General features: G+C 37.9%; 1 protein-coding gene and 1 long non-coding RNA gene across 9 annotated transcripts; one reads left to right on the top strand and one right to left on the bottom strand.

Annotated features, from left to right (window-relative positions):
- Window positions 1-61,916: 61,916 nt before the first annotated feature.
- Window positions 61,917-106,839, bottom strand: LOC117715436 (solute carrier organic anion transporter family member 1B2-like). Of its 7 annotated transcripts, none has more exons than XR_013112716.1 (16): window positions 106,763-106,839; window positions 105,969-106,111; window positions 96,036-96,177; window positions 92,654-92,786; window positions 90,069-90,181; window positions 88,735-88,881; window positions 87,980-88,078; window positions 84,429-84,671; window positions 80,755-80,919; window positions 79,454-79,649; window positions 78,351-78,522; window positions 73,318-73,499; window positions 68,776-68,840; window positions 65,605-65,722; window positions 63,157-63,530; window positions 61,917-62,248 (listed from the first exon to the last, which is right to left on the bottom strand). XR_013112716.1 is itself a non-coding variant. In XM_076940751.1 (16 exons), exons 4-16 carry the CDS (start codon window positions 96,118-96,120, stop codon window positions 63,314-63,316), a joined length of 1,935 nt encoding a protein of 644 aa, XP_076796866.1. In that variant the 5' UTR covers window positions 96,121-96,177; window positions 101,422-101,554; window positions 105,969-106,111; window positions 106,763-106,839; the 3' UTR covers window positions 62,356-63,313. The 7 variants fall into 7 exon arrangements, 6 of the variants coding, with proteins under 6 accessions (XP_076796868.1, XP_076796866.1, XP_076796865.1 ...); XM_076940751.1 differs by lacking the exon at window positions 61,917-62,248 and adding an exon at window positions 101,422-101,554 and having other exon boundaries at window positions 62,356-63,530; XM_076940750.1 differs by lacking the exon at window positions 61,917-62,248 and having other exon boundaries at window positions 62,356-63,530.
- A 6,844-nt stretch (window positions 106,840-113,683) lies between these two features.
- On the top strand, window positions 113,684-121,334 carry LOC143443588 (uncharacterized). Of its 2 annotated transcripts, XR_013112715.1 has the most exons (3): window positions 113,698-114,198; window positions 117,578-117,712; window positions 120,143-121,334. It is a non-coding gene; the product is annotated as an uncharacterized LOC143443588 (long non-coding RNA). The 2 variants fall into 2 exon arrangements; XR_013112714.1 differs by having other exon boundaries at window positions 113,684-114,198; window positions 117,578-121,334.
- The last annotated feature ends 22,845 nt before the right edge of the window (window positions 121,335-144,179 follow it).

Below are 144,179 nucleotides of genomic sequence, written 5' to 3'. Positions count from 1 at the left end.
AAATAGACACAGTCATTAAAAATCTTCCCACCAAAAAATGTCTGGGGCCAGATGGTTTCAGTGCAGAATTCTTTCAGACCTTCAAGGAAGACCTAATACCAATCCTCTTCAAGCTATTCCATCGAATAGAAACAGAAGGAACACTACCCAATTCATTCTATGAAGCTATCATTACACTCATACCTAATCCACAGAAAGACCCAACAAAGAAAGAGAACTACAGACCAATCTCTCTTATGAATATTGATTCAAAAATACTCAATAGAATTCTCGCAAACTGAATCCAACAACACATCAAAACAATTATCCATCAAGATCAAGTAGGCTTTATCCCAGGAATGCAGGAATGGTTCAATATTTGGAAATCCATCAATGTAATCCACTACATAAATAAACTCAAAGAGAAAAACCACATGGTCATCTCACTAGATGCTGAGAAAGCATTTGACAAAATTCAACATCCCTTCATGTTAAAAGTCTTGGAAAGTTTAGGAATACAAGGCCCATATCTAAACATAGTAAAAGCAATATACAGCAAGCCAGTAGCCAACATCAAACTAAATGGAGAGAAACTTGAAGCAATCCCACTAAGATCAGGGACTAGGCAAGGCTGCCCACTCTCACCTTACCTATTCAATATAGTACTGGAAGTCTTAGCCAGAGCAATTAGACAACAAAAGGAAGTCAAAGGGATACAGATAGGAAAGGAAGAAGTCAAAATTTCACTATTTGCAGATGATATGATAGTATACTTAAGTGAACCTAAAACTTCCACCAGAGAACTCCTAAACCTGATAAACAACTTTAGCAATGTGGCTGGATATAAAATCAACTCAAACAAATCAGTAGCCTTCCTCTATTCAAAGGATAAACAGGCAGAGAAAGAAATTAGGGAAATGACACCCTTCACAATAGCCACAAATAAAATAAATTATCTTGGAGTGAATCTAACAAAGCAAGTGAAAGATCTGTATGACTCTGAAGAAAGAAATTGAAGAAGATCTCAGAAGATGGAAAGATATCCCATGCTCCTGGATTGGCAGGATTAACTTAGTAAAAATGGCTATCCTGCCAAAAGCAATCTACAAATTCAATGCAATACCCATCAAAATTCCAAATCAATTCTTCATAGAGATAGAAAGAGCAATTTACAAATTAATTTGCAATAACAAAAAACCCAGGATAGCAAGAACTATTCTCAACAATAAAAGAACCTCTGGGGGAATCACCATTCCAGACCTCAAACTGTACTCCAGAGCAGTAGTGATAAAAACTGTATGGTATTGGTACAGAGACAGACAGGATGATCAATGGAATAGAATTGAAGACCCAGAAATGAACCCGCACACCTATGGTCACTTGATCTTTGACAAGGGAGCTAAATCCATCCAGTGGAAAAAGGACAGCATTTTCAACAAGTCGTGCTGGCTCAACTGGAGGTCAACATGTAGAAGAATACAAATTAATCCATTCTTATCCCCCTGCACAAAGCTCAACTCCAAGTGGATAAAGGACCTTCACATAAAGCCAGATACACTGAAACTATTAGAAGAGAAGTTGGGGAAAACCCTAGAATACCTAGGCACAGGGGAAAAGTTCCTGAAGAGAACACCAATGGCTTATGCTCTAAGATCAAGAATCAACAAATGGGACCTCATCAAATTGCAAAGCTTCTGTAAGGCAAAGGACACTGTCAACATGAGAAAACGGCAACCAACAGATTGGAAAAAGATCATTACCAATCCTACATCCGATAGGGGGCTAATATCGAATATTTACAAAGAACTCAAGAAATTAGACGCCAAACAACAAAATAACCCCATTAAAAAATGGGGTACAGAGCTAAACAAAGAATTCTCAACTGAGGAAACTCGAATGGCCGAGAAGCACCTTAAGAAATGTTCAACATCCTTAGTCATCAGGGAAATGAAAATCAAAACAACACTGAGATACCACCTGACACCAGTCAGAATGGCTAAGATCAAAAACTCAGGTGATAGTAGATGCTGGCGAGGATGTGAAGAAAGAGGAACACTCCTGCATTGTTGGTGGGGTTGCAAGCTGGTACAACCACTTTGGAAGTCAGTGTGGCGGTTCCTCAGAAAATTGGATATAGCACTACCTGAGGACCCATCTATACCACTCCTGGGCATATACCCAGAAAATGCCCCAACATATAACAAAGACATATGCTCCACTATGTTCATAGCAGCCTTATTTATAATAGCCAGAAGCTGGAAAGAACCCAGATGCCCTTCAACAGAGGAATGGATACAAAATTGTGGTACATATACACAATGGAATATTACTCAGCTATTAAAAATAATGAATTTGAGAAATTCTTAGGTAAATGGATGGAACTAGAAAATATCGTCCTGAGTGAGGTAACCCAATCACAAAAGAACACACATGGTATTTACTCACTGATAAGCGGAGATTAGCCCAAAAATCTGAAACAACAAAGATTCAACTACCAGATGACATGAAGCTCATGAAGAAGAAAGAACAAGTAAGGATGCCTAGGTCTTTCTTATAAGGAGTAACTAAATACCCAAGGGAACAAATATGGAGACAAAGTGTGGGACAGAATCTGAAGGGGGTTGTAGGGAGACCATTCCATCTGGGTATTCATTCCATGGGCAGTCACCAAAAATAGACGCTGATAGGGATGTCAGGATGAGAAAGCTGACAGCAGCCAGATAAGGCTATCTCCTTAGAGGTCCCGCAGACTCAGACATACCCAGAGACAGATACCCACAGCTATCCATTAATCTGATCAAAGGTTCCCAATGGAGGAGTTAGAGAGTAAATAGAAGGAACCTTAAGGGCTGGTGGCCCTGTGAGGAGAGCAACAATACCAACCAGCCAGAGCTCCCCATGGTCTAAACCACCAGCCTAGGAGCACATATGGAGAGACACATGACTCCAGCTGTATATGTAGGGGAGGATGGCCTTGTCAGGCATAGGTGGGAGACAAGATCATTGGTACCCTGAAGGCTGAGCACGGGGGTTTGGGGGGGGGGAGGGAATCTAAGGGTGGGGAGGGGGGCTGGGAGTAGGTGGGTAAACACCTTCATAGAGGCAGGAGGAGGGGGGTGGGATAAGGTGTTCCTGGGTGGTGGGGGAAATATGGTAAGGGGATAAAATTTGAAATGTAAATATTATATCCAATAAAAGAGGGGAAAAAATAGAAAAGCGGTTAGAACCAACATTCTTAATAAAATGTCAGCCCTCTTTAAAAAAAAAAAAACTATCTTGATACTAAAAGTTGTTTTGAGAATTGTATATTGCAGAATGATCAGCCTTGGTGTATCTACTCAACAAGCAAGCTGGGCAGACCTGCTCAAACCTCTGAGGTCCGGGAATTCCATCTAGAAGCAGCGAAGACACAGCATCAGAGGATTGTCAACTTGCTCTCCCCCCCCCCACTCCTCTTCTAATATCTCAAGTCCCATAATCAGCTTGAAGTAGCTAATGATGAGTCAGTGCCCCTATTCCCTGGGCTTGGGGACTAAGGTGGTAAATGTTGGGCTGTCTCTCTAGGGAAAAGTAGTGGTTTTGTCGGAATAGAGAGGATTAGCTAGGGTTTATTGCATAGCCATAACCTATTAGTAGAAATCTGTATAATTAATATCAAGATGAAGATATAAATTCTTAAATGGTACCAATTTACTTTGTTTACAAATTTTAAGATTTTCATTGGCATGAGCTTCTTAGTGATATAAGAGTGAGATGAATATTGTTACTCTCATAGGCATTATAACAGTATAACACATTTAGGAATACAAAGCTTAGACCCAGTCCTTCTTTAACTATTTTTAACTGATTTGAGATGGTCAGCCTGTGAGTTAAGGGACTATAGCAAATTCATGACTTGGAGTTTATTATAAGGGTGTTCTCTCTGTTTTATTTAGAAATAGCTGAGTGGAGTTAACAGGCAACAGTCCAGATTACCTGACATGGATAGCTGTTTTTCAAAACATCAGAAATCCTTAGAATTGACATGACAAACATTTCAGTACTAATGTTCATTTTCATTAGAGACCTGTCTACTCCGGACAGCTTCCTATATTGAATTCTAAGAAGAAATTGAGCATCCTTGGAGTTACTCCAGTTGTGGTGAGACCGCCACTAGGCAAGAATTGCCACTTTCCTTCTACAGACAAATTACTGTCCAGAAAAGGACACACTTGCAGAATAGTCGACTGATTATATCTGCCTAGACAGAGTAATCAGCCCTTAATAATTCTGCAGCACTAAGGTCTGTCAGATGATCCTGGGCCAGAAGGCAGAAGAACAGATGCTCCAACGTTTTGAAGTAGAGCGAGTGTCCAGGTGTTCAGAGGTCTCTATAAATTGGCTAAGTTTTAGAAACTATGATTTGTGCTTCCCACAATTATAGTTAACTCAGTCATTCTGGATTTCTGATGGGGTTGAAAACATATAGCTATTGACCTTAAGAGAAAAGACTTGAGTGGATGGTCGTCAGCTGACATTCCTCCTAAAGCCAGGTTCAGAACTACATGTTTTAGTTAGAATAGATGACAGAAGAGCTGGTTAGTCAACAAAAGGATGGACTGGGTGTTAGGACTATCCTGTACCTCACTGGTACAAATTGGCATAATTATGTTCTAATTGTATTTGGAGAGAAAAGTTTCATTTTAACAGGAAGGGTGATGTGTAGGAGGAGCTAAGGTAGGAGGAGTACTGAGAGGTAGAAAAGGAGTAAGAAGAGGAGAAGAAGAAAGAGAGGAGAAACTAGGTGAAGAAAGAGAGAAAGAAGGGGGAGACAGGGAGGCAGAGGTTCAAGTATCTCCACCAGTCAAAGATAGTTGTTATATCTAGGTTGGTCAGTGGGTTACACCTCTGATTGAACAATTCCAAACTTATAAAGCCTATGATTAACATTATTTTTAAAAAATGTATAAATGCAAAAAGAAAAAGCGGGCATGGGATAGGGGTTTCCTAAGGGGGGCGGGGGGAAATGGGGAAAGGGGATGCCATCTGAAGTGTAAATAAAAATATCTAATAAAAAAAAGAAAAAAGAAAAAAAACTAATAACTCAGGGTTAGAGTCATTCAGAAACCAGACATATAAAAGATAAGATTTAAAATAACATCTCTTTAATGTAGTATTAAAAGCTACACTATCATACATTCATATATAAGAACTGGCAGCCAAACTTAGTAAGATAAAGAGTAATATACTTATTTTAGAAAAAAAAATAGATTGTTTGCCTTGTTAAAAATTGTTTTTGGTCCTCAAAATTATGGTTATACTTTAATATTACCAAAAGAAACCTTAAAAATATAGTTAAACTGCCAATACCCATTGGCTGCAGTTGACAGTACAATTGTTTATGGTTTAAAAAAAATCAATAGGTAGAGATGATTACAAGAGTAAATAATGTGGTAAAAACAGCTGTGACACAGTACAAGCCTACTGCCACTTTTATTGAATATAGTGATAGAGGCTGCTTATGGGCAGAGATCCCCTACTATAAAAAATTATAGGCTGCTGTAGATGAAAAGCTAAATAGATAAAAGTATAAATCACTTGTATAAAAACAACATGAAAGACATTGCTTTAATGTGCAACATAATTATCAAAATTGGTATGATTTTCTGTTTTGTTATATTTTTCCTCTAAAAGAGAGACAATATAAAGGGTTCTCTGGTTACTGACTCAAAAATATGCTGACTTAAATAAAAAGCTTCTAACTTTGTTATGCCTCCCAAAATTATGTAACTTAGACATGACATTGGTAGGCCTCTAGAAGACTAGATTCCAGAAAATGTCTTAGACTTCCAGCTGCTTATCTATTTATCCCCATCCTTTTCTAATATCTCAACATCCATATTGAGATTTAAAGAAATTAATAAAGAGTTGGAACCCCAATTCCCTGGACTTGGAGACTTATGTGTTTACTATTAGGCTCTTTCTAAGATGGTTAGCCTATGTGATTGTTGCGGCCTGAGCAGTCCCACGTTGGATGCCAAAAATGTCAAGAACTGCACTAGCCCATGTTTGGGGCCCAAAATATTGGGGACTGCTCTATCAATGTTGAAACCCGCACTGCCAAAAGCCTTGGGGGCTAAATTAATAGAGCCCGCACTGCTCCAAATTGCGGGTTGGGGTTCAGCAAAAGAGAGAGTGAGGACAGAAGCAAAGAATAGAGATCAGACAGAGTGTGATTCAATCCCATTTATTCTGCAGTCTCTCTTCTATTCAAGTCTGTAGTTCCTAGTACCAAGTCTCAGGTCCTAATTCCTAGTTCTAGTTGCTAGTCTCTTTCCCCGTTTCAAGTTCTTTCTCCAAGGGCTAAGTGTCTAATAAGAGTTGCCTGTCTCCAGTCTCAAGTGCCTACTCCCTGGGCCTAATACTTAATAATAATCTCTTCTGTCTGCCTCTCACCTTTTATATGACTCACTTCTAAGCCACACCTTTAAGTCACACCTTTAAGTCATGCCCTAAGGTCTTATCTCTAAATCACACCTAAAGTCACACTCTTAAGTTTTGGCTCTAAATCACACTTTTAAGTCTCACACACCCAAGGGAAGATCCTGGGTATCTAAAACAAGATGTTATAACAGTGTTCTCAGCTGTTGTAGGCTGTTGTAATCAAATCTTTTGTCAGAGTATATAGCTCAAGATGGCTGCAAGGATGATAGCCACCTTCTGTCGGCTCCTCACAGGTCCCCCTTTTTAATTTTTTTTCAAAAGGAAAAACTGGGAAAACTTACAGAAACCATGCCTGCCTTAGGTTGGAACAAAGGACCCCAGCCTCCCTTTCCCATCTTTGGATACTCAACAAAGTATCTTTGAGCTCCTGTCTTAGGATGGTGAGGCCTCCCTTTTTAGAGGCAAGGGTCTTGAAGTGTTCTCTTACCCGTCATTGACTATCTCGCTTATAGCGTAAGTTAGGGGATAATCTTTGTTAGTCTTGATGACAGAGGTTTTACAATCTCCTACTTTCAGCCTATAATAAGGGACCTGTATGGGCTTCATTTGAACAGCATCTATCTGTTGTACAAAAGCCATCAGTTTGTTGAACAGCATGGACCCAAGAGACAAAAGACTTAATAATGTCTGAATAGTCAGTATAACAGCAACACTCTTTTTTAAGGGCAACACATGACTCTTTTTATCAGAGGAGTAAAAAGTATAAGCCTCTTCTATTCTGTTTACAAATGTGTTATAGCAGAATCTAAATCTATAGAAATACAGAACTGATCATAGCTTTGATCTAAATAAAACAAGTAAGGAAATTCCCATTTCTGCTCCAGTCAAACTCAAACCCAAAAAACAAGTAACAATAGTTGAGCTATCCTCCTTCCTGTAGGAATGGTGACTATATTCTGAATTGCCTGTGCCATTACCTTAATCTCACCTTGATAATCATTGTCTATTACTCCAGGAAAAATTTGTAGTCCCTGCATAGTAGTACTGATTCTTCCCACTATCAGGCCAAACACATTTAGAAAACAATCCAGTGGGTAAGGCCTGAGGTCCCATTTCTAAGGGTAATACTATGTGGATGGCAGAATTGAGGTCTAGTCCTGCACTTCCTGGTGTTGCTCGACTAAGTTCTGAAAGAGATTGTTGTTTGCTGATGTGAAACTAACTGCTCCATAAGCCTGTTTTGGCTTGTGTTGGTTCAGGGCCTGGAGCTAGCCTCTATTCCCATTTCCCTGATTATGGGAAAGGGTGTTTCCTTGTGCGTCTCTTTTGGACCTACAATCACTAGCCCAATCTCTTCCACGTTTGCAAAGTGGGCAGAGCTCAGGCTGTTTTCTGGGCTGTCTCTGGGTTAACTCATTTTCTGTCTTGCAATCTCTTGCAAAGTATCTAGGCTTGCCACATTTAAAATAGGCCTTTTGGTTTCTACTAGCCAAAAAATCTCTTATTTATTGTCCTTGCATGGCAGCCGCCATAGCTAAGCCCTGTTGGTAGGAGGGACCTATGTCAGAACAGAGTCTGATATACCCTGTAAGGTCTGTCATTTTTCTATAGGGTCTAATGGCCGCATGGCAGGCAGGATTGGCATTTTCATATGCAAATTGTTTCACAAAATCTATACATGCCTCTGCATTACCAAAAATCCTCCCTGTTGTTGTCATTAATAGATTAACAAAATTAGAAAATCGTTCATCAGGTCCTTGTCTGACTGTTGTTAAGAATGCAGTCCCCTTTTGCTGGGAGTTTATGACAAGCCTTCATTGCTGCATTTTGAATTTGAACAAATAAGCCTGGGTCATATTGGATCTGGTCATCACTAGAAGCAAATTGCCCTTCTCCTACTAAGGCATCAAAAGACCAAATATTGCATGACTGAATGTTTCTCCTAGCTGTTTCTTTACAATTCTCATGATACTCTGATTTCTAAATAAGATAGTCATCACTGCTAAAAACTAGTCTCACTAATGTATTCCAATCACTAGGAGTCAGCCACTCCTCTGTGACAAACTCTAAAATTAAAAGAGCAAAGGGAGCAGTGGCACCATATTGTGATACTGAAATTTTTAATTCCTTAATAATTTGAAAATTAAGCCCTGTGTGATGACTCCAAGCAACCCCTTGATTGTCTCTGGTCTCTGATACAGGGAAAGTCTCAGTGTCTCCCTTCTCTGGATGATCTGTGGCTAATCTTAAGCTAGGTGATAGGGACTGTTTTTGGACTCCTGGTTGAGGAATGTAAGGAGCCAGGGGATTTTCACAGTTTACCTCTGGAGACATCTTCCCTGTCTTTAGTTTTTGTAGCTAATTAATTAAGTCCTGATACTCTTTCTCTAACTCTATTAGTTGTTTAAGAATAGAAATTTTGTCCTGTAACTCCTTTCTGGGATCTACAACCACCATCTCCACTGTGGGAGCACTTGGAGGCAGAGGCATGAAAGGACAGGGTTTTCGGGAAGAGGGTCATTCAGGGTTGTAATGTTCAGCTGCCTCTTCCTATAGGTCAGCACAATCTGGTTCTGACAAATCGTTATCAACCTTTGGTTGTATTTTACATTCTAATTTCAAATAAATATGTTTTTTTTTAATTTTGAACATGAAAGATAGCATTCAAGCAACGAAACAAAAGCAGACAATTAACACACGTGAGCAGCAAACAACAAAACAAAAACAGAGAGTTGAGTTCAGGCTGACGTATTTCTTGCCCCATTTTCTTTAACATGACTTACCTTTCTAGCTGCAGATTCCTGTGGTGATCACCTTCATTTCACTTCTGAATTTTTGGCAGATCCTTCTTCCAGTAAAGTCCCTCACTGAGTCTCTCATTTTTGCTGTCCCAAGTTAGGCGCCAAAATGTCGGGGACGGCTCTATCAATGTTGGAACCCACACTGCCAAAACCCTTGGGGGCTAAATTGTTAGAGCCTATACTGCCTCAAGCTGCTCCAGTCTGAGGTTCAGGGTTCAGCAAGAGAGAGAGTGAGGATGGACTCGAAGAATGGAGACCAGATAGAGTATGATTCAATCTAACTTATTCTTCAGTCTCTCTTCTTCTCTCCAAGTCCCTAGTTCCTAGTCCAAGTTCCAAATCTCGAGTTCCTAGTCCCTAGTTCCTAGTCCCTAGTGCCTCCAAGTTCCACGTTTCCAGTTCCAAGTTCTAGTGCCTAATGTCTAAATCCAAATCCTTCCTCCGAGTGCCAAGTGCCTAATACCTAATGCCTGTCTCGAGTCTCAAGTGCCTAATACTTAATAATAATTTCTTCTGTCTGTCTCTAGCCTTTTATATGTTTCACTTCTAAGCCACACCTTTAAGTCAGGCTTTTAAGTCCTGCACTTAGGTCTTGGCTCTAAATCTGATCTCTAAGTCATGCCCTTAAGTCACACACCTTTAACTCTCACACACCCAAGGGAAAATCATGGGTATCTAAAACAAGATGTTATCAGAATGTGCTCAGCTGTTGTAGGCTATTTATTGTAATCAAATCTCTTATCAGGGTATATGGCTCAAGATGGCTGCAGGATGATAGCTGCCTTCTGTCAGGCTCCCCACATGCATTAAGGGTATATAACAATTACATGGCTCTGAGTTTATTATTAGAGTGTTTTCTAGATTTTAATTAAAAATAGCTGGTGCTGTGGTGGATGGCACAAATGTCATCTGGGCTGAACTTCTATTTCTCTCCTCTGGACACATTGGTGCAGAAAAAAGCCTTAGAACTTGGGGCTGACAAAAAAATGAACATCTACACAGACAGCAGGTTTGCCTTTGCCACAGCCCAAGTCCATAGGGCTATATACCAAGAGAGAAGACTGCTTACATCAGAAGAAACCTGGGATCTTTTAGACGCCCTGATAAAGCTGACAACTCTGACTACTATTTGTTGCCCAAGCCACCAGAAGGAAGGAGACTGGGTGGCCTGAGATAATAACCAGATAGATCAAGTGCATAGATGACTATGCAGTATCCTATCCAGGTTATGGGCCTGTAAGAAACACCTGCTTGAAAATGAGACTAGATTAAAAGATGGCCTCACTTAAAACACACAAAAGAAAAAGGGACTCAGAATTCTAGCCACCCTACCAACTACTACCTAAAAAATAAAAATAAAAATAAAATAAAATAAAATAAGGACAATAGTGCACACAAAAAGAAAAAAACTATGCTCCCTGGTAAACAAGCAAATACTTACTAGGCCAAATACATAGATGGACTCATTTGAAAAATAAGCACATCCAAACAGCCAAGAGATCTAAGATATATTTAATATGACTCAGGTTTTGGGCCAGAAAATCAAACAGTGTGAGGTATGCCAACAAGTAAATGCTTATATGGCCAAGAGTAAACAGGGAAAAATACCTAGAAAAACAAACAAACAAACAAACAAACAAAAAATGCCTAGTATATACTAAGATGCTGATTTTGCAGAAGTTAAACCAGAAAAATATAGATACACTCTAATGTTTGTAGATGCTATATCAAATATAGTATTTGGATTGTGGCTTTCCCTACCTAGCAGGAAACAGCTACTGTGATAACCAAGAAGATATTAGAAAAAAAATCTTCCTGAGGTTTCTAGTGCCCAAGATAATTGGATTAGATAAAGGTCTTGCTTTTCTTTCTAAGGTACGTCAGGGATTCTCAGAGATATTGGGGACTAATTAAAAGCTTCCATGTTTGTATTGTCCCCAGAGCTCAGGACAGGTAGAAAGAATGAACAGAACCCTAAAGAGAGCCCTCAACTAAATTGTTCTCAAAAATTGGTGCTGGCTTGCTGGTGCTCCTTGTCCTGGCCCTGTTCCATGCCCAGAACACCCCTCCTATGTGAGATTCCCACTCCCTTGATCCCAACTCTTGACTCACCCTCCAGAGATGACAGTTAAGGCTGATAGAGATTTATGGCTCAATTGTAAGCTTTCCAGATCAGCCACCAAGAATTGTTGCCTACACTTAGTGCCCTGTATAACACAAGTACCCCAGCAGTTCCACAGGAGTGAACAAAGTAAAAAGGCTGTTCCTGGTGCTGTTGACCATCCTGGCCTCCATTAAAATAGATAAAATAATTACTTGACTTCACATAACTCAGATCAGCACCTGTACCTGATGCCAACAAGAGAACATCCAGACATCCGGAACAACCCCCTCAAGCTCAAGATCACCTGCTATTCTACAAGGCCTGAAAAAACAATAAATGGCTATGGTGTATCTTTCTTCCTACACTGAGCCTCAAACACCCCCCATAACCCTACCAATGTAACTTGACAAGTACTCTCAGCCACTAGAAATGTGTCTTGGTCCACTACAGTAAAAGGCCACCTTGTGCCTGACATTTGGATATTGCGTTTGATCTCTATAAGTTAGCAGAAAGTCATGACTCTTGGGATATCCCCACCCTAGACACACAAGGGTGGTGATTACCCAAATCTTGGGGACAACAGACTTTTAAATCTAAACTGTGTCCTAGAAGCAGCTTAGAGGGTGGGGCTTATGGTACATGCATCCAAAGTTGAAGAGTGTCCTACAAAAAACCCCATATGTGTGTGCCCCTGAGATGAGAGAAGCCAACAGCAGGACCATCAGTGTATGTGTATAAAGAGACAGCTACTTTTTCTCTGCTACCTAACGGTGTAAAAAATTAAAAAGTACATACTAAAGACTATTCAAAGAGTGAGAAAAAGATAGTTAAATATTCAATGACAAAGGTACTAAAAAGAATAGGAGAGAAAGAGAGAGAGAGAGAGAGAGAGAGAGAGAGAGAGAGAGAGAGAAGAGAGAAACTGACACACACAGAGAGAGAAGCAGAGACAGAAAAACAGACAGAGAGAGAAAGAGAGCAAGCTCAAAGTTGGTTTAAAATCTGGTTTAATTCCTCCTTCTGGCTTACTCCCTTGATTTCTACTTTAATTGGGCCCCTATTGATTTTCCTTATGCTGCTGACATTTAGGTCTTATATTTTAAATAAGTTAGTTGCTAACATTAGAGAATGCATTAACACAGTACAAGTTATGATATTACAACAACAATATCATTTCCTTAGACAAGAAGAGATTCCATTTCAAGATTAAAATAGTCACAAGAAAAAGTGGGGAATAAAAAGTGAGACCACCCTGACAAACTCTTGCCATAACAACCAAAAGAACAGAGCAGAAAGGGAGTATTAGAGACAAAACCACCCTGTTGGTTAAGTCATCCTGATAGCAGAGAGAGAAATAATTTTAAAAAAATGAAGAAAACCAGGAAAATGCACTGATTAATAACCATCTGTGTCCTTCATAACCCTAAATAAAGATAGCCCACCAGAAATAATTGCCCGAGTGTGGCCAATAAGTTTAAAGGCTAAACAAAGTGTCCAATTAGGTTTAAACAAGTCTTGCTGTTACTAAACTCTGCTTATGTTAAAGTATAAAAGGTCTGTGCTTCAGAAATTCTGTGTCCTTCCTCCTGTGAGAGTGAAGTGATCCCGATGCGTCTGAATAAAGATTCCTCTTACTGATTACATCAATCTCTGTCTTCATGTCTCAGTGCACTGTGTAATCCCAGAGTTGAGACTTTCAGGTCCAACAGTCACACTAAACTCTGCCAAGTGTCATTTGAGCAATTGAAATTATTGTAAATGAATAGAATGATTAATAAAAAAATAAAAGGAAAAATAATTTTAGACTAAAAACAGAAATTATTCTATATTTTCTATCCTCAAGCTGTTGACCAAGTAAAGCCACTTGGTCATAATGGATGATTGTAGTACATGCCTAAATTTAGTTAGCAAGCACTTGGTAGAAAATGTCTGTTCCTTTTTATTATTCTTTCTATAGTGCCACTACCTGGTTTTGGTATAAGAATAGAAATGGGATCATAAGATGATTCTGTCTTTGAAATATATTCTGTATATTAATCCTCTGTCAGATATTTGGTGGCAAATTTGCCCTCTATTTCTGTGGGCATCCTTCACCCAGTTGATTGTTTTTTTTTATCTATGCTGCAGCTTTTTAGATTTGTGAAGTGCCCAGGTCTGCGGGTATTCCACGAGATCCTAGGGAAGGGATGGTGAAAGATAGGACAAGAGACACAAAGAAGCACAGATCTAAATTTCTGATCGAGTGCTTGAATTTTATTTTATTTTTTGTTGCTGTTATAAAGGCAAGCAGGGAGGAGGGTCAGGCTCCAGGGCCATCTGGTAATTGTCAAGTTCTTGCAAACATTTCTTAGCCCAAACCACTTTCTCAAGAGCAAGAGGGCAATAAAACATTTGTTAGGCTCAAGTTGTTAATTTTCTCTCCCAGGCAGGAAGGCTGATAGGTCTTCCTTAACTCAGGCTACCTACTTAACTGACATTTGCTCTCAGGAAGAAGAACAATAAAGTATTCCTTAAATCAGGCTATCTACTTAACTGACATGTGCTCTCAAGAAGAAGGAAGTCTTGAATCCCAGCATCTTCTCCTTTCTAACAGTTTTTAAAAAGAGGGGTCTGAGAAAGCAGACATTTGCAAATCTCATTGACAAATTAGCAGGCTATAATCAGAGGGAGGAAAGTTGATCTGATCCTCCTATTATCATTAGAAAAGGTGTCTTTTGGGGGAGGAGAGGGTTAAATGTCTCATGGGTTTTGTAGGATATTGACAGACCTTGTCAGCCTCTTTGAGACACAAGCAATCAACTCCAACCTCTACTCAATCAGGTTTGTTTCACGGGGGACTCAGATGCAGACAATTTGGGTCCTCCCCCTCGTCACACACCCCTTGCAGGTACCCACACTATGTTCTTGCCATGAGAACCAGTGTGTATAGATCTGATTTTTATGAAGCCCTTAAAGGAGATATGTCAATGCATGGCTCAACCAAGCCTTTATCAGCCAGATCAAGTCTGTGATAATATACTTGTAGAGGTGTAGATGCCAAGGAGTCAATTTGATGTTTTATAATCTGTTAAAGGCCCAAGGGCTGAAAGCCAAAAGAGGAAGGAGACTGACCACAGGACCCAGGATGGAAGGGAGAAGGGTGGTAAGCCAAGGAGAGGCAGCGAACCAGTTTTTAAGCCACCCTTCTTCTTATTCTCACTGTTTCTTTTGCCATTTTAATCTCTCTCTCTCTCTGATCTTGGCTATACTATCTTTAACTACCCTGCTGTGGTCAGTATAAAAACAGCATTTCTCCTTGAGGGCCTCACATAGTCCCTTGCTAAAGGAAAAGCAGATCCAGTGTTAGTATTCTCTCTAAACTCTACCTCCACAGTTACCTGGCAACAGCCAGGTAGGCTTGGTCCACTATAAAAAGGGCTGCTTGTCCCTTCATCTCTCTCTCTCTTAATCTCTTGCTCTTTTGTCTCTTGCTTCTCTGTCCCCTTGCCCCACCCCCCTTACCTTCCCCCTCTCTCCACTTGGTCATGGCAGGCCTCTCTCTACTTCTCTACTCCTCTAGTTCTCTGTTTCTCTCTCTCTCTCTGTGTCTGTCTCTCTCTCTCTGTCTCTCTCTCTCTCTCTCTCTCTCTCTCGCTCTCTCTCCCCCCCCCCCCCTATTACCCTCCTGGCTTCCCTCCCCATGCCCTGAATAAACTCTATTCTATACTATAGCAGTGTGTGACTGGTCCCTCAGGGGGAAGAGATGCCTCTGCATGGGCCTGCTGAGACATCACTTTCTTTTATACCTCTCCACATGCCCACAGAACACACTCTCTTCATATCTTTACCTCTTTATAAACACTTCATCCAGCCCTCTGTATTTTGGAGGGACCACTTCAGACAGCAAAATGAGGGATTTTTCCAAATTAGTGATGCCAATAGCTCCTCAAAGTTCTGAGTAGTGCAAGTCCTGAGGCTGGCATCAAGATTAGAAGCTCTAACAGCAAACACCATAGATGGTCCCTTTTTATCTGGAAAGGAAAAAAGAAGGGAATTTTCAGGGAGATCTCTCTTCCCTGGATGTCAATTGTTATTTATCTTATCTATAATTGGGTCTGGCTTTGTGGAAGTAACTATTTGTTTTATTAATCTATCTGGCAGCCATCTAGCCATGTCTTCTTTGGTATCAAACAGAAATATCAATCCTCAGCCTCATATGAGAACTGGGTCTGGGTCATTCCATTTAAAGGCAAGAGGATCCTTATACATGACTGTGGCATAGTTTTTATTGGTCTCAGGGTGCCAGAGGCAATCAGCAGCAGATTTGCCATGAGGGACCAGATTTAGAAAATTGAGAACAAAAAAGGCATGAGGAAGAATATTTCTAGGGTACCCCTTCTGGGTGTATATCTCCCCCTCTTTTTTTATTTCAAAAGCTAATTTTTCAGTGTTTTATGTAAAACCAGGGCAAAAGCACCAGTAGGTGTTTCTCTCATTCTCGGAGAGTTATGGAGATATCATTTTAAAGTTTCATAATATCTGTTTTACAATACCTTGTCTTTGAGGATTAAAAGAAATCTCAGTAATAGGTGTATTATTAAATTGTCAACAAAACATCTCAAATGTCTGACTGCAATAGCCAGTTCCATCTATCTTAATCTGATATGAAACACCAAGCACAGAAAAATAATGTAGGCAATAACTATTTATATTTTTAGTTGTTTCTCCTGTTAAAGCAGTTGCAACTAGAATGCCTGAAAAGGTGTCAAGTCACATGTACATGTTTTAATTTTTCAAAATCAGAAATGAGTGACATCTACTTGTCATAATTGAATAGGTATAAGTCCTCAAGTATTAACACTATTATGAAAAACTGAGAACACTAAGAACAAGTTTTTGAAATTTGACTTGTACACTCTCTAGAAATACCAAATTATTGTCTCAAGCTTATTTACTAAGCATGTGTAACAATCACTAAGCAATAGCACACCCCTTTGGAGAAGATCTCTGCAGATCCACAAAGATGTACTATTTTGTGGTGATGTTATATAGACAAATAGATGACTTCTTAAGTCTTAACGATGATCTTATAAGAATCTCTAAAATTATATCAATAATTACTAAGCATTTTTATAACTGAACTGTTAGTAGGCTCTTCTCTGATAGTCAAAACTATAATGAGAACTCTGTCAGTCTCCCAAGTGTCATCAGTTAATTGCTACTAGATAGTAACCTGACCTTTTCTTACTCAGAGCACATTCCAAGATGTTGTAAAAACAATTAGCCAAAGGTCATTAAAAGGAAACCAACGATTCACTATAAGTGTCAGGACAGAAGGTAAAATATTGCCTGGGCCTATCTATACCAAAATTTACTAATAACTTAGTTATAGCTTCAAACCTTCAGTGAACCTGTGGAGCTAGACAGGTGATGGATATTTAGCCAGACAATTAATCCTAATGGATATGTATGTAAACATTCTCTGTTGCAAACTTCTATTTCAATTTATGATTTGACCCTTGGTGTGAACCCGTGACAAACCCTGTAACATGTGATCATGTATTTTGAAAGATGTATAAGCACTGAGAACAAAGAAATGAGAGGCAGATACAATGGAGAGATAGAATAGAAATTTTTGCCTATCCCCACTTAGAGTAGCATATAGAAGTTTCCCCTTTTCCCAGACTGAATAGAAGTTTTCCTTTTCTCCACTCAGGACCTTTCCACATTTCTCCCTAGATAGCTTTCATAGGAAACTTTTTACACTCAGTAACAAACTCTATAACTTTTCTAAATGTCTTTTCTTCTTGTGACCTCAGAATAGTAGGCATATATCAGAGCCCGGCACTTCTTGCTGAGATAGAACAAAGGCTGTTTACTTAATCTTTGACTGTTTTTAGAATGAGGTATTAAGTGGAAGAAACTCTAGTTTCTGGCCTCAGAGAATCAGAGACAGGCCAGCCACAGTGGTATAGTAACTTAGACAAGTAAACTTTTCTTATATAGCAACTCTAAATATCTCCTAAAACAAGGCCCTACCCCCTGCTGATGCTCTTCCCCTATTCTGCCTCAAGAATAACCAACAAAAAGAAAGAAGAGGGCCTCGAAACTGCCTGGTATATAAATCTGTTGTAGCATTTTCCTGGAGTCCAGGCAATCTAGTATGAGCTCTTAAATGTCTTAAAGGAAAGTACATTACTTAAATTAATCTGTATTTGTAAATTTGAGAATTAGCAATATCTAAAAAGGGAACAACTTCAAGCAATTATAAACCATGAGCTATATACTGGCTATGAGTACACAATTTGAAAGCTTGATTATTTTTTTAGCATTTTAAACAGTGGCTACAGCACATAATTCAATTATTTGTGCTGAAGCAGGGGGAAACTCAAGAGAATGAACATATGATCTAATTACATATACTGTCTTCCCATTAGATGAGCTGTCTGTAAATGCAGTAAACACATTTTCTATGGGCTGCATGTGTAAATTTCTAAGAAATACAAAGGCATGTATCAGGGAGAACTGTAACATCTTGTCTTTTGGATAATGATTATCGAATTTGTCTAAAGGTTGCTCATTTAATAGGCCAAATACAAGTATTCTTTAATAACCAATTTAATTGCTGTTTGGAATAAGAAATATTTTATTAAGTTCTCAAAATATATTTGCAATCCTGGCCTACAATTTTGTATCAACATAGCAACAGCTTCAGAACAGGGTGTTAAAACTTTCTTTGGAGATAAAGAAATATGAATTTACATTAATGATCCCTTTTGCCAAAGAACTGCTGTGAAACAGCCAAAAAGTCATCAGTCTGTATAATATAACTATTGATAACTTACAGCTTCCTCTACTTTCTGTAAATCCATTCCTCCTTCATCAGTTAATTGTTGAGGGGAATTAGGATTTTTAACCCCCTTGAGGACATTAAACAGAGGTGAGCTTAAGGTGAGGTCTTAGCCAATTAGTATCTCTTAGAAGCTTTGGAAAATAATTTAAAGTAAGTAAACTATCTTTTCTTTTTTGAATTTTCTGTGCCACAATTTGTTTAGGAATATAACTGGTGTCTCAAATATTGAAAAGATATTGTTGTTGAATGTTTTCTGGAGCAACAAGCACTCCCCAAACATTTAGAGCTCATTATATGAGAACAAAGGCTTGCATTAAAACTCCTTCAGAAGAATCAGCTAATAAAATATTATACAATGAATAATATACACTGGAAGATTCAAAACTCCTAACTTTTTGTATTAAAGCAACAATAAATATTTTATATAATGAAGGGCTATTAGCCATTCTTTGAGGCAAAACTTTTTAATGATATCTCCTTTTCAATCTTAGGGGGGCTAAATTTGCCTCTACCACTGTATCTAATAAAAGTGGCAGCAGGCCTGTACTGTGCCACAGCTGTTTTTAACTCTTATTACTCTTGCAATCATCTCCACCTGCTCGATCTTCTTCTCAACCATAAACACGGGTGAGTCAAAAATTCTTGAGCTTGTGATTGAACTGCCAACTGTAGCCAATGGAATATTGGCAGTTTAACTATATTTTTAAGGTTTTTTTTTTTTTTTTGTAATATTAGAGTATAACCATAACTTTGGGGAAAAAACAATTTTACCAATGTAAACAATCTTTTTTTTTTCTAAAATGAACACCAAGTGTATTACTCTTATAAAGTTTGGCTGTTAGTTCTTATATATGGATGTATGATAGTGCAGCTTTTAATATCTCATTAAAAAGATGTTTTTGTTGGGAGCCGACTTTAGTAGAAAGCGGCTAGATCAACTTTGCAGCCATCTGGAACCATATACCCTGATAAAAGACTTGGTTGTCAAAAGCCTATAACAGCTGAAGCACACTCTGATAAATATATTGTTTATCCCACATAGCTTGTTTTGCTGTTTAGTGACCTCAGCTGTATGGTGCACATGGTAAAGTGTTTTCACCTGTGTTCTCCTGCTTGTGTATATAAATACCTCAGAATTCCCTTCAATAAGAGAGACATGAGAAAATAGAAGAGACTGAATCACACCCTGTCTTGTCTCCATTCTTCACGTCTCTTGCCCCAAGAGCCACACTCTCTCTTGACCAGAGCACTTAGCCCCAAAAGTGTTGAGGCAAAGTGTTGAGGCAAAATGTGGGCCTCAACATGTTTTAAATCTTTTCCTTCATACATCTGGTTTCTGAATGACTCCAATGCTGAGTTATCAGTTTTATTCTAGCTTTTTGTTACCAAAATTTGCAAATTTTTAATCATACCCAATAACTTATAGGCTAATAATGTATAACTGTTGCTGTCGGAGCTGCCCCATGCTTGGGTGTCAAAAATGTTGAGAGCCGCTCTAGCCCACATTTGGGGGCCAAAATGTCTCAGACCACTCTGTCAGTGTTGGGACTCACACTGCCTAAAGCCTTGGGGGCTAAGTGTTAGAACCAGCACTGCCCCAAGCTGCTCCAGTCCAGGGGTCAGGGTTCAGCAAGAGAGTGAGGATGGATTCGAGGAATGGAGACCAGACAGAGGATGATTCAATCTCATTTATTCTTCAGTCTCTCTTCCTAGTCTAAGTCCCAAGTCTTGAGTTCCTAGTCCCTAGTTCCTAGTCCCTAGTGCCTCCAAGTTCCAAGTTACTTCTTCCAAGTGCTAAGTGCCTAATGTCTAATCTAAGTGCCCAATGTCTAATTCCAAGTTCTTCCTCCAAGTGCCAAATGCCTAATACCTAATAATAATTTCTTCTGAGTTCTCTAGTCCAAGTGTCTTCTTCCTCAATGCCTAATTCCTACTCCAAGTTGTACTGAACTCTTCTGTCTGCCTCTCTCTCTTTTTATATGTCTCACTTCTAAGCCACACCTGTAGGTCATGCCTTTAAGCCATGCCCTTCGGTCTTGTCTCTAAATTTGATCTCTAAGTCACACCCTTAAGTCACACACCTTTAAGTCTCACACACCCAAGGAAAGATCCTGGGTATCTAAAACAAGAATGTTATCAGAGTGTGCTCAGCTGTTGTAGGCTAATGTAATCAAATCTCTTGTCAGGATTTATGGCTCAAGATGGTTGCAAGGATGATAGCCACCTTCAGTAGGCTCCCCACATATAACCAAGACACATAGAACATTTTAATACTTTTAAAAGCAGTCAGAAACAAAAATGAAGTAGATGCACATCATATATATTTTATCCAAACAAATTTTCTTACTTTTTCTAGCTGTAATATCAAGGGAAAAACACCTTGTCATTTGTTGAACCCAATAAACCAATAAACACTGTCACAGAGAAAAAAAAAAACACCATCAGTTTCTTTACTACAGAAGCCAAAAAGCTGTTGGCCTCTCCAAGAGCAGATTATTCAAATGACCACTCCTGCCAGAGCTCCTCCTGCTGTGCCTTACTCCAACCACAGAGCAGGGTAACTTATCTATCAGATTCTGTTGTGTACATTATGATTCTTTTAAGCATGTTTTAAGCTAAATCCATCCAGAAGTTTTAACCATTTTATTTCTTTTGAACATGAAGCATAGAACAACAATCATTCAAACAATAAAACAAAGACAGTGCCATATGTAGACAAATTTGATGAGCCAAGGACAGACAATAGACAGAGAAAGCATAACTAAGAATCTCTCCAGTAGGAGCCAGAGAGAAACCTGATTCTCTCCTGCTCCCAGGAGGGCTCTGAAATAGGGGTTTTCATTTCTTTTGCTAACACACCTGAGAGTGAACAACTGGTTTAGTCCTTCTCTCTCTCATTTTCAAGGTCTAAAATTTCATCTCCTCTTTAGGTTCCCTCTTGGGGAAACCATGGACAAACATCTCCAATAAATTCCAAGAACCTTTTAAGAACCTTTTTCTTAACCCTTAATCCTTGTGCCATGAGGGACTCTTAGAAACCCTTAAAAACAAATCATGTTTTTTCAACACTTGTCCCATAATTGCATTGCTTTTTCCTACCTACCCCAAATCAATTTTGCAGGCGAGTATATGCCATGATCACAACCTGGATCTTCTTTCTTCTCCCCGGAGAAGCATCGATCCTATGCTTTCAAGACATCCCTATGGAAGCAACGTTCAATCAGACCCCAGCCTGAAGGGTCCCATATTAGGCACCAATATGCCCAGGTCTGCAGGGATTCCATGAGACCCTAGGGAAGGGAGGGCAAAAGATAGGACAAGAGACAGAAAGAAGAAACACCGGTCTGAATGTCTGATCAAGTGTTTGAACTTTATTGTTCAGGTTGCTGTTATAAAGGCAAGCAGGGAGGAGGGTCAGGGTCCAGGGCCATCTGGTAATTAAGTTCTTTGCAAGCATTCCTTAGCCCAAACCACTTTCTCATGAGCAAGAGGGCGGTAAAACATTTGTTAGGCTCAAGTTGCTAATTTTCTCTCCTAGGGAGGAAGGCCATAAGGTCTTCCTTAACTCAGGCTATCTACTTAACTCACATTTGCTCTCAGGAAGAAGGAAGTCTTGGCTCCCAGCAGTGAAGTCCTGATTATCTATTGTTGGCTTTAATTCTTGGGCAAATGGGGTCCTATTCAGTAAGTTCCCCCACCCCTTTTTTTTAGAAACCAAATTTTTATTTATTATTGTCACCTTTGACCAAAGAGGTACTTTTCTTCTAACACTGGGTTTTAGACATTGTATGTGGAGACATGACTGGTTGTCACAGACATTAAGTGATTATGTGGGTGTATACTGGTTTTTTGTGGGTTGTTTGTTTGTTTACTTATTCTCTTTACTTATTTTCACTTACTGCCCCCCTCCCAGTCACCTCCTCCCACAATTCTTTCCCTATCCCTCTCCCCTTCTCTGAGGAGATAGAGGCCCTCCTGATTATCCCCCCACCCTGGTACTCAGGTCTCTGCTAGGCTAGTTACATCATAATCCACTGAGGCCAGAGAAGGCAACCCAGCTAGAACAACATAACACAGCTTTTGAGATAGCCACCTCATACACACACACACCAGTTGTTCTGGACCCACAAGAAGGTCAAGTTATACATCTGCTACATATGTGCAAGAAGGCCTAGGTCCAGTCATGTATGTTCTCAGGTTAATGGTTCAGTCTCTAAGAATCCCAAGGGTCCAAGTTTGTTGACTCTGTTGGTCTTCCTGTGGAGTTTCTATTCCCTCTGGGCCTGAAATCCTTTCTCCTATTCTTCCACAAGGATCCACAAGCTCCATCTAGTATTTGGCTGTTGGTGTCTACATTTGTCTGAGTCAGCTACTGGGTGGAACCTCTCATAGGACAGCCATGTTAGATTTCTGTCTGCAAGCATAACAGAGTATCATTAATTAGTGTCAGGGATTAGTGTTTGCCCATGGGATGGGTCTCAAGTTAAGTCAGTTATTTGTTGGCCACTTTCGCAGTCTCTGTTCTACTCCCAGTCCTTGTGTTTCTGGTAGACAGGATACATTTTGGGTAAAAAATTTTGTGGGTGGATTGGTGGCTTTATTGCTCCATTGGAGTTCCTGCCTGGCTATACAGAAGGAGGCCTCTTCAGATGCCATATCCCAAATGTTGCGAGTCACTGCTAAGGACACTCCCAATGATTCTTGGGTATCTTCCTATCCCAGGATTCTGAAACATCCTAGAGATGCCCACCTTGAAGTTTGAAACAAAACTGTTTTTAAATCTATTCTAAAAACAAATAATCCCAAATTTATAAATTCAGAGTTAAATCTCTCTGCACTAAAAGGCAAGCAACTTCATTCTTTTTCTAGCAGAAAGCAGACTGCTGTTCCCAATAGCAGGGGAACTGGGAGCTGCTAGCAGTTTCTTTGTTTCAATATTCCTGTGCTTGAATCACAAGAGCAATCTCAGAATTACTCAGTTACTCACTTTCTTTAAAAAAAAAAAAATAGAGAGAGAGAGCTGTAACTCTCAGGTTAATAATATTAAATTTTTAGTGAATTCTTGCCCAACCTGTAGAGGGAGGTATTAGAAAAGAAGGAGTCAAGCTGGCTCCAGCCATGTTCCCACTACTGCTACTCTCAGGTATAGTGTGTTTCTGCCACCCCTGTCTCTAGCCACACCCCAACCCCACTTTCTGTAGTGACCAGGTGTGTTCCCAGCTCTGTTTCATTCATCCTTGGAGTTGGCAGATCCTTTACAGCCATAACCACTTGGTTCTCAGTGGACCCACCCCTCAGTAACCCAGTAAAGTAAACCTCTAAAGCTTAAGATTAACCAAACAAATTCATATACCAGCAAATACTCAAATCACAAGATGCCCACACAGACTAGTCAAGTTAACCCATCTATCCTAACCTTTTCATATCATCTTTGTCAAAGTCTGGTTAAAGCCAAGCTCCTTAATGTTAGATTCCATCTCTACTGACTCTTCCACCCGCCTCCAGTTTCTCACTGACTTCCTGTCTCTGCCTCCCTTAGCTAAGCCTCCCTTTTCCCTAACCAATCATAGGCCTCTCACTGCAAATAGTTTTAGCAAGGAAATTTTTGCCACACTCCCCACCCCTGTCAATTGTAGATTTTCATTTATTCTCATGGCCATCTAGCCATCTCTCCTGTACCTCCCGACACCTGATCCTGAACCTCCCCTGAATCCCCTCCCCAACTTCTCTCTGACTCAATTTCTTCCCTCTATCTGCCTCTTATGACTACTTTACTTACCCTTCTAAGTGAGAGTCAAGCATCTTTACTTGTGCCTTCCTTCTTCTTTAGCTTCTTTGGGTATGTGGAATGTAGCATGGGTATCCTGCATGTTATGGCTAATATCCACTGAACAGTAAAAAAGTTCATGATGTCTTTTTTTAATAGCTCAGGAGTATTCTGTTGTACAGATGTACCACATTTTCTTTATCCATTCTTCATTTGAGGGGCATCTATGTTGATTCTAGTTTCTGGCTATTATGAATAAAACTGCTATGAACATCGTTGAGCAAATGTCCATGGTGGATTGTGGAGTATCTTTTGGGTATATGCCCAGGAGTGAAATAGCTGGGTCATAAGGTAGAACTATTCCAAGTTTTCTGAGAAACCACTACATTGACTTCAGAGGTGGTTTGACAAGCTTGCACTTCCAAACTAGCAATGGAAAAAGTGTTCTCTTTTCTCCACATCCTTGCCAGCATGTGCTATCTTTGAGTTTTTCATCTTAGCAATTCTGATGATTGGCCTTATGATCATTCAAGCAAATTCCCTCTCTAAGCTCCAAATCTTAATGCTTCCACCCACTGTAAAAAGTTGAAGACTAAGATTTTAACACACACAACAACCAAAAAGAAAGTACATGACCCATCTGACTGGCTTTCTGAAGTTATGTTCCAGTTGTTAGAATTTGCTAAATTAGTGAGCTTGTATATAAAAGAAAACTTTTGTGGAGATGTAGAAATGGCTCAGCAGTTTATAGCATGTGCTGCTCTTGCTCAGGATCTGAGTTCAGTTTTACTTACCTAGATTAAGAGTCTCACAAGCACCTGTGTCCCCAGCTTGGGTGCTCTGATGCCTCTGAGTTCCCAGGTATTCCCATGCATGTGTTCAATGCCTGGGACACACCCTTATGAAAGAGGTCATCATTTAGTCTAAGAGCATAGGTTCTCACTTGATACCTCTTGGTGGGGAAAGCACTCTAGAAATCATAGGCATTAGAGGTATTGGGGAATTTTTCATGGTGACCACCAAGTTTTGGAGAAGTGGGTTATTCACTCCAGCATCTGATCATTGTACAGTAGAGAGATATAGAGGAGAGCTAGAAGGAAGAGGCAGGGAGACTTCCAGTGAATCAATTTTTTATTTAGCATTGTTATATGTTGAAACTTGACAGAATACCTAATAGTTTTCACTGGTTGAGCTATAATCCCAATGCAACCAACGTTGCACAAAGCTAAAAGGTCAATAGCATAAACACAGAAGCTAGAAAAATAAATGGAAAGGAAAGGAGAGGCAATAATTATCTCTTGATGGCCATGACATGAAAGTGAGCTTGATAAGTTATGTTCTATCATTTGGATTTGTTAGCACAGTTGAGTTTACTACAGAGGAATCAGAGATGTTTACAGAATCACAAGTGGTTGTGTCTGGGTCAGTGTGAGAGAAAGCAGGATGAACAAAGGCCTGTACATTCGTTATTCTATTTAATTTCTTTTATGTGCTTTAATTTTTCCTCAATACAAATAAACTGTATTAGGAACAATTTTTCATCAAGAAATATGCAAATTAAAAGCAAGATTAATAATAAGCAGTGCTCTTTATAGAACAGGAAGAAATTGAGCCCATCATTTATTGGGTTTTGATATTTATATTATTGCAGGTGTGAGGCAGTCTTATAAGTGAAGACACACTGTGATGGTTACTTTTTATTGGATATTTTACGTATTTACATTTCATATGTCATCTACTATCCCCATTTCCCCTTTCTAGAACTCCCCTATCCCATCCTCCCTCTTTCTTTTTGCTTTTATACCATGTAATTACGTGCATGTATTAAGGTCCCTTCTAGGATGAGGGTCTAACAATATAATAGATCCAAATAGTGAAAGAACAAGAAAGACAATAAACACAAATAGTCAAAGAACAAGCAAGACATTAAGCCCAATTATGTGAACACTCCTGTGATAACTGTTTCTAAGGGCTTATCAGGATGACCAAAATATCTCAGCCAACTTTTCTGATCTGGCACAATGTCATCTTAATGTCTGAAGCCTACTTCCTTGTTCTAGCCTAAAATTTAGATTCCAGTCTGAAATTACCTCTCTGTTCTAGCCTAAGATTTAGATTCTAACTGAAATCACTTCTTTGTTCTAGCCTAATGTCCAGTTCTTGCCTGAAGCCTACTTCCTTGTCCTTAGCCAATGTCATATCCCTGTCAAGCAGCCCCAAAGGCTCTCTGCTGTTTCCTTTTGTGTATTTCATTAATAAGACTGAGTCAGTCTTACGTGATTCTGACAAGAATGCCTTCCTTACCAGTCATAAAATATGCATTATCTAAAGAAATACACTTCTGTCTTAGGTTGGTAAGGCTCTGTGCAGAATCTTACCCATCCTTGGCTTGCCAGCCTATTAATTTAATAACTCTGTCTGGGGGTCTATTTTCAGGTTCGAGCCATGTACTTTGGCTGCCAACATGTGGATGTTCTTAAAAAGTTCTAAGAGGAATAAAATTGTTTTAAGGACAAAAACAGCAAGCATAATCAAAGTATATATGCCATGCTTAAAGCTTGAACAAAAGAGAAATACTGACCTCAGGCCATGGGTAATCATATCATTTGTATCTGCTGCATCAATGCTCAGCAGAACAGTATTCTTGAAAATCATAAGCTCAATATGTAGCATTAAAGCATCCAGAGAGGTGTTCGAATTATGCCAAACACACTGTAAGTGTCTTTAAACTTCTTCATAATTATAATGACTACTACTGTAAATTTTAGAACTAACATGGATCCAAGGGTATTTGGCATGACATTCAAAATGGCTCCTTACCCTTATATTCTGAACCTCCTTTTAATAATTTGGATAGAATAAAGAGCATCAATCTGTTCCTCAAATTGCCTATCTAAATCCTATTGTATATTCAACACATTAGTAACATTTTTTTGCTAAATAATTAACAAAAGTAGTTGTCTTAACTTCTTGTATCACAGCAATTGCAGAAGCAGTAGTGCTAGAAAGTAACATAATTAAAGCCTGTTATACCAGCAATAACAAAGCCCACTACCCCATTTCTACTGCTAATGCCTGACTCATTTCTTCCAGTACTTGCAAGGTATTTTTAGAATACAAAAGTTCTGTGATACTTGGGCACTAAAACAAAAGATTGTTGATAGTCCTCCATAACTGACATGCCAGATTTCAGAACACGTACACAATTAGAAGGTGTACAATCAAGTAATTTACATTAAATACTATAGAAGGAACAAAAGTATTTTTAACTCTACAATTAAAAGAGCCTTAACACATGTGCTAACACCTGTTTGAAATCCAGATCCTGCCCCAACTTTATCTCTTGCTAACATAACATCATAGAGAACTGCAACTAATTTCCATATATGTCTCTGAAAATGTCCAGAACCAGACTTCCAAATGAAGAGTACTCTTTCCAATATTGGATTGATTTCTAGACCAGTTCACGACTGAGTCTGAATAACTGGTCACATTTAAGAACAATACAAGACTCATTATAACTTCTCTTTTTAATTCTCTGTTCCACAAGGTCTACAAACTTGAGGAAAGGCAGCTTGTCCACCAGAGGTATAGGTAAGCAATGGTAGGTCAGGAATATATGTCCAATAAAGCTTCACAGTCCCCATTGTCAGGGCAGTCAGCAAGCTCACAGGCAACATCACACTTTGTCCTGGCATCCACATGTCTCACCAGTCATTTTGGCTGCTACCATGCTCCTTCAGCATCCTACAGAAAAAAACACAAACATGCCCATTTTCACCTATTTAACACCTGATCAGGATCATGCTTTATGCCAGTAATTAGATCCTTCCCTTTCACCTGTGCACAGGTGTGCCTAGTTTTAGAGTGCCATAGACATTCAGCAGAAAGTTCCTTGGCATCCAAAATTTAAAAAAAAAAAAAATAAATAAATAATTAAAAAAACATGATTTAAATAAATTTGTGGTGTATAGGGATATATCTCCCACTTATTTATTTTATGAAGATATTGTTTTAAAGTTTCATGGACCCGTTCCACAGTCTCTTGTCTTTGACAGTTATTAGAAATCCCCTAATCTAGGTAATGTTAAATTTCTGCTGAACAGTTTCAAATGTTCAACTGCCATAGCCAGTTCCATTATGTTTTTTGTTTGTTCTTTCTTTCTTTCTTCCTTTCTTTCTTTCTTTCTTTCTTTCTTTTTATTATTGGGTACTTTATTCATCTACATTTCAGAAGTTATTTGCTTTCCCCATCTGTCCCCCAAGAAATGCATTAATCTATCTTCCCTCCTCCTATTTCTGTGAGTATGTACCCCATCCATCCACCCACTCTGAGCTCCCTGCCCTTGAATTCCCACTCTCTAGGGAATCCAGCTTTCAAGGGACCAAGGCCCTCTTCTCCCACTGATGCCCAAGAAGTCCATCCTCCTCTACATATACAGCTCATGATATGGGTCTCTCCATGTGTGTTCCCAGGCTAGCTGTTTAGATCCTGGAAGCTCTGGTTGGTTGGTATTTTCACTCTCCCCATGGGGCCGCAAGCCTCTTCAAATCCTTCAGTCTTCTCTCTAACTCATCACCTAGAGACCCTGTGATCAGTTTGATGGTTAGATGTGAGTATCTCCCTCTTTATATGTCAGTCTCTTGCAGTGCCTTTCAGGAGACAGGTATATCAAGCTCCTGTCAGCATGCACTTTAGGACATCCACAACAATGTTTGCATATGATGATTACATTTGGGAGGGATCTCCAAGTGGGGCAGTCTCTGAATGGTCTCTCCTTCAGTTTCTGCCCCACACATTGTCTCATATTTACTCCTGTGAGCATTTTGATACTCCTTCTAAGAAGGACCAAAGCACCCACATTTTGGTCTTTCTTTTTCTTGGGCTTCATGTGGTCTTTGAGTTATGCCTTGAGTATTGTGAGATTTTTGGCTAATATCCACTTATCAATGAGTGCATACCATGTGTATTCCTTTATGATTGGGTTACCTCACTCAGGATGATATTTTCTACTTCTACCCATTTGCCTAAGAATTTCATGAATTCCCTATTTTTAACACCTGAGTAGTACTCCGTTGTGTAAATGTACTACATTTTCTGTATCCATTTCTCTGTTGAAGGGCATATGGGTTCTTCCCAGCTTCTGGCTATTATAAATAAGGCTGCTATGAACATAGAGGAACATGTGTCCTTGTTATATGTTGGAGCATCATTTGGGTATATGCCCAGGAGTCTGATCGCTGGATCCACAGGTAATACTATTTCCAATTTTCTAAGGAACTGCCACACTGATTTCCAGAGTGGTTGTATCAGCTTAATTTCCCACCAACAATGGAGGAGTTTTTCTCTACCTCCAAATCCTTGCCAGCATCTGCTGCCATCTGAGTTGTTACTCTTAGCCATTCTGACTGGTGTGAGGTGGAATCTCAGGGTTGTTTTGATTTACATTTCCCTGATGACTAAAGATGTTGAACATTTCTTTAGGTGCTTCATAGTCATTAGATATTCCTCAGTTAAAAATTCTTTGTTAATCTCTGTATTCTATAATAGGGTTATTTGATTATCTGAAGACTAATTTTTTTAGTTCTTTGTAAACTTTAGATATTACCCCTCTATGAGATGTAGGATTGGTAAAGATCTTTTCCCAATCTGTTGGTTGTTGTTTTGTCCTATTGACAGTGCCCCCTTGTCTTATAGAAGCTTTACAATTTTATGAGGTCCCATTTGTCAATTCTTGATCTGAGATTTATGCCATTGGTGTCCTGTTCAGGAACTTTTCCCCTGAGCCCATGTTTTGAGGCTCTTCCCCCACTTTCTTTTCTATTACTTTCAATGTGTCCTGTTTTATATGGAGGTTCTTGATCCACTTGGACTTGAGTTTTGTACAAAGAGATAAGAATGGATAAATTCACAGTTTCCTACATGCTGACCTCCATTTCAACCAGAACCACCTGTTGAAAATGCTGTCTTTTCCCCACTGAATTGTTTGAGCTCCTTTGTCAAAGATCAAGTGATTATAAATATGTGGCTTCATTTCTGGGGCTTCAACTCTATTCCATAGATCTTCTTGCCTATCTCTGTGCCAATACCATGTAGTTTTTATTACTACTGCTCTGTAGTACAGCTTGAGGTCAGGGATGGTGATTCCCCCAGATGTTCTTTTATTATTGAGAATAGTTTTCGCTATCCTGGGTTTTTGTTATTCCAAATAAATTTGAGAATTGCTCTTCCTATCTCTGTGAAGAATTGTGTTGGAATTTTGATGGAGATTGCATTAAATCTGTAGATTGCTCTTGGCAAGATGGCCATGTTTACTATATTAATCCTGCCAATCCATGAGCATGTGAGACCTTTCCATATTCTGAGACCTTCTTCAATTTCATTCTTCAGAGACTTGAATTTGTTATCATACAGCTCTGTCACTTGCTTGGTTAGATTCACACCAAGGCATTTTATATATTTGTGACTATTATGAAGGGTGTCACTCTCTAATTTCTTTCTCAGCCTGCTTATCTTCTATAATAGGTATAGAAGAAAGTGAAGATTCCCAACTCAAAGGGCCAGTATATGTCTTCAACAAACTTATAGAAGAAAACTTCCCTAATATAAAGAAAGAGATGCCTATGAACATACAAGAAGCCTACAGAACTCAAAATAGATTAGATCGGAAATTAAATTCCCCTGTCGCATAATAGTCAAAACAGCAAATGCACAAAACAAAGAAAGAATATTAAAAGCAGTAAGGGAAAATGGTCAAGTAACATATAAAGTCAGACCTATCAGAATTACATCAGATTTCTCACCAGAGACTATAAAAGCCAGAAGATCTTGGACAGATGTCATACCAACCTAAAGAGAACACAAATGACATCCCAGGCTACTATACCACTCTCAATTATCATAGATGGAGAAACCAAAATTTTCCATGACAAAACCAAATTTACAAAACACCTTTCCACAAACCAAGCCCTGCAAAGGATAACAAAGGGAAACCACCAACACAAGGAGGGAAATTGTACCCTAGAAAAAGCAAGAAATTAATCTTCTTCTAAGAAACTCCAAAAAAAGATAGCCACACAAACCTAACTCCATCTCTAATAACAAAAATAAAAAGAAGCAACAATCACTTCTCCTTAATATCTCTTAATATCAATGGACTCAATTCCCATATAAAAAGACATAGACTAACAGACTGGATATGTAAACAGGAACCAATCTGGTTTTTTTTTTTCTGCATACAGGAAATGCACCTCAGTGACAAAGATAGATACTACCTCAGAATAAACGGCTAGAAAACAATTTTCCAAGCAAATGGTCCCAATAAACAAGCTGGAGTAGCCTTTCTAATATTGAATAAAATTGACTTTCAACCAGAAGTTGCCAAGAAAGATAAGAATGGACACTTCATACTCATCAAAGGAAAAATCAACCAAGATAAAATCTCAATTCTGAACGTCTATGCATCAAATGCAAGTACACCCACATTCATAATAGAAACTTCACTAAAGCTCAAAGCACACATTGCACCTCACACAATAATAGTGGGAGGCTTCAACTCTTCACTCTCATCAATGGACAAATAATGGAAATGGAAACTAAACAGAGACACAGTAAAACTAAGAAAAGTTACAAACTAAATGGATTTATCAGATATTTATAGAACATTTCATCCAAAAACAAAAGAATTTACCTTTTTCTCAACACCTCATGGTACCTTCTCCAAAACTGACAATATAATTGGTCACAAAACAGGCCTCCACAGATCCAAGAAGATTGAAATAATCCCATGCATCTTACCAGATCATCATGGACTAAGGCTGGTCTTTACTAATAATAAAATCATTGGAAAGCCCACATAGAGGTGGAAACGGAAGTATTCTCTACTCAATGCTTACTTGGTCAGGGAAGATATAAAGAAAGAAATTAAAGACTTTTTAGAATTTAATGAAAATCAGGACACATCATACCAAAACTTTTGGGATACAATAAAAGCAATGCTAAGAGGAAAACTCCTAGCTTTAAGTGCTTATGAAAAGAAGCTGGAGAGAACACACACTAGCAACTTGATAGCACACCTGAAAGCTCTAGAACAAAAAAAAAAAGCAAATACACCCAAGAAGAGTAGATGGCAGGAAATAATCAAATTCAGGGCTGAAATCAACCAAGTAGAAACAGAAAGAACTATAAAAAATATCAACAAAACCAGGAGCTGGTTCATTGAGAAAATCAACAAGATAGATAAACCCTTAGCCAGACTAACAAGAGGGCACAGAGACAGTATCCAAATTAATAAAATCAGAACTGAAAAGGGAGACATAATGACAGAAACTGAGGACATTCAAACAATCATCAGATCCTATTACAAACGCCTATACTAAAAAAACAAAAAACAAAAACAAAAAAACCTGGAAAATTGGGATGAAATAGACAATTTCCTAGACATATACCAGACACCAAAGTTAAATCAAGGACAGATAAACCATCCAAATTGTCCTATAACCCTTAAAGAAATAGCAGCAGACATTAAAAGTCTCCCTATCAAAAAAAAAAAAAAAAAAAAAAGCCCAGGACCAGATGGTTTTAGTGCAGAATTCTATCAGATCTTCAAAGAACTAATGCCAGTTCTCCATAAACAGTTCCACAAAATAGAAACAGAAGAAACACTACCCAATTTGTTCTATTAAGCCATAATTACACTCATAACTAAAGGACACAAAGACCCAACAATGAAAGAGAACTTCAGACCAATCTCCCTTATAAATATCGATGCAAAAATACTCAATAAAATTCTCTCAAACCAGAGACAAGAACATATCAAAACAATCAGTCACCATGATCAAATAGGCTTTATCCTAGTAATGCAGGGATGGTTCAACATATAGAAATCCATCAATGTAATCCACTATATAAACAAACTCAAATAAAAAAAAAACCATTTGATCATTTCACTAGATGCTGAGAAAGCATTTCACAAAATTCAACACCCCTTCATGGTACAAGTTTTGGAAAGATAAGGAATCCAGGGCCCATACCTAAACATAGTAAAAAATAATATACAGAAAACCAGTAGGCAACATCAAATGGAGAGAAACTTGAAGCAATCCCACTAAAATCTGAAATTAGACAAGGCTGCCCACTCTCTCCCTACCTACTCAATATAGTACTAGAAGTCCTAGCTACAGCAATTGGGCAACAAAAGGATGTCAAAGGGATACAAACTGGATAGGAAGAAGTTAAAATATTGCTATTTGCAGATGATATGATAGCATACTTAAGTGACCCCAAAACTTCCACCAGAGAACTCCCAATCCTGATAAACTTCTTCAGCACAGGAGAAAACATTCATAGGATTTTATGTTCTATGATATAAGTTTGTTAGCACAGTTGAGTTCACTACAAAGAAATCAGAGATGTTTACAAGATCACAACTGGTTTTGTTTAGGCCATTGTAAGAGAAAGGAGGAAGAACAAAGGCCTGTACATTGGTCTTTCAATTTAATTTCTTTTATGTGCTTGGATTTTTCTTCAATACAAATAAACATGATTAGGAACAATTTTTCATCAAGAAATATGTATAATTAAAAGCAAGATCAATAATAGGTAGTTCCCTTTACAGAAGAGAAAGTAACTGAGTCCATAATTTATTGAGTTTTTATATTTAAATTATTGCAGGGGTAAGGTCATCCTATCAGTGAAGACACACTATGTTGATTCCTACAATGGTTATTTTTGGTGGAAAAGTGTTAGTTGTCATCAGTGTCTATAAATGAAGCTTCTTTTTAACAGTGCATGGTTTTAAGACCCAGGAGAAAGCATTCACAGAATTTTATATGTATAAGAACTTTGACACTTTGCCACACAATCCATAATTCAGCAGGTATGGAAACTGATACATTTTCATGGCATTGCTTATTCTTCAGGCTTTACTTTTGGTAACTTTATATTTCACTTACCAGGTATGTAGAGAGCTCATTAATGAATAATCTATATTAAAAGTATTAGACATTCTATTATAAAATCTTTTGGTGCCCATGTGCACAGGTATTAGGAATGAATTTTTTTTACCCATAATTTATTATTCTGATTGACATTACATCTCAACCACAGCCCCACCTCTTTCCTCTCCACTCAATCCTGCCCTTGCAAATCACTCACTCCAATACCCCTCCTCCTCTTCTTGGAAAAGGAGAAGCCTCCTCTGTGTATCAACCTACCTTGGAATATTGTATTAGTTAGAGTCTACATTGATGTGAAGAGAAACTATGTCCAAGAATTTTTATAAAGAATAACATGTAATTGGGGCTGGCTCACAGGTTCAGAGGTCAAGTCCATTATCATCAAGGCAGGAAGCATGGCAGCATCCAGGTAGGCATGGTACTAGAGGAGCTGGGAGTTTCACATTTTTCCTTGAAGACTGCTAGGAAAAGACTGGCTCCCAAGTGACTAAGACAGTCTTTTAAAGCCTATGTCCCCAGTGACACACTTCCTATAACAAGGTCACACCTACTAACAGTTTCACTTCCTTGGTCAAGCATATTTAAACCACCAAAGACATCTAGTCCCAGCAACCTAAACATCTCCTGTCCCACTGAGGCCAAGCCAGGCAGTCCAGTTAGGGGAAGGGGGTAAAATGACAGGCAATAGGGTCAAAGAAAGCCCATACTCCAACTGTCAGGGAATTATATGAAGATCAAGATGCACATTTTCTACAAATGTGGGGGATGAATTAGGTTCTGCACCCAAATCCCCTTTTGTTGGTGTTTCGTTTTCTGTGAGCACCCACAGAGCCAAGTTTGTTGACTCTGGGTCTTCTTGTGGTATCCTTGATCCCTGTGGCTTACTCAATTCTAACTCTCACTCTTTCACAAGGCTCTCCTAGCTGTGCCTGATGTTTGGGTACGGGTCTCTGCATCTGTTTCCAAATGCTGGTGGATAAGGCATCTCAGGAGACAGTTATATTAGGTTCTTGTCTGTAAACATAGCAGAGTATCATTAATAGTGTAAGGAGTTAGCTTTCTCCTATAGGCTGGGTCTCAGGTTGGGTGAGTCTTAGTTTGGCTATTACCTCAATCTCTTTTCTGTCTTTATCCCTGAGCATTTATAGGAAGAACAAATTTGGGCTTGAAGGTTTTGTGTGGGGGTTGTTTCCCCTTCCCTCCACTGGAAGTCCTGCCTGGCTAAAAGAGGTAGATTCTTCAGTCTTTACATACTCTGCCAGTAGGAATCTAAGCTAGGGTCACCCCCATAGACTTCCATTAGATTCCCCTGCCCCAGTTCTCCAGCTGGTCCTAGAGATGACCACCTCCCGCTGATTTCCATTCTCACTTCTAGCCCTCTATCTCCCACACACACCTGGTCACTATGTCCAAGCCACTCTCAGACCTCTCCTACCCACTTCCCTCTCTTCATCCATGTCTAATGACTATTTTGGTTCCCTTTCTGGTAAGGTTCACACATCCTCCCATGGGTCCTCATTATTATCCTGCTTCTTTGGGTCTGTTTATCATGTTTATCATGCACTATAAGGTCAATTATAAGTGAGAGCAGATGATCTTTTTTTTTCTTTTTATAACTTTCAGGTGTGCAGTTAAGTTGCCCCTATGAGATAACAGATAGATTGTATAACATATTCTACAGGATACTCATGTTCTTTGTTCATGGGCTCCATGGAAATTTTCGGTTGATATCCTGACATGACAAATTAAAATAGGCCTAAAAATTAGACTCATACAGTATTTTTAGTTTATTTAATTATTTGATATTGATGAACTGTGATTTATTCAAATTCTGGATTATTTGTTTTAGGACAGGTTTCTATACAGATTTTTTTCTGAGTCACGTGGTGAATTTCACCCGTGGTTTAGAACTACTACAGCAGGAAAAAATTACTCACTGAAACCAAGTAGAGAGCAATGATGTCTGCCTGCTATGAACAGGTATTAATAAAATGAATGTCTAGCTCTGGGCAGAGAGCATAACAGATAGATGGTATAATATAGTCTAAAGGATACTCATGGTTTTTGTTTGTGGGCTCTATGGGAAATTTTGGGTTAATATTCTGAGATGACAAATTTGAATAGGCCTAAGAATAGGCTTATACAGTATTTGTTTAGTTTACACCATTTATTTTGAATTGTTTTTATTATCAAAATAAGTTTGGTTATGAGATTTTGTGGTTGTTTTATTGTTCTTCTGGAAGACAGGACAAGCTACATGTTTTCCTCTTTGCTGGCTGAAGAATATGCTGATTTGGGAAAAAGATTTTGTCTTTGCATTTTTAGAAAAGGTGATTAGTGTCTGTACATCTCCAGAGTTATACAGATCAGATTTGATAGAGGCAGGCCCCCTGAAGAAATAGATTCAGGAGAATTAAACAAAAAAATGTTCTTTGTCCTATCCTCACATGGCTTGAATGAAGACTAATAATTAGAACAAAATTTCATCCTAACTTGTCTGAATACCTGACACAAACTAATACAATCTATACAGATATCTTGATGATACTAAAATTTTATTTTGAGATTTGTATATTACAGAATATATAGCTTTGGTGAGTTTCATCATCATGCTGAACTGACCTGCTTGAACTACTGATATCATGGACTTTCATCCAGATCTAGTCAGGATACAGAAATCTGAAGCTACAACAACCAATGGTGTAGCCTTCTTAAGGCCAATCAACTCCCTCCTTTTCCCTACCTCCCTTCAAGATATCTCCATGCCCATTTTCATCAGGAAGAAGTTATGAAGAGTCGTTGTCACAGTTACCTGAACTTGGGAACTAGAGGTAATTATTCTAAGGTTATCTTACTGGGCATTGTAGAAATGATCAGAAATTAAGAGTGAAGATATAGCTACAATTGATTGTGTAGCCATAATCTCATTTGGTAGAAATCTTTACATTGATACAAAGGAGAAGTTATAATTTTTTACATTGGTACAGAATTTATTTTGACACAGAATCTAGGTTTTTATTGGTATGAATTTCTTATTGATATAAAATTGAGCATAATATTGTTACTTTCATATAGGCATTGTGACTAAAAATACAAGACTTATACCAGGTCCTTCTGTAACTGTTATTATATACTGATTTCATGTGATTAAACATATGTATTAAGGGATAGATAACAAATATTTGACTCTGACTTAATTGCTAGGGTGTTTGCAAGATTTTTTATGTAGAAATAACTAAGAAGGTTAATGGACAACAGTCGGAATTACTTACATAGATAGTTGGTTTTCAAAAATTTTAGAAATCCACAGAATTTGATGTTTTATATATTTATTTATTTATTTATTGTTGAGATATATCTACTCCACAAAGATCCCCATTCATGAATTCAAATAAGAAACTGAGCATTCCTACTTCTAGGTCAGGTTATACATTGTGACAAGGTAGTCACTGTGCAGAAATTGCCTATTTCTTCCACAGACCTGTACTGTTCATGAGAGGATACAGGATAGTACAACTTAGTTCTGCCAAGACAGAATAAGTTAGTGCTTAACATTTCCTGTTTCAAAGGTCTCTCAGATGATTCTTGGTGAGAAGGCTGAGGACTGATGCTCCAACTTGCTGACATACAAGGGCTGTATTTGTAGGCAGCTATCTCTACAATGTCTCAATTCTAGAAGTTGTTTTAGTCTTCCTATATTTCCAGGTAATATGGTCATTCTCAGATTTCTGATGAGGTTGAAGACTAGTTTTGTACTCTCATAACTAATCCAGACTATTTAGCATTGACAGAATATATTTGAGAGGATAGTTTTTAGATAGTATACAAGCTAAACTTGGACAAAAGAGATATGAAATTATAAGCCTTTTTAAAGTTAGGATAAATAGCAGAGTGTTCTAGTTAATTGACAAAAATGATGCATTAGATGTTAGGTGTATCTTTTACTTTATAAATTACAGACTGGTAATAGTTATACTCAATTTATATTTGAGAGAAAAGTTTGGTTTGTTTTTTGTTTTTCTTTTTGTTTGATTGTTTGTTTGTTTATTGGACAGAAAAGTGAGATGTGGCAGAACTTTCCCCTAATGAATAAAGATTACAAGGGACCAATAACTGGATGAATAGACAAGACTTCCAGGTAGAGAAGAAGAATAACACAGGAGAAAGGAATGGTCATTTTGGATGGCAGGAGCAAGCGAGGCAGACCAAATGTAGGAAGCCAGAGACTGTTGGTTTGAGTGGCAGGTCCAACAGGATCTGCCACTCGAGGATTTAACATAGATTACTTTACTAAATTAGGGTACTAGGTTTTGTATCCAGTGATTATGCTACCTGTTGAATCTAAACAAAGATTTTGTGTTTTCCTTCACATAGCAACTCAACTGAGTTCCAGAGAAAGATATAATGATAGAGCATGGTGTTCAAGAGTACACCCCAGCCAGACACAGGATTTTGAAAATATGGTGCAGGCATGGTAGTGGCCAGCCCTGGGAACTTTACAAGCCAGGAGGACAGAGCAGAGTGGAGCTCTGAGTAAGAGAGTCTGCCTGGATGAGAACTGGCTGGCCAGTGTGCTGATGCCTGGCAAGTGATAGTGTGGGTTACTTTTGTAATATTCCATATAGCACATATCTCTCTAATTTCTTTATGAAGTCATTTAGTGCTATGAACTTTCCTCTTAACATTGCTTTTATTATGTCCCATAAGTCTAGGTACATAGTACCTTCATTTTTATACCTGTTTTTCTAGGTCTGAGTTACCTCACTCAGGATGATATTCCAAATTTCTATCCACTTGCCTGCACATTTTATTATGTTTTTGTTTTAATAACTAAATTGTATTCCATGGTATACCTGTAACACATTTTCTTTATCCAGTCTTCCATAAAGAGATATCTGGCAATTATAAATAAAGCTGATATATACATAGTTGAGCAAATGTCACTGCCAAATAGTGGAGTCATCTTTTGGTTATATATGTCCAGGAGTAGAATAGCTGGGTCCTGGGGTGGAGCTATTCCCAATTTTCTGAGAAGATACCAAACTAATTTCTGAAGTGGTTGTACAAGTTTGCACTCCCACCAGCAATGGAGGAGCGTTCTCCTTCCTCCATATCCTTGTGAACAAATACTGTCACTTGCATTATTGATCTTAGCCATTCTGGTGGATATAAGATGGAATCTCAGCATAATTTTAATTTGCATTTCCCTGGTGATAAATGATATTGAACATTTCTTTAAGTGCTTCATGGCCATTAGAAATTCTCTGTTGAAAAATTCTGTTTAGATCTCTACTCCACTTTTAAATTGGATTAGATGGTTTGTTGGTGGCTAATGTCCTGAATTCTTTATATATTTTGAATATTTGCTCTTTGTAGGAAACAGGGTTGGTAAAGATCTTTTCCTAACTTGTAGCCTGCCATTTTATCCTATTGACAGTGTCCTTTGCCTAAGAGAAGCATGGTTGTCTATGGCAGATTTTCCCTTCCTATCTATTTGCAGTGGGAGGCCTGTGATTGGAGAAGGAATCACTGGTCAACTTTAAGCATCTAGAACTTTGATTTACTGGGTAATGTGTGTGGTAGCTGATCTCAGTTTGGTTGATCATGGCATGGCACTAGCATGGCTGTGAGGGGAGCTCTGAAGCTCTGGCCCCACTTGAGAGCCTGTGGAGATGAGGACTCCTAGCTGGGGCAAGGCAGCCCACCAGTGCTACCATTAGTGCGAGAACGTGGCGGATAAGCTAGGAACCAACCAGATGTATTCTTTTCTAATACCTCCCACTATAGTTATCCTGCATTATATGGCTAATATTCACTAATAAGTGAGTACATACCAAGCATATCTTTGTGATCTGGATTACCATACTCTCAATGATATATTCTAATTTAATCTTTTTGTCTGCAAATTTCAAGTTCTTTTTTTTAATAGCTGAGTAGTATTCCAATGTGTAAATAAACCACATATTATTTATTCTTAAGAGACATCTATGTTGTTTCCAGTTTCTGGCAATTACAAATAAAACTTCTATAAATATAGATGTGTAAGTGTCCATGTGGGATGATGGAGCATTTTTATATGCCTGAGAGTAGTACAGCTGTTTCTTGGGGTCAACTAGTCCCAATTTTCTGAGAAACTACCAAATTGATTTCCAGAGATATTGTACAAGTTTGCATGCCACCAGCAAGGTTCCACATACCCACCATCATGTGCTATCCCCTTGAATTATTTTAAGCCATTTTTATGGGTGTAAGGTTGAATCTCATAGCCATTTGAATTTGCATTTCCCTGATGACTAAGGACATTGAACATTTCTTTAGGTGTCTTGGGCATTCAAGATTCCTCTGTGGAGAATTATTTGTTAGCTCTGTACACCATTTTTCAACCGGGTTATTTGGTTTGTTAGTGTCTAATTTCTTGAGTTCTCTGTATATTTTGGATATTAGTCTTCTGTCAGATGTATGGTCGGTAAAGATAATTTCCTGTTGTGTAGGATGCTGTTTTGTCATACTGATGGCACTGTTAACATTGAAAACACTTTACATTTTTCAGAAGTCCCATTTGTTAATTGCTGATATTAGTGTGGATGTGTAGAATTCCTCTGATAGAGTTTTGGAAGACACTTATATATATTGTAATATCATCTATGAATACTAATCCTTTGACTTTTTTCTTTCCAATTTGTATCCCATTAATGACCTTTAGCTATCTTAGCTCTAGCTAGAATTTTAAGTACTATGTTGTATACTTAGATAGAGAGGGAACAGCTTTCTCTTGCCTTTGATTTTAGTGAGATTGCTTTGTTTGTCTCCATTCAATTTAATGTTGGCTATTGACTTGCTGTATATTGATTTTATTATGTTTAGGTATGCATCTTTTTTTAAGTTTTTAAAAGAAGGTTTCATTTATTTTTTTAATATATGCATTGCAGGAAACAAAACACAAGGCAAGAACAAAGTCACTCAGTCACAAGCAGCTCAGCTCTATGTCATTCTAGATCCTGCAAGCGTACATACACTTGGGTAATTGAGATTATACAGTATGTACCATGCTTTCCCCCACCACACTGTGAATATTCACCAACTAAAAACCCCACGCTACACGAGGATTTTGATAACCAAGAATACACCATGCCATCTCAATCTGTCAGACAAAATTGTAATTCTGTCTTCCTTGGCAACAGACATTTCATAGAAGACAAAAAAACGGCAGCAGGTCTCTAGATAAGTACTGGCAAAGTTACAATTAAATTCTGCATTCGCTCAGTGCTCAGCTCCCAAGGAAACACAAAGCAACAGACCACACTAAGTATAAAATTCCCAAGCTTATCATCAGATCTATACACTCACAGATGCAGAAGAGGGGTGTTCCCGCTCAAGAAATGCATTCCTATGGAGCAGCTGGGAGAGGAACCTTCGGTGACGGCTCTCAGGATGTCAGTCTCAATACAGCTGCAGGCCTCGGCCCAAGTTCTCTGCCCCTCCAGTCAGCCTAGCAACATGAATTTCCTCACTGTCCAGGTGTGGCTTAACAATTCCATGTTCAAGAGGAACCTTCTTTGTCAATTCTACCATATCCCCTAGCTCTACTTTTAATCAAGTGCTCTCCTTTAGGATGTAGGGTTCAGATGACAAGGAATGAACTGTGTACAATGAACACAAGTATTTTACTAGGATGCACAGAGGGCTCCTGGGTACAGCTGTCTTCTGGACGCAGAGGCACTAGCCATCTTCTCCTCATCCACCCTCTTCCCTGCACAACTCCTAAGTGCAGATGATGCTAGTGAGATTAACAAAGGCCATGCCCAGACAGCCCTCTCCAAAAACTAGCCTGACATTTAGTGATTCTTTTGCTACTACTAACATCCTTCAGGCACTGGGACTTACCTCTACTACTTGGCAACATTAACTGAAATGCACACCTAACGAACCGCTAGACAACTTGAATCAACCAACAGCTAGAGTGCCTTCTTCTGAGCAGTACCCATCTTTGCCCTCGCCCTCCTCCACCACCTGGTATCCACTCAAAGGCCAATTTAACCTCCATGTCTCCAGTGTGACCATTCCTATGAAATAACAAAATAATCCTAAAAAGTGTGTCAGCCCTGTTTTTACCATGGTATGAATTTCTTACATTTATGCAATACTGTAGGCATGTGTGCACACATGTGCCACTGCACTTGTGTGGAGGCCAAAAGACAAGCTGTGAATTTTCTATCAATAGGATCCTGGAAATAAAACTCAGGTCCCCAGCTTAGTGGCAAGCACCTTTACAGGCTGAGCCACCCTACCAGTCTGTTATGCACACTTTCTTACTGATTTGAGACAAAGTCTATATAGCCCTGGCTGACACAGAACACAGAGATCCACCAGCCTCATAGAGCATATGCATTTCCACATCAAGTCTATTATACACTTAAAAGTCTAGAGACTAGACGTTCCCAATAAGCACCTCGGTTTCCCCAGCATGTGTGCACTGCTAACTAAATACATTGCACACCCAACATAGGTTGTAGTCAGAAACTGCCTTCTCAACAGCAAGGTTCTGGTCTAGCCCCTCTTCCAGTTCTCTCCACCCAGGGGTCACGTGTGTGCAACTGTCATGTTTTTGTGGGGAGATTAACAATTTCACTTCCTAAGTGGTTTTAAAAAGAGGTTTTTTCCTACAAATTTTAACATAATTTACAAACATGTCTTTTCACTAACTCTACTTTGTCAAACACTGGCACCTGCTGGCATGCTTCTGAGCAATGCAGCCTTGTTTGCAAGGGTTTGGGGGGGAGGAAGAAAATGAAAACGAATGAAGGGCCTAATGCTAATGTAAGTTTGGTAAAGCAAGATTAGTCATTGTTCCTTGTATCTGTGCTTCTTATTTAGGTATGCATCTTATATCCCTGATCTCTCCAAAACTTTTTAAATGAAAGGTTGTTGGATTTAGTCAAAGATTTTTTAGCATCTACTGAGATGAACATATGATTTTTATTCTTTCATTTTGTTTATATGGTGGATTACATTGATAGATTTTTTTTTATATTGAGCCTCCTATGCATCACATGGATGAGACATAATTGATCACCTTGGATGATGTTTTTGATGTGTACTTGGATTCAGTTTGCAATTATTTTATTGAGTATATTCGCATCAATGTTCATAAGGGAAATTGGACTGAAGTTATTTGTTTCTTGTTCAATTTCTCTGTTTAAATTTTGTCTGCATGACCTTTCTGTTTTGTGAGAGTGAGGTGTCAAAAGTCTCCCACTATTAAATTGTGCTGTTTACTATGGGATTTAAGCTTTATTATTGATTCTTTTGTTAATGCGAGTAGCCTTGTGATTAGGGCATAGATATTCAGAATTGAGATGTCAGCTTAGTGGATTTTCTATAATTATGAAGTGTCATTTTCTGTAGGCTTATATGTTTCAAGGCCTAATGTTGTGGCCCTCTCCACTCCACGCTTGGCAGCCACTGTTTCCTGGCCCGCTCCAGTCTGCAGGTCAGGGGAGAGAGAGAGAGAGAGAGAGAGAGAGAGAGAGAGAGAGAGAGAGAGAGAGAGAGAGAGAGAGAGGATAAAGGGGAAAAGAAGCGAAGAATGGAGACAAGACAGAGGTTCTGATCAAGTCTCAAGTCTCCTTTATTGAAAGGAAATCTGGGGTTATTTATACACTTTTGCCCTGTGCCTTGTAGGCACGTGGATACCACGTGCCTTGCAGATGTTGATATGACATAAACCTTACAGGCATGGATACCACGTGCACCTTACAGGCATGTGGATAGCACGTGAACCACATGCCTTGCAGGCGTGGCTACCACATGCGCCTTGCAGCTAGGAGCAGTAAACAGCAAAACAAAATATGTGGGATATCAGAGTGTGCTTCAGCTGTTGTAGGCTGTTGAAAAACTAGTCTCATGTCAGGGTATATGGCTCAAGATGGCTGCAAAGCTGATAGCCGCTTTCTGCTAAAAGTTGGCTCCCAACAGCCTAATTTAATAAGGGTTCTTAAATGCTTCAACCCTCCCTCTAGCCCAACACCCAGCAGTGACTGTGGAAAAGAAAGTTAATAGTAGAAAGTGGGTTGTGGACCTGTTTAAATAATTCTTTGAGGCTATTCCAGTCTTTGTTGTCAGCAGTCTACTGCTCTAGCAAAATACCAACAAAAATCTGCAGCTGCAGTCCAGGTCCCTGGGCAGTCACCACTAATGAATCAACACTGACTCTTCAATCCAAAGAAGCTGGGAGGCTCCGCCAATCAGCCCGAATTCAAGGAAGCAGCAAGAATCTGCCATAATATTACAAGAAGTTCTATGGTGTCAAAACAAGCAAAACTAAGCAATGTGATTCAAGATGAACCAGTAGATGAATGTCATCAGGGAAGACTAATGAAACAGAGCTAGATGAACCAATGCCAGAGTCTCCTCTCACAGCCTGTCAGGTCATATTTGTATTCTTTCTAAACATTATTCATTCTCTCATGTGTTTGCTTCAGCAAAACATCCTTTCAGCTCTGTCTGTTTCAGCAAATTATCCTTTCACCTGGCTACCCCAGCAAAATATCATACAACATAACTTAGTTTCCAAAGAAACCAGAAAATTCCATTTCAATTTCCAATAATAACTTTTGATTAATTTTGATTGACAGTTTATTTTATTAAATATATGAATGACTACTCCAGCTTGATTCTTGGGTCTGTTTGCTTGGATTACCATTTTCCAGCCCTTTACTGTGAGTTAATGACTATTTTATGGTAATTTGTTTTGCCTCTATGTAGCAGAATGATGGATTCTGGTTTTGCATCCATTCTGATCTTCTTTGTCTTTTTATGGGGGAAATGAAATCATTGATGTTGAGAGATATTAATGAGCAATGATTGTTAACTCCTTTTATTTCGATGTTCATGATATTGGTTGTGTTAGTGTCTGTATGTTTTCCTTATTTTGTTTTAACTTATGTGAATTTATTGATTTTCTTTGTTGTCTTGTGTGTTGTTACCTTTTTGGTTTGCTGTTTCCTTCAAGTATATTCTGGGATAGATTTATGGGCAGATATTGTTTAAATTTATTTTTTCTTGGAATATCTTGTTTTCTCCAACTATAGTGATGGAGAGTTTTGCTGAATGTAGTGGCCTAGGTTGGCATCTGCCATTTCTTAGAGGTTGTAAGATATCTGTGCAGATCTTTCTAACCTTAGAGTCTGTTGAAAAGTCAGGTGTAATTCTAATAGTCTACCTTTATATGTCACGTGGTCTTTTCCATTGAAGCTTTTAATATTCTTTCTTCGGAGATTTGTGGTTTTGATTATAATATGGTGTGACACGCTACCTCGCCGATAAGGAGCACGTCACACTCAAGATTCTTCTGACAGCGTCTTTTATTGTTACAGCTCTTTTAGTTAGAAGGATGCAAGATGGAGAACAAAGGAAGGACCCCAAGCCCCAGAATGTACTGACTTATATACTATCAAAGAGACATGATCTGTCCTCATTGGCTTACAGACTAGGGTCTCATTTACATATCCACTGATAGTACTATTAGCGGGAAAATTCGCACCTATGCGTGCGCACAGCTGCAGACACCAAGGCCAAGAAGATCCAGAAACAGGAAGCCAGCGCCATCTTCTATAGGCGAGTGTATAGCTACTTCAGCAAACGCAGCATGGCTCCTAACAATATGGCAAGAGGATATACTTTTCTCATCCAATGTAATTGGTGGTCTGTAAGCATCTCATTTGTTTATAGGCATATCTTTCTTTAGGTTGGGGAAATTTTCTTCTATAATTTTGTTGAAAATATTTTGAGGTCCTTGAAGTTAGGATTCTTCACCTTCCTCTATTCACCTATTATTCTTAAGTTAGATCTTTCTACAGTAGCCCAAATTTTCTGGATATTTTCTGTCAACAATTTTTTAGATTTTATATTTTTTTGAACAGTGTATCGATTTCCTCAATCATAACTTCTGTGCCTGAGATTCTTTCTTTACTATCTTGTATTTTGTTTGTGATACTTGCATCTGCTGTTTCTGTTCTCTCCCTTAAATTTTTCATCTCTAAGATTCCCTCAGATTCTCATTTGATTTCTTGTTGGTTTGTTTGTTTGTTTTCTGTTTCTATTTTTATCCTCTAGTTTTAAACAGTTTTATTCATTTCTTTCGCCTGTTTAATTGTATTTTCCTTTACTTATGTGTGAGATTTATTCAATTCTTCTTTAAAGGCTTATTTTATTTTTGTAAGGTTGGACTTAACATCATTTTCTTGTTCTTCAGTCATGTTAGAATATCTAAGGATTGCTGTAGTGAGATAGCTTTGTTACGAATGTGCCATTTTCCCTGGCTCTGGTTGTCTATGTTCTTATATGGTCCTTTAACCATCTGGTTGTACGTGGATGCTCCTATTGTAACAGGTATCAGGAAGTCATGCCTTATCTGGATATTCCATGTGCAGCAGATCTCCTATGGGCAGCCTTGGACAAGTTGTTCCTGGTGATACATGTCTGGCTATTCCTTCTTTGGAAGGCCTTGTTGTTCCTTGTTCTGAAGGCTTGATGGAGTCCAGCAGAGCAGTGGCCAGATATTTGAGCAGGGAAGGGGTACCAGGAACTCAGGGCAGCTGGGTATGCCTGAGTATGGATTGGGAATAGAGAGTAGGGGAATCTGCCCTGGTTGTTTCTTGTTCCCTTGTTTAGTGGGCCTGACTGCAACAGGGCAGTGGACAGACAATGGAGTTCCAGGGAAAGCCAGCAACTGGCTTGCAGGGATAAATCTATAAACAACAAGTTTAGACTTCAAACCAGACATAATTTTAAAACATCCCTCTCATAAAAAATTATCTGGAGGATGTTGACATGGCCTAGTGATTAATAGCACTTGCTTCTTTAGGAAAAGACCTAAGTTCAGGTTCCAGTGCCCATGTGAGTGATGTACAACCACCTGTAACTCCACCTCCGGGGATCAAACACACTCTGCTGTAGTTAGTGGACACACACAGAGACACATAAATAAAAATAATAAGTAATATTTAAAAAAAGAAACAACAGATTTCCATGAAGAAAAAAAGGTCTGCCTCACACTCAGGGGTTGTTTTGCTTATCCAGGATTTTGATATGGCTGTTTTGACACAGTGAACAAACAAACTAAAGAGCTCAACAAACTGCACACTCCCTACTTGTGAATCTAAATACAAAATAGAAAAGGAACTTGTGCAACAGGCCAGAAACGCAGGATTGATTAATCCTCAGTGATGTATAGAATGCCCTATGTATCTGCCTTGGGTGGCTGATGTACTAGATTCACATGTTTCCCACAAAGGATAATGTGTTTCAAAAGAAAGCCTTGCATAAAGGACAGAGCCAATGAAAGAATGCAGCTTCATATTTGTCAGTCTGAAAGTTAGAAGGATCTATTGGCAATTGGTAAAGGCCTTCTCAGAAGGAATAAGTATATCTTCAGTGAAGACCAGCTGAGTCCAAACAGCTCAAGCTATCACAGACTTTGTACCCAAATCTGAACACTTTATTTAGACATGGACAACAACCTCAGGTTAGGGCATTGTATGGTGCCTTTTGGGTCTTTAGAGCCAGCCTAATGGTGAGGCTTGCTGATTGTGTGTTGTGAGTGAGAGAAAATATATAACCAGGTCATCATTAACTTGTATATGCTTCAAATGCTGGTTATGTGTGATTTGTTTGACTCATTGATGTATGGGCAGGAAGATTTGCCAAAGGATGTCACTTTTGACAGTAATAGAGAAATGGTTAATTTGGTGTGGAGGAACTATTTTCTTTTGGAACTAACATTACAGGCCTTTGTTAACCATAAGTGGTGAAATACTCTGTCTTATAACTGCTTCTCAGCTGTAATTAGTATGGTTGTCAGGGTCCAGGAAGGCTGGAAACCTAGCCAAAGACCAGGAATGGGCAGAACACCATCTAGTTTATGGCTCAGGTTCTGTTGAACCACCTTGGACTAATGATGTGCAGGTAGTTTTAGAGGAGTCTGGAATTCTATTCTAAACTTGGGGCTCAAGATGGCAGGAAACTTTATCAAAGACTTGGTATACATCAGCTTTCAGCAGGTCCAGGGCCTGCTAGTTTTAAAGGTCTACCTGAAGCTGGCATTTTGGCATAGTTTGCAGTGTGTAGGTGATTGGAAATCTATTGCAACAAATACAGACTAGGGATAGGCAGAAAGTTAAGACACTTAGAGAAAAATCTTTATCTTGAGTATATATTAAAAATGTATACATCTGTGGTCCTGGTAGTTGGGACGGTGGAAATAGTCTCAAGACTAAGGAAAAAAGGCCAATTGTACACCCTCCGGAATAGGCAATAGACAGAGACACTTAGGCCGTTGACTGATACTTATGTGACATCCATTCGATCTGTAACAGATGGATCCAAGTTGCAACTCATTCAAGTTTACATGCATTATTTAAGTATACAAAAAGAGACAAAAGTGTAATTTGTACTGAAATCTTCATTGTAGATAAATCAGTTATCAAGTGTTTATAAACAGCTGTAGAAGAGTCATGCCTTTAAATCACAGCAAAATCTTGGGGACACAAAAATAATTTTGGATTTAGAAACATAAACATTTTTCATTTTTTCTCTGTCCAAGGGGCTGGATATTTTATACATACATACATACATACATACATACATACATACATTCATACTTATGTGTGTGTTTATGTGTGTGTGTGTGAGTATGTGTTGTCTCCAACCTATGTAATCTGTACTGCTCCTAAACTACCTGTACTTCTCTGTAAGTCTCCATATGTACACGTACATATATGGAGAGAAAGATGTTTCAGCACAATGAGAAATACATTTAAGTTTATATTTAGAAAAAAGCCAAAGAAAATTCAAAATTTTGAGCCTCTGAAGGGTTGTCAGTGCATTGCTAGAACTAGATTAATAGCTTATCAGAACTCTATTGATTGGTGTGAAAACTCTGAGCTTTTTTAATAAAACAATTGTATAACAACAGGTAAAAACAATTCTAAAATAATCTATTTTTAATTTTTTAATTATCTTAAATCATTTTCTTAGACATTTACAACATGTATTTACATTCATCAAATTATTGTTTCAGATGCTCACAACTTACGTATATTTTCATATCCTCAGAAATTTATAACTTTCAATTATATAACTTAAATTACTTTCTTAGACCCTGGTATCTTATTTAAGCTCTTATGTCCTTAGCCCTTTATATTCATACACTAAATCATATTCCTAGGCTCTCACAGCCCAGTAAACTCTAACTTTTTAATACAGTTATTTACAATGATGCATAGTTGGTTGGTTGCTAAATGAAAAATACAGTTTTAAAATAAAGAAATAGTAAAATTACATTAAAACTTGTTTTGTGAGTTTATTTCTTTTAGTGTAAGACAGTCTAAGTCTACTGTTTTTTTTCTTTTCCTTCTTTTTGTTGTTGTTTATCTTTTTTAATCATTAGAACTAGCAGCTCTTTAAAAACAAAAAGGCAAACCTGGTTTTAACTTACAAAGTTGACTTACAGGGCATGTAGCCATAGGTAGAGGAGCGTGATGCTTGCTGTTCTGCAACTGATAAGGGCACAGTTAGCCAGCACCATCAACAGAATTTGAGGAGGATAAATTTGACCAGGAAATATAATCCATTTGGCCTTTGTATCAAATCAAATGACAGACACTAACCTGATGATTACCTTGGTTACTGGAGCAGAGCTCCAGTCCAGATGGGGATACTGGAAGTGTTAGAGCTCTTAGAAGAGGCATAAAGAACTTTGAGTCATCAGCACAGGACTGGTGACTGGGTCATGGGTCCTGTAGCAGCTACAGCTGCAGCAAAGTCTGGAGCCCATGCTCTGGTGTAAGAGTCTGCAAGTCACAGGATTCTGGTTAGTCAGGTGGGTCCAATGTCCAACAGAGATTGCTGGTGGAGTCTGAGGAGGACCTTCTCCCAAGTGTTACAGCTCAGTAAAAACAAAGAGTCTTAAACAATCCTTGGTAAAAATAATTTGTGTACTATATGCCATGTGGACAGGGACTGCATGAACCTCTTGGAGTGAAATGGGATTTGAGGGATAAATACATGCTTTTGGCTGAGGTTAACATGCTGGTGGAAGTCTTTTTGTGTTGGGAAGAATTCAACCTTTTGTACTCTATGACCTGGTTGGAGATCCTGATCACATGTCTCAAGGCAGGCATGGAATCAAGAAGAGAGTTAACTCTATCCCTATGGGTATGAAATTCTAAGATTTTGGGGGTCTGAGCATGCTCTACATTGCCAGTTTCATGCCAATGGTCATATGGTCCACATGCTCTACAATATAAAGGAAGCTAAGCAAAGCTCGTCTGGAAAATAACCTGCTTACAAGATATACAGGGCTAAAGATGGACCAGAAATTGAAGGAATGAACAACTGATTAGTTCAACTTGAGACCCATCCCATGAAAGACAAAATCAACCTTTGACATTATTAATGGTATTCTGCTATACTTACAGAACCAGCCTCTGACACTATTAATGGAATACTGCTATACTTACAGACAGGAACCTAGCATAACTGTCTTCAGAGAGGCTTCAGCCAGCAGGTAAGAAAAGCAGACGTAGAGACCCACAGCCAAACATTAGTTAGAGCTCAGCAAATCTTGTGGAAGAGGAAGAAAAAGGATCGAAAAAAAACCCAGAGAGGTCGGGACACCACAAGAAAACCTATATTATCAGCTAATCCATGGAGATGTACAGAGACTTTTACAGCAACCAAAAGAGCATGCAGGGGATGTTCCTATGCCCCCTACACATATGTAACAGATGTATAACTCAGTCTCCATGTGGTCCCCTAGAACTGGAGCAGACTCTGTTTCTGACAATATTGCCTGCCTTTGGATCCTTTTCCTCTAACTTGCCTGCCTTGTCTAGCCTCAGTAGGATATGTACCCAGTCCATAATGAGAATAAAATTGTGAAATTTAGGAAAATCACAAGCTATAATTATCAAAAAACATACCTTAGAGTGCATTTTAACACCTATGCAAATGAATTTGAAAACCCACATTGAATGAAGAAAGCTAAGACCACTGAATAAATAAGCCTTCACTATACCTTTCAGTTCTCTGAGATAATTGTGTACTAGATAGTTGGTGTTAGAGGATATCAGCATTCACTATCACTACTGTTTTGTTTGTCTTTTGTTTTGGATGTGAGATATATAGATTTTATATATAGATAGGTAGATATATAGGTAGATATAGATACAGATATTAAATTAAGATAGAGTGAATGAGAATACATATTTTTGGATATTGTTTTTTCTAGAGAATTCAGATTTAGTATAGTGGATGGTAGAATTTGAACTTGCTTTATTGTCACATGTTAAAATATTTTGTTTGCATTAAAATAGCTTATTGAAATACTTACCTGTTGTTATAACAAAATACCCTGACAGAAAAGTAACTCAGAGAACAAAGTTGTTTATTTTGGCTTGCAGTTCTATACATATAAGGTCTATGCTGCTTGGAAAGACATGTCAATAGCCATAGAAAACAATGTGTTAAGAGCAGGAAAGTGGCTGGTCACCTTTCACCCACAACTGGAAGCAGAAACAGAGTGAAAAAGTGTTGGGCAAGGCTATAAAACTTCAAATTTCACACTCAGTGAAATTCTTCCTTCAGGATGACTCTACCTCCTAAAAATTCCAGTACAATGCCCATAACTGGAGAGCAGGTGTCTGAATACATTAGGCATGGGGAATAATTTTTAGTCACACTCTCACATACATATGCACATGAATACTCAAAATTACACATGTGCAGAAACCATGTTCCTACACTAGAGATTCTGATTCAAATCATCTTTGACATCATCTGAATTAAGCTCTTTAGAAAATGATCCTACAGGTCACAGAAGTATTTGACAGATGATTAAAATGGAAATTTTTGGGTTTTTGGAGATCAAATATGTGATTTTTTCTAGAAAATGTCTTAGGAGAGCATGTTTAGCTGAAGCAGACATATAAAAGGAAAATTTTGCTGAAGCAGACACATGGGAGGATGTTTTCCCAAGAACAGATAAATGATATTTTTCCAGAAGCTACCTGGAAAGGGGCACATGATGGTTTGCTAGAGCAGATGCTTGAAAGGACATATAATGTTTGGAAAAGGTGTGAATATACCAAACAGACAGTGAATGTGGCATTGGTTCACCTTGCCACTCTTTGCTGGTCTTCCTTGGACTTTTCTGATGCTGCTCTTCACTGACAACATTGTGGCATTGGTTCCCCTTGCCTTCTTTGGTGACTTCATAGAAAGAAATGCACCAGTGGACTTCTTGTGATATGCTGGCAGGTTCTTGAACTCAGGCAGTCAGAGCCTAGCTATTTGTTTGTTTGTTTTGATCAAACTACCATTGCTGACTTCTTAGTGGTGTTTGTGAGTGGATTTAGCTACAGCTGTTGATTTTTGTGAAGTAAATTTGCTGATATCCTGTCACAGAAGATTAGAATCGCCCCAAAGAACTATTTCTAATCAGGTTCCCTTTGTTCTTTGCCTTATTAATGTTTCCTTTCTAGTACCTTTGGTGTACTAGAAGGGTCGTAAAAGCATTTAAGAACCATCACTAAAGTAGGTTTTTAAAAATATAAGCCTACAAAAGATAGTAGCTTATTTGGATATTCTGAAGCATACAAAATAACTGTAATATTCTGTAATAAGTAAGTATGTAAAAATTGGGAAGATAAAGTTCCCGGTCTTTCTGTGGGTTATATTTGCTGTTTTGTAAAATTCCCACTCAGTCTTGAACTGTATTTATGACTTACAGTTTTATTTTTCTGCTAGAGCATTTTCAATTAAATCTTCATCCAAGGCTAAAACTTAACAGATATAAAACTATAAATTCTAATCCTTTAAAGATTACTAGCATGTTGTAAATGATTGAGGATAATTTATACATAAAAATTAATGCTCACTCACCTTATACATGATCAAATTCTTCAGTGTGCTCAAAACTATGCTTGCACTCATTCTAAGTACATAAGTAATTCATTATTAAAGACAAGCTTTATTTAGCCTTTATACATAGTTTAATCCTAGAGCAATTAACTAAAACCAAGTAACTTTTTTATTAATTAATTTTTAAATTTACTTTATACTCCAATCCAACGTCCTCTCTTTGTGGTTCCTCTTTCATTCCTCCCTCCCCCATTCATCCCTCTTTTTCTCTTGAGAGGAGGAGAGGCCACCGTTGGATATCAACCCATGGAATACTTAGTTGCAGATGGACTGGGTAATTTTGTTGAAAATATGTTGAGGTCCTTGAAGTTCGGATTCTTCACCTTCCTCTATTCACCTAATTTTCTTTTCTTTTCTTTTTTTCTTTCTTTCTTTCTTTTTCTTTTTTTTTTTTTTTTTTTTTGATATTATTGGCTTGATGTTGAACCTGGTGTCCATCAATGAACACAGTTTATGTTTTTTTATTAGATATTTTATTTACACTTCAGATGGCATCCCCTATCCCCATTCTCCCCACCACCCTTAGGAAACCCCTATCCCATGCCCCCTTTTACTTTTTGCATTTATACATTTTTTTAAATAATGTTAATCATAGGCTTTATAAGTTTGGAATTGTTCAATCAGAGGTGTAACCCACTGACCAACCTAGATATAACGACTATCTTTGACTGGTGGAGATACATGAATATCTGCCTCCCTGTCTCCCCCCTCTTTCTCTCTTTCATCACCTAGCTTCCCCTCTCCTTCTTCTTCTCCTCTTCTTACTCCTTTTCTTCCTCTCAGTACTCCTCCTGCCTTAGCTCCTCCTACACATCACCCTTCCTGTTAAAATGAAACTTTTCTCTCAAAATACAATTAGAGCATAATTATGCCAATTTGTACCAGTGAGGTACAGGATAGTCCTAATACCCAGTCCATCCTTTTGTTGACTAACCAGCTCCTCTGTCATCTATTCTAACTAAAACATTTAGTTCTGAACCTGGCTTTAGGATGAATGTCAGCTGATGACCATCCACTCAAATCTTTTCTCTTAAGGTCAATAGCTATATGTTTTCAACCCCATCAGAAATCCAGAATGATTGAGTTAACTATAATTGTGGGAAGCACAAATCATAGTTTCTAAAACTTAGCCAATTTATAGAGACCTCTGACCACCTGGATACTCGCTCTACTTCAAAACGTTGGAGCATCTGTTCTTCTGCCTTCTGGCCCGGGATCATCTGACAGACCTTAGTGCTGCAGAATTATTAAGGGCTGATTACTCTGTCTAGGGAGATATAATCAGTTGACTATTCTGCAAGTGTGTCCTTTTCTGGACAGTAATTTGTCTGTAGAAGGAAAGTGGCAATTCTTGCCTAGTGGCTGTCTCACCACAACTGGAGTAACTCCAAGGATGCTCAATTTCTTCTTAGAATTCAATATAGGAAGCTGTCCGGAGCAGACAGGTCTCTAATGAAAATGAACATTAATACTGAAATGTTTGTCATGTCAATTCTAAGGATTTCTGATGTTTTGAAAAACAGCTATCCATGTCAGGTAATCTGGACTGTTGCCTGTTAACTCCACTCAGCTATTTCTAAATAAAACAGAGAGAACACCCTTATAATAAACTCCAAGTCATGAATTTGCTATAGTCCCTTAACTCACAGGCTGACCATCTCAAATCAGTTAAAAAAGTTAAAGAAGGACTGGGTCTAAGCTTTGTATTCCTAAATGTGTTATACTGGTACAATGCCTATGAGAGTAACAATATTCATCTCACTCTTATATCACTAAGAAGCTCATGCCAATGAAAACCTTAAAATTTGTAAACAAAGTAAATTGGTGCCATTTAAGAATTTATATCTTCATCTTGATATTAATTATACAGATTTCTACTATTAGGTTATGGCTATGCAGTAAACCCTAGCTAATCCTCTCTATTCCGACAAAACCACTACTTTTCCCTAGAGAGACAGCCCAACATTTGCCACCTTAGTCCCCAAGCCCAGGGAATAGGGGCGCTGACTCATCATTAGCTTCTTCAAGCTGATTATGGGCATTGAGATATTAGAAGAGGAGTGGGGGGAGAGCAAGTTGACAATCCTCTGATGCTGTGTCTTCGCTGCCTCCAGATGGAATTCCCGGACCTCAGAGGTTTGAGTAGGTCTGCCCAGCTTGCTTGTTGAGTAAATACACCAAGGCTGATCATTCTGCAATATACAATTCTCAAAACAACTTTTAGTATCAAGATAGTTTTTTTTTTTTTTAAGAGGGCTGACATTTTATTAAGAATGTTGGTTCTAACCGCTTTTCTATTTTTTCCCCTCTTTTATTGGATATAATATTTACATTTCAAATTTTATCCCCTTACCATATTTCCCCCACCACCCAGGAACCCCTTATCCCATCCCCCCTCCTCCTGCTTCTATGAAGGTGTTTACCCACCTACCCCCAGCCACCCTCCTCATCCTCAGATTCCCCCCCCCCCAGTGCTCAGCCTTCAGGGTACCAATGACCTTGTCTTTCACTTATGCCCAACAAGGCCATCCTCCCCTACATATACAGCTGGAGTCATGTGTCTCTCCATATGTGCTCCTAGGCTGGTGGTTTAGACCATGGGGAGCTCTGGCTGGTTGGTATTGTTGCTCTCCTCACAGGGCCACAAGCCCTTAAGGTTCCTTCAATTTACTCTCTAACTTCTCCATTGGGAACCTTTGATCAGATTAATGGATAGCTGTGGGTATCTGTCTCTGGGTATGTCCGACTCTGGGGGATCTCTAAGGAGACAGCCTTATCAGGCTGCTGTCAGCTTTCCCATCTTGACATCCCTATCAGCGTCTATTTTTGGTGACTGCCCATGGAATGAATACCCAGATGGAATGGTCTCCCTACAACCCCCCTTCAGATTCTGTCCCACACTTTGTCTCCATATTTGCTCCCTTGGGTATTTAGTTACTCCTTCTAAGAAAGACCTAAGCATCCTCACTTGTTCTTTCTTCTTCATGAGCTTCATGTCGTCTGGTAGTTGAATCTTTGTTGTTTCAGATTTTTGGGCTAATCTCCGCTTATCAGTGAGTAAATACCATGTGTGTTCTTTTGTGATTGGGTTACCTCACTCAGGATGATATTTTCTAGTTCCATCCATTTACCTAAGAATTTCTCGAATTCATTATTTTTAATAGCTGAGTAATATTCCATTGTGTAAATGTACCACATTTTTTGTATCCATTCCTCTGTTGAAGGGCATCTGGGTTCTTTCCAGCTTCTGGCTATTATAAATAAGGCTGCTATGAACATAGTGAAGCATATGTCTTTGTTATATGTTGGGGCATTTTCTGGGTATATGCCCAGGAGTGGTATAGCTGGGTCCTCAGGTAGTGCTATGTCCAATTTTCTGAGCAATTGCCAGACTGACTTCCAGAGTGGTTGTACCAGTTTGCAACCCCACCAACAATCCAGGAGTGTTCCTCTTTCTTCACATCCTCGCCAGCATCTACTATCACCTGAGTTTTTGATCTTAGCCATTCTGACTGGTGTCAGGTGGTATCTCAGTGTTGTTTTGATTTTCATTTCCCTGATGACTAAGGATGTTGAGCATTTCTTAAGGTGCTTCTCGGCCATTCGAGTTTCCTCAGTTGAGAATTCTTTGTTTAGCTCTGTACCCCATTTTTTAATGGGGTTATTTTGTTGTTTGGCGTCTAATTTCTTGAGTTCTCTGTAAATATTCGATATTAGCCCCCTATCGGATGTAGGATTGGTAATGATCTTTTTCCAATCTGTTGGTTGCCGTTTTCTCATGTTGACAGTGTCCTTTGCCTTACAGAAGCTTTGCAATTTGATGAGGTCCCATTTGTCGATTCTTGATCTTAGAGCATAAGCCATTGGTGTTCTGTTCAGGAACTTTTCCCCTGTGCCTAGGTATTCTAGGGTCTTCCCCAACTTCTCTTCTAATAGTTTCAGTGTATCTGGCTTTATGTGAAGGTCCTTTATCCACTTGGAGTTGAGCTTTGTGCAAGGGGATAAGAATGGATTAATTTGCATTCTTCTACATGTTGACCCCCAGTTGAACCAGCACCACTTGTTGAAAATGCTGTCCTTTTTCCACTGGATGGATTTAGCTCCCTTGTCAAAGATCAAGTGACCATAGGTGTGCAGGTTCATTTCTGGGTATTCAATTCTATTCCATTGATCATCCTGTCTGTCTCTGTACCAATACCATGCAGTTTTTATCACTACTGCTCTGTAGTACAGTTTGAGGTCCGGAATGGTGATTCCCCCAGAGGTTCTTTCATTGTTGAGAATAGTTCTCGCTATCCTAGGTTTTTTGTTATTCCAAATGAATTTGTAAATTGCTCTTTCTATCTCTATGAAGAATTGATTTGGAACTTTGATGGGTATTGCATTGAATTTGTAGATTGCTTTTGGCAGGATAGCCATTTTTACTAAATTAATCCTGCCAATCCAGGAGCATGGGAGATCTTTCCATCTTCTGAGATCTTCTTCAATTTCTTTCTTCAGAGACTTGAAGTTCTTGTCATACAGATCTTTCACTTGCTTTGTTAGATTCACTCCAAGATAATTTATTTTATTTGTGGCTATTGTGAAGGGTGTCATTTCCCTAATTTCTTTCTCTGCCTGTTTATCCTTTGAATAGAGGAAGGCTACTGATTTGTTTGAGTTGATTTTATATCCAGCCACATTGCTAAAGTTGTTTATCAGGTTTAGGAGTTCTCTGGTGGAAGTTTTAGGTTCACTTAAGTATACTATCATATCATCTGCAAATAGTGAAATTTTGACTTCTTCCTTTCCTATCTGTATCCCTTTGACTTCCTTTTGTTGTCTAATTGCTCTGGCTAAGACTTTCAGTACTATATTGAATAGGTAAGGTGAGAGTGGGCAGCCTTGCCTAGTCCCTGATCTTAGTGGGATTGCTTCAATTTCTCTCCATTTAGTTTGATGTTGGCTACTGGCTTGCTGTATATTGCTTTTACTATGTTTAGATATGGGCCTTGAATTCCTGATCTTTCCAAGACTTTTAACATGAAGGGATGTTGAATTTTGTCAAATGCTTTCTCAGCGTCTAGTGAGATGACCATGTGGTTTTTCTCTTTGAGTTTATTTATGTAGTGGCTTACATTGATGGATTTCTGAATATTGAACCATCCCTGCATTCCTGGGATAAAGCCTACTTGATCTTGATGGATAATTGTTTTGATGTGTTGTTGGATTCGGTTTGCGAGAATTTTATTGAGTATTTTTGAATCAATATTCATAAGACAGATTGGTCTGTAGTTCTCTTTCTTTGTTGGGTCTTTCTGTGGTTTAGGTATAAGTGTAATGGTAACTTCATAGAATGAATTGGGTAGTGTTCCTTCTGTTTCTATTCGATGGAATAGCTTGAAGAGGATTGGTATTATGTCTTCCTTGAAGGTCTGAAAGAATTCTGCACTGAAACCATCTGGCCCTGGACAATTTTTGATGGGAAGATTTTTAATGACTGTGTCTATTTCTTTAGGCGTTATGGGACTGTTTAGGTGGTTTATCTGCTCCTCGTTTAACTTTGGTACCTGGTATCTATCTAGAAAATTGTCCATTTCCTCCAGATTTTCCAATTTTGTTGAGTATAGGCCTTTGTAGTAGGATCTGATATTTTTTTAAATTTCCTCTGTTTCTGTTGTTATGTCTCCCTTTTCATTTCTGATTTTATTAATTTGAATGCTGTCTCTGCGCCCTTTGGTTAGTCTGGCTAAGGGTTTGTCTATCTTGTTGATTTTCTCAAAGAACCAGCTCCTGGTTTTGTTGATATTTTGTATAGTTCTTTTTGTTTCGACTTGGTTGATTTCAGCCCTGAGTTTGATTATTTCCTGCTGTCTACTCCTCTTGGGTATACTAGCTTCTTTTTGTTCTAATGCTTTCAGGTTTGCTGTCAAGTTGTTAATGTATGCTCTTTCCACTTTCTTTTTTTGTGAACACTTAGAGCTATGATTTTTCCTCTTAGTACTGCTTTCAATGAGTCCCACATGTTTTGATATGATGTGTCCTCATTTTCATTTAAATCTAAAAAGTCTTTAATTTCTTTCTTAATTTCTTCCTTGACCAAGTCATCATTGAGTAGAGCATTGTTCAGTTGCCAAGTGTATGTGGGCTTTCTGTTATTTTTGTCCATGTCAAAGACAAGTCTTAATCCATGGTGGTCTGATAAAGTACTAGGGATTATTTCAATCTTTTTGTTTCTGTTGAGGCCTGTTTTGTGACCAATTATATGGTCTATTTTGGAGAAGGTACCGTGAGGTGCTGAGAAGAAGGTATATTCTTTTTTTTTTTTTTTTTTTTTAGGATGAAATGTTTTATAGATGTCAGTTAAGTTCAATTTGTTCATAACTTATGTTAGTTTCATTGTGTCTCGATTTAGTTTCTGTTTCCATAATCTGTCCATAGTTGAGAGTGGGGTGTTGAAATCTCCCACTATTATTGTGTAGGGTGCAATGTATGCTTTAAGTTTTAGTAAAGTGTCTTTTATGTATGTGGGTGCCCTTACATTTGGGGCATAGATGTTGAGAATTGCGAGTTCCTCTTGGTACATTTTTCCTTTGATAAATATGAAGTGTCCTTCTTTATCTTTTTTGATTACTTCTGGTTGAAAACTGATTTTATTTGATATTAGAATCGCTACTCCAGCTTGTTTCTTGAAGCCATTTGCTTGGAAGATTATTTTCCAACCTTTTACTCTGAGGTAGTGTCTGTCCTTTCCACAGAGTTGCATTTCCTGAATGCAGCAAAATGTTGGGTCCTGTTTACATATCCAGTCTGATAGTCTATGTCTTTTTACTGGAGAATTGAGTCCATTGATATTAAGAGATAGTAAGGAAAAATGAGTGTTGTTTCCTGTTATTTTTGTTATTGGCAGTGGAGATATGTTTGTGTAGCTACCTTCTTTTACGGTTTTGGAAGATTACTTTCCTGCTTTTTCTAGGTTGTAGTTTCCCTCCTTGTGATGGAGTTTTCCACCAATTATCCTTGGAAGTGCTAGGTTTGTGTTGAGATACTGTGTAAATTTGGATTTGTCATGGAATATTTTGGTTTCTCCATCAATAATGATTGACAGTTTTGCTGGGTATAGTAGTCTGGGCTGACATTTATGTTCTTTTAGGGTCTGTATGATATTTGTCCATGATCTTCTGGCTTTTATGGTCTCTGGTGAGAAGTCTGGTGTAATTCTTATAGGTCTGCCTTTATATGTTACTTTGCCTTTTTCCCTTACTGCTTTTAGTATTTTTTCTTTGTTTTGTACATTTGATGTTTTGACTATTATATGGCGGGAAGTATTTCTTTTCTGGTCTAAACTATTTGGAGTTCTGTAGGCTTCTTGTATATTTATGGACAGCTCTTTCTTTAGGTTAGGGAAGTTTTCCTCTATAATTTTGTTGAGGATATTTACTGGTCCTTTAAGTTGGGAGTCTTCCCCCTCATCTATTCCTATTATCCTTAGGTTTGGCCTTCTCATTGTGTCTTGGATTTCTTGTATATTTTGGGTTAGTAGCTTTTTGTATTTTGCATTTTCTTTGACACTTGTGTCAATGTTTTCCATGGTATCTTCTGCACATGAGATTCTCTCTTCCATCTCTTGTATTCTGTTGGTAATACTTGTGTCTATGACTCCTAATCATTTTTTTTAAGTTTTCTATCTCCAGGGTATTCTTCCTTTGTGATTTCTTTATTGTTTCTACTTCCATTTTTAGATCCTGCATGGTTTTGTTTAATTCCTTCTGCCGTTTGGTTGCATTTTCTTGCAATTCTTTAAGGGATTTTTGTGTTTCCTCTTTAAGGGTTTCTATCTGTTCTTTGAGAGTGTTATTTATGTCTTTCTTAAAGTCCTCTATCATCATCATGAGAAGTGATTTTAATTCTGAATCCTGCTTTTCTGGTGTGATGGGGTGTTCAGGTCTTGCTATGATGGGGGAACTGGGTTCTGATGATGCCATGTAACTTTGGTTTCTGTTGCTTACGTTCTTGCGCCTGCCTTTTGCCATCTGGTTAAATCTAGTGCTACCTGTACTTCTGTCACTGATTGAAGCCTGCCTTTCCAGTTGTCTCGCTTGTGTTTGGTCTTCTAGGGGTCCAGATGTCTCTGTGATTTTTTCCAGCTGCACTGATTACGGTGGTATCTCTAGGATGCCTCAGGATATGGTGCCTCCAAGGTAGCAGTCCAACTAGTTGTCTGCTGTTCTGGGTGCAGTGTCTCCTCTTGGATATCTCAGGATATGTTGTCTGACACTCTGAGTTCAGTTGTTCCTCTGTGGCTCTGGGTTGAGTGGACCTTCCGGTATGTCTCAGGTGGAATCCGGGGTCCACACACCTGCAGACCTGGCAGAGGTCTGGTCCAGGCCTCAGACCCCGGAGATGGGCAGAAGGGGGATGCTAGCTGGCAGGGGTGGGGGTGGGTATCTGGTGAATTCTGAGCACTCAGGGCACCCAGCTATGAGCTCTGGGTAGTATGTGGGTTTTCCTACCTAAAGCTGGTTGTGGGATCTGTGGAGCCCCCAGAATGTGTCTGGCGGTGGTAACCGGAGTGCACTCACCAGCAGGCCTCAGACCAGAAGAGGGGCAAGCGGCGGAAGGGGAGTGTTAGCGCTGGATATGGGTTCTATGGATCCCCCAGAATGTGTCTGGGGGTATCCGGGGTGCACTCACAAGCTGGCCGGGCAGAGGTCCGGCCCAGGCTTCAGTCACCTATTTTTCTTAAGTTAGATCTTTCTACAGTAGCCCAAATTTTCTGGATATTTTCTGTCAGGAATTTCTTTGATTTTATATTTTTTTGAACAGTGTATCGATTTCCTCAATCATAACTTCTGTGCCTGAGATTCTTTCTTTACTATCTTGTATTTTGTTTGTGATACTTGCATCTACTGTTCCTGTTCTCTCCCCTAAATTTTCCATCTCCAAGATTCCCTCAGATTCTGGTTTGGTTTCTTGTTGGTTTGTTTGTTTGTTTTCTGTTTCTATTTTTATCCTCTAGTTTTGAACAGTTTTATTCATTTCTTTCGCCTGTTTAATTGTATTTTCCTTTACTTATGTGTGAGATTTATTCAATTCTTCTTTAAAGGCTTATTTTATTTTTGTAAGGTTGGACTTAACATTATTTTCTTGTTCTTCAGTCATGTTAGAATATCTAAGGATTGCTGTAGTGAGATAGCTTTGTTATGAATGTGCCATTTTCCCTGGCTCTGGTTGTCTATGTTCTTATATGGTCCTTTAACCATCTGGTTGTACATGGATGCTCCTATTGTAACAGGTATCAGGAAGTCATGCCTTATCTGGATATTCCATGTGCAGCAGATCTCCTGTGGGCAGCCTTGGACAAGTTGTTTCTAGTGATACATGTCTGGTTGTTCCTTGTTTGGCAGGCCTTGCTTTTCCTTGTTCTGAAGGAAAAATAAACAACTTTGTTCTGAGTTACTTTTCTGTCAGGGTATTTTGTTATAACAACAGATAAGTATTTCAATAAGCTATTTTAATGCAAACAAAATACTTTAACATGTGACAATAAAGCAAGTTCAAATTCTACCATCCACTACACTAAATCTGAATTCTCTAGAAAATACAATATCCAAAGATATGTATTCTCATTCACTCTATCTTAATTTAATATCTGTATCTATATCTACCTATCTATCTACCTATCTATATATAAAATCTATGTATCTCACATCCAAAACAAAAGACAAACAAAACAGTAGTGATAGTGAATGCTGATATCCTCTAACACCAACTATCTAGTACACAATTATCTCAGAGAACTGAAAGGTATAGTGAAGGCTTATTTATTCAGTGGTCTTAGCTTTCTTCATTCAATGTGGGTTTTCAAATTCATTTGCATAGGTGTTAAAATGCACTCTAAGGTATGTTTTTTGATAATTATAGCTTGTGATTTTTCTAAATTTCTCAATTTTATTCTCAATGTTTTGTACAGTATGTGCAAAGAAGATGCATGTGTCATTAAGTACAATTTTAACTTAATAATTATGCAAAATATATGACATAAAATGGATACCAGAAGATGACACATCATAAAGCCCTTCATTGTGGAGATTTCAGAGATGAATAGCATCATGCAAATTTTGATTTTTGAAGACACTAATTTAATTTAAAGACACCAATTTTTCACATCTCGTTTCTTATTTTGTCCATCCTAGTCTTTTTACTTATTCTATTGAGTAATAAATTCTTAATTGAATACTAGTTGTTCTATTGTAAAGTAACCAACTTTCATTTAGTATTTTTTTTACCAATCATATATATTCATGTCCTAGATTCAAATACACTGCTATACCTTAAAAAGGATGCTCTTGCTTCGTTTGATTTTTGGCTTGATTCGTTGTAAATGCATAGGATTATTGATTCTTCATTATATGTAAAGTGTGAAAATCTTCAGTGAAAGAAAAGAGGAGTGTTTGAGAACACAGCAACAGATGTGTCTTTCTCTTTCCTTAAATAGCTGTTTCACTGTTTTGTTCATCAGGAGGTACACAATAGTATCCATGTTTATTTACAGATTCTGGGGTGTTTTCATCTGTGAATTTTCTTCCATTTTCCAATGTCTTCTTATAATTTCTTTTAATTTTTTTCTTCATTACATAAATTAATACAACATATAAAAAAAGTACTGGAGTTGTTAAAGATGTGGTTAAGCCCAAGTAGATAATTCTAGAAAAAAGGAGGGACAAATATTATTTTGTATTTTGTAGTACAGCTTTAAGCACATATCTCTGGTATACAAACCTAAAAGTTAAAAAAAAAAAAAAAAGTGAACTTATATTTAAAACATCAAACATTATTCATTAGACCATAAACTGAGATTATTTCTAAAGAACTGACAAGACACAGTGATTAAACACTGGCTGACTCTCTAGCTTTCTAATGGAAGAAAGGAATATTTTGATCTTTTCCCTCAAGCCACCAATAACATGCGATAAAAAGAGAAATCACAAAGAAATACATCAGGAGTTCACAGTCCATGTACCTAGGCCCATTAATACTGAGACTCAAGCATATTACTATAGAAAGCCATCCTCCCCCTGTGCCTTATAACAAGGTGATTAGTTGTAGTAGTTCCTCTGTCATAATATTTACATCTACCTTTCAGGAAAAAAAAAAAAAGCAGAAGTCACACTAAAAGGAAATGAAAACAAAAATCATGGTTTAAAGACAATGAGCAGTCTTCAAACCCAGTCATGTATATATCAGGGTACTAAGATTATCAGGATCTGGACACGATACTAACAAACACCCTACTGTCCATCATGATACTAATTCCCCAAAGACAATACCACCACTGCCACCATCACCATCCCCACTGCCACCACCATCACCATTACCACCACCACCATCACCAACACCAGGCAACCACAGGACCATGACACCAACAACACTGTTACACCACAACCAAGACAACAATACCAGCATGACACCAACACCAGTGGTAATGATTTGCAACAACACTCTCATTTGTGGTTGGGGTGAAAATGGTTGGGAAGACAGCTAACTGTAACTTACAACCTAGAATAAGAACAGGTAGATTGTCCTAACACCTGTACCATTTCCCATCACACATCTGCAATGGAAGCCTCTGTGGTTCTCCCTCCTTTTAGTGTTCACTTGAATTTTCCTCTTTTGGGGACCTAGATAGATCTAGAGAACTTTCTTGTGACTGCATCATTAGCTTCAGTTTCTTCTGACACTTTGTATTTTCCCTTTGAGAGTTGCTTAGAATGATTTTTGTTATAGAGAGATTTAAAAGTACTCTAATATTTTCTGTTACAGTTTTAAGAGTTTGGGTCATGATCCAAATATATTTGCACTTCCCAAATAGTATTTTTTTAATTTACTTTGAAGCCAGGCCATGGTGGTCCATGCCTTTGATCACAGCACTTGAGAGGTAGATGCAGGTGGATTTCTGTGAGGTCAAGGTCATCCTGGTCTACAGAGATAGCCCCAGGACAGCCAAGTCTACACAGAGAAAGCTTGTCTCAAAAACCACCAAAAGATAATCTATTATGAAATATATTTTATAATTAATCAATATTTAAATTTACAATTAACTATTTTCTAAATAATATCACTTCAATGTGTTATTTCAAATTGCCATTAATTTGTCTTCTTTCCTCATGAACAGAACACGAACTTGCCTCCTTTTCCTACTTCTAACCAGACACTCAGTTGGCTGTCGAACTCAAGCTTCAGAAACCAGGGACAGTAATATTTTAGTCTTGGTAGAGTTTTCATAGAAAAAAACTATAATTGAGCAAAAATTCCATCTCTTTTACTCTTCGTTGTATGACTCTGGACACGTTATTATCTGTGAGTCTTCATGCTTTTGTATTCAATGTAAAAATATACACACAAAGTTACTATTGTTTCTACTACTGTTAAAATGAGATTGCCTGATACAATTTTTAATATAAAATAAGGAATCACTAAAGCAACATTAATCATCAAGTTATTATTTTATTGAAAATAGTATGTATGGGGCCAAAGAGATTGCTAAGAGACCAAGAACCCTTACTACTCCTGTAGAGAACCTGGGTTCTGACCTCAGCACTCACATAGTGACTCATACTGATCTGTTAATCCATTTCTAGAGAATCCAACTTAATGAGATCTCTATGGGAACTACACACATGTGGGGCACACACATACATTTAGATAAATGTACTAACATACATTTAAAAATTATTAAAAAAACAAAATTAATTAATGAAGTTCATTTATAATAACTCACCCAAATAGTCTGGTGTTATATAGCCTACATGCCCCATGTGCTCCACACCTGGTAACAGACCACTTAATACATGTTCTGTCAATCAATGCCCCATAATAGATTGGAGCCAGAATTCCTCCTACAACATGAGAAGTAAAGCATTTGAAATAAACCTAGGTGTTATATCTTATCGATACACAGTGAAGAATGAAAATCTGAAAACTTTCTAGGATAATGTCTTTGTTTCTGTTTGAATACATGCAAGAAATTATATCAATAGATTTTTTTCCAGAGGTTATATCATTTTTGTATGTGTAATGTCATACACATCTTTTGTCTATCTTTATCCCAAACACACATAATGAACAAGGAATTCTACATGCCTGTAAGCTATGTTCTTATAAGACAAACTAGTTAAAGCCTATTTAGTGACATGTCTATATGCCAGTTTTTTTTTTTTAATTCACCAGAATGTTTTGGAATAATTGGAGTAGACTTGTAGCTTTGTGACAAGTGAATAAAAAGACTTATCTCAACCCCAATAAAGGCAGAAGCTTGTTCAAGTATTTGAAGCAAAACTAACAATGAGGGCTGGAGAGGTGAGTCAATGGTTTAGAGTGCTTGCTGCTTTGGAAGCACCAGAGTGTGGGTCCCAGAATCTATATCAGGAAGTTCACTGCCTATAATTTCAGTTCTGGGGACTCTGATTCTCTCTTCTCGGAGGCACTGCAGCCAGGTGGTATATATACAGAAAATCATGCATGCACACTTACATATAAATAAAAGTTACTATCAAAAATAAATACAGTTACAATGTTACAAGGTAGAAAAAAGGAATTCTAAAAATGGAACTCCTACACCAGGACTCTCTCCCCAGACAAACTGTGGTCTAGTCACACCTTCACCATGGAAAGGGGGCTTCTAGGTTCAGAATAGCTCCTCCTTTTGTTGTCATCTGAATCCAGGACTCACTTTCCACTGATTTTTGTACTTGTTTAAATATCTTTTGGAGTGTTCTAAGCAGTTCAGATTTAGGGCCTTGTAAATATATATATATTGCTCTGATTGCATGGTCTTAGTTACGGGCCTAACCTTCAGTTGTGGGTCTTTTGTATAATATGCAAAAGTAAAATGCAGGACTTCAGAGTTCACGCATAGTGTAGAGAACTGTTTCTTGCTTCTGTTTCAGTCAATTCTGAGATTGACTTGATTCTTAAACTGACCAAAGATTGGAGGAGTGTGTTAGTGGAGGTCTCATTCAGGAGCAATTTGGTTTGAATTCTTCTGTATTTTGATGAACAAATCTCAGATTTACAATTTTACTGATTTTATTTTTTAAAAATTAGTGTTTTCTTTTCTACAGATTTGTTTTAACTAATTTTTATGTGTGTATTTGTCCCTTGTTGTGAGTGAGGAAGGTATGAATCCACTGGAATTCAAGTACAGGCAGTTGCAAGCCACTTGAGATGATGATAAGAACCAAACCTTGAACTCTATAAAAGCAGAACTTGCTGTCAGCCACTGAGCTACCACTCCAGGCTCCTAATCCTGGTTGTCTGAGAGCAAGTAGTTGACAATAGACTGATAGTGGAGGCCAATGTATCCATAAAGTACTGGTCTGAGGAAATGAGTTAGAATGTTCACCTTTCAAAAATTTGGGGCCATCCCTTAAGAAATGAAAACTATACATCAACAATATACATTTTCTGTGTGTACAATATACATTTTCTGTGTGATGTTACTGGTGTGACAAAACAAATTCAATGTTTTAGGCAAGAAACTCAGCCTTGGTGATTACTAGGATTTACTGTTTCAGTAACTTGTTTTCCAAGTGACTTACTCAGTTCAATGTACTGATGTGTCAGAGTGTTCAGTCATATCTTGTGGAAAACATTTGCTTTGAATTAGAAGTTTGGTGCCGAGTATATGTTTTCCCTATAGAAACATTTAGGTTTGATCTTAACTGTGATGGCAAATTCCTTTTCTTTATTATTTTATGATGCTAGAGGAGTTTCTTTATTCCTTGAGTTTCTACTTCATCTATCAGGAAGCTTACTAGGTATACAGCACATCGGTTTTGGAGGCAGGAAGGTATGTGGAGTTTCATTTGGGTTTTGGAGTTAGGGACTTCTGCTATGTACAGAACTTTTCAGCCTGGAGATAAACAGTGAACTCTGGAAAGGTCTTCCTTCTCCCCCTCATCTTCTTCTCTTCATCTTCCTCACCTCTTCTCTCATTCTTATAATTTTTCTTTTTCCCTTTGAGTATCCAAGGATCTGTCTTCTGTACACATCATGAACAATTTCTTCCCCAGTGTTGTCCATGATGGCTCTGTTTCTTAGCTTGCAAAGATCCCTAGGATAGACCTCCAACTCCTTTGCTGATCTTTAAAATCTTTTCATCAGTGTTTGCCTCTGATTAGCTCTCTGCCCTAAGTAAGTAAGTTTACTTTTTTCTATTTCTTTACATAGAAGCATTTAATGTATATAAATCCTATAAATGTTATGTGAGCAGTTGTGAAAGTAGCAACAGACACTTAGGAGTAAGTGGTTACAAGGGAGGGAGAGGCTTCCCTTAATCTCTATCAGTTATGTCCTCGGAATATTTAGAAATCTGAGACTTAGGAACCTAACCTTGACATAAAAGTCACAACTTCTTGAGTTTCCTTTTAATTAAAATGTCTTCATCCAAGGTGATAGATTCTAGTCCTGAGTTCTCCTTCCCTTTCACATGCTTAGTTGCTGATAAAGGCTCTGGAGCCTCCAGCACCAAACAGTGGGAAACCGGCCTGTCAGCCTCTGGTTTTGTTCTGTGCAGTCTCAAACTGGCCAAATACCCAACACTCTCAACACACAAGAGGCATTACCTAGAAATGCTATGTATGGAGATGGACCTTTGCTATGCCAGACTGAAAGAAGCACCTGTCATAGCAATGAAAACGAACAGCCGATCTCTGTGACATAACTTATTGTACACACAAGACAATTCCTATGTCTAGCCTCAACTTTGCAGTTAACTATCACATTCTCTTTGATGTCACTCTGGTTTCTCATATCTCCTACTGCTTTCATTTACTACCAATAGAAATGATTCTGAAACCTTTAAACTTTACTTAGAAACAAAATATATTGACATTCTGCTTTTAAGCTTCGCATAAGTATTTGTTTCCTGAATTTGATTTGTTTACCATACCTAGTGTTCGTATAATCAGTAACTGGAAACCCACTGCAAGTGATTTCAATTCAGGTTGGACACACCTGCAATAAGAAAAAAGCAAAAAATAACACTTACATGTGTTCAACATCGTAAGTTGAGATTAAACTTAAAATGTTTGCTGATGTTATTTTTCTTTATGGTTGGAAGAAAACCATCATGGAAATGACCCATGTGTTACAAAGGTATCATTAACAGCTGCCCACATGATATAAAGGTATCATTCACAGCTTGAGAAAAGACAAGACCCTGAGTAATAAGGATTCACCGTGCTATGATTTCAAGGGAGTCCAGAAAGTTGAAACTCTTTAGCCCAGGCTGGACCTGGACTCCCAGCAACCCTCCTACTTCAGCCTCCTTAAGTGCTGAGCCTACAAATGTGAGTTACCAAGCCTGGTTACATTTTATGTTTTATTCAGTAAATATGTTGTAATAATATCTGTAGTCAGCTTTATGATGTCTACAAAGACATTGGTCTCATGTGTCCCATACAGCCAGGGCCTTGACAAAAGACCAGATCTAGGTATAGGTCTCAGCACACTTCCTTTTTCCTTCCTGCTATGACTGTTGTTAGCAGAGAAGTCTAATAACTCTGTAGATAAAGTTAAACTGTAACCAGAAAAGTCAAGAAATTTATGCATTCTGGACTTCCATGTATGTAACTGTTATGTTCAAAGGCAGAGAACTTGTTATCACCTTGTTTAGTAACACATTCAGGGCTGGGGAAGTGGCATGGCACTAAGAGTCCTTGTTGTTTCTGTGAATACCCAGCTTTCAGTTCCCAGCACCCACACTGGACAGCACACAACCTCTAGTAACTTTAGCTGTAAGAGATGAAACCCACTTTTCTGGCCTCTTCAGGTACCTGGGCTCACACAGGCATACTCATACAAACGTACACATACAGAAACAAACCATAAGTTAAATCTTTCAAAAAGGCATTTATAAAAAGAAACACATTTTTCTATCTAAAAAGAATTACAAAACATATTTATGGAATATATTTAAGGAATTATTATGGAATTATTTTGATCTTTCTGCATTTGGTGAGCTGGAAACACCCTTACTTCTAATAAAAATCTCATCCCTATTGATGAGAATGAAAATATGTGAATAAATGGGTGCATGGGATGTTACTCGTGCTTAAATACTTTTGCTGAAATACTAAACTGATGATATATTTTATGTTGCCTAAAACTACTTGATGCTTATTTGGTCAAAGAGCTAAGTAGATATGTCATTCAGCCAATTGGAAGAAACCACTCTCCTGACAAGAGCTCTTGTTCTGTGAGGATCCATATGTATTAGCACTTTGAACTTCAGTTTCCTTGAAATGTGACTGATCCATAATCCTTGCGGGAAAGATACCTCTTACTAGGTACTTTAAATCATGTTCCAGAATGCTGATTGCTCCCACTCAACCTCTGGGTTATGGGGACTAAGACAGGAAGATCACTTAAGTGGTATAGTGTATGACCAGCCTGGGCAACATAGTGAAACCCTCTCTCAAAAATAAATGAATATGTAAATGAATAAAGTTTTCAAGGGAACTTATACAATTAAACAGAGAATACATTAAACCATGTATAATAAAAATTTAAAACATCATGATTATATATTAGGAGACAGTAAATGCAGAAGAGTTGGTGAAGGATGGTGTTAGCTCAACAGGGGGCAGAAAGCTATGTTTATAATTCTAGGAGACAGGCCTTTTTATTCTCCATTGTGTTTTGTTTATTTTGTAAGTAAGATGAAGGAAGTCAGCAGAAAGTAGAACTTGACTTGGTCACTGAAATCTTTATCAAACCTCACATTATCAAGAGTGTTTTGGAGAAGAAAGAGATGGTATGTTTATCCCTGCTTGAGTTCTAGTACCTAAGTGATGCTGTTGCTTATAGGGTGTACTTAGGTTATGTTCTAGAAACACTACTTGTAACTCAGTTTTGTTATCCATGTGCATTTTCATCCCTGGAGAGTGCTTAGCCTACATGGGAATGCGGAGGACTTGTTGACAGGTCTCATGTTTGCTTCAAAATGGGCTAGACACCTCCAACAACTTTTAGGAATGAAAGCTGTGGCAGAATGCTGTGCATAGACAGTCACACACATTTGTAGACATAGACAGCCCCATTCATAGGCATGGACACTCACCCATAGCCATACCCTTTTACTCTAGCTGCTTGCTCACTCACCAGTGTGCTTACTTGTGTGCGCATTGGTGAATGCATTATATCATAGTGCACTTCTCAGTAAGTATACTTCCTAACTCACCTCTCATGTGGAATACCTCAATATAGTGTGCATGCCACAAAATATAATAATAATAATAATAATAATAATAATAATAATAATAATTAGAAAACAACCCAAGGAGCTAGATGAGTTTTCTAACTTATTTAATTTCCTAGCAATATCTGCTTGATTTAATAAATTAAATCTAAACTAATCCTCCATTATACTCTTTCATGAAAATGGGTCCTACATTGTTTCAAGGGATGATTTTTAAGTCACACCTGAGAACCCCAATCAGAGAGGTTGCTCAGGCATGTGATGCTAGGCTTACTATCTGTGAAAGACAAAGCTCTCTTTATTTCGTGGCTGATCCACATCACTGAAATTGAAGTTTTAAAAGTTCTGAAACTTTCATGGGCATTTGACAATAATATTTTCATTTGTCATAAGTCTATGAATTCTGAGGAGATTTTGTTCATCTTAGTGAATCTTTCATAAATGAGAAATACTCTCCTTATAAATAGGCAACATTTTATATTTAATGGACTACCTGATCATGGGAAACATGTTAATGTAATATTTGGTCAGAATCAAATTTAAACAAGTAAAGATGCTAATTAAATGTCTATCTTCATTTAAATGACAATTAAAACCTTTTTTTTTTCTCTTGGCCTTTAGGGAATTTTAATCAACATGGAGTCAAATGTATAAAGACATATTAGCCCAGGTTATCATACTTATAGAAATACATTTTTGAAAATCAACATTCAAAAGTTACACATTTCTATTTTTAAATGTGACTGTGGGTGAATTAGTGAAATGGAGCTGCTAGGACCTACTTGCTTCCCTGGCCACCCATTGCACTTGTCCCACCATCTTCACAGCACTCCCAGCCAATCAACTATGTCTCCTTTCAAAACACTTTAGCTCTTTCCGGTTTTAGGATTTAAAGCATGAATCCAAATCTCACCTAAAATCCTCATCTAGACACTTTTTTAGATCATGGGATTGAACAACTTGTTTTTTTGAAGTATGCCTTTGAGAAAAATCATAGATTCTATCCTGCCTTAAACTAGTTTCCTTTTAATCATCTTCATAGCAACAGTTTCCTTATTATGTTAGGATCATTTTAGAATTATTATGTGCTCATTTTAATGATAACATGATTCATAATGGTCTTTGCTGTTGTACTCTGGGATGTATGCCCACAATTATACTTACTGATAAGTGCACTATGCTATAATGCAGTCACCAATGCACACACATTTAAGCACACTGGTGAGTGAGCAAGCAGCTAGAGTACAAGGGTGTGACTCGTGTCCATGCCTATGAATGGGGCTGTCTTTGTCTATGTATACATTAACTTACCTTGGAAAATTCTTCAAGCATAAAATCTCATATAAATATTTGTCTAAAATCTGAAGAGCTCCACTCTTTTCATATTTTAATTTCTTAAGCCTACAGTCTATTGCAAAAGATTGGATCAAAACTTACTCTGTGGGTAAATATAAACTTTTGAAATATTATTGCTATTTTAAAATTTTAATATGGTTTAATTGTTGTTAATTTATGTCTGTGAGTGTGTATTCCAGGTATGAGTATATGCCCTCAGAACTAAGATGGTGTCAGACCCCTTGGAGTTGGAGTGATATGTGATTGTAAGACACTTGAGGTGGGTCCTGAGAACTGAACTCAGGCTCTCTGGAAGTACAGTAGGCACTGTTCATTGATAAGCCATTTCTCTATCCTAGAAATATTACTATTGATTGAAGTTTAAGCTTGTCAGGCTTCCAAGTGGATTTCTTTCAATAACATCAATAAATGATTCCTAGGGCAAAATGGAACTGACCATAAAAGTTTTCTAACTGTAAAGAGAGATGCTTAAAATAGAAACAATTCCAAATAATTCTATATTTTAAGTATCTAGCAAGCTGAGACTTCACCGAATCTAGATTTCCTAATGAAAGAAGCATATGCAAAATTATTATTTATAGTATTGAACTTATAAAATAATAAAATATATTTATCATCTAATATACATGACTAAAAAAGATGTCTTAACAATTTATACTTAGGATAGAGAGAAATCATCTTTGTTCCCATTTGTGATCTGAGAGGTGACCAGCAGATCCTTGAAAGTTCAAAGGCAGATGACCAGCCTTCCACTGTGGATGTGGAAGGAGATTGAAGACTGATTCCAGAGATAATTATCTGAGTTCTATATGGTCATAAACATATGCATTGCACAGAGAAATGCACATACATGCACATAGAAAAAAGTATACTCACTTCATCAGAATCAACATAAAAGAAGTGGTTTCCATTGCATAGAAAATAGACAAAATGGCTTGAAAAATTATATAAAAGTAATATTTGGTTTTGCATTTGTCTCTTGGGCATTCACCTAAATATGCTGATTGGTTTCCATTCTGGAAACCAGAGTCGCTGATACAACTGCAGTCATAGAATTCCTAAAAGACAATTTTTGAAATGTTATTTTATGTGTTTGCAAAACATGAAAGTGCTATAAATATATCCTATTATATTTTTAAACAGTTCTTCCATTCTAGCAAAAGTGTTTACTGTTTTTAAAAATTCTGATAGCATCATTTTTTAATAATTGAAAGACAAAAATTTGTCTGTATTTATTTCTGGCCAAGAAAATGAAATTTGCTAATTCCTAATTCAGTTCAATTTCAAGATTATAAAATAATTGATAAATTAGTGTCTGAAACTATTCATAGGTTCTTCACTCAAACAAGTTCTTTTTCATAATTTTCTTCTCACTTTTTCTTTCTATATTAGTTTTGCATCCTTATTTACTTTTTAAAATGTTTTATTGGATATTTTATTTACATTTCAGACATAATCCTCTTTCCCACCCACCCCTCCTCCTCCTGCTTCTAAGAGGATATGCCCCCACTTACCCTCTCACCCCCACCTCCTCACCCACAATTTCTCTCACACTGGATTGTCCAGCCTTCACTGGACCAAGGACTTACTCACCCACCTATCCCTGACCCTGTCATCCTACCCTACATACACAGCTGGAGCCATGTGTCTCTCACTATGTGCTTTCAAGCTGGTGGTTTAGACCCTAGGAGCTCTGGTTAGTTGGTATTGTTCCTCTCCCAGTAGGTTGCAAACCCTTTCAGCTCCTTCAGTCTTGTCTCTCACTCCTCCATTGGGAACCCCATGATCAGCTCGATGGTTAGCTGTGAGCATCTGACTCTGTATATTTCAGGCTCTGGCAAACCTCTAAGGAGACAGCTATATTAGGCTCCTGTCAGCATACACTTCTTGGCATCAACATCTGTGTCTACCTTTGGTGACTGCACAAGGGATGGATACCAATGTGGAGCAGTCTCTGGACGGCCCCTCCAGTTTCTGCCCCATGCTGTGTCTCCATATTTGCTCCCTTGAGTATTTTGTTACCCCTTCTAAGAAGGGCCAAAGCACCCACACTTTGGTCTTCTTTGTTCATGAGTTTCATGTGGACTGTGAGTTGTACCTTGGATATTGCGAGCTATTAGGCTAATATCCAATTATCAGCGAGTGCATACCATATGTGTTCTTTTGTGATTGGGTTACCTCACTCAGGATGATATTTTCTAGTTCCATCCATTTACATAAGAATTTCTCACATTCATTGTTTTTAATAGCTGAGTAATATTCCATTGTGTAAATGTACCACATTTTCTGTATCCATTCTTCTGTTGAAGGACATCTGTGTTCTATCCAGCTTCTGGTTATTATAAATAAGGCTTCTATGAACATAGTGGAACATGTGTCCTTGTTATATGTCGGAGCATCTTCTGGGTATATGCCCAGGAGTGGTATAGCTGGGTCCTCAGCTGTGTCCAATTTTCTGAAGAACCGCCACACTGATTTCTAGAGTAGTTGTACCAGCTTGCCATCCCACCAACAATTGAGGAGTGTTCCTCTTTCTCCACATCCTTGCCAGCATCTGCTATCACCTGAGTTTTTGATCTTGGCCAGTCTGACTGGGATGAGCTGGAATCTCAGTGTTGTTTTGGTTTGCATTTCCCTGATGACTAAGGATATTGAACATTTCTTTAGGTGCTTTTCAGGGATTTGAGTTTCCTCAGTTGAGAATTTTTTTGTTTAGCTCTGTACCACATTTTTAATAGGGCTATTTGGTTGTCTGGAGTCTAATTTCTTGAGTACTTTGTATGTATTGGATACTAGTCCTCTATCAAATGTAGGTTTGTTAATGATCTTTTCCCAATCTCTCGGTTGTCGTTTTGTATTATTGACAGTGTCCTTTGCCTTAGAGAAAATTTGCAATTTTATGAGGCCCCATTGGTCAACTAATAAGCCATTAGTGCTCTGTTCAGGTACTTTTTCCCTGTGCCCAAGTATTCAAGGTTTTTCCCCACCTTCTCTTCTATTAGTTTCTGTGTATCTGGTTTTATGTGAAGGTTCTTGATACACTTGGACTTGAGCTTTGTACAAGAAGATAAGAATTTTGCTGCATACAGGAAACACACTTCAGTCACAAAGACAGACACTACCTCAGAATAAAAGAATGGAAACTATTTTCCAAGCAAATGATAGCAAGAAACAAGCTGGAGTAGACATTCTAATATTAAATAAAATTGACTTTCAACCAAAAGTAATCAAAAAAGGTAAAAAAGGACACTTCATACTTATCAAAAAAAAATCTACCAAGTTGAACTCTCAATTCTGAACGTTTATGCTCCAAAAGCAATGACAGCCACATTTATTTATATATATATATATATATATATATATATATATATATATATATATATACTCTACTACAGCTCAAAGCTCACATTGTACCTCACACAATAATAGTGGGGGACTTCAATACCCTGCTCTCAGCAATGGACAGATCATAGAAACAGAAACTAAACAAAGACACAATGAAATTAACAAAAGTTATGAACTAAATGCATTTAACATATATCTATAGAACATTTCATCCTAAAAGAAAAGAATCTCAAACATATTGGCACAGTAAAAATTTCCCCTAACAAAACAAAAATGGCTTATGCTCTAAGATCAAAAATTGACAAATGGGACCTCTTAAAATTGCAAAGTTTTTATAAGGGGAAGGACACTGTCAATAGGACAAAATAGCAACCCACAGATTTGGAAAAGATGTTACCAACCCTGCATCCAATAGAGGGATAAAATCCAAAATATACAAAGAACTCAAGAAGTTAGAATCCTGTGAACCAAATAACCCTATTAAAAATGCGGTACAGAGCAAAACAGAGAATTCTCAACTGAGGAATCTTAAATGGCTGAGAAGCACTTAAAGAAATGTTCAACATCCTCAGTCATCAGGGAAATGCAAATCAAAACATCCCTCAGATTCCATATCATACCAGTCAGAATGGCTAACATCAAAAACTCAGGTGACAACAGATGCTGGCGAAGATGTGGAGAAAGAGGAATACTTCTCCATTGCTGGTGGAATTGCAAGCTGGTACAACCACTCTGGAAATCAGTCTGGCTGTGCTTAGAAAATTGGAAATAGTTCTACCAAAGCACCCAGCTATGCCACTCCTGGGCACATATCAAAAAGATACTCCAACATATAACAATGAAACATGCTCCACTCTGTTTATAGCAGCCTTATATATAAGAGCCAGAAGCTGGAATGAACCCAGATGTTCTTCAACAGAGGAATGGATGCAGAAAATGTGGTGCACTTACACATGGAGTACTACTCAGCTATTAACAACAGGCTTCATGAAATATACAGGCAAATAGATGAAACTTGAAAATATCATCCTGAGGGAGGTAACCCAGTCACAAAAACACACATTGTATGTACTCACTGATTAGTGGATATTAGCCAAAAAGACGCTCAGAATACCCACAATACAACTCACAGACCATATGAAACTGAAGAAGAAAGAAAAGCACAACAAAGTGTGGATGCTATAGTACTACACAGAAGGGGGAAGAAGATTGTTATGGGAGGTAGAGGAAGGGACCTGAGAGGGAGAGAAAGGAGGAGGGAAAGGGAAGCAGTTCAGGCATGAGCAGAGATTGGGGAGAAATATGGAGAGTCAGGAATTTGAAAGTAGGAGAATAGCAGTTAGAGAGGGGGAACTTAGTGTAGTCACCAGAAAGTTTGAGATGCCAAGGACCCAAGATGTTCCTAGGACCCAACATGGAGGACATTAGCAGAAATACTCAGCAAAGGAGACATAGAACCTGTAGAGACCATGTTCATTGGATAGGCATGGACCCTGGTTGAGGGATGGGGCCACACACCTACCTCAAAAATAGTAATCCATAATTCTTGTGAAAAGGAAATGTGGGGACAAAGAGTAGAGCAGAGACTAAAAGAAAGACCATTCAGAGACTGCCCCACCTAGGAACCCATCCCATCTACTGACACCAAACTCAGACACTAATGCTGATGCCAAGAAGTGGTTGCTGACAGGAGCATGGTATAGCTGTCCTCTGAGAGCTTCTGCCGGAGTCTGAAGAATACAGATGCAAATGCAGCTAAACATTGGACTGAGCAGAGAACCCAATGGAGAAGTTAGGGCAAGGACTGAAGAAGCTGAAGGGGTCTGCAACCCAATAGGAAGAACAACAATATCAATCAACCAGACCCTCCAAAGCTCCCAGAGACTAAATCATCAACATAAGAGTATATATGGGGGGACCCATGGGTGGCAATGGATATGTAGCGGAGGATTGCCTTATTGAGTATCACAAGGAGGGGAGCTCCTTAGTCTTGTCAAGACTTGGGGACCCAAGGTAGGGGACGATAGGGCACTGAGGCAGGAGTTGGTGGGCAGGCCGGGAGCACCCTTATAGAGGCAGAGGATAGGGATGAGGGTGTTTGTTGAGGGGAAATTTGGAAGAGGGATAACATTTGAAATGTCAATAAATACAATAAACAATAAAAAAGAAATAAAAAAACCCTAAAAAATGATTCATCTTTAGCTTCTGGGGTATAAAGTATTTATTAGTTATGACAATTAGATGCTTGTATCATAAAAGGAGTTTTCAAAATCCTAACTACATCCACAGTTCGAAAAGCAATATTCTAACTCTTGACAGTGAAAAATTGGAAGTGAAGTAATCTCAAAATAGATTTCAAGGAACAGAAAAATCTGATGATTTCAAGCAGGATTTCATGTGAAGTTTTCCTAACCTCCCAGTGTTAACAAATGAAGATCATACAGGAACCTATTTTTGTATCTTTGACTGGAGACCTTAGTTCTACAACTATGTGATAAGTAAGTGTGAAATTGAATGTGAAGTTATGAGCAAAGAAAGATGAGAAAATGAAATCTGATACTCACTATATTATTTAGCTTCTTATCACCACGAAACAACTTGCATCCGGCCAGACAAGGTGAAATGTAAGTCACCCCATTTTCCCCACAGACGGGTTCCCACTGATTTTTATCACAACTGCAGTCTGAGTTGCAATTAGAAAGTGGTATATCTATGTTAGAATCCACTCGGTTCATTCTGGAGATATATGGTAGACAGACACAAGGCAAAGAGGTCAGTTCACAGACAATGGAGGGAGATGGAAAGATACAGGGCAGGGGAGGGAATAGGAGGGAAGGGAAAGGAAGGGAAGGGAAAGGAAGGGAAGGGAAGGGAAGGGAAGGGAAGGGAAGGGAAGGGAAGGGAAGGGAAGGGAAGGGAAGGGAAGGGAAGGGAAGGGAAGGGAAAAAATCAGAAAACTCCGATACTAGAGAGAACTGATTAGAGACCTGTGCATGTTACTGGTGTGAGCCTTGTTAAATTTCTAGCTATAGCTAGGAGATGATAAGGAGTCTGCACAGCCTTAGGAAGCTGAAGTGCCAGAAAGAAAAGGAAAGGTACATTGCACCTGGGGTATCAAGATGTGTAATTACAATGGTGAGTAGCAGGGTCAGTTCACAGAGAATGAAAATCATGTTTGGAGTGAGGAACTGGTTTCTTGCACAGGTATCTGTTTACAGGAATGTTAGAAAAAGCTTGTTCAGCCATGGTTAAGAGAGTTCCCTACACTCACAACCTTGCCAGGATTGCAGTGGGAAAGGCTAAGAGATTTCTAAAGGAAAACTTCAAATTTAAGTCATGAGAATCAGTGAGGTAATTCCCAGGCCTTGCTGCTTATAAAAGCTGTATGTCTGTCCAGGGGGACAAAGGTATCCACTACCTAGCTCCCACTGCACATTGTGAACACTCTAAAAATGACATGATCATCACCACCCAGTTTTTCTTTAAATGAGAAACAAGAAATGCTCTTGGGAGATATTAAACAGTGATTGTTTGGAGAATTTATAAATTGTGATCCTTACTAACTGAACGATCAGTGGAAACTGTTTCAGCCTACTCTTCTCTCACAATGGATTCTGATTGGAGGTAACACATCATTCATTCTGTTGATAAAATAATATATACAAACCCATCATAGGTCAAGGTAAGGCCAGCAAATGACTTGTTTTCACAGATTAGAGGAAAAAATAACAGCTTAAACACATAGGCCATTGAGGAAGTGAAAAATGCAAACTTGGTGATTCCAGCCAGGGTCAATTTGAATTTTTTAATAATATATCCTCCTAAAAACATTCCGGTTGCTGTAGTAGGTATGATGATACTTCCTGGAAATAAGAGAAAAACATTGTAATTAAGAAAGGCTTCTCTGGTGTCTTTTCATTTGAAATGTGCTGTGTCCACATAAACCCTTCAATTCTGTTGCTTCGAGACCAGAAATGAATGGCCAGAATGGAAATGAAAGACCATGCTCTATGTGGAAATGATGAAAATAATATCTCTTGACAAAAAAGGAGTACCTCTTTTCCTAGTAACAGATGTCAGATTGCCTCTGAATAGATAAATTTTATGAGGGACACCTGACCCCAGAAAATAATGACAATGTACCAAGCCTTCCTGTCTAAAACCATTTTTTTTAAGTTTGGGGTTATTTCATTGTTATGTATGTGTATGTATGTATGTATTTGTCTGCACTGGTGGGGTGTATTTGGGTGCAGCTGTCCAGGAGACATCCTCTGAAGTACACGACCTGTCAGGTCCAAAGAGATCTCTTATCTGTCATGCTCCAAAAGGCAATCCAAACAGCCAGAAAAGGTCTCAACCTGGATTATAGGAAGATTTCTGGTGATTAGATAAAAGCCTGTATTTGTTAGAAACTTGCAGTTCCTCTCTAGCAAAGGAGCCATTTCACTTATCACTGGCAGAAAGAACAAATGATGACCAGTGTTGCCTATTAGCATATGAGAGCTCATGCTGGCCTCCCATCTCCTTCTGCATCACAGGAAGCCAAGTTCAAGCTTGCCTTAGCCTTTGCCACCTCCCCATAAACCCCAGCTCACCTGCTGTTCTCCCTACATGTCCCCATTTCGCCTGTCATCCTGGTATTTTGATATATTTTCACCCAAACCCTTGCTTCCTTTCTTTTCTTTCTTTCTTTCTTTTTTTATATTGGCTCTCATTTCTCCCACTGTTTTCTCTATTCTTTATCCCCTGGAATTTTTAAGTCTCTCAAAGATAGCCCTGGTGAGATCCAGGCTGCTATCCATATTGAGTCTGCTTCTTTCTCTTTCTGCTCTGGTTCCTTCCATATGTCTTTGGTCACTCAGCCGCTAACATCTACAATAAAAGCCTTTCCCTTAACCAAACCATGGAGCAGCCATGTTCTCAGTTTATACATCATCTGTGAAGCAAATTATGAAAGATCGGTCTTACCTAACACAAAGTTGGCCTGGGATGCTGTCTTGTTGTACTGCTGCTCTATAAACTTGAAGATGTAAGTAAAGGAACCAATGACGCTGCTGGCTTGCAGCAACGTCAGTATCAGGAATATAACATAGAGGTCGTTGGTAAGGATGCTTTTCAGAGACCGTAGAAAGCCTTGAAATAACAAGGGTGAAGAAAACATTGTAGCACAATTTAAATGTTCCCTACATCCTAATCTTCTACTCATTATATGTATGAGTTTAAATTATATAAATACATAGAACAGACACAGAGTGATCTAAAATCTTGCTATAAGCAGATTCATGAATATTTTTATTCAATCATTTCTATGATTATATTATGTATTTGGTCATTTGGACTCATAACTTTTTTTTTGTCTTTTTGTTTTGTTACTTTTTTTGGTCAGTAGATACGTGGCAGTTCTTTCCAATCTTAGTTTTTCATACCATTCAATCCATTTACCTGTTCATTCAGCAAATGCTCAGTCTTTAACAGATATCAAAAAATATGCTGAAATATGAAACACGAGTTCTGTATGTGATGTTACCTATTATTAGCATTTAATAATGTGATTTTGTGTTAACTAAGCAGTTTATTAGGTAAAATTTTAAATAATTAATGACCACAGAATAAAGAACACTGATGTTCAAAAATCATAAGCATGAATTTAATATAAGGATTCCAGCACTTTGTTTCTTAGAGTGCAGCTTTTCTATAAAACACTGCCTCCACAAATATGTCAGCACTTAAGCCAACTGTCTAAAACATTGCTCCAGCAAATACAACTGAATTGACTTACCTGCCTAAAATACTGTCCCAGCAAATACTGTAGCACTAAAGGAATCTGCCTAAAACACTGCCTCACTAAACCTGGCAGCACTGAAGCCACCTACTTAAGGATAAAACACTAACAAGCAGGTCACATTAACTCAAGAAAACTAACAAAATCATCTCTGCATTCCAAGTGCTGGGACTTGAGCCATGTACCACTGTACCTGACTGGAAATTTCTTGATATAAATAACAAAAATTTTGCTTGTCTGTATGTATGTGCATCCATGTATGTGGTTGCCCTTGGAGGTCAGAAAAGGGAATTGGATCCTCCAGACCTGAAGTTACAGAGAGTTATGAACCACCATGGAGGTTTCTGGAAAGGTAAGTTGGGTCCTCTGCAAGAACAGCAAGTGTTCTTATAATCACTGATCTATCTCTCCAGTACACTAATATGATCTTTGTAATATCTATGTTATGTTTAAAAATCTTGGAGTTCTAGAACCCTTGCATAGTATGCACAATGCTGTGGGTTAAAACCCCAACCAGGAATAAAAACAAAACAATACCATGGTTTCTAGTATCTAACAACTTACTCTTGAGGTACCAATCAAACCCTGATATTAGGCACTGCCCAGTTTCTACAGTTAAAAAAAAAAAAAAACAGATAAGTTATCTTCTCATGGCCAACATCAATATACTAATCTTGTTGAAAACTGAACTATCCTCAATTATAAACCAAACAATATAGTTAGCTCCAGCACAGAAATGTCCTTGTGTTGGGGTGATGGAGTGAAAAAGGTCATCAAATGAAAGAATGGAAGATGAGGAATGTCTTGGTCCACATCTGGGAACTTGTCCTTTGATTGCAAAGTAAACTAGGGAAGGTTGTAAGGGGGTTTTCTTTTTGGTGCAGTTACTTGTAGTGTTGTTGTGACAAAGTACCTTGAGAAATGCAAGTCAGGAAAGAAAGGGTTATTGTTGCTCTCAGTTTAAGGGCACACAGCATCAGTATATGGAAGTCATGATAATGACAGAGGTAGCTGCTCATACAGCATCCAGAGTCAAGAAGCAGAGATGAATGTGTACTCAGCTTGCTCTCTCCTTTCCTTTTTATTCATTTTAAATACCACAGCAGATTGATTAGTGTTACCCACATTGACTTGGGATCTTCCTATTTCAGTTAACATAATCTAAACAATTTCTCACAGACATGCCCAAAGGCTTGCCTTCTGGTGATTCTGGAATCTATTAAATTGTCAATAAACATAAACCATCACAAATTATTGTGGTGATTTAGTTTTTGGTGGTGTGTTTTGAGGAAAGTCTTCCATTGGTCTCATAGTCCAGACTAGCCTTCAACTCATGATCCCCAGAACCATTGTAACAATCATTAATTTTGGTTTTGCTATTTCATCAATTCATTCTAATATCCCATTCCCATTTTGAATTAAAATCACAGCTTAGAATTCAAATAAATAGCTTTCAATACAATTACCAGGAAAAAAAAAATCTTACCCTAAATACCTAGAAAGAAACCTTTCTGGGAATTTCTTCTTTTTATCCAAGTGTTCACCTAAGAATAGGCAATTTTCACATGAGTTCATTATGTATGCATATCAGTAGCAAGGAGCTCACTGGAATGAATCATAGCTTCTTTGAAGAAGGAAAGCACCTCACAAACAGTGGTTGGTATCATTTGTAAATGAATGAATGAATTATTTTAACTTTTAAAACTATCACTGATGCTCTATACTAAACTTTGAAAAAAGGAAGTTGTGTATATAGTTCACTTGTAGAACATATAACCAGTATGAGCATAGCCCTGGACTTGGATGCCTAACAGTACCAAAAATTAAAGTATTTGAAGAAAATATATTCCTTCTTTTTTACAATAAATATAATTTTATATGATTCTTTTGTTCCTTTTATTATTTAGTGTGTATATATGTTATGTATGAGTGCACATAAAATTGTGTGTGTGTGTGTGTGTGTGTGTGTGTGTGTGTGTGTGTGTGTGTGTGTGTTTGTGTTTGTGTGTATATACTTGCACTGAGTTGAGCATGACAGTGTCTGGCCATTGCTAACAGAATCCAGTGAAGGATAATGAGTGACGTTTCTCTATCATTCCCACCTTATTCCTTTGAGGAAAAATTCTTCACTGATCTAGAATGATCCTGGATCTTGGATGATGACCTAGGAGCCCAAGATATTCTCAGGCACAACAAGCCACACTTTGCTCTTTTCATGGATGCTGCTGATTCTATCTTAGGTCCCCATGCTTATAGAGAAGCTGTTTCTCAGCACCGAGTCATCATCCTAGACATGTTTTCTCCATAATAAAAACCACAAATCTGATCCTATTATTTGTACACAATCATGGAACTGGTAACTGGAAAGAGAATTACTTCTATAGGCTCATATTTGAATACTTGGCTTATAGTTGGTGGTCTCATTGAAAGAGATGTCATTGAGAGTAGACTTTCAGGTTTCCAAAGCCCAAGCCATTCCCAGTTAATGATTCTACCCCCTCCTCTTTCTCTTTGACTCATGTTTGTGGATCAAGGTCTAAGTTCTCAGTCACTACCCTGGTAAATGCCTGACTCTGCTGTGTTCCTCTTTGTCATCATGAGTCATAGACTCTAACCATTTCTAAATGTGAGTTGCCAAATGTAACACTTTCTTTTATAAGTTGCCTTGGTCATGGTGTCTCTTCATGGCAATAGAAGAGTAACTAAGACAGAAAATATCACTTTTAATAGGAAATGTAGAAGGAGTTAAGTAATGTTTAGTGCAGAAGAAAGCTAGATAAGTTGGACATACCGTTTTTGAAATATTCTCAGATTTCAGTGGAATTAACATCTGCATACTGATTGACTATGGCATCCTTACCAGTCATGTTGGCAGGAGCTTGTTTTTCTTGCTTTGTTAAATTAGTCATGTGATTCTTTTCTCCTTCTGTTTTGAGTACATGAAGACATGCTGAATATTTCCTTTCGTTCTGTGATCTCTTTGGAATTTTGGATAGAAAAAAGAAGGGTATGGAAGAAATAATGCATAATAGTCCACTTACAATGAAGCCAAGCCACCAGGCACCAACCCAACGAGCATCCTGAGGAGTTATTCGGATACTACCTGGAATGAATAATTAGAACAAGACTTTCAAAAATCATTCTGAAAATCAATGGTGGTAAGACTGCTGGCCTCCATAGATAAAGAATCCAAACTATAGTTTATACATCCTAAAATACAATTTTTTTTTGCTAGTGGTTTGTCCACTTAGAAGTAGGGAATGCATTAATCATTTGATGAGATCTTACAACCTCCATTGTTAAGAACCAGCGATATATATTATATATAGACTCTATTACAACTGAAGAATTATCAATACTATGTATTCAGCAAATAATAAGATTAGATTTGTGGCTTTTAGTATGGAGAAAACAAGTCTAGAAAATGGCTCAGTGCCAAGAAACAGTTTCCATATCAGCACAAGGACCTGGGATAGAATCACCAACATCCATATAAATAGCAAGGTATGGCAAGAAGTGCCTGAGAATTTCTTAGTCTCTTAAGTCATCAGATTTCAAGATGGTTGAAAACCAAGGCAAGGCATGACCATTCACTATCATCTGAAAATGGCTGTTGGAACCCATTCCTGATGTCAGGATAGCAACAGAGGAAAGGTCAACATTATTTCTAAAAGATTAGAGAGCTCCAATCTGTCTCTTGTATTTGCTGGATATACAGCCATATTGACTGCAGACACAGGAAGTGCTGAGGAAGGAATGTCCTAATGCACAGCCCACACAGTGACTGTCTGAGTTTAAGAGGAACCCAGAAAAGATGGATTTAAACCTGAGGCATTTGTTGCCCTTCTTATTTCAACTGTATTTCTTCTGCATTGTGAAGAGAAATGATATATTAATGCCAGCTCTAAATACACACTCCTGTGAATGATGAATGCTCATAATCATTAAATGATGAGAAACTTCCTAAATATATCAGAACCTGTGAAAGCTGAATGATGAATTGCTGGAAACCCTGGAGAGTCCTGTGGCTAATTAGGACACAGTAGCAAAAACACAGAGGAAAGCTTTGCACTAGATGGTTCACTGAAGTACTCGGCCTAGCACTCAGACAAGACATAACTCTAATTCTTCTCAAAATCTTCCTAAGTACTCATAAAAAGACACACCCAGACTCACTGAACATGGTTAGACTACCCTAGCACTGACACTAGACATACAACAATATACTTGATAATAGATGTGATCACTAGACATATAACAGTGTTCTTGATAACAGATGTGATCTGACCTTTGTTTTGAAATTGTTAAATATAACATTACAGCAAAACACATCTTTCTATACTACCAAAGAGCTGTCTGGAGAAAAAATTATGAAAATTGTTTCACTTTTAATGCAGCAATAGTTAATTAAGGATGCAAAACCATCAAATTTATTGTAGTCATTACTGAATACGAGAAGATGCAAAAAGGTCTGAACATCCACTTATAGCCATCTAATTCCCAAGAATTCTAATACAACACAGATAGTTATTTTTAAATATAGAAAAATATTTTCCAACTACAGAAAAACATCTACCTCACCTCTGTATGAGTTTTGAAAACAAGGGTGAACTTGGAAGTGAATGAGAAGTTTGATTAAGGATTTGTACTGATAATTATTGGAGGCATATGCCTTCTCATGGCCAACTGTGGTGTCAACTTTATTTTGGAAATAACTTTGAAGCCATTGAGTCCTGATGAGATAGAAAATCAGATTTGTTTATACACCAACTACTTATATATTGAAACAGATTTCTTCCTATGGCATCTAAAGAGATCATCATGCATTTGGTGGCCTCTGCTCCAGCAGGGAGTCAGTGAAGTATGGCATCTCAGAAGAAGAGAGCATCTTGGATGAGAGTCTCAGAATGATGCTAATGGAAAGGGGAAGAGAACTCTTCACTAGAGATCCAGAACTGTGATCTTTTTAAGAGTCTTTTTAAGAGTCGCACCACCAATTGTCATTCTTACTGCAGAGAGTATCAGTGACAGAAAAGTGGGAGAGAGGAAAGGGTGCCAAATTATAAAGATAAAGGTGATCATAGACAGCCATGGTAGTACATAGTAGCCATGTATCTACTTCTGAAGAGCCTGGCTGCCACACTGAACTCTGGTCTGAAGTCACTGTAAGTTGATAAGCATTAGTAAGTCTTCTGTATTAGAAACATTCTGGAAGCATTATTAAAGTATGAGGCAGGAGCTGTTATCAGATTACTTTGATGAAAGATTATGTAATGATTAAGTCAATTATACAATTAAGGGTAAGATATACCTAAAGTGAAAGACGATGGAAAACAACACAAGTGTTGAGAGTGATACTGTGAGCCCTGTATTTGCCATGTTGAGTGCCACTTAGATATCTAAAAATAGAAAAAGTGAGAAAATCACTTTGCAAAGTTACCTGACACCATTTCATGAGCCACTGAAAACGGATGACCTCTTAGAAGTGGATTGGAGGGGGAAAATGAAATGTCTTCTAAATTCAGATTTGTTTTTTCAAGATAATTGTTTATGAAGAGAAGTAGACAAAGAAAATCAGCTACAATGTTGTTTAAGAACATGAAGACATCATATAAGCCAAAAGAATGCAGAGACTGAAGAGTGCTTTGTGATAATGAGAGGGTGGAGAAGTAGATTCTCCAGGGAGGGATGTGGCGGAAGATTGACAGAACGAGGTCTTGAAGATGCAAGATTAAGACATAACACTTAAGATAGGTCTAAAAGAATGAGGTTAACCTGGATATTATTTGTATGTACTTTGGGTTGAGGGAGATGAGAGATGAAATATTTATGGGAAGGAGGGCTTGAAGATTAAACAGTTTCCACACTTTGGCCAGTTTTTCTGAAGTATGAAGGAGTACTTGCTTTGAGAGAAGAGAACAGCCAGAACAATAACTCAGTATACATCCCTTCATTTTCTAATTAAAGGTGACCATATGCCAAGCCCTCTGTTAGGTCCAGGGAAAGCATCAAAACTAAGACACAGGATAAAGATGCTCAACCACTCCAACCTTCCTCCAATCAAACAACAAAACAGCATCTTCCAGAAGCTTCACTCTGTAATTCTTGCATTTCTAAATCCAATCTACCACCAAGTGAGAGTGCAGATGATTCGGCTCTATAATCAGTTTGTTTTCTATCTGGTCATCTAAATTAAGATTGTCCCCAGTGCCACATTTTATACTTACTGGTAGCAGCTTGACATAAGCAAGAGATGGAATTTGTTTTGTGAAAATAATGAACACATTCTTACCACTTAAAATATCTAACAGAAAATAATGCAACTTTTGAAAGAATTAAACCAGTAATCCGGAGGCATGGTAATTGGAATTGGAAAGACAGCCTTCTGATCTCTTTATTAATTCTACTTACTCAGGTCTACATATCCAATGTCTACATATAGTTTAGCAAACACCGATGACATGATAAAGCCAAGGATTGATCCGATCATTGCTATACTATGCAGAGTACCTGCAAATATTCAAAACCATTCAATCAGAATCAACGTGCACAAAGTTATTTTTTTCTTAACACGACAAATTTAATTATATTCCCCTCCTCCCAGATGCATCCACTCTTTCTCAGCCAACCAAGTTTGGACCTTCTTATTGTAAGTCTCATCAACTATAGTTTTATGCTTTTGTGCATGGCTGTCAACACTGCATGGTCAACCCATCAGAGACAACACTGTTAGAAAAACCTTAATCTCCTTCTCCCAATATCTATCAATTGCTAACTGCTCCTAGTTAAGGACAGGAATTTGTGCTTACCTCTCATCTACATGCTGGAATTTTGCCCACCTTGAACTTGTAAATGTATGATTTTTATATAGTAGGCTTTAAAATGTAATGTTACACAATGAATTCTTGAAATAATATTTTTGTAGGAATCTTAATTTACTTAGGGTGCTGGACAGATATCTCAGTTGTTAACAGTACGATTACATATTTTTCTGCCCAACTCAAACACTGCATACATTAGGGACACAGTAATAAATGCAGAAACACATCCATATACATAAAATATAAACAAATATTAAAATGTAAAATGATTAATTAGCAGTGCTACAGTTTCAAATTTAGACCTAGAACACTTAAACACTGAACATAATATCCTCTGTACTTTACCTAAGTACATAGGAGAATGTCCTTCTTTTGCAAAGTCATCAATGTAGGAAACTCCCAGGGGGACTATTGGTGTTTCCCCTATCCCACGAAGCATGTTCCCCATCAAAACATAAATCCACATGTATGACCTAGACCCATTTACACAACCTGTGTAGACAAAAATATGTCTTACTTTATATGTCTCTTGCAGTATTGATACCAGAAATTCCACAAAAATTAAATATTCATTTTTATGTATCAGCTTGACTGTCATCACTGTGCTAAGACAATATTCTTGTTTATCTTCCCTTCGTTTTATTTTGTGTTAAGATTTTAACCATGTTTAAGAAATAAAAATTTCAGAATATATATAGTTCCATATATATATATATATGTGTGTGTGTGTGTGTGTGTGTATGAATATTTGCCTAATTGTCTACATGGATAAGTGCACCACATGCATGAATGCAGTACTGGCAGAGAACACAAGAAGATGTTGGATCCCCTGGAACTGGAATTATACTTCGTTGTGACATGTCTTCTGACTACTGGGAATTGAACCAGTGCTCTTAACTGCTGAGCCATCTTTCTGGACCCTAATTTTATATTTATAATTGTAAAATACTTTTAAAATATACTTCTGTCACAAAGAGATATCTTGGTTATAATTACAAATATGTCTTAATTTATTATTTCCTTGCGGTTGATCAATAATGATATAATTAAAAAGAATTAGTATTTTTTGTTTAATAGATATTAAAAGAATAACTTCCAGAAATGGTGATAACTTTATCCAATCACAATAATACAAAAAATGAAAAAGAACTAATTTCTTATTTCTTTCATTTTAATCTTCCCATATCTGATACAATAGGTAGAACGATCTGCAGCATAAAACCTATATTTTCTCATTAAAATATTTTTAAATTTTTAGTTGAAGTAATTATTTTTATTTTGAAAAGTACCTCTCCTCTGTTTATGCAATGCATTGTTGCTTGCTTAAATTGTTTGTTGAGGCCGGTGCATGCTACATGGCTCAGCTTGGACTCAAAGCTACAATCATTCTGCTTCAACCCCTTTGTGCTGGGAAATCATACATGTGCACAGTCAATTGTTATACCTTTATTTTACCTGTAAATGTTCTTCCCAAATTCTAACTGAAATAGTCCTTAGCTCCTCTTCAGCTATTTCTGAAGTCTGATTTTGTATCATGTTTACACTATGATTATGTCTGTATATCAAGGTCAAATGAATCATTATTTTAAATCAAAATTTGCTGATATACTTTTACAAAAATTTAAATAGGTTATTTACAAACTTTCAAATGTTAATAACAGTTTACTGTTAATTCTTACCTTTCTCCACTATCTCAGGTGACGTTGCATTGAGTGATGCCATTTGATTGACTAAACAGGTCAATGTAGAGTTGCCTAGAGAGCCAATGTCATTTTCTGTGGCATACCTGTAACTATAATGACATCACTACACTTAACATTTTGCATATATACCAAGTATTTTCACTTTCCTCAGAAACTATTGATTGTACCTCTCTCTTCTCCATGTCAATGAGAATCCCCTGATAATTTTCAAGGCTCAATTTTAGGACAAATAATAGGTAACAGTAAAATGGCAAAAAGGCCCAGTAAGTAAGGTCATTCATTGTTACTCAGCCAAGGTGGCTGATCACCTTAATGTGACAGATGATACTCTGTTTATGATGGGAAAAATCTTAGCTTCCCTTTTCTATTTTGTAAACTGCTATCTGATTGTAGTCAGTCTCTTTTTACTTATTTTCTAAGATGACAGTAATATAAACTTCTTGATGACTTATATTTAATAAGCAAGAGAATTATGTTTTCGAATCTGTCTTAAAGGCATTCTAATTCTTCTACCTTTTCTACCAAAACATCTGAATTTTTTATGGATGCATATACTCACATGAACTAATGTCTGACTCTCTGAAATTTTAATAAATTCTAATCACTTCAGCTTGAGCAAGGAGAATTTAATAGCAACAAAGGCAATGGAATCAGAATAGGGACATACATAGTAACCTGAAAAATACTATTATACCTGTACTCTATGCTGGACCACCAACTATATGCCAGGCACTCTACATTACTTCAAAACTGAAACAAAATGCACAGGTTTTTGTGCATAAAGACTTTCATTCCCCTTAAGAAAAAATAGATCATTAACTGTGCTCAAGTTTTAGAATAGATGGATATTATAGACTTTGCCTTGTGTAGACACTGTGACATGAATCTTAGTGATAGCAGGAGTTTGAAATGGACTCCAGAGGACAGTAGACAAGGGTGTAGGGCCAGTGCATGTAAAAGTAAAACATTGGCACATGTCTGTAGCCTCATCAGCTGCTTGTCAACTGTGGGGAAGAATGGAAAGTGAGTCTAGGACAGTCAAAGACCCAGTCAGTAAGCAGCACACATGCGCAAGTGAGTTGACATATGATTAACCCATAGGCGAGACCTTTCAATACTTTGATTTTGACTTACACTAACTCAGTTTTGTATCTCTGCCACAGTATCTATGCCCACTCACAAATATATATATAACTTGAATGATGTAATTGCAGGAAAATATGTTCCTTGTTCCTACATATATTTTATATTACTCAACTCTATCTTATACTAAAGGGTGGTCCCAATAACCTCAAAGGGTTTTTTGGTCCACTGATAAACTAGAATCTGAAGTTTGAAAATATGTACTAGAGAACTAGAAGATTTAAGCAAAATTAGGAAAGTGAGATTTGCATTTAAAAGTATATTCTTGTGTTGAGTATTAATTAGAGTACAGTTGAGAAGCTGGAGAGATGGTTCAACTGTAAAGAGCCTTGGCTGTCCTTCCTGAGGATCCCAGTTTATTTCCCAGCAACTTTCAGGAGACTCACTAATTATAATTCCAATTCCATAGAATCTAATGCTTTGCTCTGGCTTCAACAGACTCTACATGCATGTGTGCACATAAATACACACAAACAAACACTCATACTAATACAATAAAAAATAAATCTTTGAAAAACTAGTAGAATTAAAACTGAAAGCAAACCCTCCAGTATTGGCTTCAGCTTGGATAAGGGCATGGATTTCTACACTGACCAAAGAATGTCAAATAAGATCTTTGTGAGTGCTGGGTTTTGGTGCTGCAGTAAATCAACAGCTTAGTGTAAAGCTTGACATTGTTCTGAATTCCTTTACAGTTGTAAGAACCACTGCCGAATGAATAGATATGAAAATGAGCAGATGTTGACAAACATAGTGAGTTCAGGTTGTGATACATGGATAGGAAAACCTTGTGAATGTCCATTGGAAATGTAGACGTGGTGCATGGATACAAAGACGTTGAGTGTTCAGAACAGTCACCTGATGTGAACTATGGCTGAATTTGTAGCATATGTTTCATATGAATCATTGCAGGAATTAGACTGAAGGTAAAGGTAGAGAGATGCAGGCATTTTGGTACTATCCATGAAAGTAAAGTCTCAGCCTGATGAAGAGCCCACACAGAGAGAAATAAATTGAAACAGCATAAAATTATGAAAATCAGAATGGGAAAAATTATTTGAATAGTCAATTTTAAGAAGAATATAATATTAATATGATGACAAGTGCAAATGTCAAGTGTGACAAAGGTTAAATATTTGTGTGTGTGTGTGTGTGTGTGTGTGTGTGTGTGTGTGTGTGTGTGTGTGTGTGTGTGAAACTGGTCCCGGTATCTCAGCACAAACTGTTCTCTCTTTAGTCCCATTTCTGAGCTGAGAAATCTGTCTTGTCTTAGCACACAATCATGCCAGGTATAATTCCTGCATGGATAGTGTGGACCATTTCCAGGCTCCACATCATACTGAGATCCTAGTTACATCTGATAGCTTCAGGTGAAGAGAAAATTATTCTACTTTGAAGATTGGCTATCCAATACTTACTATCCCATGAAGAAATGTGGCAATGCAGTCAGAATACTCCCAATGCCCATGATGAAACATCCAGTTCCAATCAGCTTTGGTCTGTGTAGTTTGGATCCAAAGTAACTCACAAATAACATAACTAATAAATTCCCTGTAACAAAACCAAGTTATATCAATGTAATTAATGATGGCAAATAATGACGGTGATTGTATATAAATACCAAAACACGTGGTACTTTTCTCAGGTTGACTAACAAGAGGAAACTTAGTTTAACTGAATTGACCATAGAAAAATATGGTATTAAGAATAAGCAGGGGCTGGAGAGATGGCTCAGTGGTTAAGAGCACTGACTGATCTTCCAGAAGCCCTGAGTTCAATTTCTAGCAACAACATGGTGGGTTACAACAATCTGTAATGGGATCCAATGCACTCTTCTAGTATGTCTGAAGACAGCTATAGTGTACTCATATAAATAAAAAATAATTAAATCTTAAAAAAAAAAAAAGAATAAGCAGAAGGTGCTCAGGCATAGTGGTACACAACACTAATCTCAGCCCACTGGAGGCATAGGCAGGATGATCACCATCAATTTGAGGTTAGCCTGGTCTACAAAGAAGTCCAGAACAGCTGGGGCTATTACATAGGGAAACCCTATCTCAAAAAAACAAAAACAAAAAACAAAAACATGTAGAAGTATTCTTATTTTGTTTTATATTTTATTGCAGGTTTATTCACGTTTTAAAACTCATGTGTATATATGAACATACAAGTGCAGTCGCCACAGAGGCCAAAGGAGACAGTAGGATCCTTTGGAAGTGGAGTTACAGATGGTTGTGAGCCACCAGACATGGATGCTGGAAATCAAACTTTGGTCCTCATAAACAGCAGTAAGTGCACTTAACCATTGGGAGATTTTTTCCAGTTCCTTGTTTGGTTGTTACTATCCACTTTTACTTGTGGAACCAACCATAAATATCTATGTCACTTTAAATTGGACATATCATATTTCCCCTTATTTGTACCAAAACTCACAGAGAGCACTAGGTTCTGTGTTGCAAAAAATATATTAATTTTGAACTAGTCTATTGAATATGTTTTGGAAATAATTGTTTGACAATATGGTTGAAGCAGATCTTTTTTGAGAAATTTCAAGTTGTCTAGTGTGCACTAAAATGAGAAAAGTAGAGAAAACACTTCCTAATAGGAATCAAAGGCAATTAATTAATGCAGTTTTCATAGATTCCTGCCTTTCTTTAAATCTGTAATATGTACCTGCTATGGTATTCCCTGCCAAAAGTATCATAAAAGAACAAACCACAAACTAAGTTACAAACAAATGATAAAACACATTAGTAATAAGAACAGGTAGATGGACAGAGATTCTATCAGACCTCAGGAAAAATCAATTAATTAGGAGCTTTGGTAAATTTTCCACAATGAACTACTACTTAAAATGTCATGTTGATTGTGGATTATCCAGGGAAATGGAAAACTCCAAATGGGGAGTAAATTCTCATCTCTTAAACAGCAAATAGATAGATTCAAAGAGTTACCGAGTGTTAAAAAAAAAAAATGATATGACATGAAATTACAAATGAGGACTAGCCAAAAAAATACATGAAGTAACAGTTAAAAAAGAATTATCTGGAAAAAGAAGAGATTTGGGCAGAGGGAATCCTTAAATGTAAAATATCACAAATGGCAGAAAGAAATGAAAAATAGTATAAAGTTAAAAATAGAAAATGTATAAAACTTAATTATATAAGATGACAGCCAACCATAGATAAAGCAAGAAACAGGCAGGAAAGGAGACATACAGAACTTCCCAAGAGTACCAGAAGCTTACAGTGTGAGGCCAACCTATTTACTGCTGTACTTGCAGTGTTCATAGCTGAAAGCAATGAGCCTCTATCATTAGATGCAGATAGATAGGTGACACATAGATGATACATAGATGATAGATGATAGATAGATAGATAGATAGATAGATAGATAGATAGATAGATAGATGCTAGATAGTTGGATGATAAATAGATACATACATACATACATACATACATACATACATACATACATAGAGCAGCAATGATATTTTAGTTATCAGGGCTCAGAGATACAAGCCTCAAAATTTTAAATCCTAAAGCCATAAACTTTGAGAAACATGTTTTCAACAAGTAGGACTTTATTTGCTTCTTACTTATAAATAATTTTCAGAGGTATACTAAAGAAAAAAACAAAGATAATATTTGGAATCATGAATTCAATATTCACATAGGCGCACATTAAAAATCAATATTATCATAACTGTGAAATTGTAATTGCTTCCATGGGGAAAAAATGTTCAGGCTGGGGAGAGGTATGAGTACCTTAGAGCACTTGATATTCTTGTACAGAACCTGTTTGGGTTCCTATAATCATATTGGGTATCTCACTACTGCCTGTAACTGCACCTCCAGGGTATCCAATGTCCTCTTTCAGCCTCTGAGGGCATCCTCACAACCTTGACACACACAAATTCAGCTTGTTTGTTCATTAGTTTATTTTGAGACAAGGAAGAGTAATACTGAAATATATATATATCATATAAAATATATTACATACATAAATAATATATACATATATATGATATAAAATATCATTTGCATCAAAAAGTTTTAGGATTCATGAAGAAAGACAGATGGGTAATTCCTTATGTAAGTATTTATAAAAAATATTGGCTTAAATATACCATAAGTCAATTTTTAAAGAAAACGACCCTCAAAATTGTAGAAACTGTTGGAAATCATTATTATATACATAATAATGATGGTCTCCAAATTATTAAAGAAACAAAAATATGAAGAAGATGGGGCAGATGCAACAACATCCTGCTTCAAGAGGTTAGAAGGGAATCCCTTTGCTCAACTGCACAGAGCTCTGGTATCATTGAAAAAGATGTGAAAATCATAAGTGAAGGCAACAGAGTAACATCTACAGGGTTGTAGAGCAATCAGTCCTCCAGAGAGGTAATGAGCAGAGATTTCACAACAACCATCCAAAGCTCTCCTTACTCCTTAAATCAAAGGCAATATGGCTCCTCAACTTTTCTTTATCTCTGGTCTTAAGAGAGGGAAGGGTAAGTCTCCCAAGAGTTAGTTTGAATTCAATGTGTCTGTATAAAATCAATCCTTCAAAATCCTATTTGAAGAGTGGTTGGTCATCACTTTGTATTCAGTAATATCACTGATTTTAACTTCTAGGCATCAGCAGCACTGCTTCCCAAGACATGACAACAAAAATGATATTGCTTTATTTTTTCAAAAAGGACAGTTATCTCTGGTTGAGAAGCATGAGTACAGTGTATGACTGGACTCCATTTTCCCTCTGTAAGTCTGATGGTTACATAGAAATAAACATTACCAATTTCAAAGCCTCCATCAATCAAACCAGAAATGGAAGATGGTATTTCAAATCTTCTTTCTATCTGAGTGATGGAACTTTTCATAATGACTCCACCTAGTGTCTTGCATATGTAGCTGAATGAGAGAGCTGCCAAAAATATCTAAGAAAAAGAAGAAAGAGGGGAGAGGAACATTAACCAACAAAGTATTTATACTATTTATAGAATTTAATGGCTTTTCTACACAGTATTATTTGTTGGGATTTTGTTGTTACTGTTTTTGTTTTTTAATTAAAGTCTTTCCTTTGTAGCAGTTAATATTACCTTACCTCTTACTGTTCTGGTTGTAAAGATAAAGTATAACTTTCTAATTTGGTAATCTTTACAACAGTAAAGTTAAAACAATTAGATTATAAACTTATTTATACATGGATAATCTCAGTTAGCCATCACTTGAGCTTAAGTTTTGTTTCAGCAGCAGTCAATTCTAGAGATTGGCAGGATGTTTTCAAAAGCAGCGTTTTTGAAAACCCAGAACAAATGTGAAATCTAAGAAGTTAATGGAGGTCCCATACACAATACAAATGACTGACATTTGATTTAAGGTCATTTATGGTCTCTGATACTTTTTATTTCCATGAGGAGACACTATGCCTGAAGCATCTTATAAGGAAGATTTAACTGGGGCCTTGTTAGAGGGTTAGTTCATCACCACTATGGTGGGATGACTGGCCTAAGCAAGCAGGTATAGTGCTGGAACTGTGCCTGAGAGTGTATATGTTGATACATCCAAGAGGTCTAAAAAACAAAAGAAAGAAAGAAAGAAAGAAAGAAGGAAAGAAAGAAAGAAAGAAAGAAAGAAAGAAAGAAAGAGAGAGAGAGAGAGAAAGGAAAAGAAAAGAAAAGATGCCTATACAGAGTAATCAGCCCTTAATAATTCTGCAGCACTAAGGTCTGTCAGATGATCCTGGGCCAGAAGGTGGAAGAACAGATGCTCCAAAGTTTTGTAGTAGAGGGAGTGTCCAGGTGTTCAGAGGTCTCTATAAATTGGCTAAGTTTTAGAAGCTATGCTTTGTGCTTCCCACAATTATAGTTAACTCAGTCATTCTGGGTTTCTGATGGGGTTGAAAACTTATAGCCTCATAGCCAATCCTGGCTATTTACCTTGAGATAAAAGATTTGAGTGGATGGTCGTCAGCTGACATTCATCCTAAAGCCAAGGAAAAAGCCAGGTTCAGAACTAAGTGTTTTAGTTAGGAGAGACGACAGAGGTTCTGATTAGTCAACAAAATGATGGACTGGGTATTAGGACTATCTTGTACCTCATGGGTACAAATTGGCATAATTATGCTCTAATTGTATTTTGAAAGAAAAGTTTCATTTTAACAGGAAGGGTGATATGTAGGAGGAGCTAAGGTGGGAGGAGTATTGAGAGGAAGAGGAGGAGTAAGAAGATCGAGGAGAAGAAGGAGAGGAGAAGCTAGGTGATGAAAGAGAGAAAGAGGGGGGAGACAGGGAGGCAGATGTTCATGTATCTCCACCAGTCAAAGATAGTTGATATATCTAGGTTGGGTAGTGGGTTACACCTCTGATTGAACAATACCAAACTTATAAAGCCTATGATTAACATTTTTTAAAAAATGTATATGTGCAAAAAGAAAAAGGGGGCATGGGATAGGGGTTTTCTAAGGGGGGAATGGGGAAAGGCGATGGCATCTGAAGTGTAAATAAAATATCTAATAAAAAAAGAAAAGAAGAGAAGAGAAGAGAAGAGACGAGACGAGACGAGACGAGACGAGACGAGACGAGACGAGACGAGAAAAGAAAAGAAAAGAAAAGAAAAGAAAAGAAAAGAAAAGAAAAGAAAAGAAAAGTGGGAGTGACGGGGCTTTCTGAAACCCCAAAGCTCACTCTCAATAACACGCCTCCTCCTACAAGGCCACAGCTCCTTATCCTTCTCAAACAGTTTCAACAGCTGATGTATACTGAGGTTATGGAGATCATTCTCATTCAAACTACCACAAATGAAAAGGTTATCAATATAGTTAGTGATTTATTCTTACAAAACCTATTAATTCATCTTTTATTTTTTCTTTGATTCATCCTTTCTTTTCTAGCCAACATTCACATTATTAAGAAAATTATTCTTGTTCTAATGTTAAAATGTGACATTTTAGAATGTAAGTTTGTGTCCCCTCAAATCCCAATTTTGAAACCATACCCACAGTAGTATTGGGGCTTTGAAGAAGATGTTGATTCTTGAGAGTTAAAACTTCACATTGGGTTGATTGGCCTTATGATAAGAGAAAACACAGTGCATGATCCCCTGGCTCTGTCATATGAATATTCTCTTAGAGAAAGTCCACATGCACATCCAGAAAGAGACCCGCCACATGACCCTGGCTCTGCTGGGGCTATGACTTGTGCCTTGGGCTCCAGTAATGGGAAAAGTCAACTGCTATAGTTTAAGTTGTATGGTTTGCACAGTTCTCAACAGAACATACAGGTTAGAAGTATGTAAAGTGGTAAATTTAAAGTGGTGAGAGGAAAAAGTAATAAAACCTGCTGTTTACAAACTGTAGTTACAAAACTATCCTTCGAATATGAAAGAAAAATGAGTATTTTCCTCAAATGAGGAAAATTTATGGGAGCTTATTACAAAGTGAGAGAGAAGGGTGGGAATATGGAGTGTGAAGAATGGAAATAAGAGTGTGAAAGATATGTGACACTGTATGTAGATGTACAAATCCAGAACAAAGTCAAGTGCAGCCATGTAGAATCTTAAATTATTAAATCCAAGTACGTCAATCACCAATCCTTCTGGTATAAAGGTTTTTTTTTTTTTAATTCTTATTTATAAATTTCACAGCGAAAAAAAAATGGATGATTTGGATCAACAGTAACAGAAATTTTACACACAGATAAGCTTATTATCACATTAAAATACATTTTTAAATGCAATTGCAATGCTATTCCCTAAGAACATATGTGATATAAATAAAAGGAAACAAGAAAGAAATAAAACCATGCCACTATGAAAAGCACTGGACATAGACACAGACACAAAAGAACATAAGTAGGAAATAAAAGAAACACAACACACAAAGATTAGCAAAGTTGCACCAGGAAGTATTTCCTGATGGTATTTACTTTAATATAAAGAAATACAGCACAGGAAAACATGCTGGTTGGTTTAAAAGATAAAATTAGAATCAAACTGGGGCTGGAGAGGTGGCTCCGTGGTTAAAACACTGTCTGCTTTCCCAGAGGGCTATGGTTCTGGTTCCATTACCCATATCATGATCACACTGCCTGTAATTCCCATTCCAGAGGGTCTGATGCCCTCTTCTGGCCTCTTCTGTCATCAAGCATACACATGGTACACAGTCATATATGAAGGCAAATCCACTCATACACATAAAATAAAAGAATGATAATTTAAAAAGTAAAAATCAGCTAAGAGACTCACTATATGGCTATATCTACTAAGTATTGATGTAATAACCTCTTTTAGTGTTAATATGGAATTTATTTTCATAGATGTCTGATAATAGTCACTAAGCAGTTTGACATGTTTTCTAAAACCTGTTTGTCACCTCAAACCTCATGTTTGAGATATTAAGCTTCATGTTTAAAAGACATAGAAATATGAAAGATTTCCTCCAGGTATTCAGGCAGGGAAGCAAACCACATGGAGATAAGAATGAAAACCCAGTGCAGGTTGACCTCGTTACCCTGGATCAGACTTAAAGAAGTCTAATGACAAGTGGTTCATTGTTAGGATAACTGAGACATAATACAATTCGAAAAAAAAAATATTTCTAAGCAATAATTAATCCAATAGTCCAACTCCAGGTGCTCAACAAAGCTTATTATGTGACTACATAGAACAATTTTACAAAGTACATATGACATAAGCATAGGTTCTATAACTAAACGGCCAAGCATCTAATGTAGTCTCTGACCCATAGCCTAAATGTCAATAAGGTATAAAGTAAATGTGGCATCTCTCCTAAGGATGGGTAACAGTCTAGAGAGATAAGAGTGTGTAATAATTATTGTGACGAATTTAGGTGAGGTCTGCCTCTACAAGAAAATGTGGGTAATATCTGTTGTGCTTCCACAGACATATTATTAACAAAATCTATTCTCTGCTTTCTCAATGGAATGCAGATAATTGAAATTTTTTCTCTATTGAGGAGAGACCCCTGCATGATTTATATTCCCAGTTTGCTTAGTGCTGCCTGTGAGTACAGAGGCCTCTGTGTTCTCCATACAATAGAGCTAGAAATAGGTGATAGATAAATAGATGATAGAAAAATAGATGATTGATAGGAAGATAATAGGTAGATAGATAGATAGACAGAGATAGATATTAGATGATAAATGATGATTATGACAGATAGATACATAGAGGATAGATAGATAGATAGACAATAAATAGATAGGTAGATAGATAGATAGATAGATAGATAGATAGATAGATAGATAGATAGATAGATAATACATAGACATAGATTGATAGAGATGATAGGTGGATTTGTGATAGATACAAAGACAAAGAGATGATAGATAGATAGATAGATAGATAGATAGATAGATAGATAGATAGATAGATAGACCGACAGGAGATAGATGTGATATCTAAGGACAGACATCAGATATGGAAGATTTCTAAAGACAGAAATCAGATAGAAAAGAAGGATTAGGGAAAATCCTGTATGCAGATAAAAACCAAAAGAATGCAGCGGTGGTCATACATCTAACAAAATTTGTAAAAATAGCAAGACAGCAAGACTAGTACACTATGGAATCAACAATTATAAGACATATGCACTTGACAATAAAACTCCTAAGCACACAAAGCAAAAGGTGATAGATAAGAGAGAAAGAAAGCAACACAGTGGCATCAGAACTCGTGCCTGCTTTGCTTTCTGCTGTGAATTAATCAAGCATAGGGAAAATGAATGAAGAAACAGACAAGAGAGAAGATTTAGAAAGGGAGAGATTTAGATGTAGATATAGATGAGACAGATAGATGAGAGAGAGAGAGAGAGAGAGAGAGAGAGAGAGAGAGAGAGAGAGAGCCTGCTTATTCTTAATACCATATTTTTGTATGATCAATTTAATTTTGGTGAGTTTCTTCTTGTCAGTCAACCCGAGAAAAGTACCAAATGTTTTCGTATTTATACACAATGACCATCATTATTTGACAGCATTAATTAAATTGACATAACTTGGTTTTGTTACAGGGAATTTATTAGTTATTGTATTTGTGAGTTACTTTGGATCCAAACTACACAGACCAAAGCTGATTGGAACTGGGTGTTTCATCATGGGCATTAGGAGTATTCTGACTGCATTGCCACATTTCTTCATGGGATAGTAAGTATTGGATAGCCAAACCTCAAAGTAGAATAATTTTCTCTTCCCCAGAAGCTCTCAGGTGTAGCTAGGATCCTAGTATGATGTTGGCCTGGAAATGGTCCACACTATCCATGCAGGAATTATACCTGGCTTGATTGTGTGCTAAGACAACCTTATGAAAAAAAAAAAAAAAAAAAAAAAACACCAATGTTTCAGTCTGTGCTACCATAGAAAGGCAAATTTAAATGAGAGGTGGCAGTGATTAAATTAGTCTAACTGTCAAAATATAGACTGTTGAGAAAGCAAATATGACTAAGGATGAAGAACAAGGGCTATTCTTAAAATTGCTGGTGGTGATGATTGTCATTGAACAGTTTTCTCTGAGATTAAAACCTTCCATCCCAGAGTATAATCCTATGCTCATTAAGACATAGGATATTGAAGAATGGTTTAAACTGTGGGATATCTTAAGACAGAATGTCAAAAAAGAAGTAAAACTACAAGATTTCTGTCTTGCAGGAAAAACTCATTAATCTTGGGTAGTAAACAACGCAGGGGCTTCAGGGGGTCCTCCAAAGCTGACCAGATTCTTTAGGCATCTTCTTTATGAATCACCTTTGAATAGTAAGGACTGAGGGACATATTTAGATAAACTGAGAAGCCTGGAAGAAGCAGAGAGTAGCTAATCACCCTGGAAGAGGCTGAGACCCACTGAACTACCTGGTAAGATTATTCTCTAACCAGTTGAGTTGCCTTCAGACTGTGAGGTTTGCTCTATGTTTCCAGCTCCCATGCTGAAGTGGTTTCTGCGGTTTCTGGTGACGCAGCTGCCTCCTCCTCCTGTAAGTTCTCACCTGTATTCCTGTAAGTGATCTCACTAAAACTTATGGGTCATCAAGTAGGACTTTGATCGTATCTGTACTTTGACATGTTTGTTATCTGGGATAAGTAGACCCGTGTCTTGCTGAGAATAGCATCGCATTACAGTAATCAGTACAGCTACTTTAGAGGATGGCTAAACAACTTCTCATAAAATATTCTGACCACAGAATTACATTCTGCGTTTGGTCAAGGGTGATGAAATTTGTATCTACACAAAACTTTGTGCCCAGATGAGTTGTGTACAGCAATTTTATTTATAATTTTTAATATGTGTAAGCAACTGTGATGTTTCCTAATACACATATAACTAAATGTGATATCAGCAGACTGATATTAATTACCAAAAGTAAATGTGCTATAAACATCATTTTTTAAAAATGTTCCAAAGGACCCAAACTCAAGCAAGGTTCATTGACAATAGCCACTCTGAGAAGGCTGAATTCAGGCATATGACATCCTCTAAAGGTGTAACTGTAAATTGTCGGGGGATTCTTGATTGCCTTGGTTTGGGAAAATCGATAGTGTGGCAGGGCAAATAGAATTTTTAAATACAAAGAATTATTTACATCATTATATGTGTTTGTAATTTTATAGAAGTCTTAATTCTCTAAAGGGAACACAAATGTCAACTGGCAACTTTCAACAGTCAACATGTATACATCAGTTTTTTAAAAAGAAGTACTACTCTTCTATCTAACTGAGTATCTAAAGGAGGGAAAACGTCATACATGCTGTGGAAAGAACATGGTCAATATTCTTACTCTTCACTCACACTACTCTAGAAATGAAGTTTGCAACAAAGTCAAAATGGGAGAGTTTCATCTTTGTCTTATTTTGTTTTGAGGTGATCATACAATACTTTTGTACTATTAAAATGCCTATTATAGTACAGACATATACAAATCTCAAAAGTAGACATAGCAAGAAGTAAGTTCTCTGCAACCTAATTAGCTCAATGCAAAGATTTACAAAAGTATGTCATCACTGTGATTCAAAGCACATTACTGTGTGACTTCACTATACACTTCACTCTTAGATATTTGTACCCACTAGATCTGTGGGTATAGTCATGACTGTGGGTTGTGTGCACAGGCTTGTGTGCAAACCTGAAAAGTGATTCTTGCTGAGTGATTTGTTATGAGAATAATTTTTTTAGATACCTAGAGAAAACAACAGTAAATGGTCCAATAATAAAATCGTACTTAACATAGGATCTTTTAGGTATTAATAGTATATAAATCCAGTTACTTCTGAAATATGAGACTGAGTTGAGAATATGGGCTCTAGAATAAGACTGCCTCAGGCCACCATTTGCTCCCCAACTCTGGTGGTTTAGATGAGAATGTTCCCATAGTCTCATATATTTGAATGCTTAGGTCGCAAGCAGTGATACTATTTGGGAAAGATTAGGAGGTGTAGCCTAGCTGGAGTAGGTGTGTCCTTGTTGGATTAGATATGTCACTAGGAGTGGGATTTGATATTTAAAAAGTCCATACCAGGCTCAGGTCTCCCCTCCCTCACCTCTCTTCTCTCTTCTCTCTTCTCTCTCTCTCTCTCTCTCTCTCTCTCTCTCTCTCTCTCTCTCTCTCTCTCTCTCTGTGTGTGTGTGTGTGTGTGTTTCTATGTGTCTGTGTGTCTGTGTGTTTCTGTGTCTGTTTTTCTCTCTACCTGATACCTGTAAAGCTTTAAGGTACTACTACAGTGCTGTGCTGATCTGCCTCCTGTTATGATGACCATGGACTAACTTTATAAACTGAAAGCAAGCTTCCAATTAAATGCTTTTTTGTTTTATAAGAGTTGCCTTGGTCATAGTGTCTCTTCACAGCAGGAGAACAGTAACTAACATGCCAATTACAAGCTTTGAGACTTGGGATGGCTTGGGGGTTTGGGGGGTGTTTGTTTGTTTGTTTGTTTGTTTTTTGTTTGTTTCATCAACTTGGCACAAGTAAGAATTACTAGAAAGAATAAACCTCATTTGAGAAAGTGTTTCTATGAAATTGCTTATACGAAAGTTTATATGACATTCTCTTGATTAATGATTGACTTAGTGTCAGCCATGCGGAGCAAACCAATAACACTCTTCCATGGTTTCTGCTTCAGTTATAACTCCAGGTTCTTGCCCTGCTAAATTTTGCCTCAGTGCTAGACTAACCTGCAAGTGTAAAATGAAATAAATTTTTTCTTCCCAAACTTTATTTTGTTCATGGTCATTAGAACACCAATAGAAACCCAAGTTAACAATATTAAAAAAAAAAATCTTCTGTGGGTGCATATAAGGCTTATTTCATTGTCTGTAAAATAGAGATAATAATATCTGGCTGATGAAATTTTTCTAAGGACCAAGTCTATTAGCAGAAATAAAGCAGTAGAGTAGAGCCTAGTATGCAGTAAGTGTACAATATGTGTTAGTCATTATTGCTAATGTTTTTCTATCTTTTTGATTAGATAATGTGCTTTGCACAAATATTTAACTCGTACTCTGGTTCTGTTCTCCAGAAGTTCTGCAAAAGATATCACTTCACAATAATGCATGGAGATGAAATTAACCGTTATGCAGCATAATGCCCCAGAGATACATTGTAACTCAGCATAATATCCTAGAGATGCATTGTAATACAGCATAACAACCCAGAGATATGTTGTAACACAGCATAATACCCCAGATATATATTGTCATTGCACTGTGATGACCAGTACTTTTCCTGAACTTCCCTTCCACTTAAACATTATTCAGATATTTCATCAGAACAGACTTTGCCAGAAGTTACTCAAAAAAAAAAAAAAAAAAAAAAAAACAAATCATATTTCATCTTCTTTGGAAAAAGCGAAAATGGACTGTTTTTATTACAGCATTCTTACCACTGAGTATTAGCTGTGCTGTTTGCATTCTAGGTAAGGAATTTAAAATGCTAGAAAAAGACAATCATGGTTGATGCCGTGTCCTTCACAAGATGTTGAAGCTTTATCTTGGGTGCAAGTGTTTTTGTTTTTTATTTTTTTTATAAGGAAGGTGATTTGGATTAGCTTGTCTCCACTTTATAAGGAAGGTGATTTGTATCAGATTGTCTCCACTTTACTGACTTGGCCTCTTTGTGTCACTCTTGTCCTTTTTCCTGTGTATGAAGTCACCTGTTCCATCACTTACCCATAAGTTTTGTGACAGAACAAAGGGTAATATTATTGCATTTTCACACAAGAAAAGAAGGAAAGGACTGTACTAAGTTTTTGACTATATTTTCCTGCCAGGTCTTTTTATTAATAACAATTTCTCTCTCATCAAATTATGTTCTTTTGTTATCAGAATTTTAAGAATTACTAAGAAAATGTTAAGGAAAGGATAATTCAACAGTTTGAGATTATAAAATGGCTTTTAGACACTAGTATAGATTTTTAGTGTGATTCCAAGAATACTTTACATAGCACATATATCTTTTGTTTAACATTTATAGTTATCAATGGGACCATCAACAATCAGAGCAGATATCAAAATACTTCTAATTTTCCAATGTTAATAAATACTCAAACTCCTGAAATACCACCAAAAAAAAACTTTATCCAAATTTTAAAACACTTAAATCAAGTTATAGTTGATGTTGTGAAAGTTTTATTCTTCAGTGAGAATTCAAATCTGAAACATATTGCTGTTTTAATTAACTGAATTCCTCTTTTATTAATTTTAGTTGGAAATTTGACACTCATCCTACCCTGAATCTATCGCAGAGCCTTGTCTTCTCTGGTTTTGAAGCTTTGCTTGAAGGCTGACTTCGGTCCATGATTGAACAGTGGTTGTGATGAGAATGTCTGCAATCACTGTTGATAAATACTTCCTTTTAAATGACCACCTACCCTGAAAAAAAAAAGGTGCCATTTATTTTACATTAACAATATAACTTAGAAATGAGAAAAGCCATAATATCAACCCCAACCATTCTGTCACTGATACTTATTAAGGGTTTAGGTCTCAAGCACTGAAGTAGGTAAATACTGTAGACAAAAATTGAGAAATTAAACACAGTGTCCTAACTTCAGGGAGATATTTAAATTGAAGTTGGTAAATTTATTTTTAAAAATGTAAAAATCAGTAAGTTAAATAAGATTTATTTATATTTGATATGAACAAAAGAATTAAATTATAGAAACTAGGATTTTGATATCACTCTGCATCTCTAGGTTATATGGCCTAAGAAAGGAAATTGTGCATTAAATTTTGTTTAAAATTGTATAAAGTTCAAAAATGGGCTTTACATATAGCAGATACTCAAAATAAACAGAAAAAAGAAACATTATTATCCATTACTTGCTATAATTTGGGACTGTGGAAACCTGAGGCACATCTGTTGCGTGGAGGGATTGGAAACAAGTTCTAGAGCTGCACAGAAGAGCCAAGCCATACAACCTATACAATTTTATGCCAGGTACCATGAGCACTCCCATATATTTCCTCGATATTGAAAAGAAACTTTGAATAACTGATCAAAATAGTCACAAAGCATCTTACCTGGACTCAGGCTTCTACAGCAAGTGTGGCATTGTTCAACCTGTACCTGCTCTGAGAGTCCCACTTTAAAGCTTCTCAGCTTTTTTTTTTTTTTTTTTTTTTTTTTTTTTTTTAGTTCAATGATGATTAACTATCTCTTTAGGTCACTCTCCTACACAAATAGGAAAAAAAGAAACTAGCAAAAAAAGACAGAATTTCAATTTGCTCCATGCACCTGTGTTTTAAAGATTGTATTAAAACTTCTCTGAATGTATACATTATCTTTTTATACATTGTATTATTCAAGTGCTAAAATAACAAGTTTTGTTTTAGAAGCAGCTTGAAGTTTTCATCTAGTTCTACTGGTCACACATTAGTATCTTTGAGAATATGAGCACAACATATTACCTGTGGCACTTAAATCTCTTCCAAAAAGTAAAGCACTCAGTGTAATTCTGAAAAAGAATCCAGGTCATTTCATGTCCAAAAGAACATTGACACCATTGATCATAACCTGGGTAGAGTTCTTAAAAAATATTTTATTTAATTATAAATTATTTTATTGTAATGATCTCAAAAATTTAAAACATCACACAGCTGTATTAAGAATGCCTCTGAAATACTCACTGTCACTGTATAGTTGTTGCCATGTATGAAGGCCAATGATTTTTGTATTGTTTTTAAATCCCGAGTCTCTGTTTTAGGTGTTGATCAGTCCTATGAGTTGACTAGTAGACTCCAGAGGGACTTAAATCATGCCATCTGCAAATAGAAATGATTTCACAGTTTCCTTTCCCAGTTTCTTTTCTTTAATGACCTCCACTTGCCCAATTTCTACAGCTAAGTCTTTGGCAAATATATTAAAAACAAGAAGGCAGAGTGAGCCTCTTTCTCTTGTGACTGATTATAGAGGAAACACTCTCAGTTTGTTTCCATTTAATTTAATATTGGCTCTAGGTTTTCTGTCTTTAACTTTTATTGTCCTGAGGCATACTTGATGTATTCCTGATGTCTAGAGGATGTTCATTCATAAGGGCATCACACTGAACTCTGCTAAACGTCATTTCAGCATTGAAATTATTGTAAATGAATGGAATAATTAATAAAAAATAAAAGAAAATACAGAATTTAAGACTAAAAAGAAATTATTCTGTATTTTCTAGCCTCAAGTTATTCATACTATGTATGACATTTATTGGTTTACATATGTTGAACCAACCTTGCCTTTGACCAAGGAAAGTAGTTTGGTCATAGTGTATAATCTTAATACACACCTGAATACAGTTTGCAAGTACTTTGTAGAGAGTTTTTGCATGTCTGTTCATCAAAAGACTTGATCTTTATTTTTCTTTTCTATAGTGCTATAACCTGGTTTTGGTATAAGGACAAAAATGAGATTATTCTATTTGTAAAATACATTTTCTCTATTAATCCTCTGTCAGATATTTGGTGGCAAATTTGCTCTCTATTTCTGTGGGCTCCCCTTCACCCAGTTGATTGTTTCTTTAGCTATGCTGAAGCTTTTTAGTTTTGTGAAGTCCTGATTGTCTATTGTTGGCCTTAAATGTTGGGCAAATGGAGTCCTATTCAGTAAGTTCCTCCACCCATTTTGGACAGAAACCAAATTTTTATTTATTATTGTGGCATTTGAACAGAAAAGTACTTTTCTTCTTACACTGGGTTTTAGACATTATATGTAGAGACATGTCTGGTTGTCACAGACATTATGCGGGTGTGTACTATTTTTTGTTGGTTTTTTCTTTGTTTACTTGTTCTCTTTACTTATTTTCACTTACTGCCCCCTCCCTATCATCTCCTCCCACAATTCTTCCCCTATCTCTCTCCCCTCCCCTGAGCAGATGGAGGCCCTCCTGATTGGCCCCCCACCCTGGTACTTCAGGTCTCTTCTAGACTAGTTACATCCTCTCCCACTGAGGCCAGAGAAGGCAACCCAGCTAGAACATACCACAGCTTTTGAGATAGCCACCTCACACTCACACACACAGGCACACACAGACACACACAGACACACACAGACACACACAGACACACACACACACACACACACACACACACACACACTCCAGTTGTTCTAGACACACATGAAGGTCAAGCTATACATCTGCTACATATGTGCAAGGAGGCCTAGGTCTGGTCATGTATTTTCTCGGGTTGATGGTTCAGTCTCTAAGAATCCCAAGGTTCCAAGTTTGTTGACTCTGTTGGTCTTCCTGTGGACTTACTATTCCCTCTGGGCCTGAAATTTTTTCTATTATTCTTCCACAAGGATTTACAAGCTCAATCCAGTATGTGGCTGTTGGTGTCTGCATCTGTCTGAGTCAGCTGCTGGGTGGAACCTCTCATAGGACAGACATGTTTATACTTGCAGATTACTCTCTGCAAGCATAGCAGAGTATCGTTAATTAGTGTCAGGGATTAGTGTTTGCCCACGGGATGGGTCTCAAGTTGGGCCAGTTATTTGTTGGCCATTTCCTCAGTCTCTGTTCCACACACAGTCCTTTTGTTTCTTGTAGACAGGATACATTTTGGGTAGAAAGTTTTGTGGGTGGGTTGGCGTACTTATTACTCTATGGGAGTTCCTGCCTGGCTACAGGAGGTGGCATCTTCAGATGCTATATCCCCAATGTTGTGACTCACTGCTAAGGACACTCCCAATGATTCTTGGGTATCTTCCTTATCCCAGGATTCTGAAACATCCTGAATATACCCACCTTGAAGTTTGGAACAAAACTGTTTATAAATCTATCCTAAAACCAAATAATCCCAATTTTATGAATTCACATTAAATCCCTCTGCACTAAAAGACAGGCAACTTCATTCTTTTCCTAGCAGGAAGCAGATTGCAGTTCCCAATAGCAGGGGACCTGGGAGCTGCTAGCAGTTTCTTTGATTCAAAGTTCCAGTGCTTGAGTCACTTGACTCATCCCAGTGTTAGTCAGTTACTCAAAAAAAAAAAAAAAAAAAAAAAAACCACTCTTGGCTTAATTTTTAGTGAATTCTTGCCCAACATTGGGCATCACCTGTAGAGGGAGGTACTAGAAAAGGAGTCCGATTGGTTCCATCCACATTCCCACTACTGCTGGCACCTGTCAGGTTCTGCCACCTCTGTCTCTAGCCACTCCTCACCTCCACCCCCAGCAGTGACCAGCTGTGTTCCCAGCTCTGTTTTGCTTGTCCCTGGAGTTGCTAGTTCCTTCACAGCCATAACCACCCAGTGGTCAGTGGACCCACCTCCAAGTAATGGAATAAAGTTAAACACTAAAGCTAAAAATTAACCAAACAAATGCATATGTCAGCAAATACTCAAATCACAAGATGTCCACACAGGTTAGTCAAGTTATCCCATATATCCTAACCTTTTCCTATGAACTCTGCCAAAGGCTGGTTAAAGCCACACTCATTAACATCTGCTTCCATCTCTGCTGCCTTTCTCATCACCTCAGCCTCCCTCTGCCCCATTCCCCCCACCCCCACCCGCCACCAGTTTCTCCCTGAAGTCCTATCTCTGCCTCTCTTAGCTATGACTACCTATCCAATCATAGGCCTCTCACTGCAAATAGATTTGGCAGGGAAATTTTTGCCACTCTCCCCATCCCTGTCAGTTGTCTAAGCAAGAATTCTCCAGGCAGCCAGAGGAGATGATGGAAGAGCATCAGTGTTGGGGTAAGACTTGGTATTACAATATTCAGGGTAAGGCTTTGGGCCTTACAAGATTTTTTGGGTTGCTGTAATAAAAGTTTACTTTTCTATGCTAGAAAAGTTTACTCACTCTGCTACTGTAGCTGACCTGCCCTCTAGTATCCTCTGAGGCCAGAAACCGCAGACTCTGGCACCCAGCACCACAGCCCCAAAACAACAAAGGATTAGGTAAATAGCCTTGTACTATTTTAAAGACTTCTTCTGAGGGTAAAAGACTGCAGGCTTAGGTAATTAACACCTGTAGCCTAACAGCAGAGGATTAGGCAAATAGCCTTTGTGTTATCTCAGCAGGAGCTGCTGGACCCTGACTTATGCTTGCTAGCCTGAGGTTGCAGGAAGAAAAAACACTTAGAGAAGTTATAATAGAGTTTATTACTAAGTGTAAAAAGTTTCCTATGAAGGCTATCTGAGGGGAAAGGTGGAAAGGAAAAGTGGGGAAAAGGAAAAAATTCTAACAAAGGAAAAATTCTAAGGGAAAAAATTCTAGGTAGAGAAAAAGGAAAGGAAAGGACGAACAGCTCCTAATGAACCACTACATCTAGGACTACTGTACTGCTCTGTCTTTGTCTTCAGTACTTATGCATCTTTCAGATTACACGGTCACATGGTACAAAGTTCATCACAAGTTCACACCAAATATCAAATCATAAATTGAAATAGAAGTTTACAACAGAGAATGTTTACATACATATCTATTAGGAATAATTATCTGGCTTCACATCCATCACCTGTCTAACTCCACAGGTTCACTGAAGAATTAAAACTATAAGACATTAGTGAAGTTTTGTATAGATTATCCCAGGCAATATTTTTTCTTCTGTCCTAGCACCTATAATAAATCATGAGTTTCCTTTTAGTGACCTTTGACTAATTGTTTTACCATATCTTGGAATGTTGTCTGAGCAGGAGACAGTCTGGTTACTATCTAAGGGCAATTAACTGATGACACTCAGGAGACCAGCAGAGTTCTCATTGCAGTTTTGACTATTAGAGAGGAACCTAATAGCAGTCCCACCATAAATGAGCTTCATTATCATTGATACAATTTTAGGAATTTTTATATAATCATCATTAAGACTTAAGAAGTCATCTATTTGTCTGTATAGCATCACTACAAGACAGTACATCTTCGTGGATCTGCAGAGATCTGCTCCAAAGGGGAGTGATATTGCTTAGTGATTGTTACATCTGTTTAAATAATAATAGGAAAAGCATATTAATAGCAGGAATCTTTCCTAAAATAAGTCCCCCACAGCCTTGCTAAATGAGGACTCATTTGTGGTAGATAATATAATACTCCAAGGCAAGCATTTCAGGATGATCACCTGCTAATTATTACCTTGTCCCATTATGGATCTTGACAGACATCATTGAGTGATTGTTTATGGTGGATTATAGAGTATCTTTGGGTATATGCCCAGGAGTGAAATAGCTGGGTCTTCAGGTAGAACTATTCCAAGTTTTCTGAGAAACTATCAAATTGACTTCAAAAGTGGTTTTATAAGTTTTCACTTCTAAACTAGCAATGGAAGAGTGTTCTTTTTGCTCCACATCCTTGCCAGCATGTGCTATCTTTTGAGGTATTGATCTTAGCATTTCTGATGCTTGTAAGATGAAAGCTCAAGGTTGCTTTGATTTGCATTTTCCTAATGATTAAGGACTTCAAACACCTCTTAAGGGCTTTTTGGCCATTCAGGATTCCTCTGTTGAAGAATTCTCTGTTTATCTCTGTACCCCATTTTTAAATTGGGTTATTTAGATTGTTTTTGTCTACCCTCTTGAGTTCTTTATAAAATTTGGATATTAGCCCTTTGTCAGATGGAAGGTTGGTGAAGATCCTTTACCAATCTTTTGGGTGCTATGATGATATGTATATGCTCAGCCCAGGGAGTGGCACTATTAGAAGGTGTGGCCCATTGGATTAGGAGTATGGGTGTGAGTTTTAAGACCCTCATCCTAGCTGCCTGGAAGCAGTATTCTGCTAGCAGCCTTCAGATGAAAATATATAACTCTCAGCTTCTCCTGCACCATGCCTGTCTGGACACTGGCATGATCCCACCTTGATGATAATGAACTGAACCTCTGAACCATAAGCTAGCCCCAATTAAATGCTGTCCTTATAAGAGTTGCTTTGGACATGGTGTCTGTTCACAGAAGTAAAACTCTAAGACAGGTGCCATTTTGTCCTATTGACATATTCCTTTGCCTAACAGAAGCTTTGCATTTTCATGAGGTTCCACTTATCAATTGTTGGTATTAGAGCCTTAGCCATTCTTATTCTGTTCAGGAAGTTTTTTCCAGTACCAGTGCTTTCAAGGCTATTTCCTATTTTTTTTTTTTTTTCTTCCATGAGATTTGGTGTATTTGGCTTTATGTTGAGGTCCTTGACCCACTTGGACTTGAATTTTGTGTGGGGTGATAAATCTGGATCTATTTTCATTCTTCTACATGTAGACACCTGGTTAGGCCAGTACCATTTGTTGAAGATGCTTTCCTTTTTTCTTTCTTTCTTTCTTTCTTCCTTCCTTTCTTTCTTTCTTTCTTTCTTTCTTTCTTTTATTTTTCATTATATAGTTTTTGATTCGTTAAGGAAAATTGAGTGTTCATAGGTGTCTAGGTTAATTTCTGGGTCTTTGATTTCATTCCATTGATCAACATGGCATGTTTTGTACCAATACCAGGCACTTTTTACCACTGTAGTATAGTTTGAGGTCAAGGATTGTTATTCTTCCCAAGGTTCTTTTATTGTTCAATATTGTTTAGTTATCCTGTTTTTTTTTTTTTTTCTATTTCCATGTGAAGTTGAGAATTGCTCTTTTAAGTCTATAAAAAATTATGTTGAAATGTTGATGTGGATTGCACTGAATCTGTATTGATTTTGGTCAGATGCCCATTTTTACCATGTTAATCCTACCTATCCATGAGCATGGGAGATCATTCCATTCTGATATTTTCTTTAGTTTCTTTCTTTAGAGATTTGAAATTCTTATTATACAGACATTTCCCTTGCTTGGTTAAAGGGACACAGAGATATTTTATATTATCTGTGACTGTTTGGAGCCGCAGTGCCAAGATGGCACGGACATCCTGTCCTCCCACTTGTAAACAACTGACTGCACAGGTGCAAAAGGCAAAAAGTGCGCCAAAGTCACTGCTCATCTCAGGGCGTAATATGGGGTGATAAATGAACAGCCAATCAGAAGTGAACACGCCACTCTAGGGTATATATAGCAGTGCCTTTCCCAGGCTTGGGGTCTTTTCCGCTTTTGCTGTTACAAGAAGTAAAGCCTCGTTTGTAGTAACTACCCAATCACTGCCTCCGTGTCCTTTTTCGCTGGCGAAGGGGACACGAGAGGCGCACGCAACATGTGACTATTGTAAAGGGTATTATTTCTCTACTTTCTTTCTAGGCCTCTTTATTATTTGTATAAAGAAGGGCTACTGATTTCTTGGAGTTAATTTTGAATCCAGCCAGTTTGTTGAAGATGTTTATCAGCTGTAGGTGTTCTCTGGTAGAATTTTTTTGGGTTGCTTATGTATACTATCATAGCATCCCCTTGATCTTTTTTAGTTTTTCTTATTGCTCTAGATAGAACTTGAAGTGCTTTATTGAATATATAGGAAAAGAGTTGGCAGCCTTTGTCTTGTCCCTGATTTTAGTGGAATTGCTTTAAGTTTCTCTCCATTTAACTTGATATTGGCTATTGGTTTCTGGACATTTCTTTGATTATATTAAGGTATGTACCTTGTATTTCTGATCTATGTAATAGTTTTTATGTGAAAAATGATAGGACTTTGTCAGGCTTTCTGAGCATCTAATGAAATGACCATGTAATCTTTTTTTTCTTTCAGTTTGTTTATAAGATGACTTACATTGATAGATTCTCATATATTGAACTATCCCTGCATGACTAGGATGAAGCCTACTTGATCATGATGGATAATGTTGCTTATGAGCTCCTAGATTTGGGTTGAAAGTATTTTATTCATTTTTATATCAATGTTCAAAAGAGAAATTGGACTAATTTTCCTCTTTCTTTGTTGAATTTGTTTGTGGTTTAGGTGTCAGAGTGACTATGACTCCATAGAATGAGTTTGGTAGTGTTCCTTCTTTTTCTATTTTGTGGAATAGTTTGAAGAGTATTAGTATTTACCCTTCTTTAAAAGTCTGGTAAGATTCTGCACTAAAACTGCATGGGCCTGGGCTCTGTGTTGTTTGTGAGATTTTAATGACTGCTTTTATTTCTTTGTGGGTTATAGGGCTGTTTATATAGTTCAGGTAAAATTGATTTAAACTGAGCTAGCAGGCTGCTCATGTCAGCTGGTCATGTCAGACTCAGATATTTAGAACTTATTACCACATACACAAATAAAGATATATACATAAACATAGATACAACTGATTTTAAAATTATCAGATAAGTTGGTTACTATACATGCCCAATAAAGCATGAACAGTTAAAAAATGAATCTACAAATGTATAAAAATGACTAACATGACTAGTTGTGACACCCAGGATTTCAATATTACAAGATCTATTTGTTTAATACAGCATACAAATGCTGAAATAAAAACATGAAAATGACTCAGCAATGCTTTAAACATTTGTGATCAAACTTTGAGGAAACAAAACAGAAGATTTCCCTTAACTTGATATAGGGTTTTATTGACTCAGTATAGAAGAGAACAGGCAATAATGACAGAGGAGACATGGTGGTGGAGTGGGAGGAGGCTGGTCACCTTGCATGCTTTGTCAGGAGGATCCAAGTGCTAGAAGACCAGAGGATGGTGTTCACATTTGTGGTGGAAATAATCATCAGAATTTTTTAGGGAAATAAATGAGCTGTAAGAATATACAACCTTAGCTTTCACTAAACATATTAAGATTTAATGCAGATTAGATTTTTCCCCCATAGGTATGTTTATCTTGGATTGCCTGCTGAACTAACAGGATCAAGTTTTCTCCCAGCCTTTTTTATTCTAATACTTATCAGAAAATTCCAATTCCCTGGTGAAATCGACACTTTAGAAACTGAATTACAGAGGTGAAGCTCATAGAGAAATAAGATGATTGCACAGATGTGCACACAAAGTTAAGAGTGAAGTAGAACTGAAAACTAATCTGTAATGAGTTTTCGACTGCCACGTCCAAGGCCATGAACAGAATGAATTTCACTTCCTTTGAATCATAAGACATAGTATAGCTTATTCTTAAGGGCCTCAAATATTGCTTTTACTCATTATAAAAGGATTTACTGATAGTATTTTCAGAGGTCTGGTGTAGTGCTTAAGATTTTCCCAGGGAGGACTTGTATTGCATCCTCCATACTGAACTTTAAAGCTGCCTTCATTATCAAACAGCATTTTCTCTTTTAACTCAATCAATGTAAGTGTGTTTCCCACACATCTTCAAATAGATTTGAGACTTTCTTATCCAAAAAGCACTATTTAAATACACTTTTATGCTGGAGGTATTGAGTGCTCAAAATATTCATTATGGTATTGCCTCATTAAAATATGACACATTAAAATGTGCCACATTTATTTAGATTTATTCTTTGTATGTGCAGATGCCTGCATATGTTGTTATCTATTGGGGATTGGGTAACTCTCCTTGTTTTAGTACAGTCACAATGCTTCTCAGATTAGACTTTTCCCTCATGTGTCATCCCCTGGCTTTAGTCTCTTTTTTTCTTTACTCCTGTCACACAGTTTATCTTTTAGTTCACACCACTGAAAACTTTAATCAGATTATTAAAAATCATGTAGCAAAAATGTTTGGAACTATTTTTTTCTTAGCAATTAAATGCTGGTCATTACACTCTTCCTTAAAATCAAGAATGGGTAAAACTAGTCTATTTAAAGGATCTTTGTAGAGATGGGCTGTATCTCAGTAAAATAGTGATTACATAATACATGTGAGACCCTGGGTTTAACCACAATGTAGAGTAAAGTACTGATAAATAAACTAAAAATGAAATAGAAATAAAGTATGACTGGGTACATTATCAGATGTTCTGAAAAGGCTAATTCTCGTATTTGGAGGGCTTCTTTGGTTCAGTGTTCACTCTATTCATGTGTCCACAGAGGACATGGCTATTAACTTTCAAAATCATCTTAGAGTCAAACCCTTAATACGAAACCAGCTAGAAGTTTTGGTGGAAACCACTATTTGCAACCAAGCCTGACCAGGTGCTTTGTAACCTCTGGGATCAACACTGTGAAAGGAAAAAACAAACTCTTGCAACTTGTCCTATGCATTCTAGTCTGGTATTGTGATATACACAGCCCACCACAAATAAACATTCATTGAAAAGTTTAGAAAAACATTAAGATTGAATTTTGCAATAGAATTGGAATTAATAAACTTGAAGATACAAATTAAAAAAAAAAAAACAAGTTTCAGTTATTTGAATGAGAAATGTTCCTCCTAGGTGTAGGTATTTTGATATTTGGTTTCCAGTTAATAGTTCTGCTTAGAAAGAATTAGGCTTGCATCATTAGTACAGTAGGTAAATCACTGGAGTGGCATTGAGAGTTAAAAGCCTTACCCTACTTCCAGTACACTCTCTGCATTGTGCTTTGGTTGATGATGTGAAATCTCAGCTTCCTGCTACAGTCACTATACCTTCTGCCTACTGTCATTCCACCTTGCTATGAGTGACTGGAGACATCAGTCAAACTATGTTGGGAGCCGACTTTAGTAGAAAGCAACTAGATCAACTTTGCAGCCATCTGGAACCATATACCCTGATGAATGACTTGGTTTTCAAAAGCCTATAACAGCTGAAGCACACTCTGATAAATATATTGTTTATCCCACATAGCTTGTTTTGCTGTTTAGTGACCTCAGCTGTATGCTGCACGTGGTAAAATGTTTTCACCTGTGTTCTCCTATTTGTGCTTATAAATACACAGGATTTCCTTGTAAAGGTGGTGGTGTAATAGTGGAGTAGAGTGGTATAGTGTGCGGTGTAGTGTGGTGTAGTAGTGGAGTAGAGTAGGAATTGTGTGTGTTGAAGACAGTAAAGGAGACTTGACTACAGATCCTCTGGTTTGTTTTCCATTCTTCGCGTTTCTCCTCCTTCTTCCCCCCACTCTCTCTCTCTTGCTAGACCCTGATCTATGGACAGAGTGGGCCACAATAGTTTTGGCGCCCAATGTGGGGCAGCGGGAACAAGAGACCCAGTGAGGGACATTACGGAAGAAGGATCTGTTGGTTGCCGCAGGAATCTGCCCCATCGAGAAAGGTAAGGAAAATGGGACAAGAAATTAGTCAACCTGAATCCAACTCTCTGTTTTGGTTTGCTTCAAGAAAGGTAATGAAAATGGGACAAGAAATTAGTCAGCCTGAATTCAACTCTCTGTTTTGGTTTTGTTTGCTGCTCACATGTGTTAATTTTCTGCTTTTGTTCTTGAATGCTGTCGTTTTTGTTCAAAATAAAAAGAAGCGTAAGTTAGAATCCAAAATACAACCAAAGGTTGATGACAATTTGTCAGAGCCAGATTGTGCTGACCAAGAGGAAGAGGAAGTTAAATGTTAAGACGCTGAAATGCCCTCTTTCTATGTGCCTCCACCTCCAAGTGCTCCCTCAATGAAGACAATAGTTGTAGATCCCATAAGGGAGTTACAGGAAAAATATCTGTTCTTAAACAACAAATAGAGCTAGAAAAAGAGTATCAGGACTAAATTAATCAGCTACAAAAATTAAAGACAGGAAAGATGTCTCAAGAGGTAAACTGTGAAAATCCCCTGGCTCCTTGTATTCCTCAACCAGGAGTCCAAAGACAGTCTCTGTCATCTAGTTTAAGATTAGCCACAGATCAGCCAGAGGAGGAAAATGCTGAGGCTTTTCCTGTATCAGAGACCAGAGACAATCAAGGGATTGCTTGGAGACATCACACAGGATTTAATTTTCAAATTATTAAGGAATTAAAAAATGTAGTATCACAATACGGTGCCACTGCTCCCTTTACTCTTACAATTTTAGAATCTGTGGCAGAGGAGTGGCTGACTCCTAGTGATTGGAATCCATTAGTGAGAGCAGTTCTTAGTGGTAGAGACTATTTAATTTGGAAATCAGAGTATCATGAGAATTGTAAAGAAACAGCTAGAAGAAACATTCAGGCAGGCAATGGTTGGTCCTTTGATGCCTTAGTAGGAGAAAGGCAATTTGCTTCTAGTGATAGCCAGGTGCAATATGACCCAGGTTTATATGCTCAAATTCAAAATGCAGCCATGAAGGCTTGGTGTAAACTCCCGGTAAAGGGAGACCCTGGTGCATCTTTAACAGCAGTCAGGCAAGTGCCTGATGAACAATTTTTTGACTTTGTTCATTGATTAATGACAACAGCAGGGAGGATTTTTGGCAATGCAGAGGCAGGTGTAGATTATGTGAAACAACTTGCATATGAAAATGCTAAGCCTGCCTGCCAAGCGGCCATTAGACCCTATAGGAAAAAGACAGACCTTACAGGGTATATCAGACTCTGTTCTGACATAGGTCCCTCTTATCAATAGGGCTTAGCTATGGCGGCTGCTATGCAAGGAAAATCTGTAAGAGATTTTTTGGTAAATAGAGACAGAAAGGCATGTTTTAAATGTGGTAAGCCTGGACACTTTGCAAGAGATTGCAGGGTAGAAAATGAGTTAATCCAGAGACAGCCCAGAAAATATCCTGGGCTCTGCCCACGTTGCAAATGTGGAAAGCATTGGGCTAATGATTGTAGGTCTGAACAAGACTCACAAGGTAACACCCTTTCCCATAATCAGGGAAATGGGAACAGGTGCCAGCTCCAGCCGAACCATTTTGGCTTATGTCCCTGAACCGACATAACCCAAAACAGGCTTATGGGGCAGTCAGTGTCCTACCAGCAAACACCAATCCCTTTCTGAACTCAGTCGAGCAACACCAGGAAGCGCAGGACTGGACATCAGTTCTGCCACCCACACAGTATTAACCCCAGAAATGAGACCTCGGGCCTTACTCACTGGACTGTTTGGACCAATCTATCCAAATGTGTTTGGCCTGATAGTGGGAAGAAGCAGTACTACTATGCAGGGACTACAAATTTTTCCTGGAGTTTTAGATAATGATTATCAGGGTGAGATTAAGGTAATGGCCCAGGCAATTCAGAATATAGTCACCATTCCTACAGGAAAGAGGATAGCTCAACTATTGTTACTTCCATTGTACCCTACTAATCACAAATATAAGAATCCTAAAAGAGGGAATCAAGGTTTTGGTTCCTCTAATGCATATTGGGTATAGCCTCACTGAAAAATTACAAGCTGCTCCGTTGATAGTGAAAAATCAATTTGAAAAAATTTAAAAACAGGGAATGGTATCCTACCAAGGGATCCTCCTGGAATATCCTTCATCATGCACTCTTTATTTTACATTTTTTAAATTTGGATTCTGAAGGAAAATCTGCTGCAGATAGATTCTGGCATCCTGATACCAAAAAGAATTTTGCAACAGTCCTCTGGAAAGACCCATTAACTGGAACCTGGAATGGGCCAGATCCAGTGCTTATCTGGGGAAGAGGTTCTGTTTGCATATATTCCCAAACTGCAGATGCTGCACGTTGGCTGCCAGAGAGACTGATTAAACAGATAGGCAACAATAACAAGTCCAGGGAGGAGAAACCCCCTGAGAAGCTTATTTTTTTCTTTGCAGGAAATATGAAGGAAACCTGAAGATGCTTCACAATTGCCTTCAAACTGGAATAGATCAAAAAGCAAACCTGACCTGAGAAGTTAACAGTGCTGAAGGAGACATCACCACCCATATCTCCAGGGTGGCTCTATTGGACTCTTGATTTCCTGACTTATGATTTAGTGGGGTACATTGTGTAAACCCACTACCGCAGTTATTATAATTGTTTTTTGGGTTTGAGATTGACTGAGCAGGAACAGAGATATCCTTAGTTGTTTTGTTAAGATCAAAGCTATGATCAGTTTTGTATTTCTGTGTCTTACTCTTAAAAAAGAGTGTTGCTTTTATACTGACTGTTCAGGCATTGCTAAGTCTCTTGTCTCTTGGGTTGATACGGTTCAACAAACTGATGGCTTTTGTACAGCAACAGATAGATGCTATTCAAATGAAACCCATACAGGTCTGCTATTACAGGCTGGAAGTAGGGGACTCTGAAACCTCTGTCATCAAGACTGATGAGGATTAACCCCTAACTTATGCGCTAAACCGGATAGTCAATGACAGGTAAGAGGACATACAGAGACCCTTGCCCCTAAAAGAAGGGAGGCCTCACCATCCTAAGACAGGAGTTCAACCAATGGCTGTTGAGTATCCAAGGACGGGAAAGGGAGGCTGCGGTCCTTTGTTCCAACCTAGGACAGGCACGGTTTCCGTAAGTTTTCCCAGCCTTCCCTTTTGAAAAAATTTAAAAAGGGGGGACCTGTTGGGAGCCGACTTTAGTAGAAAGTGGCTAGATCTACTTTGCAGCCATCTGGAACCATATATAACCCTGATGAAAGACTTGGTTTTCAAAAGCCTATAACAGCTGAAGCACACTCTGATAAATATATTGTTTATCCCACATAGCATGTTTTGCTGTTTAGTGACCTCAGCCGTATGCTGCACGTGGTAAAGTGTTTTCACCTGTGTTCTCCTGCTTGTGTTGATAAATACCCCAGATTTCCTTTCAATAAAGAGAGATGAGAGAGATGGATGAGAGACAAGAAGAGATGGGACGAGAATTAAGACCTGACCACACACCCTTTGTCTCCATTCTTCGAGTCGCTTGCCCCTCCAGCCCCACTCTCTCTTTCTTGACCAGAGCACTTAGCCCCAAAAGTGTTGAGGCAGAGTGAGGGTCTCAACAAAAATAAAAGCTTTTTTAAATATGTTACTATGTGGCTTGTTATCACAGTAGTAAAAAAGTAACTGATACCGAAGTCATCTTATTTTGTAACTGATAAAGTAAAAAGAGATTGTTTTTATGGAAAAACAAGCATTTTGTTTTAGACCTGTGGCTAAAGATAGTAGAATGAACAGAAAAAAATATATATTTATTATAAGTTTATAAAATGATAAATCATATATATATATAAATTAAATTTATACGATATAAAATGTTAAAATATATATAATATATAAAATATATAAACTGAAATAAATCCCTAAAGATCAGGGAAATGAAAGAGGATGGTAAAGGGTAAAGGTCATTATATTATATTTATTTATGTGCAGTTAAGTAAGAATATCTATAAGCTGGAACAGAATGAAGGTAAGTACAATTTCAATAGCTCTTTGTGGGAGCCAGATTATTTATGGGAGGGCTAAGGTGACAAATTCCTGTTACTTGAACTAAGGCCAATTTACCTCTAAGAGGGAAAATTGTACTTCATTCATGCTTCCAGAGGTCACACTCCATGATCACTTAGACTTGATTCTTTGGGCTTGTACCTGTGCAGCACTTTGGGGGAAGAAACTCACAGAAAGGAAGCTTCTGCCCTCATATTTGATGAGAAGTGAGGCAAAAAGTATCTGAGGGACCATGAGCCTAGTACTTCTTCCAAGGGCTTATTATCATTGAAGCAAATTTTCTCTCTAGGTTCTAACTCTTTATACTTCAACCCTCTGTAAAAAGCTGAAGACTAAGATTTTAACACATGGGATATTGGAGGATAGTCCAAACCTACACAACAACCGAAAAGAAAGTAGATAACCCATGTGAATGGCTTTCTGAAGTTATCTTCCAGATGTTATGATTTCCTGAATTAGTGAGCTTGTATTATAAAAGAAAAGTTTTGTGGAGATACAGAAATGGCTCAGCAGTTTATAGCATGTGCTGTTCGAGTTCAGGATCTCAGTTCAGTTTCCCTTACCTAGATTAAGAGTCTCACAAGCACCTGTGTCCCCAGCTTGGGTGATCTGATGCCTCTGACTTCCCAGGTGTGCCCATGGTTATGTTCAATGCATGGGACTCACCCTTATGAAAGAGGTCATCATTCAGTCTAAGAGCATAAGTTCTCCCTTGATACCTCTTGATGGGGAAAGCACTCTAGAAATCATAGGCATTAAAGTTATTGGGGAATTTTTAATGGTGACCACGACTTTTGGAGAAGTGGGTTACTCTCATCAGGGTCTGATCATTGTACAGTAGACAGATGTAGAGGAGAGGTAAAAGGAAGAGGAAGGAAGACCTTCCAGTGAATAAATTTTTCATTTAGCATTGTTATGTGTTTAAACTTGACAGACTACCTAATAGTTTCCACTGGTTGAGATATAATCCCAATGCAACCAACATTGCACAAAGCTAAAAGGTCAACTTCATAAACAAAGAAGTTGGAAAAATAAATGGAAAGGAAAGGAGAGGCAATAATTGTCTCTTAATGCCCATGACATGAAAATGAGCTTGTTAAGTTATCTTCTATCACATGGGTTTGTTAGCACAGTTGAGTTTACTACAGAGGAATCAGAGATGTTTACAGAATCAGAAGCTGTTGTGTCTGGGTCACTGTGAGAGAAAGCAGGATGGACAAAGGCCTGTACATTGGTCTTTCAATTTAATTTCTTTTATGTGCTTTAATTTTTCCTTAATACAAATAAACAGTATTAGGAACAATTTTTCATCAAGAAATATGTAAATTAAAAGCAAGATTAAGAATAAGTAGTGCTCTTTATAGAATAGGAAGAAACTGAGCCCATCATTTATTGGATTTTGATATTTATATTATTGCAGGTATGGGGCAGTCCTATAAGTAAAGACACACTGTTGATTTCTTTTTTATTGAATAGTTTATGTATTTGTATTTCAGACATCATCCACTTTCCAAATCTCCCCCTCCCTAGAACCCCCTATTCTATCCTCCCTCCTCCTTTTTGCTTTTATGCCATTTTAATTACATGCATGTATTAAGGTCAGTTCCAGGTTGAGGGTCTAGCAATACAATAGATGCAAATAGTGAAGGAACAAGCAAGGCAATAAACATAAATAGTCAAAGAACAAGCAAGACATTAAACCCAATTATGTGAACACTCCTGTGATCACTGTTTCTAAGGGCTTATCAGGATGACCAAAATATCTCTGCCAACTTCCCAGTTCTAGCACAATGTCATCTTCATGTCTGAAGCCTACTTCCTTGTTCTAGCCTAAAATTTAGATTCCAGTCTGAAATTACTTCTTTGTTGTAGCCAAGTTTTAGATTCCTACGTGAATTTACTTTTTTGTTCTAGCCTAATTTCCGATTCCTGCCTGAAGCCTACTTCCTTGTCCTTAGCCAATGTTATATTCCTGCCAAGCAGCCCATTTTCTTGTCCTTGGCCCATGTCAGATTCTTGCCAAGCAGCCCCAAAGGCTGTCTGCCTCTTTTCCTTTTTTACTTCATTAATAAGACTGAGCTAGTCTTAGGTCATTTTGATAAGAATGCCTTTATTACCAGTCATGAAATATGCATTATCCAAAGCAATATATTTCTGTCTTAGGTTGGTAATGCTCTGTGAAGAATCTTACCCATCCTTGGCTTGCCAGCCTGTTAATATAATAACTCTGTCTGGGGGCCCATTTTCAGGAACAAGCCATGTACTTTGGCTGCCAACATGTTGATATTGTTAAACATGAGTTTTAAGAGCATGGGCAGGAATAAAATTGTTTCAGGGACAAAAAAGGGCTAGCATAATCAAGCTATATATGCCATTCTTAAAGCATGAACAAAATAGAAATACTGACCTCAGGCCATGGGTAATCATATCAGCAGTATCTGCTACATCAATGCTCGGCAGATCAGTATTCTTGAAAATCATAAGCTCAATATGTATCTTTAAAGCATCCAGAGAGGTATTAGAATTATGCAAACCACATTGCAAGTGTCTTTAAACTTCTTCATAATTATAATGACTACCACTGTAAATTTTAGAACTAACATGAATCCAATGGTATTTGGCATGACACTCGAGATGGCTCCTTACCCTTAAGTTCTGAACCTCTTTCGAATAATTTGAATAGGATAAAGAACATCAATCTGTTCTTCCAATTGCCTATCTAAATCCTCTTGTATATTCAACACATAAGTAACATTTTTTTGCTAAATAATTAACAAAAGTAGCTGTCTTAACTTCTTGTATCACAGCAATTACAGAAGCAGTAGTGCTAGAAATTAATATAATTAAAGCTGTTATGTCAACAATAATGAAGCCCACTACCCCATTTCTTCTACTAAAGCCTGACTCACTTCTGTAGAAAAAACAAAAGTATTTTTAACTGGACAATTAAAAGAGCCTTAACACATGTGCTAACACCAGTTTGAAATCCAGATCCTGCCCCAACTTTATCTCTTGCTAACATAACATCATAGAGAACTGCAGCTAGTTTCCATATATGTCTCTGAAAATGCCCAGAACCAGACTTCCAAATAAAGACTGCTATTTCCAATATTGGATTGATTTCTAAACCAGTTCATGATTGAATCTGAATAACTGGTCACATCTAAGAACAATATAAGAGTCATTATAACTTCTCTTTTTGATTCTCTGTTCCACAAGGTCTAAAAATTTAAGGCAAGGCAGCTTTTTCCACCAGGGGTATAGGTAAGCAATGGTGGGTCAGGAACATATGTCCAATAAAGCTTCACAGTCACCATTGTCAGGGAACTCAGCAAGCTCACAGGTCAGCATCATATGTTTTCCTGGCATCTGCATGTTTCACCAGTCACTCTGGCTTCTACCATGCTCCTTCAGCATCCTGCAGAAAAAAAAAAAAAATCCACAAATGTGCCCATTTCCACCAATTTAACACCTGATCAGTATCATGACTTATGCCTGGTAAGTGAATCCTTCCCTTTCACCTGTGCACAAGTGTGCCTAGTCCTAGAGTTACATAGACACTCAGCAGAAAGTTCCTTGGCATCCAAAATTTAATAAATAAATAAATAAATAAATAAATATTAAAGGACATGATTTAAATAAATTTGTGGTATATAGGCATATGTCTCCTACTTTTTTATTTTATGACGATATTGTTTTAAAGTTTTATGGGCGTGTTCTACAGTACTTGTTCTTGACAATTATAAGGAATCCCCGTAGTATAGGTAATGTTAAATTGCTGCTAAACAGTTTCAAATGTTTGACGGCCATAGCCAGTTCCATTATGGTTTTTGTTTCTTTGTTTTTCTTTTTGTTTTGTTTTTTTATTATTGGGTAATTAATTCATCTATATTTCAGATGTTATCCGCTTTCCCCATTTCCCCCCAGGAAACCCCTTAATCCATCCTCCCTCCTCCTATTTCTATGAATATGTACCCCCATCTATCCACCCACTCTGAACTCCCTGCCTTCGAATTCCTACTCTCTTGGGAATCCAGCCTTCAAGGGACCAAGGCCCTCTTCTCCCACTGATACCCAAGAAGTCCATCCTCCTCTACAAATACAGCTCATGATATGGGTCTCTCCATGTGTGTTCCCAGGCTAGCTGTTTAGACCCTGGAAGCTCTGGTTGGTTGGTATCGTCACTCTTCCCAGGAAGCCACAAGCCCCTTCAATTTCTTCAGTCTTCTCTCTAACTCATCCACTGGGGACCCTGTGATCAGTTTGATCATTACCTGTGAGCATCTGCCTCTGTATATGTCAGTCTCTTGCAGTGCCTCTCAGAAGACAGGTATATCAGGCCCCTGTCAGCAGGTACTTCAGGACATCCACAACAGTGTTTGCATATGATGACTACATCTGAGGAAATCTCCAGGTAGTGCAGTCTCTGGATGGTCTCTCCTCAAGTTTCTGTCCCACACATTGTCTCATATTTACTCCTGTGAGCATTTTGATTTTCCTTCTAAGAAGAACCAAGGCACCACATTTGGTCTTTCTTTTTCTTGGGCTTCATGTGGTCTTTGAGTTTTGTCTTGCTTATTGTGAGATTTTTGGCTAACATCCACTTATCTATGAGTGCATACCATGTGTGTTCTTTTGTAATTGAGTAACCTCACTCAGGATAATATTTTCTACTTCCATCCATTTGCCTAAGAATTTTATGAATTCCTTGTTTTTAATACCTGAGCAGTACTCCACATTTTCTGTATCCATTCCTCTGCCCCACACTTGGGGGTCAAAATGTCCAGTCCTGAGCTACTGCTCTGGTCAGCGGGTAAGGGTCTAGCAAGAGAGAGACTGGAGAAAGAAGGGGAAGAGACAAGAAGAATGGGGACAAAACAAAGTGTGTGATCAAGTCCCTTGTCTCATTCATTGTCTCCTCTATTGCAAGGAAATCCTGGGTATTTATAAGCACAAGCAGGGGAACACAGCTGAAGACACTTTACCATGTGTACCTTGCAGCTGGGGGCACTAAATAACAAAACATGTGGGATAAATAAGATGTTTATCAGAGTGTGCTCAGCTATTGTAGGCTGTTGAAAACAAGTCTCTTCTCTGGGTATATGGCTCAAGATGTTTGCAAAATGACAGCTGCTTTCTGCTAAAAGTCAGCTCCCAACAGGTCCCCCTTTTTAATTTCTTTCAAAAGGGAAGGCTGGGAAAACTTATGGAAACTGTCCCTGCCTTAGGTTGGAACCAATGTCCCCAGCCTCCCTTTCCCGTCTTTGGATACTCAACAGCCATTGGTTGAGCTCCTGTCTTAGCATGGTGAAGTCTTGAAGTGTTCTCTTACCTGTTATTGACTATCCACCTTAGCGCATAAGTTAGGGGTTAATCCTCGTCAGTCTTGATGACAGAGGTTTCAGAGTCCCCTACTTCCAGCCTGTAATAGTGGGCCTGTATGGGTTTCATTTGAGTCTCATCTATCTGTTGTCTTACAAAAGCTGTCAGTCTGCTGAACAGCATGAACCTGAGAGACAAGAAACTGAATGCCTACATGATTGGCATGAAAGCAACACTCTTCTTTAAGGGTAGCACATAAGTCCCCTGCTGGAAAAGTAAAAGGTCTAAGACTTGTACCCACAAATTTTGAATAGAAGAAATTATACCAATGAAACCCTTGAATTTGTATCAACTTAGTAACAATTATACAGATTTCTACCAATATATTACTGCTGTGTAATCAATTTTAGTTTTCCTCCCTGTTCCAATGAAACTATTACTTTTTACAAATACAGACTAATATTAACAACCTCAGTCCCCAATTCCAGGAAATTGGGGCACTGACTCTTTATTAACTTCTTCAAGCTGAATATAAGTGTTGAGATATTAAAAGAGAGATGAGGGGGAAGGATAAACTGATAAGCCTCTGATATCTGTCTTAACTACATCCAGCTGGAAGTCCAGGGCATCAGTGAACATGTAGGTGACAAGAAGACTCATTTACCAATGCTGTGTATTCTTTAATATACAAATCTCAAAACAAATTTTAGCATCAAGATAATTATCTTGTTTGATTCTCTGGAATCTAGTCTTCTGGAGGCCTACCTCTGTCATGTCTGATCCATATAATTCTGGAAGGTATAACTACTACTTTAATGACCTTGTCAAAAAAACTCATACAAAAACTTTTCCCAAATCTGCCTATCCTTGAGCCAGTAACCAGAAAAGCCTTTACATTGACTTTTTATTCATTGGAAAAATATAATTACATAACTCAGAATCACACCCATTTTGAAAGTTAAATCAATCTAATACAACTGATTAACACTATCTTTCTGTTCAGCTCTCTGCCTAGAACAACCTTCTATTTATCTATTTATCTGGCTCTCTTGACTCAGAGCAGCCTGCAATTTACTGCTCGCATGTTTAAAGCCTTTTCATTTCTTTCTGCTCACTTATTTCTTGCCCTATTTTCGTTACTATGACCTACTGGCCTGACTGCAATCACCTTTGTTTCACTTCTGAATTCTCAGCAGACCCTCCTTCCAGTAATGTCCCTCACTGGGTCTCTTGTTCTTGCTGTCTCAAGTCAAGCTCCACTGCCAAGCCAGCTCCATCAGTCAAAAGGTTCTCCAGCACAGGAGTGAGGATGGCCGCTTCCAATTCCCATAGTGTCCTTCACTGTATCCTGCTTACCGGAGTCCCACGTTTGGCACCAAAATGTCCCGGACAGCTCTGCCTCATGCTTGGGGCCAAAATGTCCAGTCCTGAGCTGCTGTTCTGGTCCACGGGTCAGGGTCTAGCAAGAGAGAGAGTAGAGAAAGAAGGGGAAGAGACACGAAGAATGGAGACAAAACAGAGTGTGTGATCAAGTCCCTTGTCTCATTTATTGTCTCTTCTATTGCAAGGAAATCCTGGGTATTTATAAGCACAAGCAGGGGAACACAGCTAAAGGCTGCTGGCCCAAATCACTTGTTTTTTATCTACCACTTCTATTCCTGCCATCAGCTTAACTTCAATCATAAAGTTGCTCCTGTCAGTATACCAGTTCCAATTCCCTGGCCAAGGTTGGTCTCCTGCCAGGATATCTGTGTACAGGGGAGGAATCATCAGTCTCAGACAGCAAGGTGGCAGGGTTCAAGATGGGCAGGGAGGCAAAGATCACCCTTTCATGTGGGCATTAGTCATCTATCAGTCAGGGGGCTGTCAGATAATATTTTCAAGGGAGTGGGGTGTCACAACAGGTATCTGCTTTCTCCGCGTCAATTTAAGCTAGGCCATGGCAGTGACAGCTTTCAGACAGGTCTTAGTTCTTTGTAGGCCTTTAAGTGGATTCAAATGTAGTGCCTGGCTTCTTTACAGGTAGCGGGGGCTGGGGGGGGGGAGAGTGTTCCATGGTGACTGGCAAGGAACCAGAATGTTCTAACAGTTTGTGAATGTGAGGTCTAATTCTTTCTCTGGCTTCACGACTCATTGGATACTGCTGTACTCCAAGAGAGAAGGTACTGGTTTCAGTCCAAGCTTTTGGAAATTCTGTTAACCATTTATTAATGTTGGGCTTTTTGCTGTTCTTGAAGCTCATGAAGCCAGTACTCATTTTCTACTTTTAACGCCAATATCATAGAGGTGCTGGTTCTCTCAAGACACCCGGTCCTGTCTTAGTAAACTTTAACTTTGTCTCTAACCAACAAAGGCATAGGGCTCTCAGGAATACCTGGAATGAGACACTTGTCCTTTCACCAGATCAACAGTTCATGAAGTAGTCTAAGAATATTGTTTCTGCCCAGTTGCCCCTATGGTTATGGCATTTTGTTTTTTGTTTTTTGGTTTTTTTTTATTTTCTCAGTGATTGTTTTAGAACTGAATATATTGTTCCAGTATCTACCAGAAAGTCCATAGGGGTCCCCTCCATTCTCAGGGTTGCCTCTAGTCATCTTCTTTGAGAGCCAGGACCTTAGAGGTCCTGCCTATCTTCTTTGGGCTGTTTCAAGTCCAGTGTCTTCTGTTGCCCAGGTTCCCTGTCTGTCTAGACCCTGCCCCTTCTCTCTCTCTATCCCCTACAACTGCAGCCAGTATTCTAATCTTCAGTTTCTCTTTTGTGATCTACTTTTTCTGTCTCTTTAACTAAATCCCATAGGGTATAATCCTGTAATCCGTCTATATGCTGTAACTTCTTACCTGTCACCAGAGCCCGGTAAGGTAAACTGTTAGCCGCTCCCTACCTATAGCCATGTTGAAGTCTTGTAGGTTAAGGGGGGCTTCTAACAGGATCCTTTCTCATTCTTCGGCAGTAAAGAGAACCTATAAAGTTGCTGGCAATCATCTCAGGTAGGCTGGTGGAAAAATATTAAAGACTTTTCCAGTCTGGTCAAACTGGCAGGGTTATCTGAAAAGAAAGGGTGATTAATCTTCCAGTTTGGTCTGTGCCTCGTTCAGAGGAGGGCCAGGGCTCAGGAGCCTGGCTTCTTCCTTCTCACCCATGTTGGTGGATCTTGGACCAGGTCCTGCCACACAGTAATGTATGGCTTTTGATCAGGATGTGACTCCAGTCCTTCCTGAAAAATAATAGCTTTAACTTTAAAAATAATAGTCAAGTCAAAAGTCTCCTTTGGCAGCCAGTCAACATCAAAAGTCCCACCACTCTGAGGCACAAAAAGTCTTTCACAGTCTTTTCTTGATCTCAACTGATAAGTTATGTGCTCTGGCTTTAACTTCAGTTCAATGGTCTAGGGTTAATCTTTAGTCACAGTCTGTCTCATCATCACAAATAACATAAAACCCAGACAAAACATATATATAGAAAGACTAACAAAAAACCTATCTCAAAAACCTTTTTTTTTTTTTTTTTGAGTGCCAGCCAGGAAGGATTCCATGTCTTCCCCAGCACCCCATGCCAGCCAAGAAGGATTCCACTTCCTCTCTGGTCCTCAGTGCCAGCTGGGAGGGATTCCACATCCTCCATGCTATGAGGACCACCTTGTCCTCCCTGGCACCCAGTCCCTGAAAACTCCTGCCCTTTTGGAACGTCTCCCAGAGCTACAGCTGGTGATTTCCCTAGCATGTCTGCTAATCACTCCATTTGTCTCCTCTCGAGACAGAAATGGCTGCAAACACCTGCAAGAAACTGAAAGTACTTTCACAAAACCAGCTTACTAAGACAGAACAGACAAGAGAATGGGCCCAAATCACAGCAAAACATAGAAACAGAGTCAACAAATTGGCCAAAAACACAGAAATCATACCTCCAAGTGGGTGTGTAGAACTTAGGGTGGTTGAAGTTTCCTGGTCAGGGAACCAAAAATGTAAGGCCCTGTGTTTGTTAGCACAGAAGGGAGGACCTCACCCAAGTCTCAGGAATTCGTGGCCACCCATTAACTCACAAGACACCAAACTTGATGTAATCTGCAAGAGGTATATTTCAATCAACATGTTGAGTTCAAGACCTGTAGCCCACACAGGGGCAATGGGGTCTGACCTCAGGATTTCAGAGACAGAGAGAATTTAAAGCCAATAACCACAACTCAGTGGGGGGGACCACAACCCAAGGGGAGTGAAAAAGGGTTATTGGAGAGTACCTGTGGAAAGTCCCACCCCATTATTCAATTTGTGACAGGGTCCAAGGAACAGTCATGGGGAACATTTTATATAGGCTATTTTCTAAGAGCCTATTCATAACTTACCAACTATCTTGTGGTCAGCCAAGTTCCTGAAACACAGAGCTCACGACCAAGCTGACCTGCACTCTTGGTTCTGCTCCTCCTGTTAACCCTTTCAGTACCATCTCCAAAACTGACCATATAATTGGTCACAAAACAGTCCTCAACAGATACAAGAAGATTGAAATAATCCCGTGCATCCTATCAGATCACCAAAGACTAGGGCTGCTCTTTACTCATGATAAAATCATTGGAAAGCCCACATACATGTGGAAGCAGAAGAATGCTCTACTCAGTAATAACTTGGTCAGGGAAAAAATAAAGAATGAAATTAAAGACTTTTTAGAATTTAATGAAATATGGAACACATCATAACAAAACTTTTGGGACCCTATGAAATCAATGCTAAGAGGAAAACTCATAGTTTCAAATGCCTACAAAAAGAAACAGGAAAGATCACACAACAGCAACTTGAAGCATACCTGAAAGCTCTAGAAGAAAAAAAAAGCAAATACACCCAAGAAGAGTAGATGGCAGAAAATAATCAAGGTCAGGGATGATATCAACCAAGTAGAAACAGAAATAACTATACAAAATATCAAAAAAAAAAAAACCAACAACAAACAAACCAAAAACTGGTTCTTTGAGAAAATCAACAAGATAAATAAACCCTTAGCCAAACTAACAAGAGGGCACAGAGACAGTACCCAAAATAATAAAATCATAACTGAAAAGGGAGACATAACAACAAAAACCGAAGACATTCAAAAAATCATCAGATCCTATTACAAAAGCCTATAGTAAACAAAACTGAAAAATCGGGATGAAATGGACAATTTTCTAGACATATACCAGACACCAAAGTTAAATCAAGGTCAGATAAAGCATCCAAATTGTCCTATAACCCTTAAAGAAATAAAAGCAGCAGAGCACTGAGCAGATCTTGGGTGGCAGCTCTGCCCCCAACCTCCAAGAACCCAGAGGAAGCAGGGATCCCAGGCACTCTAACTCAGGCAGTATCTTAGGTAAGCAGACAGCAGGGCCCACCCTAAACAGGGAGTAACTGGGACCCACAAGGACCCAGGAAGTCACTCCTGTCCCGGAACACTGGTTCCTTCCGGTCTGAGCCAGAGCACTGAGCAGATGTTGGGTGGCAGCTCTGTCCCCAACCTCCAAGAACCCAGAGGAAGCAGGGATCCCAGGCACTCTAACTTGGACAGTGTCTTAAAAACTAGTTCTTAGATCTGAGGCCTGGATCAGACCTCTGCCAGGTCTGCTATTGTGTGGACCCCGGATTCCACCTGAGACATACTAGAAGGTCCACTCAACCCAGAGCCACAGAGGAACAACTGAACTCAGAGCATCAGACAACATATCCTGAGATATTCTAGAGGAGACACTGCACCCAGAACAGCAGACACCTAGCTGGACTACTACCTTGGAGGCACCATATCCTGAGGCATCCTAGAGGTACCACTGTAATCAATGCAGCTGGAAAAAATCACAGAGACATCTGGACCCCTAGGAGATCAGACACAAGCTAGATAACTGGAAAGACAGGCTTCAGTCAGAGACAGCAAGTACAGGCAGCACTAGAGTTAACCAGATGGCAAAAGGCAAGCGCAAGAAACTAAGCAACAGAAACCAAAGTTACATGGCATCATCAGAACCCAGCTCCCCCATCAGAGCAAGCCCTGAACACCCCATCACACCAGAAAAGCAGGAATCAGAATTAAAATCACTTCTCATGATGATGATAGAGGGCTTTAAGAAAGACATAAATAACACTCTCAAAGAACTTAAGGAGAGCACTGGTAGACAGATAGAAACCCTTAAAGAGGAAACACAAAAATCCCTTAAGGAATTGCAAGAAAATGCAACCAAATGGGAAAAGGAATTAAACAGAACCATGCAGGATCTAAAAATGGAAGTAGAAACAATAAAGAAATCACAAAGGGACAATACCCTGGAGATAGAAAACCTAAAAAAAAGATCAGGAGTCATAGACACAAGTATCACCAACAGAATACAAGAGATGGAAGAGAGAATCTCATGTGCAGAAGATACCATGGAAAACATTGACACAACTGTCAAAGAAAATGCAAAATACAAAAAGCTACTAACCCAAAATATACAAGAAATCCAAGACACAATGAGAAGGCCAAACCTAAGGATAATAGGTATAGATGAGTGGGAAGACACCCAACTTAAAGGACCAGTAAATATCCTCAACAAAATTATAGAGGAAAACTTCCCTAACCTAAAGAAAGGGATAATAAATATACAAGAAGCCTACAGAACTCCAAATAGTTTAGACCAGAAAAGAAATACTTCCCGACAGATAATAGTCAAAACATCAAATGTACAAAACAATGAAAAAATACTAAAAGCAGTAAGGGAAAAAGGCAAAGTAACATATAAAGGCAGACCTATAAGAATTACACCAGACTTCTCACCAGAGACCATAAAAGCCAGAAGATTCTGGACCGATATCATACAGACCCTAAGAGAACACAAATGCCAGCCCAGACTACTATACCCAGCAAAACTGTCAATCATTATTGATGGAGAAACCAAAATATTCCATGACAAATCCAAATTTACACAGTATCTCAACACAAATCCAGCACTTCAAAGAATAATTGATGGAAAACTCCAACACAAGGAGGGAAACTACAACCTAGAAAAAGCAAGAAAATAATCTTCCAAAAACCCCAAAAGAAGATAGTTACACAAACATATCTCCACGGATGTTAGCCCAAAAGCTTGGATTAGAGAAGACTCAACCCACAGACCACATGAAGCTCATGAAGAAGGAAGACCAAGAGGGGATGCCTCAGTTCTACTTAGAATGAGAAACAAAAATGCTCAAGGGAGCAAATAGGGAAACAAAACATGGAACAGAAACTGAAGGAGGGGCCATCAGGAGACCATTCCACCTGGGTATTCACCCCATGTACAGCCACCTAAGCTAAACATGTTGTGGATGGCTGGAAGTGCATAATGTGAGGAACATGATATAGCTGTCTCCTTAGGGGTCTGCCAAAGACTAACACACTCAGAGGACGATGCTCACAGTTAACCACTGATATGATCAGGGGTTTACCAATGGAGAACTTAGTGAGAGGACTGAAGGAGCAGAAAGGGTTAGTGACCCCAGGTGGAAAGCAACAATACCAAACAACCAGAGCCCCCAAGAGTCTAAACCACCAGCCTGGGAACACATAGGGAGGGACCCAAGATTCCAGAGGTATATGTAGGGGAGGATGGCCTTGTCGGACATAGGTAGGAGAGGAGTTTCTTGGTCCCATAAAAAAAAAAATGAACACACAGTGGGGGAGGGGATAGTGAGGGGGTAGGTGTGGTCACTGCCTCATAGAAGCATGAGGAGGGGGATGGGATAGGAGGTTTCTGGGTGGTGGAAGGAAGTAGGGTAAGGGGATAAAATCTGAAACGTAAATACTACAACCAATTTTAACAAGCGAAAAAAAAGTCATCAGAACCAACATCTTTAAAAAAAAATGTCAGCCCCCTGGGGGTGGGAAAATTTTTTTTTTCTTGATACTAAAACTTGTTCTGAGAATTGTATATTGCAGAATACACAGCCTTGGTGTATCTACTCATCAAGCATACTGAGCAGACTTGCCCAAACCTCCGATGTCCTGGAATTCCATCTGGATTCAGTGAAGATGCAGCATCAGAGGCTTATCAACTTACTCTTCCCCCCAACCCCTCTTCTAAAATCTCAACGCCCTTAATCAGCTTGAAGAAGTTAAAGAAGAGTCAGCACCCCTATTCCCTGAGCTTGGGGACTAATGTGGTTAATAATGGTCTGTCTTTCTAGGGAAAAGTAGTGGTTTTGTTGGAACAGGGGGGATTAGCTAGGACTTATTGCTTAGCCATAACCTATTGGTAGAAATCTGTATAATTATTATTAAGATGAAGTTATAATTTCTTAAATGGTACAAAATTTACTTTGATTTCAAATTTAAGATTTTCATTGGTATGAGCCTCTTATTAATATAAAAATGAGATGAATATTGATACTCTCATGGGCATTGTGCCTGTATAACACCTTTAGGAATACAAGGCCTAGACCCAGCCCTTTTTTAACTTTTTTAACTGATTTGGGATGGTTAACCTATGAGTTAAGGGACTATAACAAATTCATGGTTTTGAGTTTATTGTTAGGGTGTTTTCCATATTTTACTTAGAAATAGCTGAGAGGAGTGAACAGACAACAGTCCAGGTTACCTTACATGGATAGTTGGTTTTCAAAACATCAGAAGTCCGTAGAACTGACGCTACAAATATTTATATATTAATGTTCATTTTAATTAGAGACCTGTCTGCTCCTGACAGCTTCCTGTCATGGATTCTAAGAAGAAATTGAGCATCCTTGGAGATACTACAGTTGTGCGGTGACAGCCACTAGGCAAGAATTGCCTCTCTCCATCTACAGACAAATTACTGTCCAGAAAAGGACACACATGCAGAATAGTCGACTGATTATATCTGCCTAGACAGAGTAATCAGCCCTTAATAATCCTGCATCACTAAGGTCTGTCAGATGATTCTGGGCCAGAAGGCTGAAGATTTGATGCTCCAACGTTCGGTAGTATAGGGGCTTTTCAGGTGTTCAGCGGTCTCTATAAATTGGCTAAGTTTAAGAAGCTATGTTTAGTGCTTCCCATAACTTCAGTTAACTCAGTCATTCTGGATTTCTGATGGGGTTGAAGACCTATAGTCTCATAACCAATCCTGGCTATTTACTTTGAGAGAAAAGATCTGAGTAGATGGTTTTCAGTTGACATTCATTCTAAAGCCAAAAAGCCAGGATCAAAAGTAAGTGTTTTAGTTAGAAGAGATGACAGAGGTTCTGGTTAGTCAACAGAATGATGGACTGGGTATTAGGACTATCTTGTACCTCACTGGTATAATTAGGAATAAGTATGCTCTAATTGTATTTTTAGAGAAAAGTTCTACTTTAACAGGAAGAGTGATATGTAGGAGGAGCTAAGTGGGAAGGAGTACTGAGAGGAAGAGATGGAACAAGGAGAGAAGATGAAGAAGAGGAGAAGCTAGGTGATGAGAGAGAGAAGGGGGGGGGACATGGAGGCAGATGTTCAAGTGTCTCCACCAGTCAAAGATAGTTTTTATATCTAGGTTGGGTATTGGGTTACGCTTCTGATTGAGCATTACCAAACTTATAAATCCTTTGATTAACATTTTAAAAAATTGTATAAAAGCAAAAAGGAAAGGGGGGGCATGGGACAGGGGTGTTCTAGGGAAGGGAAATGTGGAAAGGGGATGGCATCTTAAATGTAAATAAAATATAAAATTTTAAAAAAAAGAAATAAAAGCAGACATTAAAAGTCTCCCTACCAAAAGAATCCCAGGACCAGATGATTTTAATGCAGAATTCTATCAGACCTTAAAAGAAGAACTAATACCAATTCTCTATAAACTGTTGCACAAAATAGAAACAGAAAAAAACACTACCCAATTTTTTCTATGAAGCCACAATTATACTTATAACTAAACCACACCAAGACCCAACAATGTAAGAGAACTTCAGACCAACCTCCCTTTTGAATATCCATGCAAAAAATACTCAATAAAATTCTCTCAAACCAGAGCCAAAAACACATCAAAACAATTATTCACCATGATCAAATAGGCTTTAGCCCAGGAATGCAGGGATGGTTCAACATATAGAAATCCATCAATTTAATCCACTATATAAACAAACTCAAAGAAAAAAAACACATGATCATCTCACTAGATGCTGAGAAAGAATTTGACAAAATTCAACATCCCTTCATTGTAAAAGTCTTATAAAGATAATGAATCCAGGGTCCATACCTAAATATTATAAAAGCAATATACAGCAAACCAGTAGCCAACATCAAATAGAGAGAAACTTGAAACAATCCCACTAAAATCAGGGATTAGACAAGGCTGCCCACTCTCTCCCTACTTACTCAATATAGTACTAGAAGTCTTAGGTAGAGCAATTAGGCAAGAAAAGGAGGTCAAAGGGATACAAATTGGATAGGAAGAAGTTAAAATATCTCTATTTGTAGATTTGATAGTATACTTAAGTGACCCCAAAACTTCCACCAGGGAACTCCCAACCCTGATAAACAACTTCAGCAAAGGGGCTGGATATAAAATTAACTCAAATAAATCAGTAGTCATCCCCTACTTAAAGCATAAGCAGGCTATGTTGATTTCTATAATGGTTATTTTTGGTGGTAAGTATCAGTGTCTAGAAATGAACCTTCTTTTCACAATGCATGTTTTTAAGACCCAGGAGAAAACATTCATGAGGTTTTATGTTCTATCATATGAGTTTGTTAGCACAGTTGAGTTCACTGCAAAGAAATTAGAGGCGTTTATAAGATTACAACTGGTTTTGTTTAGGCCATTGTAAGAGAAAGGAGGAAGAACAAAGGCCTGTACATTGGTCTTTCAATTTAATTTCTTTTATGTGCTTGGATTTTTCTTCAATACAAATAAACATGATTAGAAACAATTATTCATCAAGAAATATGTATAAATAAAAGCAAAATTAACAATAAGTAGTTCCCTTTACATAAGAGAAAGCAACTGAGACCATAATTTATTGAGTTTTTATATTTAAATTATTGCAAGAGTAAGGCCATCGTATCAGTGAAGACACACTACGTTGATTTCTATAATGGTTGTTTTTCATGGAAAAGTGTTAGTTGTCATCAGTGTCTAGAAATGAACCTTCTTTTTCACAATGCATGGTTTTAAGACCCAGAAGAAAGCATTCACAGAATTTTATATGTATAAGAACTTTGACAATTCGCCACACAGTCCATAATTCAGCAGGTATGAAAACTGATACATTTTCCTGGCAATGCTTATTCTTCAGGCTTCACTCTTGGTGACCTTATATTTCATTTATCAGATATGTGGAGAGTTCATTAATGAATAATCCATATTAAAAGTATGAGACATTCTATTATAAAATCTTTTGGTGCCCATGTGCACAGGTGTCAGGAATGAATCTTTTTACCCATAATTTATTATTTTGATTGACATTACATCTCAATCACAGCCCTACCTTTCTCCTTTCCACTCAGTTCTGCCCTTGCAAATCACTCACTCCATTTTGCCTCCTCCTCTTCTTGGAAAAGAAGCTTTGTGTGTGTATCACCCTACCTTCGGACATTGTATTAGTGTTTACATTGCTGTGAAGAGAAAATATGTCCAAGAATTCTTATAAAGAACAATATGTAATTGGGGCTGGTTTACATGTTCAGAGGTTCAGTAAATTATCATCAAGGCAGGAAGCATGGCAGCATCCAGGTAGGCACAGTACTAAAGGAGCTGAGAGTTCCACATTTTCACTTGAAGATGGCTAGGAAAAGACTGGCTCTCATGTGGCTAAGAAAGTCTCTTAAAGCCTATGACCACACTTTCTACAACACAGTCACACCTACTAATAGTGCCAATCCCTGAACCATGCATATTCAAACCACCAAAGACATCTAATCCCAGCAACCTGAACATCTCCTCTCCCACTGAGTACAAACCAGGCAGTCCAGTTAGGGGAATGGGGCCCAATGGCAGGCAATAGATTTAAGGAAAGCCCATGCTCCAACTGTCAGGGGATTATATGAACATCAAGATGCACATTTTCTACAAATGTGCAGGATGGATTAGGTTCTGCCCCCAAATTCTCTTTTGTGGTTTTATATTCTCTGTGAGCACCCACAGAGGCAGGTTTGTTGATTCTGGGTCTTCTTGTGGTGCCCTTGATTCCTGTGGCTTACCCAATTCTATCTCTCACTCTTTCACAAGGCTCTCCTAGCTCTGCCTGATGTTTGGGTACGGGTCTCTGCATCTGTTTCCAAATGCTGGTGGATAAGGCATCTGAGGAGACAGTTATATTATGCAAACATAGCAGTCTATCACTAATAGTGTAAGGAGTTAACTCTCTCCTATTGGATGGGTCTCAGCTTCGGTCAGTCTTTTTTGGCTGTTTCCTCAATCTCTGTTCCATCTTTATCCCTGAGCATTTATAGAAAGAACAAATTTGGGCTTGAAGGTTTTGTGTGTGGGTTGTTGTCCCCTTCCCTCCACTGGAAGTCCTGCCTGGCTAAAAGAGTAGATTCTTCGGTCTTTATATACTCTGCCAGTAGGAATCTAAGCTAGGGTCACCCCCATAGACTTCCATTAGATTTCTCTGTCCCAGTTCTACAGCTGGTCCTAGAGATGACCACCTCCCACTGATTTCCATTCTCACTTCTAGCCCTCTATCTCCCACACACACCTGATCCCACGCCCATGCCCCTCTCAGACACCCTCCTATCCACTTCCCTCTCTTCATCCACCTCTAATCGCTATTTTGGTCCCCTTTCTGGTAATGTTCACACATTCTCCCATGGGTCCTAATTATTACCCTGTTTCTTTGGGTCTGTGGATTATAGCATGTCTATCTTGTACTTTATGGCCAATTGTAAGTGAGAGCAGATGATCTTTTTTTTCTTTCTATAACTTTCAGGTGTGCAGTTAAGTTGCCCCTGTGAGATAACAGACAGATTGTGTAATATATTCAACAGGATACTCATTGTTTGTGAGCTCTATGGGAATTTGGGGTTAATATTCTGAGATGACAAATTTCAACAGGCCTAAGAATAGGCTCATACAGTATTTGTTTAGTTACATCATTCATTTTGAATTTTTTAATTATCAAAATTTGTTTGGTTATGAGATTTTGTGGTTGTTTTTTTGTTCCTCTGGAAGACAGGACAATCTACATGTTTTCCTCTTTGCTGGCGGAAGGATATGCTGATTTGGGAGAAAGGTTTTGTCTTTGCATTTTTAGAAAAGGTGATTAGTGTCTGTACATCTTCCAGAGTTATATGGATCAGATTTGATAGAGGCAGACCCTCTGAAGAAATAGATTCAGGAGAATCAAACAAATTTTTTTTCTTTGTCCTATCCCTCACACAGCATGAATGAAGACTAATAATTAGAACAGAATTTCATCCTAACTAGTCTGAACACACTACACAGACTAATACAATCTATACAGATATCTTGATGATACTGAAATTTTGTTATGATATTTGTATATTACAGAATATATGGCTTTGGTGAGTTTCATCATCTGACATGCTGAACTGACCTGCTTGAACTACTGATATCATGGACTTTCATCCAGATCCAGTCAGGACACAGAAATCCGAGGCCACAACAACCATTGGTGTAGCCTTCTTAAGGCCAATCAACTCCCTCCTTAGGAAGAAGTTATGAAGAGTCACTGTCACAGTTCCCTGAACTTGGGAACTAGACGTAATTATTCTAAATTTATCTTACTGGGGATTGTAGAAATGATCAGAAATTAAGAGTGAAGATATAGCTACAATTGATTGTGTAGCCATAATCTCATTTGGTAGAAATCTTTACATTGACACAAAGGTGAAATTATAATTTCTTACATTGGTACAGAATTTATTTTGACACAGAATCTAGGTTTTCATTGGTATGAATTTCTTATTGATATAAAATTGAGATTAACATTATTACTCTCATATAGGCATTGTGCCTAAAAATACAAGACTTAGACCAAGTCCTTCTATAACTGTTATTATATACTGATTTCATATGATTAAACATATGAATTAAGGGCAAGATAACAAATATTTGGCTCTGAGTTAATTGCTAGGGTGTTTGCAAGATATTTTATGTAGAAATAACTGAGAAGGTTAATGGACATAGGTCCAGATTACTTACATAGTTAGTTGTTTTTCAAAAATGTCAGAAATTTACACAATTTGATGTTAAATGTATTTATTTATTTGTTGTTGAGCTATATCTACTCCAAATAGATCCCCATTCATGGATTCAAAGAAGAAACTGAGCATCCCTAATTCTAGGTCAGGTTGTACATTGTGACAAGATGTCACTGGGCAGAAATTGCCTATTTCTTCCACAGACCTGTACTGTTCATGAGAGGATACAAGTTACAGCATAGAACAGCTTAGTTCTTCCAAGACAGAATAAGTTAGTCCTTAATATTTCCTGTTTCAAAGGTCTCTCAGATGAATCTTGGTGAGAAGGCTGAAGACTGATGCTCCAACTTGCTGACATAGAGGGGCTGTATATGTAGGCAGCTAACTCTACCTTCTGTCTCAGTACTAGAAGTTGTTTTAGTCTTCCTATATTTCTAGGTAATATGGTCATTCTCTGATTTCTGACGGGATTGAAGACTAGTTGTGCTCTCATAACTAAACCAGGCTATTTAGCATTGAGAGAATATATTTGAGAGAATAGTTTTTAGATAGTATACAAGCTAAACCGTGACAAAAAAGATATGAAATTATAAGCCTATTTAAAGTTAGGATAAAAAACAGAGTGTTCTAGTTAATTGAAAAAAATGACAAACTAGATGTTAGGTGTATCTTGTACTTTATAAATTACAGACCAGTAATAGTTATGCTCATTTTATATTTGAGAGAAAAGTTTGATTTTTTTGTTTTTATGTTTGTTTGTTTGCTTGTTTGTTTGTTCGACAGAAAAGGTGAGATGTGGTAGAACTTTCCCCTAATGAAAAAAGATTACAATGGACCAATAACTGGATGAATAGGCAAGACTTCCAGGTAGAGAAGAAAAAGAACACAGGAGAAAGGAATGGTCATTTTGGATGGCAGGAAGAAGGGAGGCAGACCAAATGTAGGAAACCAGAGACTGTCGGTTTGAGTGGCAGGTCCAAAAGGATCTGCCACTTGAGGATTTAATATAAATTACTTTATTAATTAGGGTATTAGGTTTTGTATCCAGTGATTGTGCTACCTGTTGTATCTAAACTAAGAGTTTGTGGTGTTTTCCTTCATCCAGCAACACAACTGAGTTCCAGAGAAAGATATAATGGTAGAGCATGGTTTTCAAGAGTACACCCCAGCCAGCCACAAGACTGAAAATATGGTGCAGGCATGGTAGTGGCCAGCCATGGGAAATTAACAAGCCAGTAGGACAGAGCAGAGTGGTGATCTGTGTAAGACAGTCTGCCCGGCTGAGAACTGGCTGACCTGTGTGCCAGTGCCTGGCCAGTGATAGTGTATGTTGCTTTTATATTATTTCATACAACAGAGATCTTTCTAATTTCTTTATGAAGGCATTTAGTGCTATGAACTTTCCTCTTAACATTGCTTTTATTGTGTCTTATAAGTCTGGGTACGTTGTACCTTCATTTTTATACCTGTTTTTCTGGGTCTGAGTTACCTCATTCAGGATGATATTCCAAATTTCTATCCATTTGCCCACAAATTTCATTATGTTTTTGTTTTAATAACTAAATAGTATTCCATGGTGTACATGTAACACGTTTTCTATATCCATTCTTCTGTAGATGGATATCTGGGAATTATGAGTAAAGCTGATATGAACAGAGTTAAGAAACTGCCACTGTTGTATAGTGGGGTCATGTTTTGGATATATATATATATATATATATATATATATATATATATATATATATATATATCAAGGAGTAGAATAGCTGGGTCCTGGGGTAATGCTATTTCCAATTTTATGAGAAGCTAACAAACTAATTTCTGAAGTGGTTGCACAAGTTTGCAGTCCCACCAGCAATGGAGGAGCATTCTCCTTGATCCATATCCTTGTGAACAAATACCATCACTTGCATTATTGATCTTAGTCATTTTGGTGGATATAAGATGGAATCTCAGCATAATTTTGACTTGTATTTCCCTGATGATAAATGATATTGAACATTTCTTTAAGGGCTTCATGGCCATTATAAATTCTCTGTTGAAAATTCAGAATAGATCTTTACCCCACTTTTAAATTGGATTAGATGGTTCATTGGTGGCTAATGTCTTAAGTTCTTTATCTATTTTGAATATTTGCCCTCTGCAGAAAACAGAGTTAGTAAAGATCTTTTCCTAATTTGTAGGCTTCCATTTTATCCTATTGACAGTGTCCTTTGCCTAAGAGAAGCATGGTTGTCTATGGCAGAATTTTCTCTGTCCAATCTATTTGCAGTGTGGGGCATGTGATTAAATAAGGAAAAGGGAGACAGAGCTAGGAGTGACAGGGACAGTGAGAAACACGGGGAGCAAGAAAGGTGAGATGGCAGCGGACATGAACCCATGTGGCTTCAAGTAAATAGTAGATATGAAATCTAAAGGTTAGAAAAATTGGTATAAGTTTCTAAATTGTAAGGAAATCATGTGAATTGTAATTTTATTGGTATATATAAATTCATTGGTTAACTTTAAGCATCTAGAGTTTTGATTTACCTGGTAATGGATGTGGTGGCTGATCATAGGGTAGGCAATTGTGGGGAGATACTAGTGTGGCCATGAGGGGAGGTCTGGAGCTCCAGCCCAGCTGGAGAGCCTGCGGAGATGATGACACATGGCTGGGGCAGTCAGGTGGCCTCCTGGTGCCACAGTTAGTGCACTAGCATGGCTGCTAAGCAGGGAGCCAGCCGGACATGTTCCTTTCTAATATCACCCATTACAGTTGTTAAACCAACATGTTTGGCAAGAATTCACTAGAAATTAAGACTATTGGCCTGAGAGTTAGAATTGTATTTTTCTTTAAAAACAAAAAAAAGTGAGTATCTGAGTATCACTAAACTAGTCAAGTGACTCAAGTGCAGGTACTTTGGAAAAAAAAAAAAAAAAAAAAAAGAAAGTGGTAGCAGCTTTCAGCCTGCCTGTTTTAGCTAGGAAAAGAATGTAGTTGCTTGCCTTTTAGTGCAGAGGGATGTAACTGTGAATTTA

The sequence above is a fragment of the Arvicanthis niloticus genome, chromosome 9, assembly GCF_011762505.2.
Source record: "Arvicanthis niloticus isolate mArvNil1 chromosome 9, mArvNil1.pat.X, whole genome shotgun sequence".
In the NCBI taxonomy this organism is placed as follows: domain Eukaryota; kingdom Metazoa; phylum Chordata; class Mammalia; order Rodentia; family Muridae; genus Arvicanthis; species Arvicanthis niloticus.
The sequence above is the reverse complement of the archived record's forward strand: the minus strand, read 5'-3'. Positions and strand labels throughout refer to the sequence as shown.

Bases quoted from the DNA above. Each gene is read 5' to 3' on its own strand.
- LOC117715436 (XM_076940750.1), bottom strand. From the start codon at position 106,037: ATGGACCGAAGTCAGCCTTCAAGCAAAGCTTCAAAACCAGAGAAGACA. The intron at 88,079-88,734 runs GTAAAGTACAGA...GAATATTTGCAG, and splicing joins ACATTCTCCTATGTACTTAG to GTACTCTGCATAGTATAGCA. The intron at 65,723-68,775 runs GTATGGTAAACA...CTCATGTTGTAG, and splicing joins ACTGATTATACGAACACTAG to GAGGAATTCTGGCTCCAATC.